Below are 144,179 nucleotides of genomic sequence, written 5' to 3'. Positions count from 1 at the left end.
CCTAGTAAGGACTTTCTACAGATGAGTATCTCAAAACTCTACCATTATCATCCAAAACTCTTTAAAAGGGCCAATGATTCACCCCATCTAATAATTTTTTTTTTTTTTTTTTCACAGTGTAATTCTAAAATATAGAAAACTTAAAATATAATAAGTCTCATTACGAGCTTTTTTACCATGATCATAGGGGAATAATTAAACTGATATTACTAAAACTGCATATCAAAACAGGGTAATAGCCAATGATCTAATCAATCAAAGGACAAGGGGTCTCATCACGAGCCAACTTGTCTAGTTTAGTTACAACTGGTGAATGGCATTGTCATTATTGGGTTACCAAGATTAAATAATGTCTTTTAAGAAATTTCAAAAGAAAATTACATGAAAAGAAAAACAAGGTCAAAGAAAAAAGAAAAAGCAAATGAATATCATTTTGAATTTTGAAAATTTCTTCGGATGGGACAATGGATCATTGTTGGCTAAAAGATAACCCTGTCGAGGCTATGAATGCCTACTGGCAGCAGAGGCTCTATCCGTGATAAATGAGAAAACCAAAAAACTAGTCTGTAGAAGACACCTGCCATATCTCTTTAAAATCTTAGTATTGACTGATGCAAACATTTGTATTTTTATCACTACAAGATTAAAGTTGTTGAATAGATAGATTGAGTGAGTGATTATGATTTCAGAGGAATGTGGCTTAGCTTATAAATCATGTAATTATTATCCCTATAACTTTTCTTATTTTGAAAGTTTTAGAAATTTCAAAAAATCAATCAGAGATAGCTGGTTCTCCCAAGTGAATTTCCAATTGTTGTACTATGTAACAACGCCCCCATTTATACGAGTAATAGTTGATATTTGACATATAAATGGGGACCCTTTTTAAATTCTTAGTCTGAAAAATAAATGCTAATTCTAAGAAATTTCCTTGAAACCCTTAGAGAACAACCCAAGCTTAGGATATTTATCTCAAATCGCATTTCACAGTTTTCCATGTGATAATTATAAACATCTTTAAGAAAATCCCGAAATGTGATATGTGATGAAGCCCCCCTGCTGTGATATTCTGATCAAAATGCCTTGAGAACATGCGATCACACTTCGCAGAGTCACAAATAAATAATGCATGCCATTGTGTCATCCTTTAATGATTTGCGAAATGTGATATTTATTTTTTCGCAATTGCATTTCTCATTATCTCCAGGCAATGCTATATTACAACGTTTAAAAGTTGCGATGCGTGAATAAAGCATGAAGCATGGGAAGTTACTGTGTTTTAATATAATAATGAGTGGTTTGACAGAGTAATTAATGTTTAGTAACTCGAGGAGAGGTAATGATGTTTCAAGTTATGGCTAGTTAACACTGAATATCTCGTTAAAATCTTCCCACGATTTAAAGTCATTTCAGAAAGCTTTCAGCCTTAATCGCGCTATATTGTCTGCGCTGATATATCTCTTCCATTTCAGGAAAGCTTCAAAAGACATGTCATTACGAAAGGTGATGCAAAAACAGAAGGAGCAGAGCATTACAGAATCTGAGCTATCAGAAATGTCACCTATATTCACTGATACAGTTTGCAATGCCGATGGAGGAGCGACAACATGGGAAGTCATATACAACGAGCTTGAAGATGAACATCCTAAAATTACTGTCATAAATGCGATGACTGACTCAATAAAACCTTCGAGAGTCCAATTCAAAGATGCTTTCTGTTCCTTACTTCACAAAATAGGAGCGAGAGTGAAAATACTCCCATATACTGATATGATTAGGTGGGTGGCGGAAAATCTTAGTATTGAAGACAAGCAATTCAGGAACTCGAGGATGGAGCTCATGGGTTCATTCAAAGCTGAAGACCTGAAGAAAATGTATCATATACCTGATCCTCAGGACATATATGACAAGTCATACCTGGCCAACTTCGCAAAGAAGAATGAAGAACCTTTCAAGATGATCCAGGGCTGGAGGGTACTGGAGAACAATTTCAAATATGATAAAATGGGTATGTACCCTGTAGCTTCTTTGGAAAACCCCTAAAACTATGCAGCTTCTATGTTATGTAGGCTATATGGATTACCTAATAATACCAAGTTTTTTATAGAATGAATTCCTTTAATTGATGCCTGTGTCAATTCCCACATAATGAATTGGGCCACTACCCGATCTGATAACCTAGCCATTGCCATCTCCGAGTATCGTCAGAAGAGGTCTTCCTCCATAGAGAACCTTCCGCCATTATTTCAGTACATATATCATGGCTGCCATCTGTTTCTGCACTAAATTTCCAATCATGGGTTGGAAATGGACTTTGCAAGACCCCTACCCTATCCATCTCATGTTAGAAAATTATATATTACAGAGCAACAGAACACATAAAATATATTGCAGAAATACAAACACAGAAAACACATAAAACAAGAGAGACACAGATATACGTGGTTCACCCAATTTGGGCTATGTCCACGAAGAAACAACAAATCCTTCCTTTTATATATCCAGCAAACTCAAGAGATACAACCTACAACAGATCTGTTGTAATTCCCTCTCCTCTCTCACACAATCTCATCTCTATTTCTCATTCAGAATACAAATTTACATAGATGCAATACAGTTCCCTCATATATAGCGAGGGGTTTCCTTCTAAGGCAAAAAACCCTAAATTAAACATAACTTCTACCGTCAGATCTCTGCCTAATGAATGGCTCAGACTGACTACGAAATTACAACATTTTACAAGGCAATTTTACATCTATTTTTAGCTTCGGGGGCACTACCCCTGATCCCCTGCCAGGGGGGGGTCCCAAAGGTCGCAGCCGCCCCCCTGGAACCTCCTTCAGTGTAAATATTACGGATACCTCTGAATAAAGAAGATAATTAGGCTCCACACCCAACATCTCAGCCATAAACAAATTTTGGAATCCCATTATATACCTCACTTTTATAAAGTATGTCATGCTGTCATTTTACCATTGCATCATTGGATTTTTAATAAGAAAGCCCCAAGGCTTTCCAAAGAAGCTGCTACAGACCTTCTCATGGTAGGCAAGTATTTTTTTGAAGAATGGTTTACATACATCAGGGTTTTTGGCAGTACAACAGACCTGCATGTCCTCCCTTTGTATGTCTCTGATAAACTATTAGCAAGAGAAATAGCCCACCAGACTGTGGGAAAAGGCTTGACCAAGACCCTAAAAGATAACAAAAAGTCATTGTGGCCATCTTTTCCCATTCGGTGTGGTTCCTTTTCATTAGCAAATTTCAACCATGCAACCAAGGAATCACTAAGCCTAGAGAGCCTCAGGATCCATACTCTGCCAAAGAGGCAATTCGACCCTGACAAGATAACACATAATATTACTACTGCAGTGAAGATTAAGCCCTTTAACCATGAGGCTAATACTTTTGAAGACATTTCACAGTTAGTTGAATCATTTGAACAAGCGTTCGAGTGGGCAAGGGCCAATATGAGTCCTAAAGATTTTGTAAGCTTTCAGGAATTCAGAAACAAAAGGCTCGAAATAATTCCATTGCATTTGTTAAAAGCCGAGGACAAACCTACACCCAATGTAACTGTAAAAAATGAGGAACCAGATTCTTGCACAGAGTCTCAAGGGGACATAGGGAAAGCACTAGATACAGGGAAATACCAAGACGCCGAGAATACAATGGAATCCAACAGGAGGTCAACCGAAAAGCAGGTCATAAGTGACCTGACTAAAGATACCAGTTCTGAGATCAAAAGCTGTAGTTTGGAGCAGGAGTGGGACCAATTCAATTAAAAATACAAGACATTCCTAAGACAATAGATGCCCAGGAAACCACGAAATATCACACTCCTCTGCATACCCAGAAAATTACAGAGTCTGAGCCGATGGATGAGCAAGGGACAAGTTCGCAGTAGATAGAAATCATTCCTGCTTTGCCCACATTGGAAATTGTCCTAAAGGTGACTGAAATTCCTCCTTTAGATGTGTTCTACAACCCACTTCACAAGGATTAAGTAAGGAGACAGAGGAAAAGAAGGAGGGTAGAGACACCCAAGATCCCACCTAGGAATGAACCAATGGACATAGTATGGAAGGATATTCCTTCCAATCTAGTTGAAAACTTGACCAGACTGTCGTAGTTTATAGGAGCATATGAAATTGGCACCATGGATAAAGCTACAAAGATATCTATTTTGTTAAGGGAGAGGGAAGAGAAGATAGCGCAGCTCAAGCAATAGCTGCAAATTGAAAAAGAAAATGTGAACCAACACACTGCTGAACAAATCGCTCAATTATAGCAGAATATGGAAGTGTTAAAGATAAGCCATGAAGCATACATTTATGCAAAGAACATGAAAAATTCAAGAATTGTAAGAAGGCATGGAAAATATGAAGATGTCCCTACTAGCTCATAAGATTATATATAATATTTATAGACAGAAAGGGATTTGCTAGTTGATTCAAAACTAGCAATTTCCCTATTCTCATTTGTGAAATAACCTTGGTGGTGTCTTTGTTGATATTACATCAATGATATGATGTCTACATTTTTTGCACTTTATTGCACTTCCTTGATGATTACACCCTTTCTACAACAAACATGTTTATTGGTATGGAGGAGAGATTGGATGTAGAGAGGGATCTTGATAATCCTATCACTTCTTTCCTAGAGATAGATGTTCCAATATTTATTCTCTTGAATTTTCGAAGAATGTTACTAATTGTTGGGCTTCTATACTCCTTATTCCATTTGGTTGGTAGTGAGATCGGTTTAAATGTAGAGATTATGGGATGAAAATTCTCTTTTCATGCCACCATAGTTTCATTTATGCGTTGCAAAATAAATATAATCAAAGGGGACATTGTCGTGGTGACAAACCTGAGGTAGACAAATGTCTAGAGTTGGGAGACATGGGACTAATTAGACATGTTGAAACCATTTAACTAGATATTGTCTTGTATGCAAGAGTTAATATGTGAGTAGCCAAGTTGAGACAAAATTTGGGAAAACTTGATGTCCATATCAGACCATTATGTAGAGGGGCCTCAAATCCAACTACAAATGCAACGTTAAAGCTTAAATGTATTGAATCAAAGATACAAAAAAGATTACAAATATTTAGGCCAAGTCTAACAAACAAGTTTATTCCAAATGCTTGGTCTTGTATTCACTAGATACGTCAAGGAATCAATCAATTGTATGTAGCAAGTAGGATTCACTGAACTAGATTCTAAATAGTTCAAATTCTTTAAGTTTGTAATCATAGGAGTCATCACAGGCTTGATGTCCATCATGCCAAACTTCTGAAGAATATTGATAACATATTTGCCTTGACCAACATATATCTAACCTGGCTTCTACACGTAATCCCAAGATCCTTCATATAAAACTCGGATGCTAATTGTTTCTTGTATTCCCGAGTTTGATGCTCTACTCATGTAACTAGTAGATCATTCACATACAAGAGTATGATAACTAGTTCACCTTAGACCACCCTAATGTATAGGTTAGGATCTGCAAAACTCTTGGTAAAACCAACTCTCAATAGGTATGCATCCATTCTTGCATACCGAGATCTAAGTGCTTGCTTCAAGCCTTATAGAGATTTCTTCAACCTGTAAACATGAGTCTCCCTCTGATTTATTTCAAATCCTTAAGGTTTCTCGATGTAAACTTCCTCTTCAATAGTCCCATTCAGAAATGTTGTCTTAACTTCCATTTGAAAAATGTTCCATCCCATAGAAACAACCAAAGAAATAAGCGATATTATTGTTGTATATCAAGTTGTAGGAGAAAAAATTTCTTTGTAATCAATCCCTTCTTTCAGTGAGAAACCTCTTGCTAGAAACCTTGCTTTGTATTTTTCAATGCTCCCATATGTAATGTGATTTATCTTATAAATCGATTTTGAAGTGACTATAAATTTGTCACTTATCCTTGGGACAATTTACCAAATATCGTTCTTCATGATTGACTGGTATTCTTCCCACATTGTATTCCTACACTCTTGATGTCTAACAAAATCTTTATAGGAGGAAGGTTCCACTTCAATGAGCTTTGTCATGTATGCATCATACCCTGAATACCTTTTTAGACTTTTACTTTCTCCGGAGGTCCCTGATGTTGCATGTCCTTATGCTTCTTGAAGAGTAATCTTCAGCCAAGTAGGCTTCTTCCGATTTTTTGGAATCACTACTTGTCGTATAGGCTCACAAGGACCGTCAACATTTTCTTTAGTAGATGTCTTATCTTGACCATCATTTTCCCTAGAGATATCCTCAAATCTTCTTCATCAGAGTCAACTGAAACATCCTTTGATTTCTTGTAAGCTATACTTTGATCAAAGATGACATCCCTACTTACTTCAATTCAAAAATATTCCTAATATAGATTCTATACAAATTTGATGAAACCCAAAAAAAATGCCATTTAGATTGGTAGGATCCAACTTCTTTCTCTTTTCCTTGGCTATATGAATATACATAGGACACCAAAATATTCAAAGATGATCCACACTTGGATTCTTTCTTGTAAATGCTTCTTCTGGAGTCATGTTGTTGAGAATCCTATGAGGAATTTGGTTCTTCAAGTAAACAACTGCCATACATGCCTATTCCCCATAGAATTTGAGGGAGATACTGATCATGCAACATGTCCCTCACACATTCTTCAATTATTCTATTCTTCCTTTCAACCACACCATTATTTTCAGGGTTATAAGGAACAATAAGCTCCCTCTTAATCCCTTGTTCATTGCAGAAAGATATTAGTTCTTTGGAGGTGTATTCTCCACTATTATCTGATCTCATAGTTTTTATCTTTCTCTTGGTTATATTCTCCACTTCATTCTTGAACTCCTAAAGCTTTTTGAATATCTCATCCTTATTCTTGAGGAGGTATAACAAAGTTTTTTTTTGAGAAGTTATCAATGAAGATTACATAATATTGATTCCCACCAAGAAACTTAACTGCCATAGGTCCAAATACATCTGAATGTATGAGATACAAAAAAAATTCTACCCTAAAGACTTTGTTTAATACAAAAATTTCTTAGATCTGGTATCACTTCTTGCAATGGATTCTTTGCATTCTTGCTTAGAGCACATCCCTTACAGGTTCCTTCGAGTGATTCCTTCAATTCGGTGATGCAATTAACCATTTGACATAGAGATGGAAAATCTTATAATGAAGGTGTCCATAGCTTTTATGCCATAGTTCATAATGCCTCACATCCAAGTGGACTGGGGGAGATAGAGGTGTAAAGAATATATATAATGTCCCCCCTTTGAAAATTTCAAGTCTATTGCAGCGACTGTAAATTATTCTTCTAACTGATTAATTTATTAAGTACTTTATTTGCTACAACAAACAACAAATAAAATCATAAATGTAATTTTCAACATAAAAACATTGCGAAAAATAAAATGATGGAAACTGAGAAATATAGAGCACACACAAAAAGATATAGCACAATTATTTTTAAACAAATGTCCCCGAAAAATACCAATGCGATCTAGGTGGATATTGGTGGACACCCATCTATTCCACTTGGAACCCCACCATTATTTCTTTAAGTTTCCTTAATTGTAGCACAAGTTACTACTTTTGATAGTTTTTCAGTCCATGAACGTCTAAAGCGATTTTTAGGCTTTAAACGACGTTTTTTTTGTTTGGAAAATAGGAAAACACATAACAAATACCAAAGGTTTGTAGTAGAAAGTTGTAGTCTTCAGATATATATTCTTAACAAGGTATTGTATGCGTCAAACATATATCGTATGCCAAAGTTACAACCTCGGGAAGTTGATGTATCAATTTACCCCAACGGGGCCCACAAATGTTTGGTGCTTCATCTTCTAGGGTTATTTTTTGGATGTTTAGGGTTTTCCAATGTTTCTCAATAATAAGTAGGCATTCGATCCTCATTGTAACACAATTAAAAAGGCATGTAGCTGCCACATCTCTTCTAAGAGATAAGTTACCATCGCTTGAGCTAGTTTATTTCCATTCTGCACGTAAACAATTTTCAGTACTTTGTTATTAATTAATTGAAGTTCTGTTTTTGTTGTATCTCTGTGTCTCAGTTTATATCTATATTTTGTTTTGTTCCTTCATAAATCTAGATCATTGGTATCAGAGCAATTTGCTTTTTTGCTATTTTTCTATGCATGTCCCCAATGAGGTCGGGGTATAAGGAGTTAGGGCTTGAATTTCTTAGAGCTATCTGTAGGTGGGATTTCCAGAAATAATTTCTGGGTTTTAGAGATCTCATGTGTTTTAGTCTCTCCACAAGTTTTTGATACTAAAACACCATCAGATGCTACAAAAAATAAAACCCTCATGGATCCAAATCATCGTAGCTTCATTAATACTAGAGACCTTACCCCAAACCAAAACCTAGCCATCAACAAAAGCAATTCTATCACCATTATCCTCTAGACAATAAATAGAAAGTAAGTTTTTCTTCAAACCTAGAATTTATAGAATATTGTTGAGGTGAATGCTTCCACCAGACTCGAGCTCCAACGAAGTAGATCCAATACCTTTCACTGGATATATTTTGTTGTCTCCAATTTCAATTGAGTGAGTGGAGTTTCCCTTAGATAGGGTTTGGAGTTGACTGCATTCTCATGTCGTGTGTCTAAAGGAATCAATATCAATAACCCATACATTCTTGTCCTTGAAAGTGCCGAATAAAGCAAAGAACAAACTTCCATCTATTACTTCCTTCACAATCTTAGAGATGATCTTCAACATATAATCCTTGATAGACGTAGTGAGATTTCTAAGAAACTTGAAACCCTTCTTCAAGACCCTCTTCATAGTGCCAACTATATTATGATCTTAAGTCTCCTTCTTGAACCTTAGCTATGAGCCTATGTTGGAAAATCTAGAGAGTTGTATATTATAAATTATTTTCCATATCTTGATAATAAATTAATTGAGATGTTAGTTGGTATTTAATTAATTCTTTAGTTCTGTTCATCAAGAAATTACCAAAAACAATGAACATCACAAAGAGACAAAGTACACGGGATATAGGCTTCAAGCTAGGGAAAAGAACCTCCAAGGGGAAAACCCATACAAATGCTTATCTTCTTCTATAGAATATGCTTACAAAGAGACTTCCAAGGCCTAAAGACCAAGTTCAAGAAACCCTCCAAGCCCCAAGTCACCCCCCAACAAGATCCCCTTTAAGGCAGCTTCCAAAACTTCAAGACTGCAACTTCGCTACTGCAACTTCGACCCCTGCAACTACTTCACATAAATTTGGCCCTAAAACTGGAAACTTCACTTGAAAACTTCATTAACCCTAGAAGCAAGACAAAGAAATAGTATCTTCAAAATTTGACTTTTTCTCCTCTTCTTCGTTCTCCCAGCTACTCTCTTCACCTTCTCTATCGCAAATCGAACTTGTGCTTGATGAGTGTCCAAACGGGTCGAGCTTCTCTTCTTTATATAAACTTTCTTGAGGGTCAAATTCCCCTCCTTTAGGCTGACTTGATATGCTCCTTGGGTTGACTTGGTCTTAGGATTATAAGTGGATTTTTCTTGATAGAATAAATATTTTCCTTTATTACAATGAATCCAAATGGTACTATGGCACATGAAAAAAATTATTATTTATCATAGAAATATCTAGAAAACCTAAAAGCATGAAGAACATGCTATTGACTCAAACTTGAGTATGAAATCCATACTCCAATAGTGAAATATAATTTCTTTTTCTTTCTTTATAAATAATATACAATTCCCTGATTACAATTAGGTCATTATAAAGATTGAAGTTACAATTTCAACACTCCCTCTTAACTAGGGAGGCATTCATAATCTATTACATGGTAAAAGGAATCTAAATCTTGAAGCATTCTCATAAGAAGAGTCATATTGATAAGCCATATTTTTCAAGCATATATATCATAACCAACATTGTCCTTGAAGGCCTTAACTAGACAAGCTCATCCTTATTCGAGAGTATTATGTTGGGAGGATTTACGTGAGATGCCACAATACCTCTAAGGTACTTACCCCATCCAAATGTCCACAAGGTATGTCCCTTTTAATAATATTCTTATCTTGGATTCCTAATCCCGGATCCTCAAGGAATATCAATCCTCTTTAATTACTCTTATCTTGGATTCCCTACCTCATCCTCAAAGAGTATCAGTCAACAAATTATTTTCCTAGATTCTACAATCCATAATAAGCTCCAATCTAAGATGCTTATCCAATCCTCCAGACTCCATTCTTTCTTTATCGTCTTCACTAAGACTTACGACTATTAGTCCTTTTCTAGTGCCTGACCCATAAAGACAAGAACTATCCAACATTACTCCCTCTCAATTGGGGAAGATATGTCTATCAAACCAAGATTGTTTCTCAGATACTCTAGCTTCTTGTTTGGTAATTATTTAGTCAGTATATAGACTACATATTCATTAGTAGGTATATAATGCAGCTTCATGAACCTAACTCGTACTAGGATTTTGATGTAGTGGTACTTGTTGTTTATATGATTCATCCTAAAATGAAACACCGAGTATTCTATCAATCTGATACAAATTTCATTATCACGGTGTATATATGTAGGGGTAATTGGTCCTTCAAACAAATATGATAATAACTTCCTGAGCCAAACAACTTCCTGACAAACTTCACTTGCAACAACATACTCGACTTCAACACTACTTAAAGAAACTATGTCCTAATTTCTACTCATCTACGAGACCATGGAGGATCCAAGGCTGAAGCATCCACCTATTGTGCTTCTTCCATCTATCTCACTGCCACCCTAATCCAAATATGTATATCCCACAAGTTAGATTTCATTCCCTGTATACTAGAGGTAGCGATGTATAGTTCCACACAAATATTGTAGGACTTGGCTTCTATCCCATGATTGTGTTTTGTATCCTATTGTAGTGGCTACAACCACCCTCCAAAATTTTTCCTTAGCCTGTTTTGGAGCCTCCCCTACCAACCTTACACAACACTTTGTCTTGCTTCATCAAGTACTCAAGCTTCAATGTTTTCCTCGCACAAAGGAAGCCTGTCGATCACAGTCAATCCATTCCCCTCATAGGATGCTTACCAGAATTGGTCCAGCTGCAGGTTGAGCAACTTCCCAGTGAAATTTGCACATTTCTAGAGAGAAACCATCCTTCCCTCCAGGAATTGCGCAATTCCCTCTTACATCCTGTTGGGCTCCAGGATTGCGTAATCCTGCCAGCCAACCCTCCCAACAAGATTTGCACAATTTTTCCCATCAATAGGCTATTTAGCCCAAGATTTGCGTAAAGCTAGGCATCAGTCAGCTACTCAGCCCAAAAATTGTGCAAACTCCCTAGGAAGCCAGCCCAGCTCCCAGCCAGAAATGCACATTTTCTCTAGTAGTCGAGTAGTCTCTTGCATGTGCAACTAAGTTGACCGTTCCCTACGGGACTGAGAAAAATAGAATTTCATGAATAGGCTACTTCTCCCAAGGCAGCATGCAAAGGCATCCCTTGTCTTAGGGATCTATGTTTAGCAGTTTGAGGTTACATGCAAGGAGCAATTCAGAAACCTCCCACCAAGTGTCACTTCCCCTAGATTTGTGGCATGTGCATCACAACCTTGATGTTATCAAAACTCATCAACCAAACGCTGCAGAGCTCATTCCTCATATCAAAATTGTAGCTCTGACATCCCACATCACATCTAGGAGAAGTCAGAACATTAAGCTCAACTATCATGGGGTAAGCTCGCTTCCCATGCCTTGTGCTTCACTTCTGTTTCTCTTTGTGTTTTCGCTTGTATGAGTACTATTTGCTTGATTTTTTTGAGCGCTTGCTGTCGTTTACATGTATACTAGCTTGTCCTAGCTCTGTTTCAGTTTTCGTTGCTATCTCACTGCTGTCACATGCATGAAACTGTTTTGCACAGACGTTCACCCAATCGATGAATTGCCTCACCCACATGCATCTTAATCTTCTCGCTGAATATTTCATTCATGTTTTGCATGCACTGTTAATCAATTCTACTATCACTTTGTGTCACCATACATTCATTGACTTACTTGCTTTTAGTTGCCCATTGGCGAGTCGGACCAACCTTGGCCCGGGCTCTGCCTTCACCAAGGCTGTGTTGCGCAATCTGGGAAAGGAAGGCTCACTTTCCTTTCTATATTTGTGCATTCCTGCCCAACACTGGCCTCTGAGACTATTTTTCACATTTCTGGAGGACAGTGGCTGCTTGGCCCAAGAAATTGCGCAAATTTGTCCCTGGGCCAGTAGTCCTTCCTAGCTGGAATTGCGCAATGCGCAATCTTAGTAGTCAACAACCATAATGGATTGTGCATTGCGCAGTTCCAGTAGTCAGTCAGTCTCTCAGCAGCCCGGACTATGCCTTGTGCAGTCTTGGAAGTCGATCTCCCGACCTCTCGGCCGAAATTATGCAACCTTCATGATCATTCACCCAGGTATGTTGCAAGTCAATTCTCATGTTCATTTTGGTTTTCACCTTACAGATTGCTTGCTATGAGTGTTTCCATGTCTCTAGGTATCACACGCATTCATCTACCTCCCAGCAGTAAAAGTACAATGGTTTCCAAGAGAGCAAAGATGAAGACACTGTTCAGAGCATGCTTGGGGATGTAGTCGACCAAGTGTCCATGGGCTTACCTACTCACGAAGACATCAAGTTGTTCGTGGAGAAGGACATCAAGCAGCAACAACATAGTGATCAACATCATGAACAATAGCTGAAGGCAGCATACCAAATGCAGTGAATGCAACGAATGTAATGAATACAGTGAACACAACGAATGCAAGAGGAAGGTTGTTTCCAACATAGAGGCGGAGAAAAGTTGCAAGATCAAGTAGATCCACTGATAATGAAAGCAACTTTGGAGACTCAGACTATGAAGTGACGGTGTGACATGAAGATCGCGTGAAGGCAGAAGATGGAACGAAGAAGGAGTTGCATGTGCTGAAGCAGCAACTCAAGAAGAACATGAAGCTGCACAGACAACCCAATGAGTTGTAGCAGGAACCAGAACAATAGTGGGTGCAACATACACTCATGGATGAAACTGCACCATTATGAGTTAAGGATCCATCCCAGCAGCTGACAAAGATTAGACATGGTGAGCATTGTTTTTGATCGCATTCAAGGGATTCAACAACATGCATGTCATTGAGCACACACATGCAATCCAACCCATTCAACACACTCACCAAGGTGAGGACAAGAAGGAAGTCCAACTGGGGCTGAACATGTACTTAGGCAAGTTTATGCACATGAACACTAGCACACACTTGAAGATCAGCATGGACACTATGTATCAGTGTGTTGCTGGTTCAACCATACCCAAGAATAGCATGTGCATGTTAGAAGATGAGTTGGATGAAGGGGCCGAACCAATGCACCAGTTGCAACGGAGGCAAGAGTTAAATTCAACAAGATGTCACCATGAGGTACATGCACACCATCACGAAGGACCAAGCTTGGCATAAAATCACCATCACAAGCATTTCATAGAGTTGGTCTCACCACAACGGACCGAGTGTTAGTGATGTCTTGATTGGCTTTCTCAAGCCATGTTGTCTCACATGAGTACATGTGCATTGTAACGTTGATTCATGTCAAGTGTAAGTCAAGTGTCCATAGTTGGACGTGACAATCATAGAGTAGGTGAAGAGTCATGAGGGTAGTTGAACTGTCACAAAGGGAAATGTCAAGGGTCACCCCACCCTTTGCTATAAATAGTCCCTCATAACTCGTTGTAAGGGATTTTGGTAAGCCAATTTTCTACTAAGACTATCTTGAAGAAGGCTTGGATAGTATTGTAACACACCTTGGCTTCTCCACTGCACGAAGCTAGTACATCTCTTTGGAGGAGCAGGCAAATGTGGCTATAATGTTCCACTAATGGGGCTAGCAGGTTTACATGGTGTATTGTATGAATGTGACTTACACTTCTTTATATAATAAAAGCCAACACATTTTCATGCATATGTTGTTATTGCAGTTGGAATGCTCCGGTTGCCTTAATGATATATGTTATTTAACTTACGTACTTTTATATGAAATGATTTGTATGCAGTTATGTGAATCTTGTTGTTAATGTGTTGCATGTGTTGTTGATGCTGTCATCGTTCGTGTCGACTGTTCTGCCGGAAATCAGACATACCTTTCTCTAAGCCTTGTTATATCAACTGTCACATGTGTCTCGGAGTGATACATGAGTGTTGTTCATGTTATCTTACCTTGTATGTTGTGACTGCCGCATCCGTGTCGACTGCTCTGCTGGAAGCTGTGCATGTCCTTTGTGTTGTGTGTTCCTAGCCGAGTTGGGACTGATCCCTTTCAACCTGGAACTCACCTTCACCTTCCTCTCCCTTTGAAGTGTTGGAACCTCTCATACTCATTCCTTGACTCACTGCATCAGTCACACCCTTGCTACTAACAAAGTTATCTTACTTGCCTTTGTGCGACATCGCGGTCAAGGCATTACCTTACGACCCACTATTGGGACTCCTACACCAAACGGTCTGAGGTCTAATTGGGACTTCTTACCAAGGAGATCCCCTTGACATGTTGGCAAGTCGAATACCGTCAACATTTCTGGCACTAGAAGGAGGACTTGATGACAAGTAGTGTCCTCTCTTCCAGTTTTGAACCTTTGCATAACATTCATGGAATCTTGCATTCTTCTTCCCCTGAGGTTTTTTCGAATCATGAAGATGTCTCCATCTTGGGGAAGCTTTTTAATCTCTTTTCCACTCACACATATGATGGTGTAGGCGAAGTGGCATGGCCTGAGCACTTACATAACATTCTTTCCATGATTTATGAGGAAGATGAGTTTATTGATGAATAGGTTGGTCTACTACTTGCATTCACACTTCGTAAATCTCCATTTCGTGAACTTCTGTGATCTTATTGAAGACACATTCTATCATTTTGATCCATACAATATTGACCAAAAACTGTTACAACAACGGAGAGCTCTACATGAATCTATTATTGATTTTTGGCAGCGCCTCCGTGACTTACAGTTTCAAGCTCCGAGGAGCTAGATGAAGTTCACTTATCTCTGGGACCGGTTTGAGTATTGTCTTAAGAAATCTTCCCATCCCAAGAGGAAGCTTGATGTCAAACCTCACTCAACCTTCTTCGTTGATGGAACTGCGCAATCCCATGTGGGAGCAGGCACTGTCTCAATGGATTGTCCACCTCCCTCTCATTCAACAATTCCACCATCGCCCAATGATGTTGAGGATCATGTTCGCACATCTGTTCATCCTTCACACCCTCCCAACATCACTTCACTCAATTTTCACGCAGAGTTGGTTGTGAGTCCTTCGAGTTCCCATATGCATTCTTTTCTTTGACCTTCATCTTCGCACTTAGGTGTTCCTCCGGATGATGTTGTCTTGTGTTCGTCCATTCCAGACTCTTCACTTGTTGTGAACGAGGAACAACCCACTGACGGAGTTGGTGTTACACAACCAACATGTGTTGTCATTCATGAAGAGTATGAGTGGGAGCTTGAACATCAACACTTAGTGAAGGATGATTCCCTTCCGTTTGAGCCCCCTTCGTTCTTTCCTAGCTTCTTTGGTGAACTTGCCATCCATGATTTTGCATGTGTGTCTTCATCCATGGATGGACCCATTGTTGATCGCTCACAGGACTCACTAGATGCTAGTCCATCATTCGACAACAGAGAGGATAAGATATTCATTAAAGATCCACTTGATCCTTCAACTGTTTTTTCCGGAAATACAAAGGATGAGTTCGTTCGTTTTTCATCTACCCCTCCTTTTGATTCATCTAATGATGAGGATGCTGAAGAATTCATTGATTTTTCTGATCGTGGCAGTCATGATTCATTTTATTCCATTTTTTTATCACGATCATGAATCTATTGTAGTTGATCTTTCGAAGCCATTGGTTTATGATGATCTACCTGATGATGAATTTGAGACACCCAAGATTGTCGAGGCACTTTAGTCCGAGCTGATGGTCATGTCAGGCCCTCACTCTCTTGGGGTTAGTCTCACTTCCGATCATGAAACTGTTCAATCACCCAAGGCTCCTCATCACTCATCTGTATGCATTGAAGATCCACCTCACACATAGATCACACTTACTTCACTCAAACTACACGATCCCATTGCTCATGCATTGGAGGAGTCTTACATTGCAAGCACTCGTTCGCAACACAAGTTACCTTTGTTTCTTTCGTTTGGTTGCATGTCTCAGTCAAGAGTGTGATTTTGCTTCAAATTTGCACGTAGTGTCACACAACACCATGATAAGTCCACAGACTGTCCGTCATGCACATGCACTCACTTATGTCCCGCGGGAACTTTGAAACACGAAGTGTGGTTGTCTTCACTGTTATATATTTCTTGTATTCTGGTCCGCACAACTGGGTTACTCATGGACCAAACCTTCACCCACATGGGTCTACCAATGCACTGATGGCTGCATTTGAAGTATCACTTCACGTGATCAGGCCCATGCACCGTTAGTGTAGGAGTAGGAGTAGTGTTTGATTTCAGTTGTTTGCTTTCATGTTTTGATTTCTTGTTTGTCTAATTGCTTGTTTGTTTACTTGCTTCGATTTCATTTTTTCTTCTGCTCTTTCCTTTCTTTGTTGATTGTTAGTTCGTTCGCTTTTTTTGTTCATAGGTTATTTTTGCATGAAACCATGTGTGACTCATGAAACAAGCTGGGTAAAATACAAGAGGGTTTGTAAAACTATCACTACTTGGTTATCTATCATCTTTCCTTTGTATGAAGAACTTGTTACTCTTAGTCCATGATACATTGAAGGAAAATATGTACACTTCGAAGTGAAGCCTGGTGTAAGCACAACTCTTGCGCGCTAACTAGTGTCACCTTCTCTAGTCGATTGTTTTTTGGGTTAACCCTTGTCAGCTCAGTCAAGTAGAGTAAGGTGAGGGGGAAACTTTAACAAGCACGTTAGAGATATAATAAACTACTTATCTGCTGGAACAACCTCATCTTCTCTCAATAAGTCAGAATCCCTCTTCTGCCTTTAAAATGAATAAGTGTTATGCACAGTGAAAATGAAAAATGAAAAAAATGAAAAGTAAAAAAAATTCAAAATGAAAAATGAATAAGGTGAAAGAAGATAAAGCCTTCCTGCATAGGGAGGTGATGCAAGTAACTCCACTGTGGTACTGACCAGGCTTGTTGGTAGCGGAGCCATGCTTGTGTTCCTATGTGACTCCACCAGGGTACTATCCAGGCCTGCTGGTAGTGGAGCAACACCAATGATGAAACTAAGACTCTGACGACTATACTGCTTGTGCACCTATATATCCATCAACCCAAATTGAAACAATTGTGTTGCCTTGGCTTGGAATGTGTGTCAATCGACCAAGATTATGGCAGATTCTACATCTTACATCAAGCTAGTGTGAAGCCAAGATGAGCTAAGAATTGAACAATACTTCCAGATGTGTTAGACTCGTTTTCACGAATAAGGTCCATTCAAAGAGATGGATTTCTACCAGTGTGTCACCAAGTGTTGTAGCAGCTACAACCACCCTCCAAATTTTTTCCTTAGCCTGTTTTGGAGCCTCCCCTACCAACCTTACATAGCACTTTGTCTTGCTTCGTCAAGTACTCAAGCTTTAGTGTTTTCCTCGCACAAAGTTAGCTCGTCGATCCATTCCTCTCACAGGCTACTTACCCAGACTTGGTCCAACTGCAGGCTGAGAAGCTTCCCAGTGAAATTTGTGCATTTCTAGAGGGCAACCAGCCTTCCCTCCAAGAATTGTGTAATTCCCTCTGACAGCCTGCTGGGCTCCAGGATTACGCAATATTGCCAGCCAACCCTCCCAGCAAGATTTGCGCAATTTTTCCCATCAACAGGTTGTTCAGCTCAAGATTTGCGCAAATTTCGGCAGTAGTCAGCTGCTCAGCCCAAAAATTGTGCAAACCCCCTAGGCATCCAGCCCAACTCCCAGCCAGAAATGCACATTTTTCTCCAGCAGTCGAGCAGTCTCTTGCATGTGCAGATGAGTTGGCCGGTTCCATTTGGGACCGAGAAAAACAGACTTGCATGCATAGGCTGCTTCTCCCAAAGTAGCATGCAAAGGCATCCCTTATCTCAGGGATCTATGTTTAGCAGTTGGAGGTTACATGCAAGAAGAAATTCAAAAACCTCCCATCAATTGTCACTTCCCCTAGATTTGTGGCATGCGTGTCACAACCTCGATGTTATCGAAACTCATCAACTAGACACTGCAGAGATCATTCCTCACGTCAACCTTGTAGCTTTGATATCCCACATCACATCTAAGAGAAGTTGATACATTCATCTCAACTATCTTGGGGTAAGCCCGCTTCCCATGCCTTGTGCTGCATTTCTGTCGCTTTTTGTGTTTTCGCTTGTATGGGTACTTTTACTTGATTTCTTTAAGCATTTACTATTGTTTACATGTATACTAGCTTGTCTTAGCTCTGTTTCAGTTTTCGTTGCTATATCACTGTTGTCGCATGCATGAAATTGTTTTGCATGGATGTTCGCCCAACCAGTGAACTGCCTCACCCACATGCATGTTGATCTTCTCGTTGAATATTTTATTCATGTTTTGCATGCAATGTTAATCACTTCTACTATCACTTCGTGTCACCATACATTCATTGACTTACTTTATTTCAATTGCCCGTCGGTGAGTTGGGACAACCTTGGCCCGGGCTCTGCCTTCACCAAGGCTACATTGCGCAATCTGGGAAAGGAAGGCTCACCTTCCTCTCCAAATTTGCACATTCCTCCCCAACACTAGCCTCCAAGACTGTTTTGTGATTTTCTAGAGGACAATGGCTGTTTGGCCCAAGAAATTGTGCAAATCTATCCCTGGGCCAACAATCCTTCCCAGTTGGAATTGCACAATGTGCAATCCCAACAGTCAACAACCAGACTGGACTGTGCATTATGTAGTTATAGCAGTCAGTCAGTCTCTTAGCAACTAGACTGTGCCTTGTGTAGTCTTGGCAGTCGGTCTCCCAACCTTCTGACAGAAATTGCGCAACCTTCATGATCATTCACCTAGGTATGTTGCAAGTTAGTTCTCATGTTCATTTTGGTTTTCGACTGAAATATTGCTTGCTATGAGTGTTTCCATGTCTCCAGGTATCACAGGTGTTCATCTGCCTCCTAACATTACAGGTACAATGGTTTCCGAGAGAGTAGAGATGAAGAAATCGTTCGGAGCACACTTGGGGATGCAGTCGACCAAGTGTCCATGGGCTTACCTACTCACGAAGACATCAAGTTGTTTGTGGACAAGGACATCAAGCAGCAGCATAACAACGAGCAACATCATGAATAGAAACTGAAGGCAGCATACCGAATGCAACGAACGTAGTGAATGCAAGAGGAAGGTTATCGACTACATAGAGGTGGATCAAAGTTGCAAGATCAAGCAGATCCACTGATAATGAAAGAAAATTTGGAGACTCGGGCTATGAAGTGACGGCGCGACATGAAGATCACGTGAAGGTAAAAGATGGAACAAAGAAGGAGTTGCATGTGCTGAAGCAACAACTCAGGAAGAACATGAAGTTGCACAGACAATCCAATGAGTTGCAGCAGGAATCGGAACAACAGTAGGTGCAACATGCACTCGCGGATGAAATTGTGCCAGTACAAGGTAAGGATCCATCCCAGCAGCTCACATAGATCAAACGCGATGATCATTGTTGTTGATCTCATACAAGGGATTCAACAACATGCATGTCTTTGAGCACACACATGTATTCCAACCCATTTAACACAATCACCAAGGCGAAGACAAGAAGCAATTCCAACTGGGGCTAAACATGTAGTTTAGAAAGTTGATGCGCATGACCACTAACACGCACTTGAAGATCAGCACGGACACTATGCATCAGTGTGTTTTCGGTTCAACCATACCTAAGAAGACCATGCACATGTGAGCAAATGAGTTGGATGAAGGGGCCGAACCAATGCATGGTTTCAACGGAGGTAAGAGGTTCACTTCAGCAAGATGTCACCATGAGGTGCATGCACACCATCACGAATGATCAAGCTTGGCATAAACTTACCACCTTCACTATCACAAGCATGTCATACAGTTGGTCTCACCACAGCGGACCGAGTGTCACTGATGTCTTGATTGGTTTTCTCAAGCCATGTTGTCTCACATGATTACATGTGCATTGTAACATTGATTCATGTCAAGTGTAAGTCAAGTGTCCATAGTTGGATGTAACAATCATAGAGTAGGTGAAGAGTCATGAGGGTAGTTGAAATGCCACAAAGCGGAATGTCAAGGGTCACCCCACCCTTTGCTATAAATAGTCCCTCATAACTCATTGTAAGGGCTTTTGGTCAGCCAAGATTCTACTAAGACTATCTGGAAGAAGGCTTGGATAGTATTGTAACGCGCCTTGGATTCTCCACTGCACAGATCTAGTACATATCTTTGGAGGAGTAGGCGGATGTAGCTATAACATTCCACTGATGGGGCTAGCAGGTTTACATGGTGTATTGTATGATTGTGACTTACACTTCTTTATATAATAAAAGCCAACACATTTTCATGCATATGTTGTTAATTTAGTTGGACTGCTCCGGTTTCCTTAATGATATATGTTGTTTAACTTATGTACTTGTATATGAATTGATTTGTTTGCAATTATATGAATCTTGTTGTTAATTTGTTGCATATGTTGTTAATGTTGTCGCTGTCCGTGTCAACTCTTCTGCCAGACATCAGACGAACCTTTCTTTGAACCTTGTTATATCAACTGTCACACTCCTTTTGGACTGATCTGTGAGTGTTGTTCATGCTATCTTACCTTGTATGTTGTGACTGCCACATCCATGTCGATTGTTCTGCTGGAAGCTATGGATGTCCTTTATGTTGTGTGTTCCTAGCCAAGTTGGGATTGATCCCTTTCAGCTTGGAACTCACCTTCACCTTCCTCTCCCTTTGAAGTGTTGGAACCTCTCATACTCATTCCTTGACTCACTACATCAGTCACACCCTTGCTATTGACAGAGTTATCTTACTTTCCTCTGTGCAACATCGCGTCAAGGCATTACCTTACGACCCACTACTGGGACTCCTACACCAAACTGTCTGAGGTCTAATTGGGACTTCTTACAGGGGAGATCACATTGACATGTTGGCAGGTCCAACACCATCAACAAATCCATTTGAAAATAACTGAGGAAATTTATTGCAAAATAAATGTCTGGTCTTGTATTCACCAGATACATCAAGGGCCCAATCAATTTTCTATATCAAGTGGAATCCATAGGACTAGATTCTAAACTCCTCAACTTATTTAAGTTTGTAATCATAAGAGTCATCATAGGCTTGTTTTCCATCATGCCAAACTTCGAAATAATATTGATCACATATTTTCCTTGACCAAGATATATCTCACTTGGCTTCTACCAAAATTCTAGTCCTAATTAATAATGCATAATCCAAAGATCCTTAATATCAAACTTGGTTGCTAACTATTTCTTGTATTCCTAAATTCGATTCTCTACTCCTGTAACTAGTAGATTATCCACATACAAGAGTATGATAATTGATTCACCTTGGACCATCCTGATGTATAGGTTAGGATTTGTAGAACTTTTGGTAAAACGAACTCTGAATAGGTATGCATCCATTCTTTCATGCCAAGCTCTAATTGTTTGGTTTAAGACATATAGAGCTTTCTTCAACCTACAAACATGAGTCTCCCTATGATTTATTTCAAATACTTGAGGTTGCTTGATGTAAACCTCCTCATCAATAGTCCCAGTCATAAATTCTTTCTTAACATCCATTTGATGAATGTTCCATCCCATAGTAGTAGCCAAAGAAACAAGCGATATTATTGTTGTATATCTAGTTGTAGGAGGAAAGGTTTCTTCATAATCAATCCCTTCTTTCAGTGAGAAGCCTCTTGCTACAAACCTTGCTTTATATTTATCAATGCTCCCATCCACAGTGTGCTTTATCATGTAATTCCATTTTGAAATGACTATAGATTTTTCACTTGGCCTAGTGACAATTTCCCAGACATCGTTCTTCTTGATTGACTTGTATTCTTCCTGCATTGCATTCTTCCACTCTTAATGTTTAGAAAAATATTCATATGAGGAAGGTTTCGCTTCAATAAGATGTGTCATGTATGCAACATATCTTGAATACCTTTTCTGTCTTTTACTTTCTCTAGAGGTCCCTAATGTTGTATGTCCTTATACTTCTTGAAGAGTAGTCTTCAACCAAGTAGGCCTCTTTCGATTTTCTAGAATAATTACTTGTTGTGTAGGCTCACAAATACCTTCAACATTTTCTTGAGTAGATGTATGATCTTAACCCTCATTTTCCCTAGAGATATCCTCAAACATAGTTATCTCTTCTTCATCAGAGTCAACTGAAACATCCTTTGATTTCTTGTAAGCTATACTCTCATCAAAGATGACATCCCTACTTACTTCAATTTGATGATCTTCCTTATTATAGATTTTGTACACCTTTTATGAAGCACTATACCCAAAAAAGATGCCCTTTAGACTGGTAGGATTGAATTTCTCTCTCGTACTTGGGTATATGAATATACACAGGACACCCAAATATTCGAAGATGATCAACACTTGGGTTCTTTCCTGTAAATTCTTCTTCTAGACTCATGTTGTTGAGAATCCTGTGAGGACTTCGGTTCTGCAAGTAAACAACTATCATACATGCCTCTTCACCATTGAAATTGAGGGAGATCTTGACCATGCAACATGACCCCCTTACATTCTTAAATTGTTCTATTCTTCCTTTAGCCACATCATTGTTCAAGATTATAAGGAATAATAAGCTCCCTCTTAATCCCTGCTTCCTTGCTGAAAGCTATTAGTTCTTGGAGGTATATTCTCCACCATTATATGATCTCAGAGTTTTGATCTTTCTCTCGGTTAGATTTTCCACTTCATTCTTGAACTCCTAAAACTTTTCGAATCCCTCATTCTTATTATTGAGGAGGTATAACCAAGTTTTCCTTGAGAAGTTATCAATGAAGGTTATATAATACATATGCCCACCAAGAGACTTAACTACCATAAATAGACATACATCTGAATGTATGAGATCTTAAACTACCTTAGATATGGTATCACTTCTTGCAAATGGCTTCTTTACATTCTTTCCTAAAGCACATCCCTTACAAGTTCCTTCATATTCTTCTTGTGAAAATTTCACCACTGTAATTTTTATTGCAGCAATTGGAATTAATTCTTCTAATTGTTAATTAATTTAGAAATTTATTGCTATGACAACAACGAATTAATCACATTGAAATCTCCACAAATAAAAACATTGTGGAAGATAAACTGGAAACTGAGAAAATACTGGCATACACACACACAAAAATATAACATCGTTATTTTTGGACAAAAGTCCCTGGAAAAACCCAACTTGGGAAAACTGGTGCAACAACAAAGGGTTTTTATTATTAAGCAATAGTGAGAGATTTTGAGAACAAGCTATGGATGCTCAATTGGCAATCCAATCAACAAAATAGACTGGGAAAAATATCTGAGAGGAAAATACCTCAACACCATGTCTGATCCAACTGTGACAACTGGAAAAACTAGCTATTCATACACCCTCTGCACAGTAATTGTGCAGGAACTAACTCGCTAAGCCTCGAAATTGTTGGAAAAATGATGTCTTGGATGACTCTACCTTAGGAAGGAATCCGCTTGGCCTCCTGGAGAATTTCTGGATGAACTACAACTGAATAACCATTCCCTTCAACCAAATCGATCTCCCTCTAAAGCTATCTGTGTTGGATTTGCACATATTCTTTGGGAAATACGACCCTTCCGTTTCCAACTCTTAAGAAATAGAAGACTTAATCCAGACTCACTGTCTCTGCCTCTCTTTGTATCAGCTTCCCTTCTCTGGCTCAAAATCTTCTAGTAGAATGTTGCTGCTCTCTACAAAAATCAAACTGACCAAGGAAATCGACCTGAAGCGTGTTCCTCCATCTGCCCATTGACTTCTTCTAATATCATTATGAGATTCCAATGGCCAAGATTAAATCTTAATAAATGGCTGATATTATTTCCTAGTCGATCCATGTGAGTTTCTAGAGAAATCTCACCTTCCTCAATTAATTATTGTTAATTAATTATTTTCCCTAAATTAGAATTAGGAAAAATTTAACTACTAATTAATTAACTTAATTAAAGAACTTCTAGGTGGATTTTCCTAAAATATTTTCTAGGTTATGGAGTCCTAGTGTTTCTTATCCTCTCTGATAACTGTTAAGACTAGAACACCATCCGATGCTACAAAAACTAGCACTCCCTCTTAGCGAGGAATGTGTTCGAGTGTTGAACTAGTCCAACACCATGTCTCTGCATCATCCTCCCATACACACTGATGATATATAGCCATTGTGATTGCCTGCCATTGCCTACCAACCACTACACAAATTTGATGTTGCATCTGTTGTTTTTGACACTAATATACTGCTAGCAACTATGCATCTGCACTGCAACTCCCTCTCAACTGTTGTTGTTACTACTACAATTGAGAAGCACATGAAATTCTAAATCAACTGTGTCTCTATGTTGCATATGTCTCCTGATCATCTAAATGCTACTAGCCTTTGTACTATACACTAAAGAATTCACATTGTTGTTGGATTTTCTATTGAGACTCCTACTCTGCTGTTAACGCTACTCTTCGCTTCTCAACACCTAATTGCAACTAGTCTGCAACTGTTTCCCCATAATTTGACTGCATCAACTGACACTAATCCATCCTACTACTAAATATTGTGGGACCCTGTAGCAAGGTAAATATCCATGAGGAGATCACCTCAATGGAACTTTCCCACACTTCTATGCAATTTTGGGACTATAGCTCCATATCACCCCACCTCACTCCTGGAGGTATAGTTGCAAACACGGTGAAGTCTTCCTCCAACTTGGACGACAATTTTTCTATCTCTGTGGATTCTGCTACTTGGTCCATCTTCTCCTGCTTGTACTTCTTCCTTTGAGGACATTGAGTACTGTGGTGTCCAAACTCGCCACACCTTGAGCACTTGACCTCAGATTGGTCCTTCTTTTTCTTCTTCTTCCCCTGTCCTTAACTGGGACCTTTTGATGCAAGGGCCACATTCTCTTCCTCCTCACCTTTGCAACCCCTTAACACTGTTTCCGTTGATGGAGGTCTTCACAAGTGCTGCCTCATCTCCTCCTATTATAGGTCTGACCACATACTATCCCACCGAGGGAAAGTATCTTGTCCTAAAATTCCTTGGACAAAGATCTCTCATTCCTTTGAGACATTGTCGAAGACCAAGCACACAAACTTTGTAGCTTGAGGTGCCTCCGCAATTGCTGAAACTTAATCCCATATTTCCAAAATTATGGTGAGAAAGGCATCAATGCCTTCACCCTTATGCATCCTAAGGTTTCTTAGCTTCTCCCTTAGGAACATCTTCAGCTGCTCGAAAGGATTATGATATAGCTGAGTGATAACATCCCAAATTTCCTTGGTAGTGTTCTTTCCAAATATATGTGAAACTATATGGTCCCAGACTCCATCTAGGGTCATCCGCCTCACCTTGGCCATATCTTTCCTGTACTCTTTCACCTGATCTGCATCGGCCAGTACTGCCACCACACTCTTTGCAAAGGTCTTCAGGCCATGTTCATCTAACATGAAGGCCATTCTAGCCTTCCAGAGGACATAATTGGAGGCTCCCTCCAACCTATCCAAATCTCTAAGCCCAGTTGTTGCCATCTCTGAAACTAGAATGAAAAACCCCTCTTTCACCTGCTCGACTACTGAATCTACTATTCAAACTCCCTTATGGAATGGGAAAATCTACTTGTAGCTACTGACGTTTACAACTAGAAATATGGAATTCTGAACTAGAAACCATCTGAGAGAAATTCCCTCTATGTGCGCTTCCTTTTCTGCCCAACGTTGTTTTCTCTATTACCAGCTGTTGCAAAACCCTCCTACACCCAAACAAGGAATCTACTCAGCAATAGCTACAGATGGTCCTTCTTCCTATTGGAATCACTCAATCTAGTAAGTCAACTTTTTTCTGCAACCCTAGACTAAAAAACCAAATTACCTAGTAATTCACACTACATGACTAGGCACTATGCAAACCTTAGAAAATTCATCATGTTTCTCCCTCTGAACAACGCATTTTATTCTTCCTCTTCTAAGCTTCCTCATCTGATCAAAATCGCTTTGATACCATATGAAAATTTCACCACTGTAATTTTTATTACAACAACTCAAATTAATTCTTCTAGTTGTTAATTAATTTACTAGTTTATTGCTACGAAAACATTGAATTAATCACATTGCAATTTTCACAAATAAAAATATTGTGGAAGATAAAATAAAAAATGAGAAAATACTAGTGCACACACACAAAAATATAACACTGTTATTTTTGGAAAAAGTCCCTGAAAAAACCCAACTTGGGAAAACTGGTGCAACAACAGAGGGTTTTTATTACTAAGCAACAATGAGAAATTATGAGTACAATCTATGGATGCCCAATTGGAAATCCAATCAGAAAAATAAACTCGCAAAAATATATGTGAGAAAATACCTCAACACCACATCTTATCCATCTCCGACAACTAGAAAAACTAGTTATTTATACAACTTCTACGTGAGCCTCTATGCAGTGCTTGTGCACACTCCTAAGCCCCAGAACTGCTCGAAAAATGATGCCCTGGATGACTTTTCCTCTGGAAGGAATTTACTTGGCCTCCTAGATAATTTTCAGACCAATTTCAACTGAATCAACCTTCTCTTCTGTAAAATCAACCGCCTTCTTAAGCTATCTACACTGGCTCTGCACAACTTCTCTAGGAAATACGACCCTTCTACTGATGACTCTCCAAAATTGGAATACTTCCTTTGGACTCATTGTATTTGCTCCTGTCTATTTCTGTTCCCTTCTCCACCTCAAACACTTCTGAAAAAATGTTGCTGCTCTCTAGAAAAATTGAACTGCCCAAGGAAATTGATCTAAAGTGTGTTCCTCCATATACCCATTGGCTTCTTCTTATAATCTCACTGTGGAACTCCAACAACTATGATTAAATCTTAATCAATGGATGAGATTATTTCCTAGTATATCTATCTGAGTTTCTAGAGGAATCTCACCTTCCTCAATTAATTACTATTAATTAATAATTTTCCTTAAGTTAGACCTAGGAAAAATTTAAGCTCTGATTAATTAACTTAATTAAGGAACTTCTAGGTGGGTTTCCTGAAACCTTTTCTAGTTTATGGAGTATTATTGTTTCTTAGCCTCTCTAACAACTATTGAGACTAGAACACCATCCAATACTACAAAAAATAACAGTTTCTTCAATTCGGGGATGTCATTAACCATTTGACTTAGAGATGGCAAAAACTTATGATGAAGGTGACCATACATTCTATGCCATAGTTCGGAAGGACTCACATCCAAGTGGACTAGGATTTGATATGGAAGTGTAAATATTCTATATAATGTCCCCTCACGGATCCCAATCACCCTAGTTTCATTAATACTAGAGCCCTTGTTGGCTTGTTGGGGCCTGATCCAAGTTCAGAGATGATTTAGCCAAACAAATCCCAGTACTACTGGCCCTTTCGGCAATAGTCCGCGGAGCGCGGACTGAGGTCTCACCCGAAGTAGTATGGGAGGGTGTTAGAACCAGGTTTCCGCACCCTTGGGATGTCTGATGGGTTCCAAGTGGTCTGCGGTTGGACCCTGCACGTTTGTCACTACGCGCACTTATCAATACCTTGCAGCTTGTGATGCTGTCTTCGCGCAACCCTACTTAGGGGCCAAACAGTATTATTACCCAATGCCTTATTAGTAACTCAATATTAGTTGATTAACTTAACTTATTTGTATGCTTTCAGTTAAACTTAAGAATATTCACCATTCATACAAAGGCGTGCAGTAAATAAACAATATAATTGCAATTGATATCACACATATAATAACATAAGAACAGATACACATAATTCAGATAAAACTTCTCTTTATTATTCTTCCTCCTCAGTTACAGACTCAACTCTGCCCTGCGCACTCAACTGCAGACTCTACTAGGCCTCTGCGCACTCAGCTGCATAGCCTCTTCTTACTACTACAACCTAAGATACTTAGACTCTTGCTCTATGCTCGCTATCTTATTCTATATATCAGATTCCATCCCTCCATTCGTTACTGTACAACTTAGAGCCTCGCTCTATTTATACAATCCCATGGCTCGCGGACCATGGGTAGGCCGACACTACATTCAAAAGGGCAAACAACCCTATGACTCTAACATACACTTTGCACTACGCGCCTGCAATTCGCAGAGTCTTTACAACAATATTACTCAAAACTTGGGCTTTGAGCCACAAAACATGTTGTGGGGGGATTCCATGGCCAACAAGCCCCCAACACAAACATCATGACTCGCCCTTGAGTCACTTTGTCGGTGCGGCGATCTTGGCGTGGAGTCCCTCTAGTTGGTCCCAAACGGTCTTGACGTTTACAACGCACTGGGCTACTGCTTGTTGAACCTGCTGCATTCATTCCTCCATGTCTGAATTGTGTCCTTACATCTGTATCGACATCCTCTGTGTATGTTTATAGTCCCATGCCCTTGTCTGGCTCCTCGGGTCGTGAAGACTGTGCTTCAGCTGGTTAGTTAGATAACTGGTCCACCCATGTAGGGCTTCAAGCGGCTACCATTTACTTTGCTTGGGAAGGGTTCTCCATTTAGTTTGACTAGCTAGACCGTGCCTCCATCTGTGACCTCCTTAACCACGTATGGTCCCAACAAGTGCATTCTGAATTTTCCCAGCATTTTTTCAAACTTACTGTCATACAGCAGCACGAAGTCATTTACCTTGAAGGTGCGCAACTTGATATGGCGGTCGTGCCATGATTTTTCACGCTTCTTTTGTACATGCTGATGAAATCCAACCAAAAACTATTCTTCCTCGAATTCCTCTAATTGCGCGAGCCTTTTCTCCAGAGCTTCATGGTCTGTCATCCCTGTGAGCACTGCTATTCGCAAACTAGGTACGATATATTCCATTGGCATGACAACTTCCATGCCATAAACTAATTGGAAAGGTGTCTGTCCCATCAGTTTCTTGCACGTTGTCCTGTAAGCCCATATCACTACAGGTACGCACAGGTCCCAATTGTTTCGCTACGCATTGCACACTTTCGTCAGCGCAGTCTCCAATATTTTGTTGAATGCCTCTATTGTCCCATTAGCTTGTGGGTGGTACGGTGTACTTTTCTGATGATACACTTGGAACTCTTCTGTGAGCGCGTTGATGGTTTCATTCAGGAAATGTGTTCTGCAATCACTCATTAAGATTTTTGGATAGCCAAATCAGGTCAACACGTTTTCGAACAAAAACTTTGCAGTCGTAGCGGCCGTGCAGTCTTTGACCGGCTGCGCTTCCACCCATCATGTCAGGTACTCTGTTGCGGTGATGATGTAGCATGTGCTCGTCTTTCCCTAAGGTTTGATCGGTCCCACAAAGTCGATTGCCCATTTTTCAAACGACTACAGTGTCATTTGTGGATTTAATGGCATATCGTCCCTTCGTGATGGTTTTCCAGTCCTTTGACATATATCGCAGGCCTTACATTGCGCTTTCGAATCTTGGTGCAGGTTTGGCCACCATAACCCTACGTGTGCGGTCGCGCGTCCTTCATAGTGTCCTCCTGCAGCACCCCCATGTGCTTCCACGAGGATCTGACTTCATTTGAATTCAGGTATGTATCTTCGCAATATCTCATCATTTCCCATTTTGTATAGGTTCCCCGCGATGACAAAAAAAATCCGCCATGCACACCACTAATTCCTTCTTTTGTTGGATGGAGTATTCCTTTGGTGTAGTCCATGTTGTCAGAAAATGGATTATATCTTCGAAGTGCTCGTCCACGATGCGCACTGTAAAGATCTGTGCGTCAGGTAGTCCCTCCTCCAAATTAGTGGGTTCCTCACCCGTTTCAATTCATGACAAGTGATCTGGTCCTGTGTTCAGGCGTCCCGGATTTACTATGACCTCAAAATCATATTCCTGGAACAATAAGAGCCACCTGCATATGTGCCCCCCCAACACAGGCTTATTGACCAGGTATTTCAGCACGGAATGGTTGGTATACATCTTGAAATGTCCTCCGAGTAAATAGTGTCAGTATTTTTGGAGCGTGTACACCATCGCCAACCCCTCATGGTCGGCGGTGGAATAGTTCTTCTCTGCTTTAGAGAACTTCCGACTTGCAAACACGATAGGGTGATCCAAGCCTTCCCCACCCTCCTGTGTGAGCACTTCTCCCAGAGCGATACACGACACATCAACATGGACATGAAACTCCACATCTCATTTTGGGAAGACTAGTATTGGAGCGGAGGCCAATTTCCCCTTCAGGACATCCAAACTTTTCATACAATCGTCATTCTAGCAAAATGTAACATCCTTTTTCAATAATTTTTCCATCGGTGCGGTGATTTGGGCATAGACTTTGATAAAATTTATGTAGTATCTAGTGTGTCCAAAGGTAGTGCATAGTTGTTTAACACTTCATGGTGCTTCCAAATTTAGAATAACTGCAATATTCCCAGGGTCCACCATCAGTCCTTATTTGCAGACCACATATCCTAGCGAGTTTCCAAAGGGAACAAGGAAGGTTCAACTAATCCAAAGACAATCCAATCATCCAGATAGACATCCAAGAACTTGTGGATGTATTCTTTGAACGCAACAACAATGATGCATGAAAAGATGTTTGGCGCGTTCTTAAATCCAAACGGCATAACGATGTATTGAAAGCAGCCCCATTCTGTTGCGAAGGTCATTTTGCTCTTGTCTTCTGGCGTGATCTTGATCTTATGGTACCTTGAGAACCCATCTGTGAACGAGTATGCTTCTTGGCCGCCAACATTTTCCATTACTTCATCTATGAACGGTGTCGGGAATGGATCGCATACATAGGCGTCGTTCAGCTTCCTGAGGTCCATGCATATTCTTATTTCGCCCTTCTGATTCTTCTTCTGCACTACCATAGGACTCACCTAGTCGGATTCTTCCACTTGCTCAATAATTCTGGCTGCGAACATTTTGTTTAATTCTTCGCGGACCTTTTCCTTATATTTTGGATTCAAGCGGTAAGGTCGCTGCTTAACCGACTTCGCGTCGGGTTTCAGGGTGATCTTGATCATCCCTAAGTTGCCAATAATCCCTTTTAAGTTTGTAATTTTGGTCGGGAACAAGCCTTGGTATTCGTGGAGTAACTCAACGACCTTATCCACAGTGGCATCATCCCAATAGTCCCCAAGCGTTGCATACTTTGGCTCCGTCTCCATTCCAATGTTTACCTGCTTTGTTTTTATCGGCACGGTGATGTTGGGATCCTCAATCGATGATCCTCAAACCTCACCACAACCTTCCGTTTTTGGAATGTTAATATTTCGTGGGTCCTCATCATCCTCCTCAACATTTACATTGTAACACTCCAGTGTGCAGCTTAGCTGTGTCGCCCATTCTGGATGAAGTACTTCCATTGGGTCCTGGGGTATTTTGAAGATCGCTGCTTTTACTGCCTGTAGCGCATCGTCAATAGTATCCCACCAACGATCTTCAAATGTGAAAGTTAACAGAAATCCCTCACGCAAGATATCCCATTTTCTCGTACCATGGCGGAGCTCCGTCTCAGTATACCAATTCATGGGTATGACATCCAGGGTATGATAGAAAAAATGTACTCATTCAGGCTGTGGCTCTTCCTCGTAGACCTTGGTCCATTTCGCAAGGTGTGTACATGGATCATCCCATTTGTCATACTTGTCTGCTAGCCACATCTGCGGTTTCCCAAATCGTAGGCGCATCATCCTTCTACATACATGCCGGTCCTCAAAGCTTCTCTGATGCATACATCACCACCTTGCGGGCATCGCGCGCAGTGCCCATTTCAAAACATCGAACCACTACTGTTCTGGCACTGCGCTTTCAAATTTGTTTAGGAATTCATCCACCGCTGTCAACCTGTCATACATAGGAAGATCCCTTACCTCTGTTGTCACGCAGCGCAGTGATCTTACCATCATGTTGCAATTGAGCGTGGTTACCTCGTGTAATCATTTCTACCATCATTCTGTTTCCTCATCTGAATTTGATGTGTAGGAGCTTTTGCGCTCCCACGAAATCTGGCCATCTACTTTAGGATTCACCCAATCCTGTTCCCGAGCGGTTATCTTGTAGATACAGTCTATCTCGTCGTCGCGCACTAGCTTTGTGTAGCATGCTCCTTCCGCAGGGTCTAAAGGCACCACTACACGTAGTGAATTTTTCTCAAAAACCATTTTGTGCTTCTTTAGATTTATTACTCCACTCATATCAGTGGCCCAGTCTATTCCTAGTAGCGCAGGATAGGGATTGATGTCATTGAAAATCTCTCTCACCTCGAAATCTACAAGCACGCTCACACCTTCAATGTCTACTGTTATCCCCTGCAATCTTCCCATTGGTAGGATCTTCTGCTGGTTTACCATACGCAATTGAATGGGAGACCATTGCAACGTGGGCCTACCCATGCACTCCCATGTTTGTTTTGGTAACACATTCGCGTCTGATCCTAGATCCAAAATTACTTGATCCATTTCATACTCCCCGATTTGCGCAATCAATCTCATTTCCCTTCCTGTTTACGATGTGTGCTTTCTGAGCTTCTGAACTATGTGCGATTCTCCTGACCCAGCACACCTAGTGATAAGTTCCTGTAGTCCTTTCACAGCCTTGCTGTCGTGCAATAGCTTCATACATGTCTCCATAAAGGTAGTGATCATTGAAGGATCCATCTCCGGCTCTAGTTGATCCTTACTACCTGAAGTGGAGGCCTCCGTGAAGCTCTTCTTAGCTTCCATGAATGTCTCCTTCGCGCACTCCAAATCAAATTTAGGTTCCTTTGTAGGAGCCTTGCGAACCCACGCACTTTCTTCAAGCTGCTTACCTTTGTCATCTCCTGTCATGATACCGCTTCTGAGCACTATGTTTACATTCGGGTCCTCTTCGCACGGCTCAGACCTCATCATTTGCAAATTCTAAGTCGAGGGAGGCTGGAGTATCCCTTTATCACGCAACCTCACTATCAGTGTAGGGTAGTCCTCTGTCTCATGATCAAACTGAGTACAGTATAAACATGATGCTCTCATCAGATTCGTACAATCGTGGGCATAGTGCCCTGGCCCTCCGCAATTGTAACAAATTAGTTGTCTGCGACCCCTTCCTGGTCCCATTCCACCTCGACCTCGTCCGTGCCCCTGAAATCCAGTGCGCACCATTCCCACATTTGGGTCGAGGGCTCATGTTTTAGCCTACACCCTGTAGGTAGGAGTTTGATCCATCATTAGTTCATAACTTCTGCAGGTGCACTCATCATGGCCTACCGACCTGCAGAAATTATAGAAAAATTACTGGGATGTCTACGTATACTTCTGTAATAGATGACAATTATCCGTAGCGTGTTTTCCTCCTATATGAAAAATCATGCACCATAATGTAGGCACCACTCTTAGTCCTACTTGTGCCTCTGGTCTTAATGGCATCGACCCTCGTCTCGCCAAGTAATTTGCCAAGACTGGACAATGGCCCTTGTCATGCCCCTGGCCTTTCCATTTTATGCACCATACCTCCTCGTGCGCCTCTGGCCGAGTTGTCCTGTCCTGTTTCAAACTCTGCATTTCCAAACACAAATTTTGCAGTTACGCTTCAATTTTTTGGACTCCCAAGCCAGGATCTTGCATTGGGGTCTCGTGCAGTCTCATTGAAATCTCCAAAGCTTCGACCTGGGTGGATAACTTCTGCTGTGACATCGCCATCCTTAGATGCAGTGTTATTGACGCTACAAACCATGTGCGGTGCTGCCCATCTGTCAAGGTCATGTTGGTTTAGTGAATCATACTCTTTAGTCTCTGATCCAGATCCCATGGGGTCTTGCCTGGAAGAATCGCGATCTCCTTAAACCCGATAATCGATTGTGTCTCCAACTTTGGCATGCTAAATTCCCTGTTCAGCACAGCCTGGATATCTGCGATCCCAACGTTTGGATGGTCATTAGAATGCTTAATGTACTATGTTAGTGCGTGATCCTGCAACACGCTTACCAGCGTTGCCTTCTTTATATTGCCATCCACGACTTCTTGTGCTTCCCATACGACCCTTACCATGAACCAAAATTGGTCCAGATCTTCGTTCCCTACTCCTTTGAATACTGGAAATTTTATCGCGCTCGCCATATTGAACTGTGGTGGTGGCGGAGGTGGTGTGGGCAGAGATGGAGATGAAGAAGGTGAGACTGGTGGTGGTGTAGGTGGGGGTGGTAGGCGCGGAATTTGTTGCCTTATCAGACTGACCGCGCTCCTTGGAGAAACTTTTGCGAGCTCTTCCTCACTTTCCCATTGAGGTGAAATCAAGGGGCTATTTTCTGTCTCAGTGCTACCTTCGTTTCTAAAGATCCTTCCACTTTGTGTAGCCCCAAACATCAATTTATTCACATAACTCGCTTTTCACACAATAGCATCTTAATCCAAGTGTTCAAAGATTTAATGTACTTACCTCGCGGTCCTTTGAGGAAGCGTCGTTCCGCCTCGCTGTCGCTGACTGTCGTGTCTGTTATCACTCGGGTTGTCCCTTGGCTCCTTAAGGGATACGGCCGAGGTAACCACAAACCAATCTTTGGGCTGCAGGTCCTAGCCTACCTGCAGTCAGAGAGGGCTCTCTCTTTATGATTTAACTTTGTTTTGGGTTGGTTTTAGGCTAGTTATGGTGTGCATGGGTTTTGTTTTGATTTTGGTGGGAAGGATGATGTTTTCAAGTAGAGTTGGGATGCATAGTGTGAGAATTTCAAACCATTGGGCATGGAGTCATGGATTAGGGCTTGCTGTTGCGTTTTCTTGGTCAGAAGAGGAATATAGAGCAGGATAGCTACACATAGAACAATATCAGGCTGGAATAAAGATGGAATGAAGGTCAGAGATGAAAGGCAATTAAGAATCTTTCATTAGCTAACAGAGAGGGAAGGTGGATGAAAGTTTGTCTAGGAGCAGCCAAGAATTCCTAAAAAATATTCATATGTGAAAGAAACAGGGTAAACATGATCATTTAAGTATGCATATTCATAACCATTTTTGAAGAAAACATATAGAAATAACAAGAACTGAGCATAGGGTGTAGTCAAGCAAAACCTAAGCTATTCTTCTTTCTTTCTATTTAGATGGTAACACAATGGTGCATAAACATATGTAAATTGTAAACAGAGGTAGGAAAACACTTATTGAGCCATGTAGTAGCACAGGAATTCCACTGTCACTCTTTGGCCATTAAATAACACAACAGTCAGTTCTTCATCCAAAGCATTCCAACAGTCTTTGATTACAGAGCTTCTAAAAAATACAGCGCAAGTCCAGGCTGAGGATTATCAACCAACCAACCCTTTAAACAATGAATTAGGGTGGTTTATATAGAGAAAATATCCAAAAATATCTATTACAGCAGACCTTAAATAGGTCTGAGGGAAATGAGTTCTTTAACCTAATCTCATCTTGAAATTAATGCAAGAAGATATTTGTTTGAGCTACGCTGGAGGTAGCTGCATCAAAATGAGTTAATATGGTGTCCTTATGGCTCTGTGCTGTTCATTTAGTCATAACTGTGCTTTGGGTTTTGATCCCCTACTCTTGAGTCGCTTTTATGTGCAATAATTGTGATCTGAGAGCCTTAAATGGCTTCACCACTTTCTTTGACTTTGCTTGGGGGCCTTTAATGTTCACCTGCTTTGATATTTCCGATATGATACTCTTTGCCGCTTCACTGATACTCTTTAATTTAATCTGGGCTTTATCTTTCCTCTCATACTCTTTTACAGTTGAATTGGGCCGCTTTCTCTCCCTTGATGTGCTTGAAACTGTCAAATCACCCCTTTTCTGCCCTTTCAAGGCAAAAATAGCTGCTGCAAATGTTTTTCGTGGCCTCTAGAATGCTATCGGCGCTGGCAGATTGAATATGAACATGTATAAAGAAATCCTGTCAAATTGCGAATTTTTGGGTTTTGCAGGTAGCCGAGCAATAGGCAACCTTCCATATTGATCATTTTTTCTTAGCGATGCGCGATTAGCGCTAAGCGCTAATCGCGCATCGAAAACTGCCTCAGTTTTTCATTCCAGGCATCCTTTGCTACGATTTTTGCCCTTTGTGCCTTTTTCGGTGATGACGTCAGCATGTCGTCAGCGGTGGGTCCCGATACGGCAGGGTGACGTGGCAGTATGGCAGGGTGATGCGTTGGCAGTGACACGTAGCAGTGGGGGGTCGACGCAGAGGTGATGTGGCGCTGACGTGGCACTGATGTCAGGGGCGGAGAGACAGAAGGCGGTTTGTGGTTTTATCGGACCGCCTTTTGTACGAGGGCGGTATTTGTTAGAGGGGTTCCGATACAATAAAGGGCGGACACGCGTCCTTCTGTACGACGGCAAAACCGCCGTGCTATCGGACGCTAAATGTCAAGTGACGGGGCGACTCTGAAATTGCTGAGAGCCGTTGGATCTGGGAGGGCGAATCGGAGGGCTGACGGAGCGCGGAGCTGCCGACAGGTTTATGCGTGGGGCCCGCTGAATATTTTATCATTTATTTATGTGTAGGGGTTAAAAAATTTGGGTAATATGGGTTTTTGAGGCCTCGGAAGGGGTCCGATAACCTAAAAAAGGAATTTCACGCTTTGGAGGAGTTCAAAGGCGCTTGAGAGGGGTTTTATGTGCTTTGAGAAGGGTTTATGGCAAAAAAAAAGGGGTTTATGCCTTGGGAAAGGTAAAACATGGCCAAAGATGGATTTTATACATTTGGAGGGGAATTTTATGCATAGGAATGAGTCCTAATGCATTTAGAAGATGGTTTGGGAGGCAACCGAGGGTTCTGGCTAAGTTTCAAGCAAACTTAGCAATTCCCAAGCATAGTCAAGGTTATCTTTCAAACAGAGGGAGGGGATATGTACATAGGGGAGCTATTTAATGCTTTTTAGTAAGGGGAAGGGGAAATAGATAGGGATTTACATAATAATATTATAAGTTAATATGAAAATGACAAGAAAGCGCTAAGTTTAGAGATCTTAGGTTACTTAAAAGGGAAAAATGACTTACAGAGTGAATAAGAGTATTCCTAAGCAAAGCAAACCTTTACTTATGCCAATGATATGACAAATGGTGAAACTTTAAGAGATATCAAGCAGATCTTGACCTCTTTGGGGAGGTTAGTGAATGATTTGGGGAATAAGAAGAAGGGGGAGTTAGACATGCCTCACTTGAGCTCCTCCAAATGAAAAACTGCCTCATAATTGTGATCTGAATAGATATAACACTTGAAAACATGAAATGGATCACATAGCTTGATTCTGCAACCACAAAACTACTTACCCAGCCTACTTACCTAGCATTTTTTTCTTCTTTTTGCATGGGTGCACTTGGACTTGCAGACCCTGATTATCTTCTTTTCTTTTGACTGCCCTCCTATCTAAGTGTACCCTTATTTCTTCCAAGGGCCCAGATTAAGCAGTTGGGCTCCTTCATTTCTCTACCTAGCTACTGATCTGCCAAGCTTAAGCTGTTTGGACAGATATTCATTCTCTATCTTCTAAAACAAGCAATTTAAACCTAGGGAAGCCAAGATTAAGCTGTTTGGCTTTCCCTTAACTGTAGAACTCTTCAAAAATGGTACGATTCTTCAAAGTGGAACTTCTTGGAAATATGGAACCTTGCAACATGACAAGATGACATATTTGGCATGTAAAACAGTCAATCATGAAATATGAAACCTATTGCAATAGGAGTCTAACAGTGGCTCCACTTGGGGATGGATTTTCAAGATGAAAAGCAAAGAACAACAGGTCAGAATTCCTTGATCTTCAATTGTTGCTGTAAACTGAAATTCTCCTTTTTGTCAGTGTTTTTGACTGAATTCTTATAAGCTGATATGCAGTATCCTTTTGAGCCGAATTGCAGAAAAATTACAGCTCTGCTTCTTGCCTTTTGGGTGCTTGTAATCATGTTGAAATCTGCTTGAGCAGTTCTTTGTAATTATTTCAAAAACAGGGATCTGAAATAGAACTTTCTTTGATCTTTCCTTCAAAATTTGCTGCGTTGTTCCCTCTTATTGGCCTGCTATAAGAAAAAGTACTGAAAATACAAATATTAATGTAGAGATAGTATACAGAGCTATGTTGTGTTCAACAAAAGGGATCATGATAGTGCTTTAGCATTCGGCCATTGACTGGGCCTTCTTCAGCTGTGCTGCCATCCGAACTCTTCAGAAAATATGTGTTGTTGCCTTGAACAACATAAATAATAAAGGGGCCTTTCCACAAGAAATAAAACTTGCCATGCTTTCCTTTGTCCTCTCTTCTTGAATCCCATCTTAAGACTTTGTTGCCTAAGTAGAAATCTTCAGCCTTGGTCGTTTTGTCAAACATTTTCTTGAGCTTCTCTTGTAAAATCTGAGCTCTGTCGTACACTTTCTCTCTTGTTTGCTGCAAATGGATGGTTTGGTTTATTCTTCTTTGGATATCTTTTGGCTCTGCCTGGATCTCTTGCAGCAATTTGATAACAGGGATTCCCAAAGAAGAGGGGAACTTGGCATTCATGCCATAGACTAACTCATATGGGCTCATCCCAATGGATCTCTTGGTTGATAATCTGTTTTCCCATAGGGCATTTACAAGCTTTTTGTGCTTGTTCTTCTTGTTCTCCTCCAATACTTTCTTAATGATGTTAATCAGACTCTTGTTGGATGATTCAGCCAAGCCATTACCTTGAGGGTAATAGGCTATGGAGTGACCTAAGGTAATGTGGAATTTGTGGCAAAAACTGATCATTTTATTGGATTTGAAGGCATCAACGTTATCTGTAATGATCTTCTCAGGACAGCCAAATCTGGACAAAATGTTGGTTTCAAGGAATTGGATGATGGTGGAGTCATTGGCTTGCCTACATGGGATGGCTTCAATCCACTTGGTAAAGTAATATGTGGCTGTTAGAATCCACTTATGTTGGCCAGAAGAGGATGGATGGATTTCTCCAATGAAGTCGAGACCCCATTGTTGAAAAGGCTTCTCGGTTGAAATGGGTTTAAGGGGCAAGGGCAGAAGCTTCCTTTTGCCTTCAAAGATTTGGCATTTGTGGCATGAAACAACAAACTTTCTCACATCAGCAAACAAAGAGGGCCAATAAAAACCAGCCCTTATTATCTTATCAACAATGGACTTCCAATATAAGTGCCCTCCATAGTCCCCTGCATGGAATTCTTTCATGACACTGTCAGTTTCATTCATAGTTAGACAATTCAGCAATATTCCTTCATGATTTTTCCAAAATAGGGCACTATCTAAGACACAAAATTTTGATGCTTTCATCTTTAAAAATCTCTTTCTGGTTCTGGACAACCTTGGAGGAGCACACAGGTTTAACAATATAAAACATATATCAGCATACCATGGGGATTGCAAAAAAGCTTCACTGATCTGTGGAGTCGCCAGCTCCTGTTCATTGTCCAGTTGATTAATGTCTAAGGCTTGAAAATTGGTTTCGGACATCAATTTGGCTAAACCTTGTCCCTTTATCTGCTTGGTGGGTTTTATCTCAATGTCATATTCAAGGATATTGGCAATCCATTTGCCTCTTTTGACTTCTATGCCCTCTTGAGTTAATATGTCTTTTACAACAACATTTGGTACATAAGCAATCACATGTGAATATAAAATGTAAATTCTGAAATCTTTGATTGCTTTAACAAGGGCATATGCTTGCTTCTCCATGATTTGGTACTTCAAAGGTGCACCTCTAAGGGCTCGGCTGAAAAATGCAATTAGCTTTTCATTTCCCTGATCATCTTTCTGCAAAAGGACAACAACAATGGTGTGTTCAGATGCAAATGAAAAAATGATGAAATCTTTATCAAATTGAGGACTTGTGAGGACTGGGGCTTGGGTTAAGGCAGATTTTATGCCCTCAAAGGCTTGCCTAGCTTCCAAAGTGCATTTTACCTTGGAATCCTTCTTTAACATTTTATTTAGCATTCTTATCAGCTCGGACAAGTTTGGGATAAATCTCCTTAGGAAATTGATCTTTCCTAGGAATGCTTGCAACTCTTTGATGTTTCTCGGATAAGGGATTTGCAAAATGGCTTGGATTCTTTCCGGATCTATTATGATTCCATCTTTTGAAATGATATGGCCTAGAAATTTGCCTTCTTCTAGGCCGAAGAGAGATTTCTTAGGATTTAAGGAAATGCCATATTTCCTACAGGTTAGGAACACTTGCCTCAAATGTTTTAGGTGCTCTTGATCAGATTTTGAGAAAGGAGTAAGGTCATCAAGGTAAACCACTGGGAAATCATGGATTTCTTTGGCAAATGCAATGTCCATGGCCCTTTGAAAGGTAGCACCTGCATTCTTTAGTCTGAAAGGCATCTTCACATACTTAAATGTTCCCCACGGTGTTGTAAAGGCTGTCTTGTCTTGGTCATCTGGGTGAACAAGTATTTGATTAAAACATGAAAAGCCATCTAGCAAAGAAATTCTTGAAGACCCCACTACTCTTTGTAGAATGTGGTCCATTTTTGGCAGTGCGTAGTGATCTTTAAGGGAGACTTGGTTCAGATTTCTTAAGTCCACACATAGTCTGATCTCCCCTGTTTTCTTCCTTGTGGGAACAAGATTGGATACCCATTCTGAGAATCTAATGGGTGCTATGATACCAGCTTCAAACATTCTTTTCACTTCTTTCTCAATCAAAGGTAGAAGCACAATATTTATTCTCCTTAGTTTCTGTTTGAAGGGATTTTGATTTGGCTTTAAGGGAATAGTATGTTGAATAACAGAGGTGTCATAGGACTTAAGGTCCTCATAACTCTAGGCAAATACATCTTGAAACTATTTAAATAAATCAACATATTTTGGTTTTTGATCGGGAGGCAAAGACTTGGACAGTTTAATCATTTTGGGCTTCTCTGTTGTCCCAATATTACAGTCTTCCACAGCAGCGTTTAAGGGCTGCATCTTTGGATTTTTGGGGACATCGTTTGAATCAAATATGTCTTCTAATGGAGTGAGGCCAGCAGGTAAAAAGTTGTCCTTTAAATCAATGACTTCAGCCTCTGCTTCAACTATTTCATCTAAATGCATTTTCTTAAGTTCTTGCATGTTTTTCTCATAAAAAATGGTTGAGTGCAGCATTTGATTTGCTGCTTCAGCTGTTATAGTTTGCTCATTCTGGCTCATTTACTGTTGTGGGTCATTCATGGCATCTTCATCAATGTTTAAGCTTGAGAATTATTGCTGTAAGTTAAGAAATTTTTTGATTTGAGCATCATCCTCAAACACTTGCCAATCTTTGATATTGTTAGGGACAGCAGGCCTGTGCTTTATCTCAACAGTAAAGTGGTAATTGGGCTCAAAGGGCAGCTTGCAAGTGCTAGCAAAAGTAGCTAGACTATGAGCATGCATGTTATGGTATTTAGAAATCTTAGCAAGCTTGGATTCGATGAAGGAATTGAGTATTTCTGTGGCAGCAGACCTATAAGCTCTCAGCCTATTGTCATTAGTAACAAAGTTACCTTTCATCTATTGAATGATCAAATCAGAGTCACCTAGAATGGACACTCTTGCAACTCCTAGAGCTTTGAGCAGTTTAAGGCCTAAAAAGAGAGCCTCATACTCTGCCATGTTGTTGGTGCACTTGAAGTTTGATCTGTAAGCATGACCCTCTGCATAGCTGTTATGTGTATTGTCAATCCATATTCCTACCCCTGCTCCTAACTTATTAATAGAACCATCAAACTCTAAATACCATGTGATTTCTTGCTTGTGGTTAGTATTAAGAGTTTCAGTCATTTTAGGATTGGGTGGACCTAGGTTTTGTGCTTCATGTGGTTCTTCTTGTATGCTGGTTGCACTAATTGTTTTAACAGTTTCACAGGTATGGGCAACCGACTCTTGATTGATGCATGTTTCTTGTTCTAAAGGCAAAGGCTTCTCATCAGTGGGAGGGCAGCTATCATCATTGAACAATATAAAGGAATCCATACCTGAATGGATTGAGTAAATGGGAAAGTTTTGGGGTTTTTCCTCACTACTTACCACATACTTCATTAGTGTTTCTCTATACAGTCTCTTTGGTTGCCCAAAGACTGAAATAGTGGCATAGGAGAGGTCTAGCTGGAGAGATCCTTGTAGTTTTTCTCCCCAAGATCTTGATAAGAGCATGCCATATTTGGGTGGAATATCAGCCACCACCACATCCATCAAATTTTTTTGGTTGGGTATTGGACCAAGGAAACGCACATATCTTTAATTAGGCATAAACACCTGACTTGGCTTGAATAAAATGAGAACAAGTCTTTGTATGGTCTTGTGACATCTAGGTCTAGTTTTTCCATCACAGATTTGGGCATTAGGTTGTGTGAAGCTCCTGAATCAAACATTGCATTGTGTAACACCTTGTCATGAATATTTAAACTGACATAGAAAGGTGGAACTCCTCCATTTGCTGTCTTTCCGTTAACCTCACGACCAAACAGTAATTTAGGTTGATCATCTAGAACATTCATAGCATCCCTATTGTCTGATATTTGGAGTGACCTATTGATTTGCTATCTATACACTTCATGTTTGGCCAATTCAGAAAGAGGAACAACTATCTTCAGCTTACTTATTTCTGTTTCCAAGTTGAAGGGTTTCTCTATCTGAGTCTTTGTATTATGGGCAGCAAATTTTTCCTTTTCCGCTGAATTTTCCGTGACTTTTTCTTCATCACGGGTATGATTTTGAGTTGAGTCTGTTTTGAATTTATTTTCAGGAATGCTGTTTGAACTTGCTTTCGAGGGGAGGGATGAGGATGGCTGATTTTTAGAGAGCTGTACATCTAATATATCCTCCACAGTGACTTATGTTGGGTGTAGGCCTGTTTTATCAGAGGATTTTGGGAGAACAACTTTATCTTTTACTTTCTTCGGCTGTTTAGCATCCTTTGGTCTGCTAGTTTCAGGCACATCTATGGTTCTGCTCCACAATTTGTACTATTTATGTACCTCATAAACAGCTGCATCATAACCTTCCCTAAAGTGAAATGACTCTCCTGATTTGGTTTGAAATTGATTGCAATTATGGGCCTCTTGTTCCTCTTGTGTTAAAAATACTTGGTGTTCAGTATCCAAACCCATCAAGTTGATGTGAGGGTCCTCGATTGGTTCACTAGATGTTGAGGCCTCGGCATAATTTTCTTGAAAAGGAGGTCTGATGTTCTGATCAGGACCAGCCCTTCCAACATTTGGCTTTTGATTCTTTCTAAAGTTTGGGTTTCTAGCAGCACTTGGTTGACCTTCCCATGATGATTTTCTCTCAATGGTTTTGACCCTATCCCCAAGTCTGTCCATACCTTTGATGATTGCATCCTATTTTTGTTCAAATGCTGAAGGTTCTTCTTTAAAAGTAGTTCTTCTCTCAGCTCTTGCCTGATTTCTTTTAGCAATAAGGTTTGCCTCTACACTAACAGCTATGTTTTGCATGTCTGCTAAGGTTGGCAGGGCTCTTTCCCTCAGTTGATATGCCATATCAGAATCAAATCCATCAGGGAATTTGATTAAGGCTAAGTCAGGTGAAGGTCTAAGGTTTTGAGGGATGGCATTGTAAACATTGTTGAATCTTGCATAGTAATCTAGGACAGTTTCTTGTGGGCCTCTTTTTATTGCGTCATACTCAGATAGAATGTGTAGTGGATCTTTCTTCTTTTCCCATATGTTGAGAAATGTTTGGTAAAGGGCCTCTGAGTCAGCTATGGAATTTGCAGCAAGTGCTCTAAACCAGGGCCTTACATCTCCTGTTAAACTTTGGACAAAAATCTTCATTCTTACACTATCATCATCTATTTCATAACTCTCAAAATAGTCCTGCATTTTCTTGGTATGTTGCAAGGCTGTGCCAGAACTAGTAGCATCAAAGTATGTGATTTTAGTTTGATAATCCTGAGGCATAGCCCCTGGATTTGCAGGTAACTGTAAAGGTGCATATCTATTAGCCATATTTACAGGGATAAGTGGAAGGGCTGGAACAGCTGGGACAGCTGTAATAACAGTGGTGGTAGTGGTAGTATGCACACTGAATGGAGGTGTGGAAAAGGTGCTCGGAGGGGTGGATGACGAACAAGGGGAAGTAGGGTTTGAACGAAACAAAACTTTAGCAGGGGTTGGAAAACAACGTGGCTGAACTATTTCAGGACTAGAATTAGAAAAATCTTCTTGTTTTTGTTTGCTAAGGTTTCCAGAGATTAAATTGGGATTTTCAAAAACAGCTGGTGGATTTGGGTCTGGATTTGACCCAGTATTATGTGTTTTCTTCTTGGGAGCCAGCTTCTAACTTTTTTTTTTGGAATTTTCTGAATAAGGTCCCCAGTGGAGTCGCCAATGATGTTATCACTCAGGTTGTCCCTTGGCTTTTTAAGGGATATGGCCGAGGTAACCACAAACCAATCTTTGGGCTGCAGGTCCTAGCCTACCTGCAGTTAGAGAGGGCTCTCTCTTTAGGATTTAACTTTGTTTTGGGTTGGTTTTAGGCTAGTTATGGTGTGCATGGTTTTTTTTTTATTTTGGTGGGAAGGATGATGTTTTCAAGTAGAGTTGGGATGCACAGTGTGAGAATTTCAAACCATTGGGCATGAAGTCATGGATTAGGGCTTGCTGTTGCGTTTTCTTGGTCAGAAGAGGAATATAGAGCAGGATAGCTACACATAGAACAATATCAGGCTGGAATAAAGATGGAATTAAGGTCAGAGATGAAAGGCAACTAAGAATCTTTCATTAGCTAACAAAGAGGGAAGGTGGATGAAAGTTTGTCTAGGAGCAGTCAAGAATTCCTAAAAAATAGTCATATGTGAAAGAAACAGGGTAAACATGATCCTTTAAGTATGCATATTCATAACCATTTCTGAAGAAAACATATAGAAATAACAAGAACTGAGCATAGGGTGCAGTCAAGAAAAACCTAAGCTATTCTTCTTTCTTGCCATTTAGATGGTAACACAATGGTTCATAAACATATGTAAACTGTAAATAGAGGCAGGAAAACACTTATTGAGCCATGTAGTAGCACAGGAATTCCACAGTCACTCTTTGGCCATTAAATAACACAACAGTCAGTTCTTCATCCAACGCATTCCAACAGTCTTTGATTACAGAGCTTCTCAAAAATACAGCGCAAGTCCAGACTGAGGATTATCAACCAATCAACCCTTTAAACAATGAATTAGGGTGGTTTATATAGAGAAAATATCCAAAAATATCTATTACAACAGACCTTAAACAGGTCTGAGGGAAATGAGTTCTTTAACCTAATCTCGTCCTGAAATTAATGAAAGAAGATATTTGTTTGAGCTGCGCTGGAGGCAACTGCATCAAAATGAGTTAAGATGGTGTCCTTATGGCTCTGTGTTGTTCACTGTGCTTTGGGTTTTGATCCCCTACTCTTGAGTGGCTTTGATGTGCAATAACTGTGATTTGAGAGCCTTAAATGGCTTCACCGCTTTCTTTGACTTTTCTTGGGGGCCTTTAATGTTCACCTGCTTTGATATTACCGATCTGATACTCTTTGCCGCTTCACTGATACTCTTTAATTTAATCTGGGCTTTATCTTTCCTCTGATACTCTTTTACAGTTGAATCAGGCCGCTTTCTCTCCCTCGATGTGCTTGAAACTATCAAATCGCCCCTTTTGTACCCTTTCAAGGCAAAAATAGTTGCTGAAAATGTTTTTCGTGGCCTCTAGAATGCTATCGGCGCTGGCAGATTGAATATGAACATGTATAAAGAAATCCTGTCAAATTGCGAATTTTTGGGTTTTGCAGGTAGCCGAGCAATAGGCAGCCTTCCATTTTGATCATTTTTTCTTAGCGATGCGCGATTAGCGCTAATCGCGCATCGAAAACTGCCTCAGTTTTTCATTCCGGGCATCCTTTGCTGCGATTTTCGCCCTTCGCGCCTTTTTCGGTGATGACGTCAGCATTTCGTCAGCATGAAGTCAGCGGTGGGTCCTGGTACGATAGGGTGATGTGGTGGCAGTGACACGTAGCAGTGGGGAGTCGACGCAGAGGTGACGTGGCACTGACGTCAGGGGCGGAGAGACAGAAGGCGGTTTGTGGTTTTATCGGACCGCCTTTTGTACGGGGGCGGTATTTTTCAGAGGGTCTCCGATACAATAAAGGGCGAACACGCGTCCTTCTGTACGACGGCAAAATCACCGTGCTATCAGACGCTAACTGTCGAGTGACGAGGCGGCTCCGAAATTGCCGAGAGTCATCGGATCTGGGAGGGCGGATCGGAGGGCTGACGGAGCGCGAAGATGACGGCAGGTTTGTGCATGGGGCCCGCTGAATATTTTATCATTTATTTATGTTCGGGGGTTAAAAAATTTGGGTAATATGGGTTTTTGAGGCCTCGGAAGGGGTCTGATAACCTAAAAAAGGAATTTCACGCTTTGGAGGAGTTCAAAGGCACTTGAGAGGGGTTTTATGTGCTTTGAGAAGGGTTTATGGCAAAAAAAAAAGGGTTTATGCCTTGGGAAAGGTAACACACGGCCAAAGATGGATTTTATACATTTGGAGGGGAATTTTATTCATAGGAATGAGTCCTAATGCATTTAGAAGATGGTTTGGGAGGCAACCAAGGGTTTTGGCTAAGTTTCAGGCAAACTTAGCAATTCCCAAGCATAGTCAAGGTTATCTTTCAACTAGAGGGAGGGGATATGTACATAGGGGATCTATTTAGTGATTTTTAGTCAGGGGAAGGGGAAATAGATAGGGATTTACATAATAATTTTAGAAGTTAATATGAAAATGACAAGAAAGTGCTAAGTTTAGAGATCTTAGGCTACTTAAAAGGGAAAAATGACTTACAGAGTGAATAAGAGTATTCCTAAGCAAAGAAAACCTTTACTTAGGCCAATGATATGACAAATGATGAAACTTTAAGAGATATCAAACAGATCTTGACCTCTTTGCGGAGGTTAGTGAATGATTTGGGGAATAAGAAGAAGGGGGAGTTAGACGTGCCTCACTTGAGCTCCTCCAAATGAAAAAATACCTCATAATTGTGATTTGAATAGATATAACACTTGAAAACATGAAATGGATCACATAGCTTGATTCTGAAACCACAAAACTACTTATCCAGCCTTCTTACCTAGCATTTTTTCTTCTTTTTGCATGGGTGCACTTGGGCTTGCAGACCCTGATTATCTTCTTTTCTTTTGACTGCCCTCCTATCTAAGTGTACCCTTATTTCTTCCAAGGGCCCAGATTAAGCAGTTGGGCTCCTTCATTTCTCTACCTAGCTATTGATCTGCCAAGCTTAAGTTGTTTGGACATATATTCATTCTCTATCTTCTAAAACAAGCAATTTAAACCTAGGGAAGCCAAGATTAAGTTGTTTGGCTTTCCCTTAACTGTAGAACTCTTCAAAAATGGTATGATTCTTCAAAGTGGAACTTCTTGGAAATATGGAACCTTGCAGCATGACAAGATGACATATTTGGCATGTAAAAAAATCAATCATGAAATATGAAACCTATTGCAATAGGAGGCTAACAGTGTCTACCATGAACTCAGTGATAAACCCCCCTATAATTCGATGGAGCCAATGGTCCACAACGCGCGTGATCTTATCTTCTGATGCTTCTAGTCTGCACACTAATTCCAGAGTCCACACAATTGGTTTGTCAAGCCTACACCTTCCCTAACTGTCTGCTAGCTTCGTGATCCACTCATACAACTCAGAGGGAAAGGATGCAAAGAAAATTTCGTGGATTTCCGTATATAAGTAGCGCTCCAACCACTATTCCTTTTATACTCGCAAGTTCTTGTTTTCCTACACCGCGAACTCATGAATCTTTCTATATAACCACCCTTCAATTTATTTCTTCGTTGGATTCTAGTGACACAACATCAAACATCCCTTATGTAGATCCCAGTCCTGACAATAGAACCATTTGTTGGCTTGTTGGGGCCTGACCCAGGTTCGAAGATGATTTAGCCAAAAAAATCCTAGTACTACTAGCCCTTTTGGCAACAGTCTGCGGAGCGCGGACTGAGGTCTCATCCGAAGTAGTATGGGAGGGTGCTAGAACCAGGTTTCCGCACCTTGGGGATGTATGAAGGGTTCCAAGTGGTTCGCAGTTTGACCCTGTGTGTCTGTCGCTATGTGCACTTATCAGTACCTCGCAGCCTGTGATGCTGTCTTCGTGTAGCCCTACTCAGGGGCCGAACAGTGTTATTACCCAAGGCCTTATTAGTAACCCGATATTAGTTGATTAACTTAGCTTATCTGTATGCTTTCAGTTAAACTTAACAATATTCACCATTCACACAAAGGCACACAACAAATAAACAGTATAATTGCAATTGATATCACACATGTAATATCATAAGAACAAATACACGAAATTCAGATAAAACTTCTCTTTATTATTCTTCCTCCTCGGTTACAAACTTGACACCACCCTGTGCACTTAACTGCAGGGGTCCGTGCACTCAGCTGCGGATTCTACTAGGCCTCTATGCACTCAGCTGCGGAGCCTCCTCCTACTACTACGACCTAAGATACTTAGACTCTTGCTCTATTCTCGCTATCTTATTCTATCTATCAGATTCCATCCCTCCATTCGTTACTTTACAACTTAGAGCCTCACTCTATTTATACAATCCCATGGCCTGTGGACCATGGGTAGGTCGACACTACATTCAAAACTTAGGGTGGGCAACCCTATGACTCTAACATACACTTCGTGCTCTTCGCCCGCAATTCGCGGAGTCTTTACAACAATATTACTCAAAACTTGGGTTTTGAGCCCCAAAACATGCTGTGGGGGGATTCCATTCCCAACAACCCTTACCCCAAACCAAAACCTTGCCATCAACAAAAGAAATTTTATCACCCTTATCCTCTAGACAAGAAATAGAAAGTAAGTTTTCCTTCAAACTTAGAACGTATAGAATATTGTTGAGGTGAATTCTTCCACCATATTCGAGCTCCAATGAAGTAGATCCAATGCCTTTCACCAGATAGATTTTGTTTTCTCCAAGTTTGATTTAGTGAGAGGATTTTCCCTTAGATAGTGTTTGGAGTTGACTGCATTCTCCCATCATGGGTCTAGAGGCACCACTCTCAATAACCCATACATTCTCATCCTTGAACGTTCCAGATAAATCAAAGAACAAACTTCCATCTATTACTTCCTGCAAAATACTGGAGATGATATTCAACATATAATCCTTGATAGATGTAGCGAGATTTCTAAGAAACTTGAAACCCTTCTTCAAGAGTCTTGTCATAGTGCCAACTATACCATGATCTTCAATATACTTGAACCTTAGCTTTGATCCCATGTTGGAAAATCTTGAGAATTGTATATTATGATTTATTTTCCTTATCTTGATAATTACTTGTGATGTTAGTTGGTATTTAATTACTTTTTTAGTTATGTTCATCAAGTAATTACCAAAAACAATGAATATCACAAAGAGACGAAGTACACAATATATAGGCTCCAAGCCAGGGAAAAACCCCTCGAAGGGGAAAACCCAAAATAATGTTTCTCTTCTTTTATAGAATTTTCTTACAAAAAGACTTCCAAGACCCAAATATCAAATCCAACAAAACTTTGAAGCCCCAAGTTAGCCCCCAACAAGATCTCCTTTAAGGCAGCTTCTAGAACTTCAAGACTGCAACTTCTCTATTGCAACTTCGAGCTCCTGCAACTGGAAACTTCACTTGACAACTTCACAAACCCTAGAAGCAAGACAAATAAATATTGTCATCAAACTTCAAAATTTTCGCCTTTTCTTCATCATCCCAACTACTCTTCTTCACCTTCTCTATGACAGATTGAACTTGTGCTTGATGAGTGTCCAAATGGGTTGAGTTTCTCTCCTTTATATAACATTTCTTGAGGGTCGAAATCCCCTCCTTCAGGCCAACTTGATCTGCTCCTTGGGATGACTTGGTCTTGGGCTTATAAGTGGATTTTTCTTGATAGAATAAATATTTTCCTTTATTACAGTGAGTCCAAATAAGACTATGAAACATGACATAACTTATTCTTTATCATATAAAGACCTAGAAAAGATAAAACCATGAAGAACATGTCTTTTAATCAAAATTGATCATGAAGCCCATAATCCAATAATAAAATATAATTTATTTTTCTTTCTTTATAAAGAATATACAATGTCATGATTACAATTAGGTCATTATGAAGATCGAACCTAGTTTCAACTTTCAACACTATGGAGTCCCCAACAAATGCGCCACTCATCTTTGAACTTGAAACTTCTTGTCTCCGTGCCTTGGTTGTAATATCGTTTATTAGGAAGCAAGATAAAATAATCTCAATAATACATACTCAATTAAAAAAGGTAACATATTCATAGTAGAAGGCCATCACGCCAAATAATATAGAATAGAGACAAGAGAATGATCTCTCAAGACTTGGATCTTTCTATTAAAGAAAATATAAGATACACGAAGAAGATTTTATATATAATATATACGAACAAAATATAGCAAAAAACATAATTAAAGTATTATATATATATATATATATATATATATATATATATATATATATATATATATATATATATATATATATATATATATCGATGCTAGGCCACATGTTAAATGTAAAAATGAATTTTCCAACAACGAGATGTTGTCACTAGGATTATTCAAGACTCAGTGGAGTTTGTATGTCCCTTGGGGTAATGTAAACCCCATAGTTGGATACCACCCTTAACCCCTTCCCATTAAATTTGAACTCAAAACCTAAACCCCTACACATAAACCAATTGGTCTACATCTCATGGATATATATAAATATGAAATATATTATATAAATAACTTGTAAGTAATGAATGTATCATATATTATATTCTTTAACAATAAAAATAACTAACTTATATAATTAAGAAATATATTATTTATAACAACAAATATAATATAATAATCAATATTACAATATAATCATGAATCTACCAATACAATGGTGGCACAAAAAATTCTGGGAGTTAAAGGTCCCAATGAAAAGTGTTCTATTTTTTTTGGCTCATTCTAAAGATCAGGTATTCACTTGGGATATGCTCCAAAGGAGAGGCTTTGAGGGTCCCAATTTTTTGTTTTTTTATGTCATAATGTAGCTAAAACTATCCCCATTTTTGTATTTTTCTCGCTCCTTCACAACATAGGTATTGGATCTCATTGAGATGCAATTAAATACGCAACACCTATGGGGCAAACAAAACATAGAGGACTGCTTCAAATCTTACTTTGATATGCACAACCTTGAGAAGTATAAATCCCTACTTATTGTTGTTGTATGGGGCATGGTTAGCATGAAACAAAAGTTATTCGAGGACAAAATTACCCCTCTACTGAACGTCACACTACAAGTAATTTCACTCCTTAAATGCATACAAATCATTGTGGGTACAATGCAAATTAATAGGGATATCATGCGGGCCTTTCGAAAGTGCTAGATTGGAGAATGCACTTCTTTGAGGTGTGTTTTCATTCTCCACTTCCGAACAAATCACTTCATTATAGGAATAACAAATTTCGGTAGCAACTCAAATAATATCAATGAATTTAGTGCACATTTTGCAATGTTTAAATGTGTTGTTGAAAGGAACATAAAATAACTTTCGATCTTTGAGAATTCAAAATTGGTTATTCATTAGATGCAGGACAAAATTTAGAGTAGCAATATGGGTCTTCAAATTTCAAGTCAACTAAAATTTATTGTGATGCAGCTCCTGAAGATCACATTTTGACATATTTTCATAGAGTTGAATATGCAAGCAAGTGTTATTTCTGAGGTACTATTTCCATAGAACTCATACATTCGTGAAGAAAACAAGGATGATCAAATAATTTCTCATGATGAGAGAAACTTCATAGACTCGTGATTTCTTTTTCTAGTGTTTATCTCTTTAAAGACATATCTATGAGTTTGTATGTCGTATCATGTAGTTTCTTAATTTGGGATAATGTGACTTAAAATTTCTAGTTGAGTAATGTATGAATATTTTGTTCCTCTTAGGATCCATTTTGATGCTACTAAGAGATATTTTATAATCTAAACCTATGCTCATTGCATATAACACCTATGGAATGTACGTAGTGGGTCATGCAATATGATTTATGGCATATGTTTCTACCATTTTGACATTTTCCTTAGGAGACCCATTTTAGAACCCAAATTTACTTTAATGCTAATGTAGATCTATGTTAACTCCGGATATATCAATCACCAGTAGGAATAAAATCCATCATGGTGCAAATTTTACTCTAAAAAAGGTTTACATATAACAATATTTGATCTTTCTCAACACTTGATAGATCCAATGTTCAACTGGAACTAGTCTAGTGGATACACACAAACTTGATAGATCCAAAGTTAAGATGGTTCTAGTATGGATGTGCATGTTTAAATGTATTGAAGGTGATATTTTATTTTTTTAGTGGATATATGTATGTGTGTGTGTGTAATGCATCTAACATGTAATTTCTTTGTGTGTGTTTCAAGTGTAATGGAACTAACATGTGATTTCTTTTAGTTATTATTACTATTGCTACTATTATTATTATTGTCACATATGTTACACAAGAGCATATTCCCCATATTAGGATGTAGAGTGACTCTTGGAGAAACTACCTATCTAGCCATTTTATGATGTAGAGTGCCTCTTAGCACAACTAACTATCTAGCCATTCTATGATGTAGAGTGTCTCCTAGAAAAACTACCTATTTAGCCATTTCATGCATGCTGGTTACTTTTAATTTTGATTGAGTCAATGAAATTCAAAGTTCAAACATAACTCCATGTATATCAAGTAACAAGGTTCTCACCATGGCTTGAGACGTTGAAAACAAAATCAAGTTCACCTCAAGCATGAACCTTTTTATGATTTTGTATAATTAGTTTAATGGCAAACAACTGCACTATGAAAGGTCAAATTGTTGGATATATACACACACCAACACAACACATCCATTTGCTTTTTCCAACTGCAATGCAAATGGCATGTGTTATATTTTAGTTATTATTATTTCATTTTTTTGGTTGTCACACACACACACATGTATATTATGTGACAACATCTTCCCCATAGTGGGTTATAGAGCGTCTCTCAGCACAACTACCTATCTAGCCATTTAATGCATGTCCTTTGATTTTAATTTCAATTGAGTCAATGAAACTCAAAGCTCAAACATAAGTCATGGTATATCAAGGAACTAGGTTCTCACCTAGCCAGGGAAGTTTGCAACAAAATCAAGTTCACCTTAGGTAGGCACCCTTTTCTGATTTTGTCTAATTAATTTAATGGTAAACAATACATTGTGCAAGTTCTTATGGCATTTTTTTCCCAATATATTTTGTTCTTTTGATGGTATATTTTAGTGTAATTTTCTATTTTGAAAATTAATATTGAGTTTATGACCTCATGCCTCAAACATAACTACATTCTTATTAGAAACCTACACTTTTTCCATGACTTGGGAGGTCAACCTTCAAAATTTTAATCATTAATATATCCTTAAACCATAAACCCATCAATCTAAAACATAGTTTGCAACAACATGTTAATTTCCTCATGGTATATTTCATTTGTCATATCCATTAATAATTTCAATATCTCATTCATTTTTTCTTTTGAACTATTGAAGGAGAGTGTAGTTGCCATCATAATGAACTATTTCCCTACTTTAATTTATGTGGAATATTTAGTATGTTAAAAAATAAATTGATACAAAATATCCAATCCTTTTAAATGCTTCAAGAATCAAATTCAACAAGATTGAAGTAACAAATAAGCCCATTCTACAACCATATGTTCTTGTTCTACATTGTCAGGCCAGGAGGTAACTCCTCAAATGTAATTGTGTTATTCATTCAAGTTGTTTATTATTATATACAAAAGGAAGTGACTGTTCAGTTCATCTCCCGACGACTCTTCGTTTCCTCTATTATTTATTTACACTTAATTACAATTGTGCACCCAATCCCTATGATTAGGTGTCAACATTCCCCCCCTTAATCTGAAGGGATGTTGGTGAGTCCAAGAATCTGTTATGAAACCAGCTCAAGAAAAGATAGAAAATATAGATCAACGCCTTAGAATTTAGCCTCTTCGAGGGGGCAACCTCCTTTACATTACATAAATGAACAATTCTTGGATGATTCAAATGACAAAACCTCCTTTCTATATATAGGAGTCTAAGGAGTTAAAATATAACCCAGCCGACCTAACAATAATAATATAAAGCCACAAAAATAACAATAGAGGGATTCTATGGGGCACAATAATAAAAATATGGCGATAATAGAGGCACAACAATATTAATAAGGGATGAAACTACAATAGTAATGGGGTAATTACTAGTATTAGAGGGACCCAACATGCCCCTCTCCTTCAAAAAAAGTGTTGTCCTCAACACTTGAGTAGTTCTGGATGCTTCTGTATAAAATTCTCACCCTCCCATGTGGAATATTCAGTGGATAAGTTCTTCCACTTGATAAGATACTCTGAAATTGATTGATTTTGTAGCTTTCGAGTTCTTGTTTCTATGACTGCTTCCAGTTCCAATATAATTTTTCCTTCCTCGTCAAGTTCTGGAAATATTGTTTGAACTGGGAGCTTGTCGCCTATAACCTTCTTTAAACATGAAACATGGAAAACTAGGTGCAATCGAGAAGCTGCAGGAAGCTCCAATTTGTATGCATAGTACCAATCTTTTGCAACACCTTATACGAACCATAATACTTTGGTGATAATTTATTATCCTTCTTAGCTTGCTTGAGGGACATTTGCTTATATGGTTGTAGCCGTAGGAATACCCAATCACCTACATCAAAACTTCTTTCGCTGCGATGTTGATTTGCCTGTTGTTTCATTCTATTCTGTGCCAAAACGAGGTTATCCTTTAAGAGTTGGAGGACTTGTTGTTGATGTTCGATGTGATGTTCCACTGCTTGAACCTTAGAATTTTCTCTTAAATATGATGTGATGGATGGTGGCTGATATCCATAAAGTGCCATAAATGGGGTCATTTTTGTTGCTGAATGGAAGGAAGTGTTATACCACCATTCAGCCAGAGGCAACCATTTGACCCATTGTGTCTGTTTATCGGATACAAAGCAACGAAGATATCCTTCCAAACATTTTTTTACTATCTCAGTTTGCCCATCAGATTGAGGATGATAAGATGAGCTATGAGCTAATTGAGTACCGAGACAAGAAAATAATTCTGTCCAAAAATTTCCAGTGAAAATGGGATCTTTGTCACTTACAATAATCTTTGGGTTTCCATGTAGCTTTTGAATTGTTTCCATAAATGCAGTAGAAACTGTACTGGTTTTAAATGGATGTGATAATGCACAAAAGTGTGCATACTTGGTAAGTATGTCAACTACCACCATGATGACACTCTTTCCCTCAGACTTGGGTAAACCTGTGATAAAAATCCATATGAAACCTCCTTCCAACGTTGGCTTGGAATGGATAAAGGTTGTAATAGACCCGGTGTCTTAATTGTTTCAACTTTATTTTGTTGGCAAACCAAACATTCCGCCACAAATTTTTGAATATCCAATTTAAGGCCATCCCAAAAAAATTCCTTCTTAACCCTGTGGTAAGTTTTTAAAAATCCTGAGTGCCCTCCTAAGGGAGAAGTGTGCAATTCCATAAGAATATTTTGTTTTAGTTGGGAATTCTTACAGAGGTATAAGCAATCTTTGTACCATAAAGAATCATTTTTCCAGCTAAATGTATCAGACATACTGGAATCTTGTTGTAACTTTCGAATAAGTGCCCATACTTCTTCATCATTCTTCCATTCCTCCCTTGCTTCGTTTATCCAATCTGGTTGGATAATAGAAATGGCGCACAACAATGCTTCCACATCCTCATCCTTTCTTGAGAGTGCATCTGCCACCACATTTTGCTTCCCTTTTTTGTAGATGATTTCAAAGTCATAACCCAACATCTTTGTGACCCACTTTTGTTGCTCTTCAGAGGATAATCTTTGTTCTAAAAAGTATTTAAGGCTATCATGATCCGTTTTTACCTTGAAGTGTCTTCCCATTAGGTAGGGTCACCATTTCTTAAGTGCATGGAGTATTGCCAACATTTCCTTCTCATAAATAGCTTTGTGTAAAAACTTTCCCTTGATTGGACGAATTTCAAAAGCAATGGGTCTTTCATCTTGCATTAAAAAAACACCAATTCCATTTCCTGAAGCATCGCATTCCACAATAAAGGTTTTGTGAAGTCCGGTGTAGCTAAGACCGGTGCTTGGCACATTGCCTCTTTAAGATGTTCGAAGGCCTTTGTTGCTTCTGGAGTCCATGAAAATGCATCTTTCTTCAATAATGTTGTTAGAGGTGCTGCTATTCTCCCATAATTCTTAACAAACTTGCGATAATACCTTGTCAACCCGAGAAATCCTCGCAAATGCTTTATGGATGTGGGGATTTTCCATTCCTTAATGGATTTAATTTTGCTAGGGTCTACCTTAACTCCTTCATGAGATACAATATGTCCCAGATATTCCACATCTTGTACTCCAAAGAAACATTTGGATCTTTTTACATATAATTGTTTCTCCTCCAATAGTTGTAGCACCCTGTCAACATGTTCAACATGATCCTTCCAAGACTTGCTGTAGATTAGTATATCATCAAAAAATACTAACAAATTTTTTCTAAGGAATGGTTTGAAAATGGAATTCATCAAACCTTGAAATGTTGAAGGTGCATTGGTAAGGCCAAAAGGCATGACCAAAAATTCATAATGACCCTCATGAGTTCTAAATGCTGTTTTCAGAATGTCTTCAGTCTTCATTCTGATTTGATGATATCCTGAACGAAGATCCAACTTGGTGAAGTAAATTGATCCATGCAATTCATCCAGTAATTCATCAATGATGGGAATGGGAAACTTATATTTAATAGTGAGCTTGTTGAGCTCCTTATAATCCGGACACATGCGCCAGGATCCATCCTTGTGCACTAATACTACTGGAGTAGAGAAAGAACTTTGACTCGGTTGAATTATACCAGCCTCTAGCATTTCTGCAACCATATGTTCAATTTCACTCTTTTGGGCATAGGGATATCTGTACGGCCTGATGTTTGGAGGAACACTTCTTGGAATCAAATGAATAGCATGATCATGATCACGAATAGGTGGGAGACCTTTGGGAGTCTCAAATACCTTAGAATGATTGTCCAAGACTTTTTGGAGATCTGGAGAAATAGATGATTGCAATGTGGAAACATCTAGCGAGCATAATTGTGCAATTACACCCCTTTGTTCCTTTTTTAGAAGCTTTGTCATACCATTAGAGCTAATTATCTTTCCCCCTGCAATACCCATTAATTCAACTTCCTTTCCTTCCACAGAAAATTTCATGAAAAGTTCTTGAAAATTGAAAGCTATTGTACCCAAGGATTGTAGCCATTTTACTCCTAGTACAACATCAACACCTCCCATTGGAATGGAAAGCATTGGGCTAGTCAATACATATTCTCCCATCGATAGCTTGATATTATGGCACTTTCCAGAGAAATTTATTGTTCCTCCATTTGCAACCATCACTTGACACTCTGGTGCTAGGTATAAGAAGAAATTCAATTCTTTTGCTACCTTACAATGAATAAAATTGTGGATACTTCCTGAATCAATCAACACTAGTACCTTTTTCTTCTTGATTTGTCCTTCTATCTTGATGGTTTGAGGAGTGGTAATTCCCACCAATGCATTACAAGATATGGTCGGATTCATTTATTCTTTATCTAGGCTTTGTTCCTGGAGTATATCTTCTTCTTTTGACCTTTCTTTCTCCTTTTCTTCTTCCTCTTCACAGTCTATGTAGAATAATTTCTTCTCAGCACACTTATGACCTTTAGTGTATTTGCTATCACAACTGTAACAAAGCCCTTTTGCTCTTTTTTCTTCCAATTGTTGTGGTGTCAACCTTATAGGTTGTGGAAGAATAGGAGCAACCACACTTCCATCTTTATAGTTGTGAGTGGTATGCTTCCTGGTTTCCATAATTTTGCTTTCCATTTTTCTTGCTAACCTGAATGCCTTCTCTAATGAATCAGGTTCCCAAAGGTGAAAATCATGTTGGATATTATCCTTTAAAGTCCCTATGAACACATCAATCCTATTCTCCTCTAGAATATCTTTTTCCCTTATGTTCAATTTTTGGAACTCCTCAATGTGCTCCATTATTGAACCCTTTTGTTTGAGACTTATCAATTGGCTAAAAAAGGTGTTGCTTTTTGTATCCTCATAATGTGCTATCAATTCTTCCGTAAAAATTTCCCAAGTGATAATGTTTTTACGAGAGCAAAGCCATTGATACCATACAAACTGATTTGGTTCCAAATATAAAGTTGCAATACGTACCTTTTGTGTGTTTTTCACATTATTGAGATCGAAAAATTGCTCCATTTGTAATATCCATGTTGCGGGATCCTTGCCATCAAACTTCCTCATATCGATTTTTGAAATATGGTGGGTTTTTGATCCCACATTAGAGTCTAAGAAATCATGATTACCATTTCTTTTGTTCGCATCATGAGTTTCCTTTACTACCTTTTCACCATTGGTAAGTATTTCTTGTAGAAAATTTGTCAAATCTGTATTCAAATCTGCCATGCCTGTCTTCAAATTTGTGTTCAAATATATCTTCAAGTTGTCCATATTAGCTTCCATTCCATTCATCTTAGCTTCCACACCATTTATCTTAGCTTCTGTTAGCTTTTGTGACAGTGACATTTGTTGCACTTGTTCTTGTAATTTTGATATATCATGTAGCATTTCTTCCTCTTCTTCATGAGTCATGCTAGAGCTTTCAGGTTGCTTACTAGGTGTTTGCATTTTCTTTCCTCGGGTCATCAGTTACCGATAATAATGCTCTACTATGCCCTTTTAATTCCTTCAAAATAAATTTTCAAACCAAGCTTAAGCAAAAATTTAAGAAAATCTACACACCTTTTTTCACTTTGTAGGAGCTCGATATTGCCTCTGATGTATCTCTGTACTTTCCAATCATCTAGTTCTGAATTTTTGACCTAAAGTAGCCCTCTATGTCCTCTTTCCAATGCCACAAGTATGACCTAAATCGGATTCTCCAAGGAAGAGTTATACGAAATCTCCCACAGTGACTTGATTATAGACTAGTTTAGTAAAGCGAACTTGTACGACGTGCCACGAGTCACTGTTTCGACCTTTGTATTTGAAAAATGTATACAAGAAACTAAAGTCCGTCCTCTTTCTATACCTTCTTACAAAATTTCAATCTGATCCCCAGATAGAAAGTTATAACAATTTTTCCCCAGGTCACTTGTTTGGAATGTAATTCAGGAGTCTGCAAAAAGACCAACTTCCTCAGATCATATCTCCACAAATATAGCGCAAAAAGCTCTGAAATTCAGACCCGAGGTTCAGCGCGATTTCTTCTCAAATGGTTTTTTTTTTGCAACTTCTGAAAGTCGTAAAAAAAAATTTATAGCAAAAATTCCACGATGACTTGTTTGGAGCAGCGAAACCCTAGAATCCAAAGCTTTGATACCAAATGTTATGAAACCAGCTCAAGAAAAGATAGAAAATATAGATCAACGCCTTAGAATTTAGCCTCTTCGAGGGGAAAACCTCCTTTATATTACATAAATGAACAATTCTTGGATGATTCAAATAACAAAACCTCCTTTCTATATATAGGAGTCTAAGGAGTCACAATATAACCTAGCCGACGTAACACTAATAATATAAAGCCACAAAAATAACAATAGAGGGATTCTATGGGGCACAGTAATAACAATATGGGGATAATAGGGGCACAACAATATTAATAAGGGATGCAACTACAATAGTAATGGGGTAACTACTAGTATTATAGGGACCCAACAACATCATTCTGAATCTTTCAAGCTTTTCTCTTCCGAGTGCTTTGGTGAAGATGTCTGCAATCTGCTCATTAGTGGAACAATGACGAAGATGGATTGTTTTGGCCTCAACGTGATGTTGAATCAGATGATATTTTGTATTGATGTGCTTCGTTCGATCATGGAAATTTGGGTTCTTGGCCAACTTTATTGCTGAGGTATTGTCAATCATGAGTGGAGTCGATTGTACTTGTTTTACTTGCAAATATTCAAGAATTTTCCTGAGCCACACACTTTCTTTTGTTGCCTCAACTACTGCCACATATTCTGCCTCCGTTGTGGAATCTGCTGGCACTGATTATTTGCATGATCTCCAGGAGACAGCTCCAGATCCAAGACTCATAACATAACCTGAAGTAGATAACCTAGTTTCTTTGTCTCCATTGAAGTTTGAATTAGAGTATCCAATCAAGCTGAAGTCGCCCACATGTGTATACTTGATTCCAAAGTCTTAAGTTCCCTTCAAGTACTTTAGAACTCTTTTTGTAGCAGACCAATGACCCTCACAAGGATTTTGCATAAACCTGGAGAGTATTCCAACAACAAATGAAATGTCTATTCTGGTAGAAGTTAGGTAGTTGAGACTTCCTACAAGCTGTCTATACTTTGTTGCATCCTCAAATTCTTTTCCTTCAATGGATGTGGGCTTTAAGTTTTGTTCCATTGGAGTAGTCAGAGGATTGCATTTGTTCATGCCAAATCTATTCAAAAGATCTCCAATGTACTTATTTTGAGAAAGGAATATGGACTTTGGATGTTGAGTTACTTCAATACCAAGATAGTGATGAACATAGCCCAAATCAGTCATTTCAAAACCTTTCCTTAATTCCTTCTTTACGGATGCAATGTAGCTCTCATTGTTCCCTATCATCAAAATATCATCTACATATACCACAAGGTATACAACTATTTTTGCAACCTTCTTGACAAACAAAGTTGCATCATCAAGATAATAATGTTTGAAATTGAGTTTTAGAAGATGCTCAGTTAGTTTTTCATACCAGGCTCGCGGCGCTTGTTTGAGGCCATACAAGGATTTCACAAGTTTGCATACTTTATGTTCATGTCCTTTTATAGCAAATCCTTCAGGTTGGGACATAAAAACATTCTCTTTTAGATTTCCATTCAAGAAAGCAGTTTTTACATCCATTTGATGGACTTTCCAATTGTTCTGAGCTATTAAGGCAAAGAGTGTCCGGATGGTAGCCCATTTTGCTGTGGGGGAAAGATTCTCCTCATAATCGACCCCTTCCATTTATGAAAAACCTTTTGCCACAAGCCTGGCTTTGTGCTTGTCAAGCAAGCCATCAACTTTATACTTGTTCTTGTAGACCCACTTGCAGCCAATTGGTTTGGTTCCCAATGGAGGATCAACTAGCTTCCAAGTGCCATTCTTTATCAAGGAATCATACTCCTTTTGCATTGCTTCTTTCCATTCATCATGAGAAGCAACTTCTTTGAAGGAAGTTGGTTCAAAATATGTAGACAAATTCAATTCACAATCATAAGAAACATCCATATCAATAGGTGAATCAGAGTCATCTACATCACCTCCATTTTTCCGGTTTGAATTTATAGTTCCTGTCTTTCCAACCTCATCAGGATGAACACTTTCAAGTGTCTTTGTCAGCCACTTTGGGGGACCTTTCTCAGATGGTCTAGGCTGCTCTGTTGATTGAGTTGGGACTGAATCAAGATTGAGTCTCCCAATTCTGTCAATCACATCACTCAAAGTATCATCCATTGTTGGAGTTTCATGCGGGGGAGAGAGTGCTTCAGAAGAATATTCCACAGGTTGATCTAGTATAGGAATCCCCCCTTCAATATGTGGAATCTGATTATCAAATTCTTGAAATGATTTTGCATTTGCGAATCTATCCAAGCGATCAAGTTGCCACTCAACAACATTGTTAGTTTTGGATGATTCAAGAAAGATTACATCTCTAGATACAACAAACTTTTTATTGACTTCATCATAGAGACGGTATGCTTTGGAGGTGTCTGAATACCCCAAGAAGATACACTTACGAATTCTTGCACCAAGTTTGTTTCTATGTACCTTTGGTATCAAGGCATAACATGTGGAACCAAAGACCCTGAGATGCTTTACCAAAGGAATGTGCCCATACCACATTTCATAAGGAGTATTGTTTCTAATAGCATTAGATGGACATCTATTCTTTACATATAAAACACATAGAACTGCATTATCCCAAAACATTAATTTTACATTTTTGAAAAACGTCATGGAGCGCACCATATTTAAGATTGTCCTATTCATTCTTTCATCTACTCCATTCTGTTAGAGATTATAAGGCACAATTGTTTGATGTTTGATCCCATGTTGGTGAAGATAGTTTTCAAATTCATTGGAAGTGTATTCTTTTCCATTATTAGTGCGAATAGAGCCAACATGATATTGTGCATCATTTTCAATCCATGTATGAAAGTTCTTGAATGTTTGAAAAACATCAAATTTGTTCTTCAATAAATAAACCCACCACATTCTGGTGTAGTCGTCAATAAATGTCATCATATATTTATTTCCATTTGTAGAAGGAATAGGCATTGGACCACATAAATATGAATGGATGAGTTCAAGTTTTCTATGTGCTCTGGAATGTGAATCATGAAAATATTGTTTGCTATGCTTTCCTAGAATGCAAGCATCACATTGCTTAAGTTTCCTAGGAATTATAGGCAAATCAGTAACACCATTTTTCTTCAACAAGTGGAGGCTATCATAGTTCAAGTGTCCAAATCTAGCATGCCATAATAAATTTGATGGAAATGTGACTTCTTCATAATGATAATTGTATGAGAAATTTTGTGCACGAGTAGAGGTACCCTGCAAATTAAGAAGCCTTTCTTCTTTTATGCCCGTCATGACAAGTGAGTGGTTTGATGTTTTTCTCACCTCAAGTTTTCCATCAAACATATGAATGGAGTGTCCTTGCTGGCAGATGTGGACCAAGGACAATAAGTTTCTCCTCAGTTGTGGGAGATATAAAACATGATGCAGAAGAAAGTCTAGAAGACCAGGCAATTTAAGCCTGATTTTACCAAGCCTTGATGGCTTGAGTTTTGATTTGTCTGCAAAGTATACTGCTACATCAACATTGTCAGTAAATTCTTCAAAAAAATCTCTTCTAAAAGTCATGTGGCAAGTTACTCCTGAATCAAGCAACCAATCATTTTTCGAAGAAGCAAGTGAAGCATTAAATAAGTCTTCATTTACTCCAATATTACAGTGTGCCACAACATAGTGAGTGGATTTAGGTGCTTTACCTTTCTCTCTGTCATTAGTTTTACCTTTGGGTTGGTTTCATTCCTGCTCAATTTTGTCCCAAGGCAACTTGCATGTTGATGCATCATGTGATCCATCTCTTTTGCAGCGTATACAGTGCAAATCTGACTTTTCCCATTGAGAGTGTCTGGCCCCCCGCCTCTAAAATTTCTTCCTCTTCCTCTTCGACCACCTCTTCCTCTGGAAGAATATTGAGCGATATTCTTCTCTCTATGTGCAAGACAAACAGCCTCTTCAGAAGACTGAGGAGCTGTCTTCTTTCTGAAATCTTTCTCTCTTTCAACAAATTTTTTCACAAGGGAGTCAAAGGTAATATCTTTGAGGTTTCCATTTGCTTGCAATGACTCAAGATAATTTGAGTAAGTGGGATAAAGTGCCTTGATAAAAGCTATCAGAGGAATGTCCAGTTCAACATTAGTGACTTTGATATCATGCATAATAGATTTTACTTATGATGCAAGAGCAAGAGGATCATCATTTTGTAATTCAAGGGTGAACAATTTAATCATGGGTTGAACAACTTCAAGTGTAGAGTGTGAGTCATAGAGTTCCTTCAGTTTTTGTAAGGCTTTGAAAGCATTTTAAAATGGAAAAATATGGTGACTCACCTCTTCATTTACTGATGCTGCAATCAATGCATAAGCATTGCTGTTCTTATTTTCCCAAATGGCGAATTCATTGTTTGAGGTAGGTTGTTCTGGCTCTTTGTCTCCGTTTCCAACACACACTCCTTTCCATAGCTCATTAAAAATGAGAGTGTGTTTTATCTTTTGCGACCATTCAGGATAGTTCTCTTTTCTAGAGAGGACTATTCCCACAATGGAGATGAGTGAATGCATTATAAAATTTAAACTAGGCCCAAAATACTTGCAATAAAATTGATGTGTCTCTGCAACTAATTAATTTTCATACAATTATATCCTTAAAAATTGCAAGCTCTCAAATATATCTTCAAATATATACTATCATATAGTACCATAGCTCTCACACCTTTAAAAAATACACCACTCATTCCTTAAAAAATACAACATTCACACTCGTACACTTTATGGTCTTAAAAAGGGATATAAAACGTTATAAAACATCACTCACGAGTCATTAATTATCCACCATTTTTAATGACCATATGTCCCTTTAAATTCACCTTTGAATAACTTTAATGGAACACGACTTCATGACTTATATAATACTGGCCTTCAAAAATGATTAATGGATAGACATCGAAAAATACTTTCATATTGCCTCATTTCATCCTGCGTGGAGGCACCATTCCAGCCATTGAAAATGGGTTAACGCACAGGACGGTTCTGCTCACTGCACCATTCTATCCTTTGAACACAACACTACTCCAAGGTTGCACCATGCACCACGGATATGCAGCGCAGGATTTAACACAGTTAGCTACTGCTCTTCGAGCTCAAGAGGTAATAACACATTTTCATGGATACACAGAAATGGAGGTGATACACTGGTGAGGGGATACACAATGATAGAGGTGGATGGGGAATACAACATCCAAAAGCAGTATAGTGCGTCCACATGGTTACAAATTTTTATTATTTGTGCTATTAGAAGCAGGGAGAATGCAACTGGGAGAACAGAAGGCAGAGAATGAAGGGTTTAGAAGGATAAAGAGTTGGTATCGATCCCAACTTCTATAGAAAGAGGTAAAAAAAAATTTGTTGAAAGAGTCAAAGCACACGGAGGCGAAGGCGAAGAATAATGGCAGAGATTTTCCAGACTAATGGGTTATGCGTATGACAATATATAATGGGCAATGTTTAATGGGTAGCAACTGTGGAGGGGGAAGTGGATAGACTGCAAAAAAATGGCAGAAGGGAGTTACAAGAGTAGAAAGGGATGCCAAAAATGGAGCTGGCTCTAATACCATGTCAGGTCAGGATGTAACTCCTCAAATGTAATTGTGTTATTCATTCAGGTTGTTTATTATTATATACAAGAGGGAGTGACTATTCAGTTCATCTCCCAATGACCATCCTTTTCCTCTATTATTTACTTACACTTAATTACAGTTGTTCACCCAATCCCTATGATTAGGTGTCAACATACATTTATTGTGAAATAATCTTTGGCATGGCTAATGAATTGCGTGTTCTTTCTCCCGAAAATAAACATTTTCTCTTTGGAATTCATTAAAGGAAAAAAAAACTTCTCAACATGACTAGTTGAATTCTTACAACCATGACAAACACCACATATATACTATAATTTCAATATTCTTCACCTCCCATACAAAATGCTCCTCGAAACAAGATAGTAGTTTTAGCTCCAACCTTCATCTCGTAAAACATAACTGATTATCAAATCATAGCATGATTTTAAATTAAAAATAGATAGACACATTGTCATGAAGTTTTGCATTCAAATGAATTGAAATTGAGGCTGCAACTTCATCATTTCTTGTTTTAGAGCAGACAATTCTGGTTTATCATAGTTGTAAAATGTTTTAGTGGTCACATGAAACAAGCATACGTTGGAGCTCATCTATTAGGAAAACCTAAAAATTGTTGATTGATTCAACGTCTGCCATAGGAATTGATAGTGGATAAGGGAAGAGTGACCCTAGATCCATGTGCAGTATAATTTCTTCTAGAGTTTCAGGGCGAGCGCAAAAAAATAACTTTCTCTCTGCAAGTGCTTCAGCTAATTCACTTTTATGATCATCCATCAATGCTTCATTCACAACAAGTGGCTGAGTTTCAAAAATATTGCCTGAACCTGCACAATTTTAAAAAGTATTTTACAACAATTATTGCAATGTCAAAAACTAATGAATTTATACAATAGAACTGAGATATGGTTGTAGTCACTTTTTAGAGCTTCTAAAATATAAATTTACCTGCTTGACCAATCTCCAAGCCCGCAGATCTCAAAGACCCAACAATATGTGGTGAAAAAGTGAAGTAATCAACTTTCAGGCCTCCATCTTACCCTTGACATTGCACATATAGATTAAGTCCAAAAAATATCAACAAGATACACCATCAACACTAGAATACTGCTTCCAACTAAATAAATTCAAAAGAACAGGCACCCCAGATCTAAAGGAAAAACAACTGGCAAGACCAATCAACATAGAATACTACTTCCAACTAAATAAATTCAAAAGAACAGGCACCCCAAGTCTAAAGGCATAAAAACTAGCAAGACCAATAAATTAGAAGGCAATTTTACAAGTAAAAAATCTCACATTATCCATTGAATTGGACTAAAGGAGATGATATGATGGTGCTGTCAGGTCAATTTACTAAGTAAACTAATGTAGGTGTTTTTCTTGTCAATCCAGGTTTGTAGACTTGGAAGCATGTCCAAAATATATGTATTTCAGGTAAAATCAATTTCAGAAGGCAATACTCAAAGGTTAAAGGAAGTTCATATTACACATAAGTTCTAAATGTAAAGAAACTAAAAAGTCTCTGATTCAAGATGCAATAAGCAAAGGAAGAAGCTCCTAACTTAGGAGGTCCTGGTTGTCCTTCCTCACAGTACTGTCTCGAAGAAGAGAAACTAAAGAGCATCAATTTGTGATGTGTAGATAGCAAGAGAAGGGGCTCCTAACTTAGGAGGTTCTGGTTGTACTTCCTCATAGTTCTACTCCATCAACATTACCATTGCATCAAATTATAAACTGGGATTCAAGAAATGCAAAAGGATGATTTTTAGTTGTGATTCATAATTTAATAGAAAGAGAATTTAACTTAAACCCTTGGTTGTCCATTCATATGTAAATTAGATCTTAAACCAAAATAATCTAGAAATCATACAAAAATCATAACACATTTAAGTAACTGAATCATAAAACTGAAACAAGAAATACTGAATCAAAACTATGCTGATTTATATAAAATTTAACCAAAGTGTACTTAGGTTGGTATGGGGGGCTTCCAACCTTGCCTTGTACACCTGAAGAAATCTTCAGCTACAACTAACTTGATAAAACACTCACAACATGAACAACAATAGAACAATAGAACTGATTCTTCAAATTATCTCAAAAGTTTCCAACAGTCTCACTACAAAATTACACACACTTTGAATGGTTCATAAACTGTGTTTAAATAGGAAAATCATAAACAAAATTTGCTATAATGGCTCTAACAGCCTTATCTATCCTAATCCATCCATACAAGTCGAAATCATCAAGTCTGGTTCACAAAATTAGGAAAATCCCACAAAATAAGAAATCTGCCCCTTTTTACTAGGGATTTCTGAATGACAGGTCAAGTTTGACCAGCGTTGATTGGGCCTGTGTTTGCTCAGTTTGACCAAACCAATAGGTGTTCCTTCATCCGTGGTTCCCAATATTTCCAAATATACGCTCAAATATCGCCCAAGTGTCCTGCACATATGACTTTAATGGAGCTATTACGAGAATTTTTAATGCAGTCCAAATTTACTCTTAAAACCCAATTTTTACAAAAAATTCTAAAAATTGAAAAACTTAATTTAGTTACCTGAATATGAGAAATAGGACTAAAATGAAGCATATGTAAGTGAAATAATATGGAATATGGTGGTAAATGGATGGATTTAGGATAGTCAAAAATGACCAAAATTGAGGGCCAACATCTCTCCCTTGCTGATGTTTAAGCATGTCCTCATGCTTGCTTTCTCCGTTTGGATCTCCTAAGTGATGATGTCCCTGCTGTTCCTGAACATGTAGCTTCTTCCTATGCAACTCGAAGGATAATATCAATACCCTCATGTTCCTTTGCTTTGTAGAGGGCAATTTTTACTTTTTGTTTCTCATATTTGTACTACCATAGCTTTTTCTCCTTTAGTCATTTGTAGGCTTGTTTGGAGATGACCATATTTTGAGTCTCAAGCTTTTTAATCTGCTTGCTCAGTTTCTTTTTCTCCTTGGCTATGTTGTTGTTGTTTTCTTTGTACATTTTGTTTTCAAGTGTCTTTCCATGATCTTGTTGTCTTCCAACTCACTTGTCAACTCTGCTATTTTCGTAAGATATTCTTCATTGTGCAATTCTTTAGATTCTTCCCTTGCCTCTTTGGCATATTAATGAGAATAAGTGGCTCCTACCCAAGCATCCTCAAAATGGGAGTCTTTCTCTATGGGCTCTTCTTGAGCTTCCTCCTCTAATATCTGTATAATCTCATCAATTTGCTTTGATGTTTGTGGAGGTTTAGTTTCAATAATTTCAATTTTTGGATATTTTCCTTCATTCCTTGGTTCTTCTTGTGATTTTCTTCTACACCTCCTAGGAATGGACAAAAGGATTTTTCTTTCTCTATCATAGTATCATCTTGCTTTTTCTTCAATCTCGTCCTAGGATACAAAGGAGAATTCATAATACTTCTTGTGACATGTAATTGTTCAAACTTCTCCTCATTTCCTGTTGTTTGTTCTTCAAAATGATGTGCAACCAAAAACTCCTTCCAAAGTATCCCTTTGTTCCTTGCCTAATACTCAACAAGTATCTTGATTAACCCACAATGATAGATATTGGCTTCTTTAGCTTCTGTTTTGTTTTTTACATTCTCTATCATTTTAGTTAAGCTCTTTGAAAAGAAGTAAGGTAAATTGATTTTACAATCTCCTTTTATATGTTGAAGCAATTTAATATGATAGAGATATACCACACTGTACCGATTATCACAAGTGAAATACTTTTGGATAATCAAAACTAATTTTGATCAAGGTTCTCTAAGCCAATCTCTTTGAATCCCTTTTGTTCTGTCAAAGGATCCCTTCCTTGGTTTTACCAGGAAAAAGGCCCATCCCTTCTCCTTAAAATGCAAACCCTTTTGATACTCTTCTCCTATCAAAGGAAGGTAGAATGCCTGAGAAAGAAAGTTTGGATTTAATGGTATAGAGAGTTCACCAACCCTAGTTTGTCCATGTTCAGAATGCTATATGAACTCCTGTGTGATTTTATCATTGTGACCATTGAACTTCTCAAGAAACTCCATTAGCCCTGCTTGGTATAATTTCTACACTGTATCCTTACTCCAATTTTCTATTTTGAAGTCTTTAGGCTCAATTTTGGTTGCCATTTGCATTGCTCTCTATACTAATTAATATAGCCTTGTCTAGTAAATAACCTCATCACAAATATAGCAAGAAAAATATATAAATTTAACCTTCTTATTCATGCAATCCTTGGATAAAAATCATGGTAAATGTACTTACCATATCTTTGTAGCTTTGAAAAAAATGAGATTACTTCCTTTGCTTATAAGTCTTCAATTTCCTTGTCTTCTACTTCAAATGGTATCCAAACAAAATCCTCTATTTGTAAACTGAATAAAAACTCTTACTATGTAAAAGACCCAAAACAAAAATCTCCACTGTAAGAAAAGTATCTCACTGTTTTGAAAATCGTATTTAAATCTCTCTTCTTTTGCAAAATATTCTCATAAAAATTAATGAAAAGCTCACTCATTTTCAAAAATTGCGTACCATGTATTTGAATAAATGTTCATTGCATTTTTATGTGCAATGTTTTTGACAAAAATTTCAAGAGGAAATCGTTGTTTTGATACTTGAACTGCAAGTGACATGTAGAAAACTTGTAGAAATTTCTTGTTAATGGTTTTGTCCTTCCTGTGTAAACATACAGTTTTAATTAAACTCTCCTCCATCATCTCGAAAAATCATGGTTTCTATAGGTGGCAGAGTATATTTAAGGTGACAGAGCATTGAAAATGCATATCTGGAGTCTTGTTTCTCTCACATTATGACACGTCTGAACAAAATCTTAAGTTTAACCCTTTTTTTGAAATCTTATAACTGTTGAGGAGACCCCAGAATTGACTCTTACCTAATCAATATGTGATTTTTAGAATTTGTTGGGGAGAAATGTTAGCTCAGCGTAGAGGAAATATCGTTTGCTCTCTCCTTATTCTCCACGGAGTTCCTCCAATACCTCCTTGAAATTCCATGCATTTTTTCACACAATTCCTCCACTGCGTAGGGTTCTTCTTGTTGAGAAATTAAGGGCAAACTGAATTATTCAATTTCTCTTAGTTATGATAACTACTTGAGATATTACTTCATTAGATTTTTCTTCTTTCTATTATTATCTTCAAATAGTTACCAAAACAAGAATATCAAAATATACAAGTACACAAGTTATTGACACCAAGCTAGGGCAAAAACCTCTCCAAAATATGAGAGGAAAAACCCTTGAACTCTTTCTTATAGAATCTGTATTGACGAATTCCAAGACCTTTACAAAAGACAATAGAAAGCCTTCAACATCAAGATGACAAACCTTCCGAAATGTACCCAAGCATATAATCTCTTTTTGAAACTTTGCACTGTATGGTATGGTTGCACAAACGTGAAGACCATCACCAAATGGTGTCTAGATCAGCTTCATTTAGACTCCTTCCACCTTCGCTTTTTATGCCAACTAAACAAGCATGAAATAACTCCTTGAATTGAGTTTGATTCACTTCAATATATGCCAAAATGTATATTGTACAAGAGTAACAAAAATATTACAGTCACCTTCAGATCACAGAGGCATGTGCGAGGGGAAGAGAGGCCCTTCTATCCCTTCCTATACTTCGATCTTCAAGAGACTAGATCTGCCTTATAGATTAAGGCTAGATCTATCATGAAACCCAACCAATACACCTTCGCAATGATGCCCTAGCTCAGAAACCAGACCTCCACATGTGAGAAGACAATCTCGGGTGAGGGAACATAATTCCTCTTACTGCGGCTCTCCTCCTTTGTCGTGGCTTCCCTTGATCTAGATACGAGAATGAGAGATTGCGTTGTGCTTCAAGGTGAGATCATAGTGCCCTATTTATAGGATTTTCTCTCCTTCTCCAAGCGTACGTGATCCATTCTCCTAGGACGACATTCCAAGTGGATACCATTTCTTTTGATTTCAGTGGGCATGAATTCGGTGGGTACATTTTGATGGTTTTCATTTGATGATCTGGAAGGACTTTTTGACAATTATTGAATTTACATGTGTAACAACTCATGGTTATATTTTAAACTTCAAAATAAACATTTGAGCATGAAACACATGCTCAAATAATAATAATAAAAATACAAAAATTACATTGTTACATCATTTGACATAATGAAGACCGAACCTAGTTACACTATTTTCAACACTCCCTCTTAACTAGGGAGGTATTCATACATACACGGTACATGGACATTCTCAATACAAGAGTTCTCATAAGCAAAGATTCAGATTAGTTATTCATTTGTTCTAGATTCATTTTAACCAACATTGTTTCCATATAGCAAGGACTTGACTAATCACTCTATCTCTTAAATAGATCAGAGCACAATGTTGACGAGACCAATGAATTATAGACACACTTGTCATTGTCTCTCTTAAGGTCATACCCACTCAGGTGTTTTCTGAGTATGCCCTACTAGGACTATTCTCATCTTGGGTTCCTAGCCCTAAAGAATATTGGTCCTCTTGCCCACTATTGTCTTGGATGCCCTACCACATCCTCAAAGAGTGTCGGATGCTAGATGATAATTCAATCCTCCATTTCTTCTTCATTCTCGGAAGACATAAATGCACTGTCTATCATTCCCACTCAAATAGGGACGACATATCAATCAGACCAATCTTGTCTCGAAAGTACACAAGCTTCTTGTTCGGAAGAGATTTCGTTAATAAGTTGCCAGTCTGCTCATTTGTGGGAACATACTCCAGCTTCAACACTCCATCCTGCACCAACATCCCAATATAATGATACTTATTATTTATGTGCTTTGTCTTCCCATGAAACACTGGGTCCTCAGACAATATTATACAAATGGTATTATCACAATGAATAATTATAGGGGCCAACAATCCTACAAATAAGTCGGATAACAATTTCCTTAACCAAATTGCTTCCCGGCTGAATTCACATGCTGCTACATACTCAGATTGAGCACTGCTTAAGGAAACTGTCTCTTGCTTTCTGCTAATCCAAGAGACCATCGAGGATCCTAAGCTGAAGCATCCTCTGGTTGTGCTTCTTCCATCCTTCTCGCTGCCTCCCTAATCGGAATCAGTACATCCTATCAAAAGTACATCTTTCCCTTTCTCATATTTTAGGCAGTAATGTAAGGTTCACTGCAAGTACCTCAATATATGCTTGGATACCACCCAATGGTCATGACAAGGCTCCATCTGGAAATGACTGAGAACATTCACTGCAAAACATATATCTGGTCGAGTATTTACCGTGTACATCGGGGATCCAATTAATTTCCTATACCTTGTGGGATCCACTAGACTGGATTCAGAGTTTCTCAACAGTCTCAGGTTTGTGTTCATCAGAGTCATCATAGGCTTGCATTTCATCATATCAAACCTTTTGATAATTTCAATCACATATTTCCCTTGACCCAAATAAATCTCATTGGGTTCTTGCCATACTTCTAGTCCCAGATAATAGTGCATGTATCCTAGATCCTTCATATCAAATTTTGTAGTCAGTTGTTTCTTACATTCCTGAATACGTTCTTCTACACCAGTTAGTAGAAGATCATCTACATATAGTAATATGATAACAGGTTCATCTCTTACCACTTTGATGTAGAGGTTAGGATCAATCGAAATTTGGTAAAGTCCAGTCTTTTCAAATAAGCATCCATCCTGGTGTACCATGCTCTAGGTGCTTGCTTGAAGCCATATAGAGCCTTTTTCAACCTATAAACATAGACTTCTTTACCTTTGACTTCGAATCCCAAAGTTCTCTCAATGTAGACTTCTTCATCTATGGTGTCATTCAGGAATGCGGTATTTACGTCCATCTGATGAACTTTCCATTTCATGGATGCAACCAGAGAGATCAATGAACGAATGGTTGCATATCTTCTTGTAGGAGAAAATGTTTATTCATAGTAAATTCCTTGTTCTTGTGAGAAACCCCTAGCCACAAATCTGGCTTTGTATTTGTCTATGCTCCCATCCACAACATGCTTAATCTTGTAAATCCATTTTGAAGTTACCACAGATTTGTTTTCCGGTCTAGGAACAACTTCCTAAACCCCATTCTTCATTTTCGATTGGTATTCCTCATTCATGGCAAACTTCCACTCAGGATGCTTGGAAGCTTCTTCAAATGTGGATGGCTCATCTTCTATCAATTTTGACATGTACATCGCATATCTAGAGTACCTATTGGATTTCTTGCTTTCTCTAGATTTTTCACTTGCCTGATGTCCTTCAGCTTCTTGAAGTGTGGAGGTCAACCAATTAGGTCTATTCCTCTTTTCAGGGATAGTGACACTTTCACTCAGACCTTCATCTTCTTGATGAGTATTGTCTTCTTCTTTTTTGACTTCTTCCTCGAATATAGGAATATCTTCTTCATCATAATCGGATGAAATGTCTTTTGACCTTTTGAATGCAATATTTTCATCAAATATTACATCTCGACTTACCTCTATATGATGTCCTTCTTTGATGTAGATTTTGTAAGCCTTGGATGAATTATTATATCCCACAAATATTCCCTTCTTTCTTGTTGGATCTAGCTTCTTCCTTTTATCCTTTGGAATGTGGATATATACTAGACACCCAAATATTTGGAGATGATCCACGGTAGGCTTCTTCCCAGTGAAGACTTCCTTAGGTGTTCGATTATTTAGAGACCTATGGGGACTTCTATTTTGTATATAGACAACAGTCTTTGTTGCTTCCCCCCATAGGAATTTTGGTAGATCTTGGTCATGAATCATTGCTTTGACACCTTCTTCTATGGCCCTGTTCTTTCATTCAGCTACTCCATTCTGCTCAGGATTATATGAAACTATAAGTTTCCTCTTAATCCCGACCTCCTTGCAAAAGGCTATAATTTCCTTTGAAGTGTATTCTCCACCGTTGTCAGATCTCAAAATCTTAACCTTCCTTTCTATGAGATTTTCTACTTCAGCTTTGAACTCTTGAAATTTTGAAAAGACTTCATCTTTAGATTTAAGAAGGTAAACCCAAGTTTTCCTAGAGTGGTCACCTATAAAAGTGACATAGTATAGATGTCCTCCAAGAGATTTGGTCATAGGACCACAAACATCAGAGTGTATAAGATCAAGTATTTCTTGAGCACAAGATGTGCTATGTCCAAATGGCTTCTTTGCAATCTTGCCCAATGCACAACCCTTGCATATACCTTCATGTTCTTCCTTAATATTTGGGATTCCATTCACTATGGAGTTCAGGGTTGGAAGAATTTTGAAGTGTAAGTGACCCAACCTTCTATGCCATAATTCACATGGGCTGATTTCAGTATGTACGAGTGCTTGATTTGAAGGAGAGGCTAATCTGTATAATCTGCCTTCTTGGACACCAATGGTTCTAGCTTTTTCAAGACTTGAATCTTTAGCCCAAACAACTACCTTTCCATTTATAAAAGCTACTCTATCACCCTTTTCTTCTAAAGATGAAATAGAAATAATATTTTTGCACAGACCTGGAAGATAGAGGATGTTGTTGTTGAAAATAGCAACAAGAAATGCTAAAAATAGCACTGCTATAAATAGCAATTCAACTAGTGTTGAACATAGCAACAAGGAATGAAAATGGAAGTGCTAAAAATAACATTCTATAAATAGCATTTCAAGATACCTTCCTATTTTAGTTAGTCCTTGAACTAAAATAGTGAAGTAAAATTCGAATTTGATCTTAGCAGCTGTTTGTAAAATAGTTAATTAACTCATCTTGAGTTAATTAGTTAAGGAAAATCAAACATGAAATCTATGTGGGGACATGCAACAGTTTCTCCATTAATTGAGGAATTTATCCATCAGTTAAAGAGATAAGGATGAGTTGTAATTAGTTGGCTCAGTTAACTGAGTCAAGTCCATTTAGATTAATTCAAACAGTTTGTTGAATTAATGTGAGTTCAGTTAGTTAATGCATGCATGCATGTAACTACTACACTTCAGATAACTGAATATTCTTTCATAAATAACTCATGCATGTCAGTTCAGACAGAGACCCAGTTGAGATCAGATGGAGGGACAGTGTATTATCAGTCGCTAGAATATTCCATTGTGAGTATTCCTTGCATGCAAAAGGAATTCTTTCCTTGAGGATTTCGCAGTTACTTCTTCAGGTTTTGTGAGTGTGATGAGGCCAATTCACACATGTGGCTTCACTGGACCCCAAGAAAAAATTCGCAAGGAAATAGGAGGCTTGGAGGGCTTGCGGAGGAAATATACTATGTCTATTTAGTCCGTGACCTGTATTGTTTGATTGCAGAGAGAGCAGGATAGCTTGAGAGCTGATTCTTTTTGTAACTTGAACAAGATTTCCACTTGTATGATAATACAAAAATTGGGGTTTTATGCTGAGGCTTTCCCTGGGTTATTTCTTCTGTGTTATGTGTGATTGATTTCTCATTCTTAGTTATATGTGTTCCCATTGATCTTGATCATATTTGATTAAGCTTCCGCAAAGTGTTGTAGAAGTAGATCTTGTATTGTGTTTTAGTATATTGCATAATCTATTGATCTACAACGGGAATTTCTACAGTCGTTGAGATGAATGCTACTTCCGTCATCAAGCTTGATGGAGGTAGATCTGATGCCTTTCACTGGATAGTTTTTTTTGTCACCAAGCTCCATAGAATAGGAGTACTTTCCCTTGGAGAGAGTCTTGAGTTGATGATGGTGACCTGTCATATGCCTTGTAGCTCCACTATATATTACCCAAATGTTTTCATCTTGGAATGTGCCCGAGAGTGCAGAGAATAAACCATCAACTTTTGTAGATCTGTCAGATTTGGAGATTAGATAAACCCATGCTTGCTTGATCTTTTGATTGATGAGGTTTGTCAACAATAGACCAATACTTTCCAAATGATGCATGAGGGAGTTGATCTTATTTTTTCCCTTTGATGAACCACCCTCTGATACCATGTTGAGAAATTAAGGGCAAACTAAATTATTCAATTTATCTTAATTATGATAGTTGCTTGAGATATTACTTCTTTATATCTTTCTTCTTTCTATTATTATCTTCAAACAGTTACCAAAACAAGAAGAGCAAAATATACAAGTACATAAGTTATTGGCACCAAGCCAGACAAAAACCTCTCCAAAATCTAAGAGGAAAAAACATTGAACTCTTTCTTATAGAATCTGTATTGACAAATTCCAAAACCTTTACAAAAGACACTAGAAAGCCTTCAACATGAAGATGACAAACCTTCTGAAATGTACCCAAGCATAGAATCTCTTTCTACAACTTTGCACTGTATGGTATGGCTGCACCAACGTGAAGATAGTCACCAAATGATGTCTATATCAACTTCATTTAGACTCCTTCCACCTTCACTTTTTATGCCAACTAAACGAGCACGAAACAACTCCTTGAATTGAGCTTGATTCACTTCAATATATTGCCGAAATGTATACTATCAAGGAGCAGCAAAAATATTATAGTCACCTTTGGATTGTGGAGGCATGTGCAAGGGGAAGAGAGGCTCTTCTAGCCCTTCCTATACTTCGATCTTCAAGGGACTAGATCTTCCTTATAGATTAAGGCTAGATCTATCATGAAACCCAACCAATACACCTTCGCATTGATACCCTAGTTCATAAACTAGACCTCTGCACATGAGAAGACAATCTCGGGTGAGGGAACATACTTCCTCTTGCTGCAGCTCTCCTCCTTTGTCTCGACTTCCCTTGATCTAGATACGAGAATCAGAGATTGCGTTTTACTTCAAGGTGAGATCATAGTGGCATATTTATAGGCTTGTATCCCCTTCTCCAAGCCGACGTGATCCCTTCTCTCAGGTCGACATTCCAAGCGGATACCATTTCTTTTGACTTCGGTGGGCATGAATTCGGTGGTTACATTTCGGTGGTTTTCATTTGATGATCTGGAAGGACTCTTTGACAATTATTGACTTTATAAGTGTAAAAACTCATGGTTGTATTTTAAACTTCAAAATAAACATTTAAGCATGAAAACCATGCTCAAATCATAATAATAAAAATACAGAAATTACATTGTTACATCATTTGACATAATGAAGACCAAACCTTGTTACACTATTTTCAACACTTCTCTTCCACACAATTTCCTTCACTTTTTGTGTATTTCTCTTTGCGTATTTCTCTTTCAATCAGGGTTCTTTTCATTTTCTTGAGCTATGGATGAATACACAATATTTTCCTCAATTCTGAGCTGGGTTTAGTTATGATGATGAAGGAAAGCATACGCAGACAATGTTCAATCCTTTGAAAACGTTTTTGACCATTTTCTTGCTGCTTGATTTGACTAGCTGACCTTTCATTTTTCGATTTTGGCTGCCACTTGTGTTACTTAATGCATCATGGTTCATTTACTTATGACCGTGCTATCCTTTGTACACTCCTTTAACACTTGTTTTATGTTGCATCATAGTTTGTAGATTAGAATTTTTAATACTCATTACCATTAAGACTTTAGCTTATGATTTTTCCATTGCATGCACTATGTTTTCTTATATCCACCATACTTGCTTGCATGTTGCATATTCATTCCTTATTGCATATTTTTCCCTTTTCACCATATACTTATGTATTGATATTTGTTTTGAAATGACCATAATCTTGGGTCATTTCAAATCAATTCTTTTTGAAAGATTAAGTATATATATAATGACGCTAAACCTCTCTATTCTTGTTTCGTAGGTACATAAACTAATCCTTCTTTGTTGTGTAGACAATTTTTCCATGAGCAATTTTTTTTTTTCTCAAAAAGGAGATGTGGCCAAAAAGTTTGGTTCAAAATTGCAAGTGATGTGATTGATGATGAGATGAATGAATGTATACAATGTAGGGTAATGTAGGATAATGTAAGATGATATATACATGGCTAGGAGTATTTCATATTCAAGTTTAAACTAGGTTATCAATCTTAGAAAAAATTTCAAAATCGAAGGCATTAAGAATATTTTAAACTTACAATACTTTCCTTTTACTTGATAGCTCATTGTCAATGCTTTTCTTCTGTTGATGATGACCTTTGCTCTTTTGTCAATACTTGACCTTGTGCTAATGATGACAATACTTTGAATTCAAAATGAATTTTGCTGAATGATTTTTGTTGGATTGTAGATGCTTGTAGCTGCTTCTCAGGTCCCTCTGATGTTGATTTAAGATGAATAATCAGGTCCCTTTTGCAATAATATATGACATTGATCTTGTTCAGGTCCCTTACTGATGAATATTGATTATGATGTCTCAGGTCCCTTCTGCAAACCAGTTGCATAGTTTGTTGGTTTATTATGAATCTTTCCCCTTGCTGATATTTAGACTTGTCCTCAAGTCTTTGAATTTTTGAAGTTGATTCTACAAAATGAAATTTGAAAAACATAAAAGAGAATTCATATTAGCCAAACAAGTTGGTTTTCCAATATGAATTCGAGTTTGTATTGTGCTAGTATCCTGGATTTTCACAACCAAACTCCTTTATTATTATTATTATTTTTTATTCTCGAAGTAGGGAAGGCATGCCACTATGATGTTCCAACACTTCCATATTGTTTTCTGCTGAGACTCTGTTCAGAAAATCTTCTTTATTGATACGTTTATTATAAACTTTGAGTCTATGACCATTAACTAGAAATGAAATAGTTGCTTCGTTAGTTGTCTTAATATTGACCGCTCCATTGTCAAAGATTTCTTCTTATTCATATGGCCCAAGCCAATGAGTAGTGAACTTAGCTTTGAAATCTTTGTACTTGGAGTTGAAAAGAAGTGCCCAGTCTCCCTTATGAAAAAAATATTTTTGGTAAATCTGTCATGCCATTTGATTCTTTGTTGCTGTACTAGTGTTGTATGCTCAAATTCTTGTTGTCTGATCTCGTCTAATTCACTCAGTTGCATTAGTCTATGCTGTTGAGCTTTTGACATGTCTAATCCCAATTTGTTGCAAGTTTGAATGTATGCATTTGAAATTCGATTGGTAACATAACTTCTTTGCCATATACTAGTTGATATGGATGGAATCCAGTAGTATTTTTCCATGTAATTATGTATGCCCATAATGCATCTTTTACTTTGTCTGACAAATCTTTTTTGTTCATTTGCACTGTCTTTGTCATGATGTTTTCTAGAACCTTATTAGTAGATTCCACTTTTCCGTTTGCTTATGGATGATACAGAGTAGACTTTCTATGCTTGATTTTGTATTTTTCTGTAAGATCTTAGACAAGTTTAGAAGTGAACTGTGATCCCTGGTCTATAACAATTTGTCTTGGAACTCCAAATCTTACAAAGATTTCTTCAAAGAGGAATGAAACCACTGTTTCTTCTATTGCTCGTGCCACTGCTTTTGCTTCTACCCATTTTGTAACATAGTTTGTACATACTAAGATGTACTTCTTTCCATTTGAAGGCGAGTTAATAGGTCCCACAAAGTCAAGAGCCCATTGTTCAAATGGTTCTATAAGTACTTGTGGTTTTAATGGCATCTCATTTGATACTACAGGTCTTCCAGTTCTTTGACAACTATCACATCTTTTGACATAGTTCTTTGAGTCCTTGAAGATTGCTGGCCAGTAGTAGCCAAGCTTGAGCACCTTGTATGTTGTTTGTTTATTCGCAAAAATGACCACCACATGGTTCATCATGACATGCTTTTAGAATATCAAGAATTTCATCTTATCTTACACATTTTCTTATTAAAATATTAGGACTAGTATAAAATAGGTCACCATTGACCCAAGTATATCTAGCACTTTCTCTGATTATTTTTCTTTTCTGCTTGCCAGTGAAATGGGATGGTAATATTCTAGATGATAAATAATTTGCTACGTTTGCAAACCATGGGGTTTTAGTTGTTATAGAAAATAGATGCTCATTAGGAAATTTGTCTGAAACAGGGATAAGATCATCAAGAGAATTAAGTCTTGACAGAAAATCTGCCACTTGATTATCTTTTCCTAGTTGATCTAGAACAGTAATATTGAATTCTTGCATTAGTAACAACCATCTAGTAATTCTTCCATTGGTAATTGTTTTGTTCATTAAATATTTAATGGCTGAATGATTTGTATGAATAAATACTTGATAGCCTGTTATATAATGCCTAAATTTATTGACTGCATGCACAACAACTAGCATTTCTTTTTCAGTTACTGTATAGTTTAATTTTGTCAGAGTTAAATTTTTGCTTATGAAATAAATGGCATAGTTAAACTAATTTTCTTTTTGTCCTAGAGATGCTCCTATAGCTGTGTCTGATGCATCAGTGGATATGTGGAATGGCAATGACCAATTTGGTCCTCTGAGAATGGGTGCTATAGACAATTTTTCTTTCAGTTTTTCAAATGCATTTTGACAATTTGTAGTCCATTGAAACTCAATGTCTTTTGCAAGTAATTTGAACAAGGGTAAAGCTATTTTACTGAAGTTTTCAATGAATCTTCTGTAATAGTTTGCATATCCCAAGAAACTTCTTACTTCTTTTTTTGTGTTTTTGATGGCATTAAGTTTACAGTGACTTGTATCTTTGTAGATCTACCTTAATTCCAGAAGAGGAAATGTGGTGTTCCAACACTATCCCATCAGTTAACGTCATAAAAAATATCTCATTTCTGATGGATAATTTTGTTTCTATGCATCTCTTTATAACTTTTTCAAGGTTGTTTAAACAATCATCAAATGTACTTCCATAAACAGTAAAATAATCCATGTAGACTTCAACGCATTCATGTATAAGATATGCAAAGATAGCTAGGACTTCTCTTTGAAATGTAGTAGGTGCATTACATAATCTAAAAGGTAAAACATTGTAAGCATATGTACCCCATGGACAAGTAAATGTATTTTTATCCTCATCCTCCAACGCTCTCTTGATCTGGTTATATCCACTCAATCCATCAAGAAAGGAAAATAACTTTTTCCCTACTAATGAGTCTAGTACTTGATCAATGAATGGTAGTGGGAAATGATCTTTCAATGTTGCTTTGTCCAGTTCCCTATAGTCTACACATATTCTCTATTTTCCATTTTTCTTTGGTACCACAACTAAGGGAGAAACCCATTGACTATCAGAGAGAAGGTAGATAAATCCTATCTGTAGTAGTTTATGCAATTCCTCTTTTACTATCTCTTTCATCATTGGATTCATTCTTCTTTGTGGTTGTCTTACTGGTTTGATTGTTTCATCTGTGTAAATGTGATGTATACATGTTTTTGGATGGATTCCTTGCATATATGTATAGTCCCAAGTAAAAGATTTTGAATATTTGTATAACAATGCAATTACCTGTTGTTTTTGTGATTATTGTAGATTATTACCAATTTTTAAATTCTTTCCAGGATTGATTTCAATGATTTTGCTTTGAGAATTGATAATTGAGTTGATAGGAAAAATGCTTTCAAATGAATTCTGCAATGATTGAATAGTATGATTTTCCTAAAAACATTGATTTAGAAGATGATTTGCAGCTTCATATTGTTGTATTCGTAGCTGCTCAAAATACCAGGTTTTGAGATAAAAAGGTCTATTAAATCCTCATTTTCTTCTTCTTCTCTAAAATTGAAGGCTTGATTTATGCTTAAAACAGGTAGAGTTCTTCCTATTGGTCATTAGGCCATGATAGTAAAGGAGATTGAGCAGGAGGATATAGTGTGACATGTTTCCTTTCATCTCCATTTGCTACGATCATGCTTCCTGATCTACATTCAATGAAGGCATCTTCTGTGGCTAACCATGGTTTGCCAAGAATTAAAGGATGCCGTCCTAAATTTGTTTTTGGTTGCAAGATTAAAAAGTCTACATGGTACTCCCATGAATCCAAAGAAACAATGATGTCCTTAAGTATTCCTTCCGGTACAACTTTAGATCTATCTTCTAGTTCTAAAATTATAGTAGTAGATCAGATATTTGGTGGTTTTAAATGCTTCATAGTTTCTATTGTCATGACATTTATAGCATCTCCTAGACCAATTAAAGTTTTAGGAACTGAAAAAATATTGATTGAAATGGTAACCATAGGTATTCTAGATCAATATACTTTTCAATTGTTGCTTTTGCAGACGTGAGACTAGCTAATTTACAAATGACTTGGATTGTGGGTGGATATCTTTTCTTGCTGCCATTTTTCTTAATACATAATTCCTTTACTGTTTTTATATAGATTGGAATAGCTTTGATAACTTGCAACAAAGGAATTTTGACATAAGAATTCTTTAATTCATCCATGATATCAAATTCAGGAAGAGAAATTGAATTTTTCTGATCCACTAAACTTTCTAGGAAATGTGGTGTTTGAGTCATAATAATTTTACTTTTCTGAATTTGATTCCTTGGATTAGATTTTTCAGATTGTTCTCCTTCTTAAATTTGTTTTTCTACGATTGGTGGAGAATCTTCTTGTATAATTTTTCCAGACCTCAAGTGGATGACTTGAATAGGAAGAATAGAATATGTAGGAAATAATGTTGGTTATTCCACACTATATGCTAGCCTTTCCACTCTATTACTCAGATTTGCTACTGGTTGAGCTGATAATTGAGTTGCTCTAGGTGGTGGTTGGTTAGAAGGCAACTGAATCTGCTGAGGTTGAGTTAGTGCATACATTGATTATTGTGCGAATGGATTTGATTGAGGGGATTGTTGGAATTGGTGATATGGAAATGATTGTTGAGGATATGGCTATTGATATGATTGTTGAGGATAAGATTGATATTGTTGTTAAGGGTAAAATTGTTGGGGAGGTCGGGCTCCATAAGCATATCCTCGCCAACTTTGTGAAGGTTGGTTTTGGTTTTGCTGAGGAGGCTAAACCTACCATGGCATAGGGGTATTCCATGAATTTTGATACTGAAAATTTTGTTGAGGAAACTATTGAGATGTACCTACAAAATGTGTTTTTCAAGCTCTTCATGGTGCCATATAATAAAATACTTGAGTTTCTTCTAATTGGTCTGCTTGCAACTCTTTTAATGTTGGACAATCGTCTGTAACATGATTTTCTATACAAAGTCCACAAACATGTATATTATCCAAAGGACATTCTCGTAAAGGATGCTTCTTCCTACACTTAGGAAAAAAGATTGATAATATTTGTTCTTCTTCTTCTTGTTTCTTATTTGCTTTCAATACATCAACTTGTGTTCCTAAGGTGCTCAAAAGATTTGTTTTAAATTTTTCTAACAAACTCCCTATTTCTTCTCTTGTTACTCCTCCTGTTGCTGATTTAGAAGCTCTTGAAGTTATATCTCTTTTTCCTGTTTTGGCTCTACCTCTAGAGTACTTCTAACATAATTCAACAATTTCATCGAATGGTAAGTATGAAATATCTCCTTTACCCATCACATTGAGAATATCAAGATACTCATCTCGTATTCCTTTGAGAAAATTTGTTCTAATGGTATTAGGATTTAGAGAATGTTGTTTGGATTTTTGCAAGTAGTAAAGAAATCGTTCTAAGTATCCTTCCAAACTCTCATCTTCTTGTTGAGACATCCTAAACATATCTTCTTTTGAATCTCTAGGCCTACAATAGGCTTGATATTTCTTAAGAAAAAATTTCTTCATTTATTCCCAAGAAGTAATAGAGTGTTCTCGTAATCCCATAAACCATTTTAATGCAGTTGCTTTAAGAGTAGCAGGAAAAAGACGAAGCTTATGTGTATCATCAGTATAACCATAAGTTCGACATATGATATCAAATTCAAACATGAATGCATCAGGATCTTTAGAAGATATTCCTTAGAAATTTGGTAAAACCGAAGGTGGAATATTCTTCATTTTTACCTCTTCTCCTAGAATTGCCCTATTATCTACAATTGGAAATCCAAAAATAGCTTCTTCATCATTTTCTATTTCCAAATCTTTTCTTCTCTTATGATCATATTCTCTTTTGACATATTCCTCTCTTTTCCTTTCTGCTTATCTTCTTTCCTCTTTGCCATTCTTTTTGTTGTTTTTCATATTGTAACCTTTATTTTGGATTGAGGATGTTAGATCCTTGCCCTTCTTCGGCCATATATTTTTCAGCAGTTTCAAATGTTTCAGTAACAAATTGAGATTCAACTTGTTTTTTTTGTTCAAAAATAGTTTCAAAGATACGCTGATCTATTTGTACAAGAATAGGTTGATCAATTGGTTTTCTTGTCTCTCTTTGTTTTCCTATGGAAGATGTTCCTATGTGTTTTTGTTTTCTCTTCACTTCATAAGCTAACAAAGTTTGTCTTTCAACAAGAGTTAACTTTTGTCTTGATTGTTGTTGAATTGAGGCTTTTGTGATCCATATCAAGTTTATGAGAAAAAGTTTTTCGACGTAAATCACATGATAATACATTTGTCGACGCGTTTCGAACCAACGAGTGTGGTTCATCGTCAGGACAAGTTGAAGAATCAGATCATGGCTACAAATTAAATAGGGAGAGCAGATCGTCCAACGGCTAGGTTTGACTGAAAAATGGCTATATTAGGTTAGACTGGACAAACGGCTATAATTGACCAAGAAATGGCTAGATTTGACTATTTAAATTGTTTAACTATAATAATATTATTATGTTAAAACGAATATTATTTTAATATTTATCAAGTGTTATTTTAAGTAAAAAGTTAAACGGATTTTGGGTTAACAATATTACATTTAGGGAATATTTACCATAATTTTGATTGAAATGTTAACATATAATAACTATTAGTAATTGAAAGGATTTAATTTTAACTAAACTAATAATAATTAATGATATATTATTATTATAATAACGTTATAGTATTAATCTTCTTATTAATGGCTTGTGTAACTAATTAATATAAATTTAACAGTAAAGCCTATCTAATGGGAATAAGTGTTAATAGATCCAGGGATATTAGTGAGGAATTTAATAATAATTAAAATAATAATAATTGTTGTTATATTATTTAAATAGATTCAAACAATTTCCAAGGTAATAACAATTCAAGGTGGTTTGTACAAAAATAAAACAATTTCCAAAGTTAATAACGATTCAAGGTGGTTTGTACAAAATCCCAAAATAGGGTACTTTTATTGAGTTGATGCTATTGCTATTGTACCAATACGAACTCATACTTGCAATATGCAAGAATTGATCCATATTCACTCAGTCTATCACCACGGAAATTCACTAATATAAATTCTAATTTAACTTATATTATTTTCTTTATGTCTATAAATCAACTACGTCGTTAACATGGAATTTGCACTTAAACAAAATAATCAATGGAAAGAAATTCGCAATCTTACATACATAGGAACAAAAAGATTTACCTTGGTGAAACCTAAAGAAGGAAAACTCCAACTACAAATAGCTTTTCTAGCTCTTTATTCTCAAGGAGGAATTTAAAAAATTACATAGTCTACAATGAGTTTCTATTCCTCTATCGGATACTTCAACAATCATAAAGTGAGTCGTCTTTTTTTTTTTCTATTTCAACGATCATAGAATGAGTCTTCCTTTGCTTTGGTTCAATCATATCATTAATAATGCTTTGAAAACAATCAATCAAGATGAATTTCTCCTCTTCTTGCGTGATCTCAAGGAATGATGGATGTTCTAGTAGTTTCAATGTGTACTTCTCCTTCCTGCTACAAAGTTGTCAAATGATCTGCTGCTCTTCCTTTCAACTAAATTTCCCTCCTAAGAAACTCTTAATCAAGAATCTATGAACCTAGATCCTGTTGATTTTTCTAGTGCAATTAGTGTTAGCACAATATTTATGAAATTCAAATAATTACTTTTGATGTAGATATTGTTTTATCTTATTTCAATATATCATTTGGTGATTATACTTCAGAAATTCAACAGTAGAAAAATAGAGATCACAATGCACAAAAAAAGAGACATGATTTACCTTGGGAAAACCCATTACGGGGAAAAAGCTAGCAACCTTTTCAATAGAGAATTTCTTTCTGTTCAATAAGAGACACACCTAGACCTATGGTTAAACCTAGTCTTCTCCTCCAAGCCAAGTCAACCAAAATGATGTTGCACTTTGTTCTTCTTGCCTGATCTAGAAATTTTGGTCTGCCAACAATTGTCTAGTATCATAGAATTTCGGCCCCCAGAAACTGGCCAGTAACGCATAAATTTTGGCCCCCCTACAACAGAATGCCCAAAAACAACGTGAATCATAGAGAGAGACTTCTACCCACACGGGTGAATTGATGAGAGAGGAGAGAGAGAAACTCAACCTTCTTCCTTTGTCCTTCATCCTTCTTGACCTCCTTCTCTTGCCCAAAAGCTATCTTGAGTGAGGAATGTGAATCTGCTAGATGAGGATCTCAAGCTACCTCGCCTTCACCACCTCCATCTTGGACTTCCTCACTTTCTCTTATGAATCCCAAATTCTGTCCTAAATTTTTTGTTCACGATATCATTTTCCTAGACCATTGAGAGCATCTCTCCTAGTGAAAAACATACCTTCAAAAGTCTCTAAGCTTTGCTAAGGGCTTTGGCGACCCTTCACTCATTTACCTTGACCTCCACACACTTTTCTATACCCTAAACCCATCATTTACACCTCCTAAACCTTCTTAGAAGCCTTCCTATAGCATGATAGGCCTTCCTGTAGCAATACATGGCACCTATAGTAGCCTCCTGTAACAACCTATTTCTCCACCAGTTTTGATCTTTATTGCAATTTGGACTTAGTTTAGAAGGATGTTGACCCCCAGTTATGGTTCCATGATCAAGGGAAATTCCTAGGTGTTAGGTCCCTATACTACTAGTGTAACCCCTTATTGTTATTGGTACAACCCCCTTATTATATTGTTGTGCCCATATAATTCCCATATGTTATTATTGTGCCTCATAGAAGCCCACTATTGTTATTATTGTGCCCTTATACTATTATTACTATGTCGGCTCTGATTATATTATGACCCCTTAGACTCCTATATATAGAAAGGAGGTCTCGTCATTTGTATCATCCAAGAATTGTTCATTTGTGTAATGTAAAGGAGGTTGATCCCTCAAAGAGGCTGAATTAGAAGGTGTTGATCTATCTTTTTGTGAGCTGGTTTCATAACATTTGGTATCAGAGATTTGGATTCTAGGGTTTCACTGCTCCAAATAGGTCATCGTGGAATTTTCATTATAAATTTTTTTTTGCGGCGTTTCATAAGCAAAAAAAAAACCCATTTGAGACGAAATCGCGCTGAACCTCGGATCGGAATTTCAGAACTTTTCATGCTATATTTACAGAGATATGGTCTGAGGAATTTGGTCTTTTTGCAGACTCCTGAATTACATTCCAAACAGGTGACCTTGGGAAAATAGTCGTAACTTTTGTTTTGAGCATTAGATTGAAATTTCGTAAGAAGTTACAGAAAAATGACGGACTTTAGTTTTCTGTGTATCAGTTTCAGGTACTAAGATCGAAATAGTGACATGTGGCATGTCGTACAAGTTCGCTCTACTGAACTAATCTATAATCAGGTCACCATGGGAGATTTGGCATAACTCTTCCTTGGAGAATCCAATTTTGATTAGACTGGTGGAATTGGAAAGAGGATGCAGAGGGCTATTGTAAAACACTATTTCAGAACTAGAAGATCCGAAATTACAAAGTTACAGTCATTTCAAGATCGAGCTCCTAAAATTAAGAAAAAGCGAGATGAGGAAGTTTGATGGCAAGGATCCGATAAAGTGGATACTACAGATGGAGAAGTATTTTGATCTACATGGTGTACCATTGGTACAAAAGGTATGTATTGAATCTAATTATTTAGAACCGAATCAATTTTTATGGTATAAAGGGCTTTGTTCTCGTAAACCACTTGTCACGTTGTCAATTTTCACGGAGGAAATGATAGCACATTATGAGGATACAAAGAGAAACACCTTCTTTAGCCAATTGATAATTCTCAAACAAAAGGGTTCAATGGAAGAGCACATTGAGGACTTTCAAAAATTGAATATAAGGGTAAATGATATTCTAGAGAAGCAAATAATTGATGTCTTCATAGGTACTTTAAAGGATAACATTCAACATGAGATTCGTCTTTGGGAACCTGATTCATTGGAGAAGGCATTCAAGTGGGCAAGAAAAATTGAAAGCGAAATTATGGAAATAAGGAATCCCACCACTCATGACTATAATTATGGAAGTGTTTCTTCTCCTAGCCTTTCACAACCTACAAGGGTGACACCACAACAATTGGAAGAAAAAAGAGAAAAAGGTCTTTGTTACAATTGTGATAGCAAATGCACTAAAGGTCATAAGTGTGCTGAGAAGAAATTATTTTACATAGATTATGAAGAGGAGAAAGAAAAAAATCAAGAAACATCAAAAGAAGAGGATATACACCAGGAAACAATCCCAGAGAAAGAGGAAATGAATCCGATCATATCTTGTAAAACATTGGCAAGAATTACCACTCCTCAAAATCTCAAGATAGAAGGACATATCAAGAAGAAAAAGGTTCAAGAAGTGAAAGATCACATCGAGAAAGAAGAAATGAATCCAACCATATCTTGTAATGCATTGGCCGAAATTACCATTCCTCAAACTATCAAGATAGAAGGACATATCAAGAAGAAAAATTTTCAAGAAGTGAAAGATCACATCGAGCATCAAGAAATGAATCTGACCATATCTTGCAAAGCATTGGAAGAAATTACCACTCCTCAAACTCTAAATATAGAAGGACATATCAAGAAGAAAAAGGTTCAAGCAGTGAAATATCACATCGAGCATCAACAACAAGTTCTCCAACTTGTAAAGGATAACACCACTTTGGTGCAGAATGGAATGAAACAACAGGTAGATCAACATCATAGTGAAAAATGTTTTGATGTAGGTGATTGGGTATTTTTACGGCTACATCTCAAGAAAGCTATTTATGAGAAAGAAATGTTGGCAGTACTACATGCACTTAAAAAACGACAACCTTACCCAATGGGAAGACACTTCAAGGTAAAAATGGATCATGATAGTCTTAAATACTTTTTAGAACAAATATTATCTTTAGAAGAATAGAAAAAATGGGTCACAAATATGTTGGGTTATGACTTTGACATGATCTATAGAAAAGGGAAGCAAAATTTTGTTGCAGATGCACTCTCAAGAAAGGATGAGGATGTGGAAGCATTGTTTTGCTATTTCTATTATCCAACTAGATTGGATAAATGAAGCAAGGGATGAATGAAAGAAGGACAAAGAAGTGTGGCCACTCATTCAAAAGTTGTAAAAGATCCCAATTCAAATAATATTGCCAGGAAGAGGAAGGAAAAATCATATTGGAACCTGGAGCAGTTACAGAAACAAGAACCCGACAGCTGCGAAATCGATCAATTTCAGAGTATCTCATCAAGTGGAAGAACTTACCCATTGAAGATTCCACATGGGAGGACAAGAATTTTATACAGAAGCATGAAGAACTACTCAAGTGTTGAGGACAACACTTTTTGAAGGAGAGGGGCATGTTAGGTCCCTATACTACTAGTGTAACCCCTTATTGTTATTAGTACAACCCCCTTATTATATTTTTGTTCCCATATGGTTCCCATATTGTTATTATTGTGCCCCATAGAAGCCCACTATTGTTATTATTGTGTCCTTATACTATTATTGTTATGTCGGCTCTGATTATATTATGCCTCCTTAGACTCCTATATATAGAAAGGAGGTCTTGTCATTTGTATCATCCAAGAATTGTTCATTTGTGTAATGTAAAGGAGGTTGCCCCCTCGAATAGGCTGAATTATAAGGTGTTGATCTATCTTTTCTATCTTTTTGTGAGTTGGTTTCATAACACTAGGCCACTCCAAACCCTCATTTTCTTTTACTGCAAAATAGAATAGCGTTAGTTTCCTTATTATAGATTTAGCACAAATAGAACATTGATTTATATGCAAGTATGAGTTAGTTAGATGATACATAGAATCTTGAGTTATCATTTGGTAGGTTAGCTTCTTGTCTACAAGTAGATTTGATAACTGGATGGTTGATTGCAAGATAATGTAGTTTCCTTCCTACATGTATTGTGGCTCTTGTCTTTTCATGAACTGATTCAATAAAATTTGCAAGTTGAATTTAGTAGCATTTCCCTTTTCATAGTTAGAGGTAGCTTATAAATTGCACCTTCATTAGCTAGTTTTCATTATAATTCAGTAGGAGGAATGGTCTTGGAGCACTATTGATCAAATTTCATAGTCGAGGGTGGCATGAGTAGAATCCCATCTACTGTGAATATAGCACTATCACCTCAAAGTTTGTACGAAACCTGAGTTGATAAATAGAGTTGAGGATCCCTTGGGAGTTGCAACACTCTTTGTGTAATACCAGATCTCACCAGGTTGAAAGGTATATTGTCTTTTCATTTTGTTTCTAGTTATTCTTTTTCACCTCCTAACTCTGAAAGAAAGAGAAATGAGTTTTTCCACATAAAGGTTGCAACTAAACTCATACAATTAAATACCTTGTTTGATAGTAGTTCCCAAGTCAAGCTAATATCTGAATCAGTTGTCAAGAAGCTAAAATTAGAAACACCAAATCATAAACCCTATCCACTTGTATGGGTATATGACAATGCTAAGCTACAAATAACTAAACAATGTAGGCTTATGTTTGTTATCACATCCAAATTTGTTGATGAGGTTGAACTCGATGTGGTCCTTCTGGATATTTGTGGAATTATATTAGGAGGCCCTTGTCTGATAGGAAACATATTTTCTTTATAAAGGATAATAAGTATCCCCTTTTCAAATATGGAATTGAGTACATCATTAGAGCTCATCACATGAAAGATGATCTCTCTTTAGTAACCACAGGATAATTGAAGAGGCTTGTGAATGTGAGAAAAACCTTTTCACTCATGTCTGCAAAGGTGGATAAAGCATGTGATTTGAAGCATGGGAATGAAATAGTTGCATGTGAACCTAACTATGATGTGTTTAGGAAATATCGATGTTGCAACATGAGAATTTGTTGTGTGAACCTATTAAGAGGATAAAAAATGTTGTTAGTTAATTTTCATTAGCATCTTTGTATTTGTTATTGCTTCTAATCTGTTGTGCATGGATAGAGTAATGAATGTAGACGGTTGTGGTAAAATGGAAATGATTGACAATATTGTTTCAACGGTCATTATAGTTACACATTTTACTAGGATGATCTAGGTGTGTAGAACAAGGTGGACGAATACCAGACAAGTGGGGGGTAGTACCCTCACTTGTGGTTTAAGTAAAAAGCTTTTGGTGTTCCAAAAGCTTATAGCCCAGAGGATTGATCCAAGAGGATGAAAAAATGCCTCAACATCAAAGGTCTTAAAACTTTATGGAAATGGTGCCACAATGTAGAGCTCAACGAGACTTTTTCAACACGTGTTGAACGGACTCAAACTGACTCCATATGTGAAAGTTACCACGTTTTAAATTTTTTCATGAAAAAGAAAAAATATGGAGAGGGGTGACATGTGGTAGGCCTCACAATATACATAGTAGGGATATGTGGCAAGAGAAGAATTTGACATGTGACAGTTCATACAACTGATGTGGTATCTTGTATAGCTAATGTGGCAGGGAAATGTGGCGAGATCCAAAGTGGACATGTGGCAAAGGCAGATGATGTGGAAAATAGTTAATAGGTGATGTGGCATCCAATAAATAGGTGACATGGCAACCAATTAGCAGATGATGTCACATCCAGTGAGAATTAACATGTCCAAGTGGTGAGGTGGACCAATTAAAGGTTTCCATGCGACAACCTCTAAAATGCCAATTTGAAGGCTCATTGAGAAAATTGGGGTCCGATGGGATTGTACTCGTAACCTCTAGGTTCCAAGTGTACGGTGCTAACCAACCTGGGTAACCCCTCATTGTTGGGTAAAAAAAAACCAAAATATTTAAAGTTTTAAGTACGCTATTTTAGAGCCAACAAGGCTTGACTCCAAGACCCATGGGACCATGCACTATCGCTCCACCAATAGGCCATGCCTAGATGGTTGTAAAAGTGGTGACAAATATATTTTATAACATCTTATTGTTATACATTGGTTAAAAAAGGAAAGTCCATGGTTTTAACTGTGGGACCTGACCCATACTATAGCAACAACTTAACCAACCATGCGACCATGTCTATGTTGAATGGGCCACATATGGAAATCACTTTGATATGATATGTTCTATAAAGGTCAAGACTGTAATCCCCGTGGGTTCGACCTTGGGTCTGCGAGTTATGAAGTTTTTAAATAACATAATTTTACCAATGAGCCACAAAATTTAGAGGTTGATAATTTTTCAAATTTGAGGCGTTTTGTCATGCACTTCTACCTATATATTTTGTAAATAAGGTTTTTGGAGCTTAGAGCAACCAAAATAAGATTTTTGGTTAGTATTTTGAAACCACACTTGTTGTAGCAGACAAGGGACTTAGCTGAAGCAGAACGAGGATTACTAATTGTAATTTTAGGCATTTAGCATTGAATAAAGAAGGCCACTTCCACTAGAAGCAGACCCAGAGATGTAGCCCATAATTTTGGTGAACTTCGTTAACAATTCTATTTACATATTTCTTACTCTCTTTTTTTGCTACTTTCTTGTCCTCTTTATTATGCTTTTGGTTAAGCTAATTTTATACTCGTGTTTAAGAACACATGTTATTTTAAGATCTTGGATCAATCTGTCACTGAGTCTTCACCCTTCTTCCTAATTAGGTTATACAATATAGTAACAATTTGTTAACCCAAAACTTAGACTGATACAAAGTCTTTAACTTGTTACATAATGCCTTGATTGTAGCTTCTTCTGAAACATTTAGTAATAATGAATTTGAAAGACAATCATATTTTTCTCTTTTCCTTTTGATCCAACTTTCTCTAGTATCTATCAACATCCTTGGTATTTCAACATTTGAAACCACAATGATCCACTTATCATTGTCCACCAAAATGTCTTCCATTTTTATATTCCACAACGCAAAACTTTACCCATTAAATTTATCAATCTCTATCTTTGAACTACTTGGCATTTGTTTTTACCGTAGGAATTGATTTCACAAATCTCCCACTCTAACAGGGTCTACCACAAAATTGAGCAAAATCCCTTAGCCACAAAAGCATCCTGTGAAGCCGAAATTGTTCATAGATATTGTTGTTCCTTAAGAAACCAATTTCCTAGTTGTAGGGAAATTGTGCTTAAGACATTAATAAATATCACTTACTGTCACTTATTATTTGTTGTTTTCTCAAATGAAGGACCTGGAAAACTTGGTCTTTAAATCTTAATACATGTATGACCAGAACATCTCAAAATGCCATTTGTTGCTAGATATAAATGATGAATTAAAAAAGTTTGAAGGGGAAGTTAAAGATAATATGCTGATCTTTCACAGAAACTATTATCTATAACTTAGAGTAATTATGATAATGAGAACTGAATCATAGACAATATTGTTATAGACATTTTTGTGCCTTACATCTTTGAGCATGAAATGTCCATAATCCAAGGGATCCAAAGTCCCTAAAGATGTTGTTACAGCTCCTAAAGGAACAAGGTCAACCAATGACAACTCCTCCCAGAAGTTCTCCACCAAAAACCACTCAGAACTAGTCAAATCAGGATCAATTCAGAAGCTCCACTAGCTGCCTGCGTTGCAAAGCACCCAAATACACTGGCTAGGTGCGTTGAAACGCACTTGAATGCACTACCCAGGTGCGTTGAGCGGGAAATGACAAGTGGCAGAGTCATTCAACGAGGTGGAAAGACCATGGAAGCTTCCAGAATCTTCTCCAATGACACTTGCCTCACTGAATTCGACCAAGTGATGAGTAAGAGGCTCTCAGTCTCCAAGTGGAAGCAAGAACTGACAGAGAGAAGCCACAAGTCAAAACATAAGCTGACTCATCCTCTCTGCTTACATCTATATATGGATCCCTCATCCTAGAGATCCAGAGGCTGGAATTTTGTACTTTGCAGAGAATTGCTGTTGGTTTGAGATTGAGATTAGTACATTGGGTGATTTATGTTTTGTTGGAGGAGAGGAAGGGATTCCTTTGTTGGGAGGTAGATGCTGGATCGAGACTCACTTGGTTGTATCTCCTCTTGGAATTTCTTATCATATCAATAAAATTATTTGAGTTTCTCCTACATGCTGTGTATCAATGATGTTTTGTTATATTTGCATGTTTAGCTTAATCTGATCCTGAGCTTTTTATGAATGTATATCTATATCTTCGTGTAGTTTCTCTCTCTTGTGATCTTGCAGGAATTCGGTGAAGCTGGGCCGGTAAGGGAGCAAGGAGCTGGGAGCCATTGAAGAGAGGAGCGATTGGATCAACAAACTAGCGAAAGACACAGGTTAGTTACATCCTTTCTCCTCATTTACATTTCATAAAGAAGAATACTCAAGTAGTTTTCCTTGTTTGTTGCTAAGGCACTATCACACCTTAGAGTGGGATAGGGGCGTTCTGAATAGATACTTTTCCCAATAACAAATATGCTGATCTTTCACAGAAACTATTATCTATAATTTAGAAAGGAAGTGAGGACTTCAAGTATAGGAGCGCTCTTTTAAGGAATTTTAACCTTATCTACATAAGTAAATAAAGACCCACTGCTTCATTACTATACTTGAAAGAAAGAAAACATAGCATGACACATGACAGAGAACATTACAAAATGATATGCAACAACTCATGGAAACTTCTGATTCTTTCATTAATCAATGATGATATCAGGAATACAGTGACCTAGTCTCCGGGTTCTCCCAAGTTCCAACCACCAACCCTTTCTTTGTAAATTTTCCTCCTTTTATACATTTGTGAAACAATTGTGAAACTATCAAACTACTAAATTGTTTCCCTAATTATCTGAATTAAAAATTATTACAGAATTTTACAGAGGTTTAAAGAAATCTCAAAGAACATAAAATAACATAAAACAACTGAATTTGGAAGAGGATGATAACTGCTGGCTTGCTCTGTTAATCGGCTCTTGAGTTTCTTCTGTAGATGCTTTAATAATGCTTAATCCACTTAAACCATAATTAAATGCATTAAACTTTGACTTGTGCAAAGACTGGGGCTTGCATATATATCGGGTGCGCTTATATTGGCCAAAACATAAAGAAAACATGCCCATCTGCCTTGTCTTTGGACTCGGCTTTAACATTGATTTTTCCCCTTTACCAAGAGAAATTAACGCAAAGCAGAACTGAAAGAGTATTAACTCTACTTCATAAATCCATCGGATCCGCCTTTTCAACGCTCCTTTGACTTCCCATCGCAAACTGCATAATTCCTTCATATCTGTGTTTTTCTATTAATAATGAAAATATATTATAAAGCATGGTTTTCCGCTTTTAACGCGGGATTTGCACAATTTTCTAGGTATACCTTTACGCCGATACATCCCATCGTAGATCTGCACTTTTCAGATCAGACGATCTACAAAGTGTTTCGGGTGGGACATAAGTCTGGAGAATACTCGCCCGAAATGGCGGTTTCCTCTCTCCACCTGACTGCTACATGTTGAATGCTGAGTGGGATCGGGTGAGCTCCAATAAAACCATTTACTGTTTTGTTCCGCCCGAAAACCTGCTTTATAACTTGAAATCTGCCTTTTAATACGCTTTGCAGACCCGCCAGGGCTTTTAATTATAATATATATATGCTTTAAGTCTGACCTTTCTATTATAATGTTTATAATAGAAATACACATAAAACTGCATGGCTTTTGATATATTAATAAAACCTTTACAACCTGCGATAAGACGGATGCGCTGAGTTATATAAAATATAGCATATAAACTATCGGGTTCGGAACCCAATCGCTCATCACAATCGACGATTTCCATATATACATATATATATATATATATATATATATATATATATATATATATATAATGTTGTGCGATCACGGACCCGCCGCAATTATAAAACACAATATATATTATATCGGGTCTGGCCATCGCAATCGCAATCGACATAAGTCATAAATGTTATGTTGTAATCGCGGACCCAACGGAACTATAAATCATGGCGTAATCAATATCGGGTTTGGCCCATTGTTATTACAGACCTGCTAGTATTAAAAACATAATATATATCCTTTCCCCTTCGTCATTTGCAAATCACGATTGGTGGAACCCGTATGCATGTGTATAAAGAGCCTTTCGATACAACGGACCCGACGAACTTTTAAACAGAATGTATATATTTCAGGTCCGGCTATATATGTTTTAACACCTGTTTTCTTTGTAAATCTGCTACATTTCTTTATTTCTTTCACGTTTCGATATGCACATATATATCCAGTTATGGCTCCATTTATGTTGCGGTTTAACTTTATCACATGGGCCAATTCCTTTATACTTGTTCCTTTTGCGATTTTGATATATTATAATGAATAAATACCTCATTACTTTTAGACTTTGCGAAGTAGAAAATATAAAGGGATTCATTGAGGTTGAACCCCCTTAATGATTTTAGGCCACACATTGTGATAAAATTAATAAATAAGGCTTAAATCACAATATAAGCTACAACATTTGGCTCCACTTGGGGATAGTGCTTTTGTCTCGGAAGCACTAGGAACTGCAGATCAATGCCTTATCCATTGGGCATGGAGTCATATATTGCTTCGCCAAGTCTTAACTGTGTGAAAATCTGTACAGTGAACCCACACCAATATCTGCAGTGGTTAGATGCTTGCACTCTGATAACAAAATATTAAGAATCATAGATCAATAGCCTTGGTTGGGCATGGAGTCCAAAACTATGAAAACCCTGAAATCTGACAACTGAAACCTGACAATCTTGAGGTCTGACACCTCTGCAAACTAGTTTCCAACTGGGAAAGTTACCCTTATTCATCAACTAATCATTAAACTGAGGAACTGCAACTAGAAACCAAATGCTCAACACTTGAGCTTATTCATGTAAAAGTCCCTACATATGTACATGAATGACCTCAATCAGGTGAAATCAATCTTCCAATGGTACCAGGTTAGCATTTGGGTGCTTAATCTAGAACCATTCTACCAGTGAATCTTGCAATTGCAACTCATCTTGAATAAAAAATAAATTATGCATTAAGGCAGCTCACAACAAAGATTAGGAGTATATCCATAAAATAATATGTGTAGACTGCTGATAAATCCTTCCATGTAATCTGCCACAGGATCTTCAAAAGTATAAGAGAAAATTTGTTCTTGATCAACTCAAAAAAAGAAATTCTCTATGTATGAAGGTTCCTGCTCAATTGAACCTTCTGTTGGGATAATATGTTCAGCAGAATAATTAGCAACATCTTAAAGAAAATGATCTATGTCACTTTCAAGTCTCCACTTTCCATTTCTAAGCTTTCATTGAACATAATTTGTAATTATATCCTTAGGAAGAAAAAGAAATTTTTTCACATTAATATATGGCATACGATCAACTTCAAATAGATTGTTTACCTCTGATCCATGGGCATCATTGTGTTCTTCAATGCAATGGTTTACAACCTCTTTATCAGCTTCCTTTTTACATGAAATAGCCTCTTCTGCTATGATAGATGGCTCAATATATTGTTGTCCAACATATCCCACTTGCTGGTTTCTTCCTATAACAATGTAAACTTTGAAACGAGAACTGATACTGTTATCCATTTCGTAGAGATAGCAAAAAAGTGACCTGATTTTGAAAAGGGGTGATGCAGAAACACATGTTTTTTTTAGAGCATAGTTTTTGGCACTTCATTTTTTTTTTTATGTACATTATGTTTTAGAATGGTAGTGATTTTCATGCTGATTTTAAAAAGTGGGTATTCTGCATCAGACCCTTTTTTTAAAAGACATATTTTTTGACTTTAAATTTTATAATGTATGAAATGTAAATAATTATTATGTAAATTTGATAATTTTTGAAGTGGTCAGTTTCTTCATATTTTCTTGTTTTTTATTTTAATTTTTTTGTAGTAATGTTTTTATTGTTTTGCATTTTTAAATTAGAGAGTCGATATTTTGAATTTTCGATATTCTACATATTTATACATCCTTAATTAATTTTTCAATCCACATGAAATAATTGTTTCTAAAAAACAATATTTTTTAACAATGGACATAAAAATAACCATTTTTAACATAAATATAATTAAAAAACTACACGTTTTGATAATTTTTTGCTAGAATTGACATGTCAAAATCACAATTTTTATACGAAAATTTTAACTAAAAATGGTTAAATAATAGTTTTTTTTTTAATGAATTTCATGTCAAAAAAATAATAATAATCATTTTTTTTTCAAAAAATAATGATTAACTTAAAAATCAATGCGAAAATCACATATTACAAATATTGAATGCATAACAACCTTAATTGTGTGTTTATTCTTCTCATAAAATGTCAAAGTCAAAACATTGCAAAGCTTGATTTCTAAGCATAACTTAAATTTAATCAACAATGTCACGTAATCCAAACTCTCCTTCCTCTAGAGTTTCATCATTGTCTTCTTCCACAATATTTTCTGTTTCTTTTTGCTCAATTTCCTCTTCTAATGGATCTTTAATGTCTGCGAATATCCCAATGTATGTCTTTCCAAACATTCCATGTAATGGTGGTTGGGGTTCCTTTGCCTTTTTTGCCACACATGATTCACTAAAGTCCCCTTTCTTCAACCCAATTTCTTGCATTGCATCTGGAAGAAATTGAAGAGCATTAATTCTTTTCTGAATGAAATTGCACTATACTAGATCTTTTTCAATTGCAATGCAATTTCTTCCTTTTTGAAGTCAACATGCTAGTGTTGTACCTAATTATCAAGCACAAAAGAAATAATGAACTAAATTAGTACAATGATATATTAATTAAAAAATAACATATTGAAATTCAATTCCATATAATAAAACTTACCTGAACATATGTCTATAAGATAAATTGAAATTCAATTCCATATAATAAAACTTACCTGCACATATGTCTATAAGATAGTTAATCAATAATTGTGGTTTTTGATAAATGTTAACTATCTCTCCTTTTGCTTCTTTGTCTTCATATGCTAGTTTTCTCACCACAACATCATAAGTCAGTATTTGACTATGACTCTTTCCATCTACCTGATTAAAAATCATAGACATATGGCTATCATCTTTTGCCCAACTATCAATATGAATGAACTCACAATCATTTATAAATTGTTGATCTTCATTGTTAAGAAGATTTGACTTTTGCTTGTAACATGAAATAGTAAAAGTTCAATTAACTTGTACATAAATGATTTTTTCAACATTAATCAAATATACATTTTAAACATCTTACCATGTAAGCTGCATTCTTGAATTTGTTTTTCCCTTGAAGCTTGACAATATCATTGCCAATTGTGTGTCTGAATGAAATGTCACAAATCTCCATAATGGTGATGACATGACTTCTACAAATCTCGCAACCACTTTACTAAGAGCTTGATAAGTCTAAGGGTCACTATCATAGCCAATGTTTGGAATATTGAAACCATGGGGAATGTCTGGAATAACTAGGGCATAATCCCTTTCAGGTATAAGTTTAGCAATGTCTTCACAGTCGCCTTGTATTACTTGATATTGAATAGTGTCTAGCCCATTCCAAATGAAATGATTAAGAGTTGGATCAAGTTCAACATTCTTAATACGTTGCTTCCTCAGTCTTTCGATCTTTATTTTTTCAATAAAGGTTTTGAAACTATCTGGTGCTCCATTATCATCCTTCCTCATATTTTATAAAATAAACAAATATATGTGTAAGTTATAAATTAAAAATAGTACACAGATGAATAAAAATGAATATATAAATCAAGATATCTTTTTAAATGCAAGATAAAAAGATTTCAATGTTGATGTAGAACTTGAATCTAGATAGTCACGTACAACATCATCCCAACTATCTTCATTCAACAATCTAACCATTTGTTCTTGAATTTTCATGTAAACTTCGCGACTGCATAGATAAAGTAACAAAAAGTTAATATAATGATATGTATAACAAATACTACCAAGAACAACATGTTTTATTTAAAAGTAATTATAATCTAGAAATAAATAAAAATAATTCAACAAACTTACTTTTAAAATTCTTCAGACATTTCCTCCAATGATAATTCCCCTGACCTCACACGAGATAATATTGTTTTGACAATTTTTTCATCTTTCACTCCTTGCATCACCCTCCAAGGTGTGATAGTCATATCGTCTAAAAGCTGCTTCATTTCAGGAGTTGATTTACTATTGCTACATATCAATGGCTTAGACTTTTTGACCCTCTGGTTTTTAATGCCAATGTCTTCCCACATGCTAAAAATCTCATCAATCAACTTCCAAACATCTCCAGTTCTAAATGCCAATTGGAAAATGTTATCAACACCTCTGAACAAATCACTATTTTTGTTGCCTTTTCCACCTTTTGAATTGGTTTTCTCTTCAATTTGATAGCTTATTTCCATACAACATTCCTTTCAGAAATCTGCAGTAACATTTATCCTATCCCCACCCCCACCACATTTTTCTTGAAATTCACTATGAATAAATCTAACCCTTTGGATGAAAGTCATAAACATCCTCTATTCATTATCTGAATTATCCCATGCCACTAAATTTGCATCTGTATCTGATAAACCAGCATAAATGATACATTTCATTGTTTCAAAACGTGGGTTATTAGGATATTCCTCCATCAATTGTCTTTGAGCTTCTACAGAATGGTTCCCCCTAAGCCCATAATAATTGTATTCAAAACATTTTGACTTATCAAATGCTTCTTTGTTGGGAACTTGAAGTGGATCAACATGAAGCACATAACTAACCACATGAGCATATGGATTGTACCTCATTAATGTCTTCAAGTTGTGAACATGCAGATGATGTGGCTTTCTGACTTGATATTGACGTTGTCCTTCACTTGCATTATAGGTTTGTCTGACATTAAGCTGAAATGTACGACCATCATCAATCAAGTTTCTCTTTGTCAAACTCTGTCAAATGGCATTTTGTTTTGTTTTGATAATGCCATCCTCTAAATCAGTTCCTGGTGTAATAATTTCTCTGCTTTCTTTTGAAGTTTCACTAGATTCTTGACTGCTGGTAATGACTACTTCAAAATCTTCAACTTTACTTTTCTTTGTCATAGCATTCTCAACAAATTTATTCTTGGGCATTGTTACTTTTGGTCTTTTACGACTCTTCTCAGTTCCAATGTCCTCTTTAGTGATGGCAACGTATGCTTCACTGTCAGTTTCAACTTCATCATCCTCAAAAGTAACTTGTTTAACCTTGCTAGATTTATCCATTAGAGGCCTTTTTTTTCCGATTCTTTGGATGTAGTTTTGTAGCATCATCAATTACTATATTTTGCTTGTTTTCCATATCTTCTTCTGAAACTATGTAGTTTTGTAGCATCATCAATTACTATATTTTGCTTGTTTTCCATATCTTCTTCTGAAACTGAGTAAAAACTGCTGACAACTTTCATGATATCATGCTCTATGAAATGAATGCCTCCCAACCCAATTGAACAACTTTCAACAAAATTCTGCCAAACAAAATATCATATGCCAACAAAAACAAAGTTAAAAAATATAGCGAGACACTTTCAAGAATGAAAAATACAAATATAAATAACAATACTTACGATGTTAAGTGTCATCTCATTTACGATTTGTTTACACAACTTTGTAGATACCTCTCTCGTGTCATACAATGAATATGATAGTTAGTATTTAATCATTTCATGTGACTTGGGAGCTTTTGTAAGTATGTAAACAACTTCAGTCTCCGGTACCGAATACATATCTATGACTCTTCCCATCACCTCAAAAATTCCATTATCATTTGGTATATCAATATATAGATATATATTCACATTTTTGCTTTCTCTTTCTTTCACATACCAGATTCATGATGGAAATTTCACCTCTTTTGAATTCTTCCAGTCTGAAATCATCTTCTTATCACTTGAGGTACTTGAAATATTTGTAGCCATGAGCTCAGGTGGAGCTCGTTCACCAATATTTCTTGAATATGTACCTTTAAGAGTCTTTGGTCCAGAAAGATTCACAAAAATCTTCTTTGATGCCATTTTCCTGAAAAATAGAAACACATAAATCAGTAAATAACAAAAACATATTAACTTAAATTAATAACGAAAATATATCATAAATTTTTTATTTGTATAATTAGAATCACCCAGCCACCCCTGACGGGTGGGCGGGCGGGAGGTCGGGTGAGGGACAGCGGGCGGGTGAGGGCGGGTGGGGTCAGCGGGGGTGGGCGGGCGGGCCGAGGTGGGCAACCGGGCGGGGTCGGTGGGGGTGGGCGGGCGGGCCGGGTGAGTGAGGGCGGGTCAGGGTGAGAGGGAGGGCTAGGTGGGTGTGGGTGGTCGAGGTGGGCGAGTGTGGGTGGGCGGGGGCACGGGGCGGGTGGTGGGTGGGGGCGGGTGGGAGCGAGCGTGCGGGGGGGGGGGGGGTGTGGATGCGCAGGCGGGGTGGTCAGGTGAGGGCGGGCGGGGCGGGCCAAGCGAGGGTGGGCGAGGGCGGTCCGGGTGAGGATGGGCAGGCGGGGCTGGCGCGGGTGGGTGGGCAAGGGTGGGTGGGTGGGCGGGGTGTGCCGGGTGAGGGCGGGCGGGTGTGGGCGGGTGGGTGGGCGAGGCGGGCCAGGTGAGGGCAGGCGGGTGGGCGTGGGTGGGTGGGTGGGTGAGGGCGGATCGGGTTGGGGTGGTTGAGGGTGGGCGAGGCGGGCCGACGTGGGCGGGGGGCGTGGGCCGGGGGGGCATGGGAGGGTAGGCGGGTGAAGGCGAGGCGGGTCGGGCGAGGGTGGAGGGTGGGGCAGGCGAGGGCGGGCCGGGTGAGGATGGGTGGGCGGGGCGGGTCGGGTGGGTGCAGGTGGTCGGGCGGGCGAGGGTGGGCACGGGTGGTCGAGAGGGTGAGGGCGGGCGGGCGCGTTGGGCAGGCGAGGGCGGGTGGGTAGGCGGGATGGACCGTGTGAGGGCGGGTGGGTGGACGGGGCGGGTGGGTGGGCGGGACGGGGCGGGTGGGTGGGCGGGGCGGGTCAGGTGAGGGCGGGCGGGTGTGGGCGAGGGCGGGTGGGCAGGCGGGTGTGGGCGAGTGGGCGAGGGCGAGGTGGGTCGAGCGGACGAGGGTGAGTGGGTAGGCAAGCGAGGGCAGGTGAGTGGGTTGGCGGGCGAGGGCAAGCGGGTGTGGGCGGGCGGGTGTAGGCGGGGGAGCGGGGGTGGGCGTGGGAGGGTGGGCGGAGCGGGCCAGGTGAGGATGGGCGGGCGGGGCGGGCCGGGTGGGCGAGGGAGAGGGCAAGTGGGTGGGCGGGGTGGGCCTGGTGAGGGGGGGTGGGTGGGAGGGGTGGGCCGGGTGAGGGCAGGCGGGTGCCGGGCAGGTTAGCCGGGCGAGGGTGGTTGGGCGGGGGGGGGCGAGTGGGCTGGCGGGCTGCGCCGGGTGAGGGTGTGTAGGCGAGGCGAACTGCGCAGGCATGGGCGGGCGGGCAGGTGAGGGCGGGTGGGCGGAGCGGGGGTGAGTGGGCGTGGACGGGTGGGGAGGGGGAGGTCGGGCTGGCGGGGTGGGGAGGCCAGACGGGCGGGGTGGGTAGGCGGGCAGGGAGGGTGGGGAGGGGGAGGCCGAGTGGGGAAGGCGGAGTGGGTGGGCGGGCGAGGAGGGGGAGGCAGAGCGGGGTGGGTGGGTGGGCGGGCGGGTCACTGGGGTGGCGCGGCCCAGGAATCGCTCAACCACCAGCCGAGTGGGCGGGCGGGCCACCGGGGTGGTGCGGCCCAGGCCGGCGCCACCCCAGCGGCTTGCCCGCCTGCTTGGCTGGTGGTTGGGTGATTCCAGGAATCGCCTAGCGACCAGCCAGGCGGGCGAGCGAGCTACCGGGGTGGCGCGGCCCAGGCGTGGGCGTGGGTGGGGAGGGCGAGTGAGGGGGCGGGGCAGGCGTGGGCGAGGGCGGGTGGGGAGGGCGGGGCATGGGGTGGGTGGGGCGGGTGGGATGGGTGGGGAGGGAGGTGCGTGTAGGGGGGGCTAGGTGGGGCGCGTGGGGTGTGAGGGGGCGGGTGGGTGAGGGGGTGGGCATGGGCAAGGAGGGCAGGTGAGGGCTGGTGAGGGTGCGAGCGTGGGCGGGGAGGGCGAATGAGGGGGTGGGGAGGGTGTGTGGGTGAGGGGGCAGGTGTGGGCAGGGAGGGCGGGTGAGGGGTTAGGCGTGGGCGGAGAGGGCATGCGGGTGAGGGGGCGGGCGTGGGTGGGGAGGGCAGGGGAGGGGGTGGGCGTGGGCAGGGAGGGCGGGTGAGGGGGCGGGCATGGGCGGGAGAGGGTGGGGGAGGGGGAGGAGGAGGGGGAGGGCGACGGAGGGGGAGGCCGTGGGCGGGGAGGGGGAGGGCATGGGCGACGGGTGTGGGGATGGTGGGTGCAAGGGTGGATGGCGGTAGGGTGGAGGTGGGTGGGGGTAGGGTGGGGGAGGGCGGGTGGAAGGGTGGAGGTGGGCGGGGGTAGGGTGGGGGAAGGCGGGTGGGCGGCGGTGTGAGGGCAGTGTGTGAGGGGGCAGGAGTGGTGGGGGGGGGGGTGTGAGGGGGCGAGAGGGGTGGACAAGTGGGAGGGGTGAGGAAGGCGGGGGGGTCAGGTGGGTGTGGGGGGGGGGGGGGGGGGCGCGAGTGGGTGTGGGTGAGGGCGGAGAGGCAGGTGGGTGTGAGGGGGGAGGGGCGACGTGGGCGCGTGGGGGTGGAAGGGGGGCGGGTCGGGATGGGGGGGTTGGGGGGTCGTGTGGGGATTAGGGGGTGAGGGTGGTGTTGAGGGGGCGAGATGTGGGGTGAGGGGGTAGGGGATGGGGTGTGGGTGGAGGGGGTGAGGTTTTGGGGGGGGGGGGGTGGGTGTGGGGACAGGTGGGGCTGTGACGCCCACCCCGGCGGCCCGCCCAACCCCCGCGACGGGCGGGCGGGCCGTCGGGGTGGGCGTCACAGCCCCACCTGTCCCCACACCCCCCCCCCCCCCCCCCCCCACACCCCTTACCGCCCCACCCGCGCCCTCACACCCGCCCGCTCGCCCTCCCTCCCCGCCCACCCCGCGACACCACGGTGGCCTGCCCATGGCTGTTGGGTGATTGAGTTTGGTCGGGCCCACCATGCTCATGACGGACGTAATTGTTATTTTGGCTCAAAAAAATTATTAATTTAAAAGAAATTCTTCTTCATTAAACTAATTTAATATGAAAATTTTCAAGGAAAAAAATTTAACTTACCTTTGAATTGCGAGAATTCTTCATTGAATATGTTGTTGATAGCAATGTAGCTACTCCACAAATTCACAAGTCTTTCAACGAACTTCAGAAAACCTGGATGTGATGTGAGTAATAGTGATAATGGAATTTAGTATATAAGTGAAATTACGGAGATGTTTTACCGTATGGTTAATGTGGGATAATTTGTTTTAAAATATTATAAAGCGAATATTGTAGAATTGTTTTACAACGGGTTGAATGTGGGATTAATTTGTTTTAGAATATATTATAAAAATTAAAAAAAATATTCAATTGTTTAGTAAATATTATATACTTTAACTATTAAAATAATTAATGTAGAAGTTGTAGTTTACAATTTTAATTTTAATGATTTATTTCATAAAAAAAATTAGTTTACATTTTTCAATAAGTTCTAGAATAAAATAATGAAGGTAAATAAATCTAACAAACTTTTTGGAGGGAAATGTTTTCGCGAAACGTTTTGGAGGGAAAAATTTTGGATGGAAAATTTCATTCTCTAAGCTATATAATATCTTTAGGAGACTCTCCATTTGTATCATTCAACATCTTCTATTTTAAAGGGATGGATTGTTCTGATAGTGAAGTTTCGATTTATACACCATCAACATCTTCATCGTGTAACAACTCTATTCATATTGATGAATATAGGGGGAAGTCTTCCACTATGAATAGAAAGTCAATTCTTCCACTTAGTCCTGATTCTAAGGACTATGAGAGCAGCACTGATGAAAGAGGGGATGGAGAATTTCAAATAAATAAAGAGTCACAGATTCCACTTAGTCCTAATTCTAAGGACTATCGAAGCAACAGTGATGATGAGCTTGATGACAAATTTCAAAAGAATGGATTGTCATGGTGTCCACTTAGTCCTAATTCTAAGAACTACGAGAGCAATAATGATGAAGAGCATGATGGCGAAGTTAAAAAGAATGGAGTGCCACGGTGTCCACTTAGTTCTAATTCTGAGGACTATGAGAGCAGCAGTTTTGAAGAGCATGATGGCGAATTTCAAAAGAATGGAGTGTCAAAGTGTCCACTTAGTCCTAATTCTAAGGACTATGAGAGTAGTAGTGATGAATAGCATGATGATGAATTTCAAAAGTATGGAGTGTCACAATGTCCAGTTAGTCCTAATTCTAAGGACTATGAGAACAGCAGTGATGAAGAGAGGGATGATGAATTTCAAAAGATTGGAGTGTCATGGTGTCCACTTAGTCCTAATTCAAAGGACTATGAGAGCAACAATCATGAAGAGCGTGATGATGAATTTCAAAAGAATGGAGTGTCACAATGTCCTCTTAGTCCTAATTCTAAGGACTATGAGAGCAATAGTGATGAAGGACAGGATGATGCACTTAGTCCTAATTCTAATGAGTATAAAGGTAGTGGTGAAAAAAGATAGGATGTAGCATCTTCAATAAGTAAACAGTCACATTTTGACATAGTCCTAATTCTATGGACTATGAGAGTAGCACTGACAATGCACATGAGGAAGAATATCCATTAAACATCAAGTCGAATTTTCCATTCAGTCCGAATTCTAAGGACTACGACAGTAGCACTGAAGAAGGGGAAGATGAAGAATATCCTCTAAGTCAATATTTGGAAAGTAGATCTGATCATAGTGTGGATAACATTCCTCTTAATGATGATGAAAATCCTTATACAAATGATGATCCAATGATGGAGATGTTGCCAAGAAATATTGTATCGAGGAGTAGGAGCAGACCTTTTCTTATCAATGCAAGTTGTTCTAGTTATATAAGGGGTAGAGTAGAATATCTGACGAGAAGAAGTTCTATTAGCGCTCTCATTTCAAGTGAATGTTGCCAAAAAGATTGCTTGAAACATATGGATTTCAAATTTGCATTAGAAAGCAGGAAGAGATATTTGTCAATGAATAAAAGCAAGCAAAATTCATATTTAGTTGGGTGCATGCAATCTACATTGTCAGGTTATGATTATCATATTAGGACTTTATTTATATGTAGAAAAGCTTTCAAAATGGTTCATTCGATTGAGAATTTTTGTCTCTTGAGAATTCAAGAAAATTTGGAAAAGGATCCCACATTTTATTCAAAAGTACGTCATAAAAGACAGTTTGGGCCATTATCAAATACTGCAATGTCATGGATGAAAGATTTCTTTTCAAAGCATGGAGAGTGTATGCCAAATAGAGAGACAATACATATTCCAGATAATTTTTCAAGACGAGAAATCTACAACTTATACAAAGAATATGCATAAGGTGTTGAGGGACATGGCCAGTTTATTACATATCAATGTTTTGTGAAGGTATGGAAGAAAGAATTCAACAATGTCCGTATTCCTAAGAAGATAAGGATGGGGATTTGCAGTACATGTGCTTCTCTTAAATAAAAAAGGGACAAATGTGAAGGGTCGGAAAGAGGTAAGGATTCATAACTTTAACTTTTAAAATTGTATAGTCATCAACTATGAAAACATATTTCTTAATGAATTTCTTTTATGTTGTGTAGATTTAATTGTCAAAGAACTTTAGGAGCATCATGAACAACAAACGAACGAAAGGAAGAAGTTGTACAAGCATTGAAATAAGTGTTATGATAATCCGAATAAATATTTGGGTTTGATAATTGATGGTATGGACCAGAAGAAAACACTTTTAACACATTTTGTTCGCACACCCAAAAATTTACAGGAGGAAATTTTTATTCAGTTTCACTTGGTCGGTTGTATGGTCTTCAATGGGAAAATTTTGCCAAAGGTGTACTTCACAACTCCAAATATTCATAATGATGCAAATCTGACCATAACCATAATTCATGATGTGATTTCTCATTGGTATGGTAATCTTCCTGAAGTTTTGTATCTACAATTGGACAACACTTGTCGTGAAAACAAAAATCAGGTTGTTTTTGGATATCTAAACATGCTTGTTGAATTGAGAATTTTTCAAAAGGTAAATATTGGTTTCCTTCTTGTTGGGCACACTCATCACCATATTGATCAGGTGTTTAGTCGTTTTTCAGTCACATTGAGGAGGAAGGAAGTTGGGAGCTTGCCATCACTAATTGAATGTATTAAGAAATCATACATGCCAGAGCGTACTTTTGATGTGTTGGAAGAAACTGTTGACATGCGAAGGTTTATTCTGGGATCATATGGTGAGGGGAAATTCATTGAAAAACTTAATGACATTAGCTTCCAACATCAATTTCGTATCAAAAAAATTGATGGGAAAACACTAATATGGGGCAAGAACTATTCAACTACTGCAGAATGGGCACCATCATCAGGTTTGCAATTTTTGAAGTTCATTCTAGATCATCCAATATTTGCATCAAAAATATTGTTATTACAATCAGTTGGTGAAGTTCAGAATGCACGCAGACAAAATAGAGATATAAATTATTCTGATTGCCTAGAAGAAATTAAAAAATGTATTAGATATACATATGAGTACTTTGACATTGCTGATTCAGTTTGGTGGGAGTCATTTTTCAATAATGAAAGTGATATCATTTCAACAACAACAAATGAAGATATACCTTTGAAAAATCCATTTATTTGGCCACAAAATGTGTAGAATGAACATGAGGAAATAAACATTGTTGAACAACAACAATCTTAAGGTATTATTAATTCTTCACAGGCAGAGGAAAGAGAGATGTATATTGGTTCTAGAAGATCTCACGCACAACATGAAGCCATGGAATACCTTTACAGGGGTTCAGTACAGGATATTAAGGAGGGTTGCATGATTGCAGTGCTAGCAGATGGAGATCCCAATGGCTATCCATTCTGGTTTGCTAAAGTTATAAAGGTATTTACAGAAAATGAGGATGTTACAAGTGTTGAAGTACATTGGTATGCCACAAATACACACCCATTCAATGGTGTGTATAAGCCAGAGATGGTAGTTGACAAAAGAAATGGCGGAAAGAGAAAAAAAAAAGGGTACAAATATAAATTGCCACCGCACAGACATATTAAAATTGGAGGATGTTGACATACTTGTTTATGACTTCAATTTAACAAAGAGAGGAAATCTTCGCTTCAAGACGATAGAGATTCTAAAAAGGTTGTTACCCAAAGGAACAATGTTGAGATGGGAGTCTGCTGAAACCAGTTGTGGATCTAGAAGAATTTTGAAACCTAAAATGTTGGGCATGCATGTGGACTCAGATGGGGCACTAGTTGATGAAAGAGAAGAATATGGAACATCTTCATCAGCATCCAGTCACTCATCTGAAGATGTGAATTCTGATGATGTGCAAGAAAATATGAGTGATTTTGAATAATTGTTTATGACAGTTTATATAACTGATGTATGCATCGTATCTTGAAATAAAATTAATGATTTCCATATGGTGTTAAATGAGAAGTTATGAGGCATTTTTATGTTGTTGGATTATATGTCTTAATTATGATAATTTTATTGTTTAAAATATCTACAATGCAATATTAAATTAGAGATATAATATATGTTTTATTCAATATACAAATAATGACTTTTGAATTCATTTAGTGATGTAATTTGTTCATAATTTCATGGTTTGTTAATTTTATAGTTGAAAAAAATTCAATTTCTTTTGTATCTAGCATGTTATGGTTGAAAACATGTTGAATTTATACTTAGGAAAGAAAAATGATATTCTACCAAAAACATTAATGTGTCTTTTTCCTCATAAAAAACTTTGTTTGGCACATAAAAATTTGGTTTTACTAGCATTTTTTAAAAAGTTTGAAAATTGACCCCAAAAAAAAATCGTTGTTCCAGTATCATCACTTTCATTTTGAAGCTATATTTTGCACGAAAATTTCGTAGTCACTGCCATTTTTAAAACATGTTCAAAATTGACCCCTAAAAAATAAAATCATCGTACCAGTATACACACTTTTCGTTTTTAGCACTGTTTTTGATGTTTTTTCGGGGTTTTTTGGCCAGAGTTCCCATTTTGAGTTTATAGTTCCCGTTTCAAAGTTTACATTGTTCTATAAGTTCAACACTCAACTGATGCACTTGAAGAGCTTCGTCCTGTTCCCCATTTAAACCATTTTCATTATAGATAGGAGGATCATCAAATTTAACAAAATGAGAACTCTGGGGATTTACTTGCAACTCAATCATTTCTTCCTCTTCTCGACTGCTGAGCAGAGACTCTTGATGCATGCTTGAACTTTCCTCCATTTGAATACTCTCTTGATTTGCTTGGAACAGGGTCATCCAATTCTCTGCTTGGGATATCATTGGAGAGAAGTGTTTTATAAACTTCTCCATATCATTTTGAGAAAATGATGCTCGATTTTCTTGGAACATAGTTAACCAATTCTTTGCTTGGGGGATTATTGAAGAAGAATGCTTTATAAACTTCTCTGCATCATTTTGAGAAAATGATAGTTCCTCTCTTTCAGAGACTTGCTCATAGTTAATTTGGCTATAATCTATTTGAATGCTTGATATATTATCAATAAGATCATCAGTTTCTTCAACAATATTATCTTGAGCTTATAAAGTTTCTTTAAAATCATAATATTCACAACAATTTTCAAAAAGAAACTTGTGTGGATAATAAACTCTACAAGAATAATTGAATGCTAAATGGAAATCTTTCTAAGACGAAATGCTTAAACAAGGCAAAGACCTGAACCAATCCATAACTTCTAGGTCCAAAGAAAACATAAACAACTTCATCTTAACATCTTCATGAATGATGCCCTACTACTCCACGCATTCATGAAACTCTTGGAGATACTGAGCTGGATCTTCATATTCCTTTCTACTAAATTTTGGAAGATACTGATCCCAGACATAATATGCAGGCATATCATGAGGATAACCAGTGATCCCAATAAAATCAAAAGGATCAAATTTGTGGAGTAGGAATTTAGGGAGAGCCATTAAAAACCAGAAAAGAAAACTTCAAAGTACAGTGGAGTCGCCAATCAATGTGGTAAGTGAAAATCACATGTGTGAATGTACAACCAACTGCTGAAACTTGTCACTTTCAAGAATCAGCTTCAAACTTAATGAATTAAAGAAAAAGTGTTCTTATTCTATTACTTTGCAATCTGTGGTATTTGTTACAATGGAGTCGCCTTTTATTGCTTTTATTCAAAACAACCAAGTATTTCCTCCTCACTGAACAACCAGAGGAAAATCTTAAAAACCCAGGGAAAAATCTTCTTACCTTCTCTCCCCGCAATGGCACCAATTAATGTTGTTCCTTAAGAAACCAATTTCCTGGCTGTAGGGAAATTGTTCTTAAGACATTAATAAATATCCCTTACTGTCACTTATTGTTTGTTGTGTTCTCAAATGAAGGACCTGGAAAACTTGGTATTTAAATCTTAATACATGTATGACCAAAACATCTCAAAATGCCATTTGTTGCTAGATATAAATGATGAATGAAGAAAGTTTGAAGGGGAAGTTAAAGATAATATGTTGATCTTTCACAGAAACTACTATCTGTAACTTAGAGGAATTATGATAATGAGAACTGAATCATAGACAATATGTTGATCTTTCACAGAAACTATTATCTATAATTTAGAAGGGAAGTGAGGACTTCAAGTATAGGAGCACTCTTTTAAGGAATTTTAACCTTATCTACATAAGTAAATAAAGGCCCGCCACTTCATTACTATACTTGAAAAGAAGAAAACATAGCATGATACATGACAAAGAACGTTACAAAATTATATGCAACAACTCATGGAAACTTCTGATTCTTTCATTAACCAACGATGATATCAGGAATACAGTGACCTAGTCTCCAGGTTCTCCCAAGTTCCAACCACCAACCCTTTCTTTGTGAATTTTCCTCCTTTTATACATTTGTGAAACAGTTGTGAAACTGTCAAACTACTAAATTGTTTCCTTAATTATCTGAATTAAAAATTATTATAGAATTTTACAGAGGTTTAAAGACACCTCAAAGAACATAAAATAACATAAAACAACTGAATTTGGAAGAGGATGATAGCTGCTGGCTTGCTCTGTTAATCGGCTCTTGAGTTTCTTCTGTAGATGCTTTAATAATGCTTAATCCACTTAAACCATAATTAACTGCATTAAGCTTTGACTTGTGCGAAGACTGGGGCTTGCATATATATCGGGTGCACTTATATTGGCCAAAACATAAAGAAAACATGCCCATCTGCCTTGTCTTCGGACTCGGCTTTAACATTGATTTTTCCCCTTTACCAAGCAAAATTAACGCAAAGCGGAATTGAAAGAGTATTAGCTGTACTTCATAAATCCATCGGATCTGCCTTTTCAACGCTCCGTTGACTTCCCATCGCAAAGTGCATAATTCCTTCATATCTGCATTTTTCTATTAATAATGAAAATATATTATAAAGCATGCTTTTTCCGCTTCTAACGCGGGATTTGCACAATTTTATAGGTAAACCTTTCCACCGATACATCCCACCGTAGATCTGTGCTTTTCAGATCAGGCGGTCTACAAAGTGTTTCGGGTGGGACATAAGTTCGGAGAATACCCGCCCTAAATGGGCGGTTTCCTCTCTCCACCTGACTTCTACGTGTTGAATGTTGAGTGGGATCGGGTGAGCTCCAATAAAGCCATTTACCGTTTTGTTCTGCCCGAAAACTTGCTTTATAACTTGAAATCTGCCTTTTATATGCTTTGCGGACCCGCCGGGACTTTTAATTATAATATATGTATGATTTAAGTCTGGCCTTTCTATTATAATGTTTATAATAGAAATACACATAAAACTGCGTGGCTTTTGATATATTAATAAAACCGTTGCAACCCATGATAAGATGGATGCACTGAGTTATATAAAATATAGCGTATAAACTATCGGGTCTGGCACCCAATTTCTCATCGCAATCGTCGCTTTTCAAATATATATATATATATATATAGCGACGAAATGAGCCAAGTGAAAAACACTTGGTAATATAGAGAATGGTAATATAGATCTTAATATCTAGGGCTTACCCTAGCTGCTAACTCTACTCTCGGAGTCGAGGGGGTCATAGCAGAACGAGGGCACGTATAGGACCCAGGGTTACCATTTGGATCTGATAAGGCCGAGGAGGTCAGGGTAGTTGTTCAAACACTGGATGCTTTATATAGATAGAAGATCGATGGAGCTACTCTGGAGCCAACCGAAGTAAGTGCTAGTGAGGGGGTAACACAATATATATATATATATATATATATATATATATATATATATTATATATATATATATATATATATATATATATATATATATATATATATATATATATATATATATATATATAAAATATGTTGTGCGATCACGGACCTGCCGCAATTATAAAACACAATATATATTATATCGGGTCCGGCCATCGCAATTGCAATCGGCATAAGTCATAAACGTTATGTTGTAATTGCAGACCCGATGGAACTATAAATCATGGCGTAAAAAATATCGGGTTCGGCCCATCGTTCCTGCGGACCCGTGGGTATTAAAAACATAATTTATATCCTTTTGGGTCCGTCATGGAAAATCGCGATCGCTGGAACCCGTATGCATGTGTATAAAGAGCCTTTCGATACAACAGACCCAATGAAATTTTAAACAGAATGTATATATTTCAAGTCTGGCTATATATGTTTTAACACCTGTTTTCTTTGTAAATCTTCTACATTTCTTTATTTCTTTCACGTTTCGATATGCACATATATATCCGGTTATGGCTCCATTTATGTTGCGGTTTAACTTTATCACATGGGCCAATTCCTTTATATTTGTTCCTTTTGCGATTTTGATATATTATAACGAATAAATACCTCATTACTTTTAGACTTTGTGAAGTAGAAGATATAAAGGGCTTCATTGAGGTTGAACCCCCTTAATGATTTTAGGCCACCCATTGTGATAAAATTAATAAATAAGGCTTAAATCACAATATAAGCTACAACAGATACCAAATATAGGTTTTAACCCTATATAATTAATTACTACAAACAAATTCTTCATAAAATAGAAAAGATGTGATGAAAAAAACACATACATTAACATAAATATTTATTATGGAAACCAAAATAGGAAATACCAACAATATTCTTTTCAGTATATATTTATTTACAGTAGTACAATACAATATATAATCCTACAACATCCATAAAATGCCAGTTCATTATATTAGAATATAATCATAGTTTCTTACACTATGAAACCCTAGGAAACACCACCATGCACCACAAAATCAAAGGGAAAAAATGTGTGTTTGTGTCCACCAATGTGCTAAGTAACCTATGAATTCCCAAGATAGTAATTCATTAAAGAATAATTTTTTATTGGATAGGGTTCTTTGGGTTGTTATCCATCCTTCCCATGTGTACAATGCCTTCATGATTTCTATAGGGGATTTACATTTGAAGTCATAGATAGGGCCTAAGTCACTAAGAATTTAAATGGTGGGATTTTCTATAGTATGAGCATACTCTCTAGGTGGCCTTTTTCTTTTATTAGAGGCTAACCGAGTGAAAGGATCAATGAAATTGTTGTAGGAATTTACAGGGTAAGTTCCTCAGAAAGAATACCAAAAGGACACCGCTCACAACCAGATCACAGATCAATACACCAGTATTTTTGACGTGGTTAAAACCCTCAAAGAGGGAAACAGTCCACGGCCTGTCCCAACGTGGGTACTACAGGCAATTTATTAATCAAAGAATGAAAATTTACATAAGCTTCTCTCATGCACGGATTACCCGAACAATGACCCTCCATGCGCTTTAAATAGAACTCATGGACCAATCGGGTGTCAAGCCACGGATCAAGTGTCGGTAATACCGAGGAGAGAATGAACCGTCGGATCACTACATATCATGACCGTCGGATTGTAAGTTACAAAATGTACAACGGTAAAGAAACACACTTTACCTAACTCTATACCTAACTCTACACTAGACCAAGTTGAACTTAACTATATCCTATGTGTCGGAATATCCTAACATCCCCCCTTAAGAACAACTTGGGATAGGATTGAAAGATTTACAAATATGACACAATAGGAGAAGGAAGGAGGCACTAGAGCCTATCCCCCCTTAGTGACAACTTCCTGAACTCCAAGCATATATCGAAGTTTAGTGAACTTCGCCTCTGTGAGAGCCTTTGTGAAGATGTCTGCAACCTGATCATCTGTTGAACAATATTGCACTTCAAGAACATGGTCATGAATGAGCTTTCTGATGAAGTGCATGTGTAGTTCAATGTGTTTGCTGCGCTGATGCTGGACTGGATCTTTGCATAGCTGAATGGAACTTTGATTATCACACCAAAGTGTGGTTGGATGCTGCTGCTCAAAGCCAAACTCTGATAGGATCTGACGAAGCCACAAGGCTTCCTTACTAGCTTCCATGGCACCACGATACTCTGCTTCTGCTGACGAAAGAGAAATGGCAGCCTGTTTCTTACAAGCCCATGTAATAGGTCTTGAACCAAGAGTGAAGACATAACCGGCAGTAGACTTCCGATCATCAGGGTCACCAGCCCAATCAGAATCAGTGAAACCAACTAACAGAGGAGCTGCTTTGGCACTGTAATGAATCCCAAACTGTATTGTACCTCAAACATAACGAAGTATTCTTTTAGCTGCTTTCCAATGACTTTCACAGGGGTTTTGCATAAAACGAGCAACAAGGCCAACAGCAAAGGAAAGATCAAGACGAGTATGGGTTAAATACAAGAGTTTTCCTACAAGTTGACGGTATAAGGTAGCATCAACTTCAGGAGAAGTACAAGAGACTGAAAGTTTGACTCCAGACTGAAAGGGAGAAGGGGCTGGCTTATAGTCTTCCATGTGAAAATGATGAAGAATATCACAAGCATACTTGGACTGGGAAAGGAAAATACCCTCCTTGGATTGCAAGACTTGAAGACCGAGAAAATAGTGTAAGTGTCCTAAGTCTGTCATTTCAAATTTCTTTTTAAGGCTGGACTTCACATGGTTTATAAGGTTGGGATCACTACCAGTAAGAATAAGATCATCAACATAAAGAACAAGGATGATAAGAGAGTTTCCCACTTTCTTGGTGTAGACAGTATTGTCAGAATGACACCTAGAAAAGCCAGATTCTAAAAGAAAGCTATCCATTTTGGCATACCAAGCCCGAGGAGCTTGCTTGAGGCCATAAAGGGATTTCTTAAGTCGACAAACAAGGCTGGAGTCTGTTTGTATGAAGCCAATGGGTTGTTCCATATAGATTTCTTCCTGCAAGTCCCCATGCAAGAAGGTAGATTTAACATCCATCTGATGGACTTCCCATTTTAAAGAGGCAACAAGGGAAAGAACAACGCAGATAGAGTTCATTTTGGCAACAGGGGAGAAGGTTTCAGTGTAGTCAATGCCTTCAACCTGTGAAAAGCCCTTAGCAACGAGACGAGCTTTATGTTTATCAACTTTCCCATCTGGTCCATACTTGGTTCTGTAAACCCATTTACATCTAACAAGTTTGCGTCCCTTTGGTAGAGGAACAAGATCCCATGTATCATTTGTCATCAATGAATGATATTCTTCATTCATAGCTGCTTCCCAATGTGGATGGCCTGAAGCTTCTGCAATAGTGTCAGGATCATGATTTACTGGAGCTTGAGCCAGTAAAGAAGAGGCTCTTTCAAACTGAGAACGTGTACGTCGCTGATCTGTAGGATCACCGGCAAGATCACCTGCTGCATCCCGAGTAGCACAGACCCATATTGGAAGTTGAGGATCCTGAGAAGGTGGGGGAGGATTATCATCCTCGCTTTCATCATCTGAAGAAGAAATGTTTTCAAAAGTAGAAGAGATAGGAAGAGGTGGCACATCCGCCGGACTAGGCTCGCAGGCCGATTTATTTTCATCAAATTTTACATCTCTTCTAATGATAACATTTTTGGACTTAAATGGAATAAGTCTATAACCTTTTACATCTTCAGAATATCCAACAAAAGTACATTTCTCACTCTTAGGTTCTAAAGCTTTATGCTTTTCATCTGGAATATGGGCCCATGCTTCACTTCCAAACACACGAAAGTGACTTACATCTGGTTTAATGGAACTCCAAGCTTCTTCTGGAGTGATATTCTCTAGAACCTTAGTAGGAGTGCGATTGATTATATAATTTGCACAATTGATTGCTTCGACCCAAAAACTAAGACTGAGTCCTTTAGATTGCAGCATACAATTAGCCATTTCCTTTAAGGTGCGATTTTTCCTTTCAGCTACACCATTTTGTTGTGGAGTGTATGGAACAGTATGTTGCATTTGAATTCCATTTTCGGTGCAAAAGTTGATGAATGTGTTTTTAACATATTCTCCACCATTATCAGTTCTTAGCTTAAGAATTTGATGTCCAGATTGTTTTTCAACAAAGGCTTTGAAGGCCAAAAATGTGTTAAATACTTCTCACAACCAGATCACAGATCAATACACCAGTATTTTTGACATGGTTAAAACCATCAAAGATCACATTGATCATAATGTTCTATTCATTTTTTAAGACCCTGATACATGCAATTTGTTCTTTTATTTCCATCCACTTATGTTGTAATGTAGAGACACCTTTGGTGCTTTGGCTACTTGAGCTTGTTTGTTTATGAATTAAAAGTAGTCCACTTCATTTTCTATACCTTCTTTAATATTTACAACCTTAAGGACTAAGTCAGTAGAATATTATTTTTTGTCCAAATTTTTCTAGGGTCGTGCTCATCATCTCTATACAAAACGAGAGGAGGAGGTATCACATGATATTTTATCTCATCAATAACTACTTCTATTTGGATAATGTGAAAAAGATAGGTAGTGGACATGATATCAATTTCATCTTCACTAGATGACCCTAATTTACTTTTTTGCATTCCTTCATGAATAATAGAGATATGTTCTTTCATTTTTAATATATCTTGTTGGCTTTAGGGGGTCCTGACCCAGGTTCAGAGTTAGTTGCTCAAACAAATCCCTACAATACTGGCCCTTTCGGCATCAATCCACGGTGTGTTGACTAAAGTCTCACCTGAAGCAGTATGGGGTGATGCTGGAACCAAGTTTTCACACCCAGATATTAGTGTGATGTCCTTTTGGTGACCTAGATCTTCCTTCGCACAGACCTCTATGCTGTAGCAACCTAGTTCTATAACTTCCCTTAATCAGCCTCTAGACCTCCGCGAAGGTCTATAACTGACTTTTGCAGACCTTGAATAGGCCAATTAGCTACTTACGCACACCTTAGATTACCCTTAGATTAGTAATTACTCGTAATTACCTAAGTGTTCGATAACTTTAACAGAAAGCGTTATGATCTTCGCGTAATCACTTAACATTAATTGTGTTCAGATAAAAATACAGATCAAGTAAAGTCGCGCATCAATACATCATTATTTTATAAAACCATCATTCATCACAACATATAATGCATTCATACGTAACAAAAGTAAAGAGACTAAAGACAAAAATTTCTAGAACAATCTTCTTTATTGATATTTAGCAAAGTTTTATAGACTCAAAACTTCCCTGCGCACTCAGCTGTAGGGGTCCGCGCACTCAGCTGCGGACACTACTCTAGGCTTTTGCGCACTCAGCTGCACAACCTTTCCCCTCTAAGACTTCCTTCTCTGTGCTAGACTTCTTCCTTTGTACCCATTGACAAAAGAATATCTATATCTTAGACTCTCTAAGACAGACCTATTTATACAATCCCATGGTCCACGTACCATGGGTAGATCTCAAAAGTCAACTCAACTTTACATAAAGGAGGGATTTTTGACTCTCAACTAGCTACACATTCCGTGACCACAATTTGCAGATAATTTTCATCTTTTTACATCAAAACTTAGGATTTTTCCCCAAAACTGACCCTAAGGGACCCATCCCAATAGCCCCCAACACAAAGGCCATGACTCACCCTCGAGTCACTCGGCTGGCGCGGTGATCTTTCTACGAAGATCCCCTAGCTCTACCTACACAACTGTGACTTCAACTGCACTCTGCGTGGCTACCTGCTTCACTTTCTCTACCAGCTACTCTGTAGCTAGTCCTTCACCGGCTCGCTTGATCCTCTGCTGTGTAGTCTTCAAGTTCACCAATTTTTCCTATATGTTGGCCAAAACTAGGTAGGCTTCATCCAACCAAGGCCCCAACCTGGCCTTAAGGACTGCTTCCTTTTTCTACGCTGCTTCCACCTGTGTAAGGAGCTGCTTAGCCTCCTGCAGCTTGGCGAGGCGCCATGCTGTAGCAATGGAGCATGTCGTCGCCCTTACTTCGTCATATCGCTGCTGTAGCTCACAGATCTCTATACTTAAGATTTGCAGGGTGGGATCTTACTGCATGGTCTTCACCACTTCCATGGCTTGTTTAAACAGAAGATCTCTACCTTAACCTCCTGCAACGAATCATCAATTCTTTTGAACCCATATTCAAATATGAATGTCCTCAAGAACCCTTCTCTTAAGATATCATACTCCGTAGTGCCGTGGTGGAGCTCTGTTTCCAAATACCAATTCATAGGGATTATATCCAGACAGAATAAATGCACCCAGTGTGGCTGCTACTTTGTTCCATACACTTTAGTCCATTTTTCCAGGTGATCACGCGAATCATTCCTCCCATCATATTTCTCGGTTAACTGTACTTTAGGGTAACCAAATTGCATCCTCATCATCCTTTTGTAATCACGGCACTCATCAAAGCTGTCTTTGTGCGTACCCACCACTGAGCGGGCATAGCATGCAGTGCCAAATCCAGCAACTAAAAGCAGTGATCCTCTGGAACTTCTATTTCAAAAGCATCCAAAAATTTATCTACGTTATTTAAACCATCGTAATAAGGTAAATTTCTTACCTCCGATGACACACAATGCAACGATTTAGTCATCATATTGTAGCGCAGTGTGGATACTTCGTGCCACCTATTTTTCCAACGTTCCAACTCTTCGTCTGAATCTGAGGTAGAGGAAATTTCGCGGTCCTTTGCAATTCATCCATCAGCTATCAGATTAACCCAGTCTTGGTCTCACACTATTATTTTATAGATTTGATCCAAATCATCACCACTTTCCTCATAGTCGCGGACTGGTTCAGTATAATGTGGTCCTTTTGTAGGGTCCAATGGTACTACAACGCGAAGCAATTTCCTTTCATACGACATTGTCCGCTTCTTCAAATTGTTGACCCCATTCATGTCGATAGCCCAATCGATTCCCAGGAGCGCGGGGTATGGATTTCTATCATCAACAATCTCTATCACTTCAAAATCATCCAGCGCACTGACACCTTTATATCTACGGTAACTCCCTGCAATCATCCCATATGGATAATCTTCTAGTGGTTTTCCATCCTCAGTTGAATCCGAGACCACTACAGCGCAGGTATCCCCATTCTCTCCCAAGTCTATTTAGGCAATACGTTCGCGTCAGACCCCAAATCCAAAATAACTTTTTCCATCTCATAGTCTCCTATTTGTGCAGTAAGCCTCATCTCGTGCCCTATTATTTCCTTATGCTTACCGATCTTTCTGACTATGTGGGGTCCATCAAGAACATTATCCTTACCGACACATTTGTTTATCAACTCCTGTAGTCCTTTCACAGACTTGTTATCGTGCAGTAGTTTCATACAAGTCTCCAGGAAGGTGGTAAGCACAAATAGGTCAACCTCTGCAGGCAATTTGCCTTGACTTCCTAAGGTACAAGCCTCAGTGAAGCTTTTCTTCACTTCCATGAATGTTTCCTTCGCATGCTCCAAATCAAACCCAACCTCCTTTTCTAGATCCTTGTGGACCCATCCACCTTCTCCAGGCTATTTTCCCTTAACGTCACTAGCCACGATCCTGCTTTGTAGCACGATATTCACATTCGGGTCCTCTTCACGGGGCTCGACCCTCATCATCTGTAAGTTTTGGGTAGGATGCTAAGGCTACGCCTTCTCTTCCTGCACCTTGGCCATCAACATAGGACATTCTTCGATTGTGTGGTCAAACTAAGTGCAGTATTAACATGACGGGCGTGTTTGATTCATACACTCCCACACGTAGTGTCCTGGCGTTCTGCAATTGTAACAAATGACCTGTCCACAACCCCTACTAGGTCCTCCTCCTCCTTGGCCTCGTCCGCGCCCCTGGTATCCTCCGCGCGTTCCCCCAGTGCCTTGATCCGAAGGCCAAGTTTTTGCTTACATTCGATACATAGGCGTCCTCTACATCATTAATTCATAGCTTCGAAAATGAGCTCATTGTGGCCCATTGATTTGTAGAAAATTACAGAACAATTGTTGTGATGTCTGCACAAACTTTTGCAGTAAGTGACAATTATCTGTTACATGTTTTCCCGCCACCTGGAAGATAGTGCACCATAGCACGGGCCCTGCACTTGAACCTACTGGAGATTCCTGCCTTAGGGGCATTGGCCCCCTCCTGTGATGTAATTCGCGAAGACAGGGCAGTGATCTTTATCATGCCCCTGGTTTTTACACTTAAGACACCAAACTTCTTTGCGCACCTCTAGCCAAGCTACTTTTTAATTTTTCAAGCTCTACAACTCCAAGCAGAGGTTCTGCAACTCTGCATGAATCTATTGAACTCCCAAAGAAGCATCCTGGATAGGTGTCTCATACAATCTCATCGTGATTTCCAAGGCTTCCGTCTGAGTTCCTATCTTTTGCTGCGATAAGGAAATCCTTAGGTGGGGCAGAAGCGCGACTATAAACCAATCGCGGTACTGATTATTTGTGAGATTCATATTAGCTTCGTAGATCCCGCACTTCAGTCTTTGATCTAGCTCCCCAACGTTTCACCGGGCCTCATCATGATTTCCTTAAATCCAATTACTGATTGCGAGGCAGATTTAGGCTTACCAAATTCCTTGTTCAAAGCAGTCTGAGTATCTTCCAATGACGCCAACGGATTATCAGTGTAGTACTTAATATACCATGTCAGCACGCGGTCCTGCAGAGCAGTGAATAACTGCACCTTCTTTATATTATCATCTATAATTTGTTGTGCTATCCACACAGCCTTCGCAACAAACCAAAATGGATCCGGATCCTGACTTCTTAAGCCCTTGAGAACTGGAAAATTCATCGTATTCGACATGTTGACTGGCGGTGGTGTTGGTGGTGGTGTAGGTGAAGGTGTATGTTATGGAGGTGAAAGTGGAGGTGGTGTGGACGGATGAGGTATCCGCAGAAAACCCTGCCTTATCAACTGGACAACACTCTATGGTGAAGCCTATGCTGCTCCCTCGTTGTCACTTGAAGGAGGTCCAATCAATGGACTATATTCAGGACCTACTTTTCCTTTATTTCTAAAGCTTCGTCTACTTCACGTAGATCCAAACATCAGGGTAATTTCATAACCCGATTTTCACACAATAGCATCTTAATCCAAGTATTCAAAGACCTCAAATACTTACCTCGTGGTCCCTTGAAGAAGTGTCGCTCTGCTTCGTTGTAATTGACTAAGGTATCAACCGCGAACACTGTAACAAATCTTCTGATGATTCGATCAAGCCAGTGATCAACTGCGCGCGCAATCTTATCTTCAGAAGCTTCCAACCTCCGCACAAGATTTGGGGTCCACATTATCGGACCGTCAAGCCTCCACCTTCCTTGGTCGTCTTCCAATTTAGCAATCCACTCATATAGTTCGATCAGGAAGGTGCAAAAGAAGATTTCGTGTATTTTTGTGTATAAATACTTGTCCAACCACTGTTTTTTTTGTCAAGTGTGGATTTCTATTTTCTTGCACCGCGAATTCATGGATTTTTCTGTCCAAACACTTCTCAATTTCCTTCTTGGTCGGATTCCAATGATGCGACATCACACATCTCTTTATGCAGATCCCAGTGCCAGCAACGTAACCATTTGTTGGCTTAGGGGGTCCTAACCCAAGTTTAGAGTTATTTGCGCCAAACAAATCCCTACACTACTAGCCCTTTCGGCATCAATCTGTGGTGTGTGGATTGAAGTCTCACTCGAAGTAGTATGGGGGGATGCCGGAACCAAGTTTCCACACCCAAAGATCAGCGTGATGTCCTTTTGGCGACCTAGATCTACCTTCGCGCAGACATCTATGCTCTTGCGGCCTAGTGCTGTAACTTCCCTTAATCAGCCTCTAGACCTCTGCGAAGATCTACGACTGACTTTTTTCAGACCTTGAACATGCCAATTAGCTACTTACGCACACCTTAGATTACCCTTAGATCAGTAATTACTTGAAATTACCTAAGTGTTTAGTAACTTTAACATAAAGCGTTATGATCTTCGCATAATCACTTAACATTAATTATGTTCAGATAAAAATATAGATCAAGTAAATTCACACATCAATACATCATTATTTTATAAAACCATCATTCATCACAACATATAGCGCATTCATACATAATAGAAGTAAAGGGACTAAACACAGGAATTTCTGGAACAATATTCTTTATTGATATTCAACAAAGGTTTACAGACTCAAAACTTCCCTACACACTCAGCTGCAGGGGTCCGGCACTCAGTTGCGGACACTACTTTAGGCCTCTGTGCACTTAGCTGCAAAGCCTTTCCCCTCTAAGACTTCCTTCTCTGCACTAGACTTCTTCCTTCTTACTCATCGACAAAAGCATATCTATATCTTAGACTCTCTAAGACACACCTATTTATACAATCCCATGGTCCGTGGACCATGGGTAGATCTCAAAATCCAACTCAACTTTACATAAACGAGGGTAAAAACCCTTTTTGACTCTTAACTAGCTACGCGCTCCGCGACCACAATTTGCGGAGACTTTTCATCTTTTTACATCAAAACTTGGGCTTTTGCCCCAAAACTTGGGATTTTTCCCCAAAACGGACCCCAAGGGACCCCATCCCAACATATCTCCAGTATAATCAACAACATTTTTGTGTAGACAAGATAGTTGGAAATTGCAGTAAATGAATTGTTTTTGCTCCATTGAGACATCGTCCTCCTGTTTCTTTTATAGGAAAGGAATTTCATTTTAGCTATCATGTTCACGTCAAACATAGCGATTTGATAATTATTAAGAGGTATCCCCCTTTATAAAAGCTTCTTAGGACTAATATTGGACTCCTTTCCCTCGAGATTCATGGAAAAATAAGTTTGATTACTGGATCATAAGATTATATACAATATTTACAGACAGAAAGGGATTTTCTAGTTGATTCAAAACTAGCAATTTTCCTTTTCTTATTTGTGAAATAAACTTGGTAGTGTCTTTGTTGATATTACATCAAGGATATGATGTCTACATTTTTTGTAGTTTATTGCACTTCCTTGATGATTACACCCTTTCTACAACAAACATGTTTATTGGTCTGGAGGAGAGATTAGATGTAGAGAGAGATCTTGATAATCCTATAACTTCTTGCCTAGAGATAGATGTTCCAATATTTATTCTCTTGGATTTTTCAAGAATGTTACTACTTGTTGGGCTTATATACTCCTTATTCCATTTGGTTGGTAGTGATATCAGTGTAAATGTAGGGATTATGGGATGCACATTCTCTTTTCATGCCACCATAGTTTCATCTATGCGTTGCAAAATAAATCTAATCAAAGGGGACATTGTGGTGGTGACAAACCTGAGGTAGACAGATTCTAGAGTTGGGAGACATGGGACTAATTAGTCATGTTGAAACCCTTTAACTAGATATAGTCTTGTATGCAAGATTTAATATGTGAGTAGCCAAGTTGAGACAAAATTTGGGAAAAATTGATGTCCATATCAAACCATTATGCAGAGGGGCCTAAAATCTAGCTATAAGTGCAACATTAAATCTTAAATGTATCGAATCAATGATACAACAAAGATTATAAATATTTAGGCTTCGATACAACAAAGATTAGAAATATTTAGGCCAAGTCTAACAAACATGTTTATTCCAAATGTCTGGTCTTGTATTCACCGGATACATCAAGGACTAAATCAATTGTCTGTAGCAAGTAGGATCCACAAGACTAGATTCTAAACACTTCAACTTCTTTAAGTTTGTAATCATAGGAGTCATCATAGACTTGAGGTCCATCATGAAAAACTTCTGAAGAATATTGATAACATATTTTCCTTGACCAACATATATCTAACATGGCTTCTGCAAAACTTCTAGTCCCAAGTCATAATGCATAATCCCAAGATCCTTCATATCAAACTCAGATGCTAATTGTTTCTTTCATTCCTGAATTCAATGCTCTACTCATGTAATTAGTAGATCATCCACATAAAAGAGTATGATAACTATTTCACCTTAGACCACCCCGATGTACAGGTTAGGATCTGCAAAAATCTTGGTAAAACCAACTCTCAATAGGTATGCATCCATTATTGCATAACAAGATCTAAATGCTTGCTTTAAGCCTTATAGAGCTTTCTTCAACCTCTAAACATGAGTCTCCCTCTAATTTATTTCAAATCCTTGAGGTTTCTCGTTGTAAACCTCCTCATCAATAGTCCCATTCGGAAATTTTGTCTTAACATCCATTTGATGAATGTTCCATCCCATAGAAGCAAATAAAGAAATAAGCGATATTATTGTTGTATATCTAGTTGTAGGAGAAAATGTTTCTTTGTAATCAATCCCTTCTTTCGGTGAGAAACCTCTTGCTACAAACCTTGCTTTGTATTTATCAATGCTCCCATCTGTAATGTGCTTTATCTTGTAAATCCATTTTGAAGTGACTGTAAATTTGTCACTTGGCCTTGGGACAATTTACCAAATATCGTTCTTCATGGTTGACTAATATTCTTCCCGCATTGCATTCCTACACTCTTGATGTTTAACAACATCATCATAGGAGGGAGGTTCCACTTCAATAAGCTTTGTCATGTATGCATCATACCATGAATACCTTTTTGGTCTTTTACTTTCTCTAGAGGTACCTAATGTTGCATGTCCTTATGCTTCTTGAAGATTAGTCTTCAACCAAGTAGGCCTCTTTCGATTTTCTGGAATAATTACTTGTCATATAGATTCACAAGGACCTTCAACATTTTCTTGAGTAGATGTCTTATCTTGACCATCATTTTCCCTAGAGATATCCTCAAAGATTCTTCATCAGAGTCAACCAAAACATCCTTTGATTTATTTTAAGCTATACTCTCATCAAAGATGACATCCTTACTTACTTCAATTCAAAAATATTCCTAATATAGATTCTATACACCTTCGATGAAACCCAAAAAAAGTGCCATTTAGACTGGTATGATCCAAATTCTTTCTCTTTTCCTTGGTATATGAATAAACATAGGACACCAAAATATTCGAATATGATCCACACTTGGATTCTTTCCTGTAAATGCTTCTTCTGGAGTCATGTTGTTGAGAATCCTATGAGGAATTTGGTTCTGCAAGTAAACAACTTCCATACATGTCTATTCCCCATAGAAATTGAGGGAGATCTCGATCATGCAACATGGCCCTTACTCATTCTTCAATTTCTCTCTTCTTCCTCTCAGCCACACCATTCTTTTTAGAGTTATAAGGAACAATAATCTCCCTCTTAATCCCTTGTTCATTGCAGAAAGCTATTAGTTCTTCGAAGGTGTATTCTCCACTATTATCTGATCTCATAGTTTTGATCTTTCTCTTGGTTATATTATCCACTTCATTCTTGAACTCTTGAATCTTTTCAAATACCTCATCCTTACTCTTGAGGAGGTATAACCAAGTTTTCCTTGAGCAATCATCAATTAAGGTTACATAGTACTGATGCCCACCAAGAGACTTAACTGCCATAGGTCCAAATACATCTAGATGTATGAGATACAAAACTTTCTTAGATCTAGTATCACTTCTTGCAAATGGATTCTTTGCATTCTTGCCTAGAGCACATCCCTTACAGGTTCCTTCATGTTATTCCTTCATTTCAGTGATTCCATTAACCATTTGACTTAGAGATCGAAATCTTATAATGAAGGTGTCCTTACCTTTTATGCCATAGTTCATAATGCCTCACATCCGAATGGACTAGGGGAGATAGAGGTGTAAGGACTCTATATAATGTCCCCCTTGTGAAAATTTCAAGTCTATTGCAGCGACTGGAAATTATTCTTCTAACTGATTAATTTATTAAGTAGTTTATTTCCTACAACAAACAATAGATAAAATCACAATTGTAATTTTCACTGTAAAAACACTGCGGAAAATAAAATGATAGAAACCGAGAAATATAGAGCAAATATATATATATATATATATATATATATATATATATATATATATATATATATATATATATATATATATATATATATATAACACAGTTGTTTTTTGACAAATGTCCCCGAAAAAACCCAATGAGATCTAGGTGGATATTGGTGGCCACCCACCTATTCTACTTGGAATCCCACCATTATTTCTTTCAGTTTCCTTAATTGTAGCACAATTTACTACTTTTGGTAGTTTTTCAGGTCATGAACTTCCGAAGCCATAAATGACGTTTTTTTTTTTTGGAAAATAGGAAAACACATAGTATATGCCAAAGGTTTGTAGTAGAAAGTTGTATTCCTCAGATGTATATTTCTAATGAGGTATCATATGCATCCAACGGAGATCGTATGCCAAAATTACGACCTCGAGAACTTGATGTACATATTTACTCCAACGGGGCCCACAAACATTTGGTGCTTCTTCTAGGGTTAGGTTTTTGGATGTTTAGGGTTTTCCATTATTTCTCAATAATAATTAGGCCTTCAATACTCATTGCAACACAACTCATCTCAGAGATAAGCTACCATCGCCTGAGGTAGTTTACTTCCATTCTGCACATAAACAATTTTTAGTACTTTCTTATTAATTAATTGAAGTTCTGTTTTCATTGTATCTCTGTGTCTCAGTTTATATCTTTTTTTTTTTCCTTCATAAATCACGATCATTTGTATCATAGCATTATGTTGTTTCTCTATTTTTCTGTGCATGTCCCCAATGAGGTCAGGGTATAAGGAGTTAGGGCTTGAACTGGTTGAGCCTTTGCAAGATCGGCCTCATCGACCCTGACGGTCTACGATGGCGGAAGAAAAGAAAGATGAGAGATGAGGAGATCATTTCCAAATTTTGCTCGAAGAATCCCTTCAGTGAAAAAGGTACACGATGATGGACAACTTTGCCCAGATTCTTCACATCTTCATCCAGCAGCCACCTTGGAGGTGCCACTCTCTTTTAGGTACAAGTCAAATTTGACATTCCCATATTTGAAGGCTAGATAGATGAAAATGTCGTAGATAGATGGTTAAATTTGTTGGAATGATATTTTTGGTTCATGATTTTTCCAATAGGGAAAAGATTACTTTTTCACTCCTCAAAGTCTCCCCCCATGTGAAGGATTGGTGGGAAACCTACTCTGAGTAGAGGGACAAGAGGGAACCCTCGTTATTGTCAACTGCACCCACTTGGAATTATTTCCGAGACACCATCAAGGAACATTATTACTTTGTTGGGAGTTATGAAGATAAATACATGAAGTGGACCACATTGCGGCAGGGAAGGGACCAAGACGTGCCGAAGTTCACAAATATTTTTCATGCCCTTCGCACGAAGTTGGGTATTAAATATTTTGAGCCGAATCTAGTACCCAAGTACTGTGACTATCTACACAAATTCATCCAGGACAAGATGGAGTTCCCGAACATCTTCTTGCTTGGCACTGCCTATCAATACGCTATCAAGATCGAGCATAAATTTAAATAAAAGAAAGGAGACTTTGGATCTGCGAATCTGAAGCAAGGAAAAGGTGCCCCAAAATTGAAAAACAAAGGAAAAATCCAAGGATAGGTGACCTAGGACAACCCGTTGTAGCCACAAACAAAGAACAACGCCACGAAGACAAAGAAGAACACAAGAAAGCGAAGTTAGTTCCATAAGAGCCCCATTCACAATACAAGTGACTATTGAGCCAAGTAGTCACTAGTGGCCGAGTTGAAGGCTTCACATTCAGATCAATGTTCTGACTCTAAGCCAGAACCTGACAAGGGGAATGACATTGGGAAGTAGATTATTGTTGCAGAGCCTAGTGCCACCATTGCATGGAAAATTTTAGGGGCTAATATTCGCAGGTGGGATAATTTTACATGATTTTTTGAAAAAAGAAGATTTGCTAATTTCCATTTTTTGTAAAAATGATTCTCCCAAATTTTACAATATAAAATTATTTCACCTTAAAAATTACCAATAATATATAGAGAGTATATATAAAGTCATTACAAATTTGAATAATTTTAAAAATACATCTAAAGGGCATATCCGACCAAGTTCCTCACCCTTTGGGAGCTTGATTGTACTTGTACAGAAGAATGATGGGACTTGGAGGCTCTGCATTGATTATCAGGCACTAAAACAAATAATTGTGAGGAACGGGTATCCAATCCCACAGATTGATGACCTTCTGGACCAACTCAAGGGGGCCAAGTATTTTAGAAAGATCGGTTTGAAGTCTAGCTATCACCAGGTTCTACTAGAGCCCATATATGTATGGAAGATCGCCTTTAAATCTAAGGAAGACATTTTTGAATGGTTGGTCATGTCCTTCGGGTTGAAAAATTCCCCTTATACTTTTATGAGGTTGATGGATGACATGTCACGACCCTTCAACAACTCGTTTATGGTTGTTTATCTGGACAACATCCTCATCTTCAACAAGATTTGGGAAGAGCACTTGCAACACATTCGACTAGTCCTTCAAACCCTGTGATAACACAAATTGTGTGCCAACTTGGAGAGATTCACCTTTGGCATGAGCCAGGTCCAATATATAGGTTACATCATATATGAGAAAGGCATGCATGTGGATCTGGCTAAGATCCATGTCATTCAGGATTGGCCAGTCTCGACCACTCTAATAAAGCTTCACAACTTTTTGAACCTTGAAAATTTTTATCAGAGGTTCCTGTTCAGATTCTCCCATATCACTTGGCCTTTGAGTTAGATTACCAAGGGTGGAGTGAAATAAAAGTTTTCTTGGTCTGATTCCCAACAAAATGTGTTCGATGAGCTGAAGAACTGCCTCTTCTCTACACCTATACTCACATTTCCAGACCTGCAATAGCCATTTGAAATTGAGACAGACGCCTCCGAATATGCTATTGGTGCAATCCTAACCCAACACAGGCATCTAGTGGCCTATCATAGTGAGACGCTTTCCAATACAATTTGGAAGCACCCAACCTACGATAAAGATATGTATTTTATCATGTAGGCTTGCTGTCAATGGAAACATTACATTCTTTGGAAGGGAACAATTATCCACATCGATCACCGACCTCTTCAGTTTATACAAACACAAGGGAAGTTGCAGAAAAATTTCCACCAGAAATGGTCTACATATCTGCAACAATTCCACTTGAAAATTAAGTACAAAGAGGGAGACACCAATCATGTTGTAGATTGCCTCAGTCGGCCCCCAATTGCCGCACTGAATACTATTCTCAACTCTTGTGGCCACAAGACCTATGGATGGTCGCAATTGTACACAAGTGATCCAGAGTTCGCCCCCACATACTAGATGCTAGTGGATGGCAAGCAAGTTCATGATTTCCACCTCTAGGATGCATTATTATGCTACATGGTCCACCTTTTTGTTCCTTCAAGCAAGTGTGCCAGGTTGATTTTGGAGGTGCGCTATAGTTGGTTCATAGGACACTTTGGTGTGGAGAAAACTATGGTCGTACTAAAAAAAGTACTTTTATTGGCCAAAACTCCGATAGGATGTTGGAAAATATATCAGATTATGCACTGCCTGTGCCATCACCAAGCCAACCATCAAGAAGCAAGGATTATACACTCCTCTTCCTACTCCCAGTCAGCTCTAGGAATCCATCTCTATGGACCATCTGTATGACCTCCCTTCTAACAAACATGGTAATGACTGTGTATTTGTGGTCGTGGACATATTTTATAAAATGGCTATATTGGCGGCTTATAAGAAGAGTATCATAGCAGAGGACACTGCCAAGTGCTTATTTGAAAGAGCGTGGGTACATTTTGGTATCTCATGGACCATTATATTAAATCAAGATAGCAGGTTCCTGAGCACATTTTGGTCAAGCCTCTGTACACTATTGGACACCAAGCTCAACAAGTCGACTGCATTCCATCCCCAGGATGATGGCTAGATAGAGGTTATCAACAAGATGATAATGCACATACTCCGCATGTACAACTCCAAGCATCCACAAACCTAGGATGAGAGTCTTCCCTATGTGTAAAAAACCTATAATAGAGCTCTCTATAGCTTGACTGGTCGCAGTCCATTTCAAGTGGGTCTAGTATTTTAACCATTGTTTTTTATTGATGTCATCATGCTTCATAAGAATACATAGACATAATCCACACATGTACAGTCCAAGGTTGATAAAGCAACTAGGTTATTGAACACATCCAACACTTCCGCCAACAGGTTCATGACATCTTGGAGAATTCCAATTCCAAGTACAAGAAGCAACATGATCAACATTGGGTGCCATAAAAGTTTCAGGTGGGCAACAAAGTTTGGTTGCATTTACCGAAAGAGTGCCGTATTGGAGCCCATCAGAAGCTCAAACCACTCTGATATGGGCCTTAAACCATCACCAAGGTTGTGGGAGACAATGATTTTAAGCTCAATATTCCTCCATTCCTTGGCATGCACCCAATGTTCAATGTGGATTACCTTCGGCCATACTTTCCACCATTATTGGACACATTAGACATTGCTAAACATCTATCACTAACATAGCTAAACCCAAAATGCATGGAATAGGCCATAACTAATCGAATAAAAAAACATGCAGATTAAGAACACTCGTCAGTAGAAGATCCAATTGTATCGAGTTGTCAAAGTTGGCAAACTCCTGAACCACGACAAGTGGCTCACTAGGGACCAAGTGCAACAAAATTTTCCCCATCTCATGGAGGCACTCAACGCAATGGGGACCATTTCTTCCTGAGGGAGGAGGATTGATCCAAGTGGATATTGGTGGCCACCCACCTATTCCACTTGGACCCCCACCATTATTTCTTTCAGTTTCCTTAATCGTAGCATAGTTTACTATCTTTGGAAGTTTTTTGGGTGCTGAACTTCTGGAGCTGTTTTGACGCCCTAAACAATGTTTTTTTTGGAAAATGGGAAAACTCATAACCTGTGACAAGGGTTTGTAGATGAAAGTTTTATTCCTTGGATAGATCATTATAATGATGTATGGTATGCATCAAACAAACATTGTATACCAAATTTATGACCCCGGGATGTTGATGTACCAATTTACCCCAACGGGGCCCACAAATGTTTGGCGGTTCATCTCCTAGGGTTAGGTTTTTGGATGTTTAGGGTTTTCCATTGTTTCTCAATAATACATAGGCCTTTGAGCCTCATTTTAACAAGTTCATAAGGTATGTAGACACCACATCTCTTCTTAGAGATAAGCTACCATCGCCTAAGCTAGTTTATTTTCATTCTGCATGTAAACAATTTTCATTCTTTGTTATTAATGAATTGAAGCTATGTTTTCGTTATACCTCTGTGTCTTAGTTTATATATGTATTTCATTTCGTTCCTTCATAAATATTGTTGACACCTAATCCGAAACGGATGAGGTGAAGCTGGACAGTCATCTAGAAGATGAACTGATCCGTTGTGTATATGTATAAATAATAATTGTCTAATGAATAAAATCACAAGTTCTGTCTTGCGCTCAATAACCTCTGGAGTTAACCTGGCCTGACATGGTATCAGAGCACAGGTCCCAGAAATAACTCCTGCCTCTGCCAGGTTTCTGCTGCCTCATGAAACCTCTGTCCTGGAGACTGCGAATTTTTTATAAACGTTTGCCTGAATTCGCTGCCCCTCTCTGCGCTGCCTCTGGCCTGACAGTCCATATGCCAATGCATGTGCCTGAATTGTCCTCTGTCTCTCTGCGCATTCATTTATGCCAACGCATCTGCCTGAAACGTTCTTCTCCTTCTCCTGCCCGTCATGACTAGCCTGGGGTTGCTGTTTCTGTTGCTTCACTGAAGGGTTCCTATCTTGGCGTGGCCTTCGGAACAGCATGACCTGAAGTTTGGTGTTCGGATGGTTTCGAGCAATATGTTCAGGAAGAATAACGTGCCTGTATTCGTATGTATCATCGTAATATTTTGGTGAATATTGAATGTATCTATCTTCTTTGGGGATATGCAGCCATAAATCCGCTTCGGAACTCCATTTTTTTTCCCTTCGATCCATTCCTGGGGAACCTTATGCGGTGTCATCAACTGGCTTGATCATAACCAGTTGGCCGAGGTTGATCAAGTGCGAAATCCATACCTGGTAACTGTTTCAAATGGGGGTACTCTTTCCCAAGTGCCTTCATTCTCTTACGACCTTCCCATCACCATCGAAGTCCAATGTATGCCATCCGATAATTGTATGAGGCCCATCACCATCGAAGTCCAGTATATGCAATCCGATAATTGTACGAGGCCCAAACCAGATGCTCCATAACCCGTCTCCATTGAAGATTATTCGAAGGCTTTAAAAGCCTCAACTGGCACATGGTGATAGGTCCATGCGACCATTTGAGTCGAGGCCTCTAAGACCGCCAAAGGAATCTGCCGTCTGCCAGGGAAATTGTGTTGTGCATCTTTTTAAACTGCTACATGTGTTTGAACTGTATGTGACTTCATGACACTGGTATTCGCTGCGTTTTTTTTGTAAAGACTGTAGTATTGCAAGACTGTGGTATTCGCTGCGTTTTTTGTAAAGACTGTGGTATTGCAAGACACTGGTATTCGCTGCGTTTTTTTTGTAAAGACTGTGGTAAGAACTGCTCCTATTGTTGCTGTGGTAACCGCTGCGCCTCTATCCGGTGTAGTAATAAGGAGCCTCAAATTATGGTTTTCGATTATGGTTTGAGTTTTTTGTAAGTGAAAGTGATATTATTGCAACAGCAAATGGAATGAAGTTCCAGATTTTTATTATTTGGAATGTTTGAAGTCAAAGTGATGTTATTGCAGCAGTAAATGAAGTTCTATTTTTTCATAAGTCAGCATTATGATATTTAGGGACAAGAAAGAGGATTGCTTGAGATTTTATAAGGCAGAATGATGATATTTCTGGTTTGTGATTCATATCACGATATCATTTCACCAACAAACAACAACTGTACATTTTGGTTTTACCTCCACTAACCTAGAAGTCTTTTATCAACAGAAGTATTTTTAGCAGAGATTTTTTTTGACAGAATGCATTCAATCATTTCTATGGTAGGAATAGTTCTCACTGGCAAGGAGAACTATTCAGAATGGTCTCGGATGGTAAAACACACCCTCATCTACAATGAGCTGTGGAAAGGAGTGTGTGTCGGAGAAGAAGACAAAGACCCTGTGCAGCCTACATCAGATAAAGAACTTGTTATTTGGGAAAACAAGAACAACAAAGCCTATGCATTGATCGCAGCATCTGTAAATGAGGAAGTAAGTCGTCATATTTCATCCTATTCCACTGCCTTTGAAGCTTTACAAAAGCTGAAAGAACTCTATGATACACATTTTGCACTTGAAGTTGTTCAGCTCATGATTAAACTCTTCACTCTTGAACTAAAAAATAATGATCCTCTTGCTCTTGCATCTGAAATAAAGTCTATAATGCATGATATTAAATCCACTAAGGTTGAGCTGGATATCTCTCTTATTGCCTTTCTCAAAGCACTCTATCCTACCTACTCTAATTATCTTGAGTCTTTACAAGCAAATGGAAATCTTAAAGATATAACCTTTGACACTCTTGTGAAAAAGTTTGCTGAAAGAGAGAAAGCCTTTGGAAAGAAAACAGTCCCTGAATCTTCTGAAGAGACTGTTTGCCTTGCTCATAAAGAAAAGCATCCTGCTCAAGATTCTACAAGAGGAAGAGGTGGACGAAGAGGAAGAGGAAGATACTTCAGAGGCAGGGGGGGCAGACATCCTCAAGCAGAAAAGGCAAATCTGCATTGCATTCACTGCAAACGAAATGGATCACATGATGCTTCTACATGCAAGCTACCATGGGACAAAGTTGAGCAGAGAAGAAATCAGCAGAAAGGTAAAACTGATGACACAGACAAAGGTAAAGCACCTGAATCCGCTCACTATATTGAGGCACAATGTAACATTGGAGTAAATGAAGATCTGTTTAATGCTTCACTTACTTCTTCGAAAAATGACTGGTTGCTTGATTCAGGAGCAACCTGCCATATGACTCATAGGAAAGATTTTTTTGAATATTTCACTAATAATGTTGATGGAGCAGTATACTTTGCAGATCAGTCAAAAATCAAGCCATCAGGGCTTGGCACAGTCAGGCTTAAACTGCCTGGTCTTCCAGACTTTCTTCTAGATCATGTTCTATATCTCCCACAACTCAAGAGAAACTTGCTGTCCCTGGTCCACATCCGCCAGCAAGGTCACTCCATTCATATGTTTGATGGAAAGCTTGAGGTAAGAAAGGCATATGACCATTCACTTGTCATGAGGGGTATAGAAGAAGAAAGACTTCTTAAACTGCAAGGAACCTCTGCTCATGCACAACATTTCTCATATATTTCTCATCATGAAGAAGGTGCACTTCCATCAAGTTTATTATGGCATGCTAGATTTGGACATTTAAACTATGATAGTCTCCGCTTGTTGAAGAAAAATGGTGTTGCTGGTTTGCCTACAATTCCTAGAAAACATAAACAATGTGATGCTTGCATTCTAGGAAAGCACAGCAAACAGTCTTTTCATGATTCACATTCAAGAGCACATAGGAAGCTTGAACTTATTCATTCAGATTTATGTGGTCCAATGCCTGTTTCTTCTGCAAATGGAAATAAATATATCATGACATTTATTGATGATTACACCAGAATGTGTTGGGTTTATTTTTTGAAGAACAAATCTGATGCTTTTCAAACATTCAAGAATTTTCATAAATGGATTGAAAATGATGCACAATCTCATATTGGGTCTATTCGCACTGATAATGGAAAAGAATATACATCAAATGAATTTGAACACTATCTTCGCCAACATGGGATTAAACATCAAACAACTGTGCCTTATAATCCTCAACAGAATGGTGTAGCTGAAAGAATGAACAGAACAATTTTGAATATGGTACGATCCATGCTTTTCTTCAAAAATGTAAAGACAATGTTTTGGGCTGATGCTGTTCTATGTGCTGCATATATAAAGAATAGATGTCCATCTAGTGCTATAAGAAACAAGACTCCTTATGAATTGTGGTATGGACATGTTCCTTCGGTAAAACATCTCAGGATATTTGGTTCCACCTGTTATGCTTTAATACCAAAGGTACATAGAAACAAACTTGGTGCTAGAAGTCGTAAGTGTATCTTCCTGGGGTATTCAAACACATCTAAAGCATACCGCCTTTATGATGAAGTAAATAAAAAGTTTGTTTTATCTAGAGATGTCATTTTTATTGAATCATCCAAATCTGACAGTGTTGTTGAGCGGCAACTTGATCGCTTGGATAGATTCACAAAACCGAAATCATTCTAAGAGTTTGATAATCATATTCCACATCTTGAAGGGGGGATTCCTATACTAGATCAACATGTGGAATCTCCTTCTGAAGAACAATCTCCCCTGCATGACACTCCAACAACGGATGATGCTTTAAGTGATGTAATTGATAGAATTGGGAGACTTAATCTTGATTCAGTCCCAACTCAATCAACAGAACAGCCTGGACCATCTCAGAAAGGTCCCCCAAAGTGGCTGAAAAAGACACTTGAAAGTGTTCATCCTGATGAAATTGGAAAAACAGGAACCAGAAATACAAACCGACAAGATGGAGGTGATGTAGATAACTCTAATTCACCTGTTGATATGGATGTTACTTATGATTGTGAATTGAACTTGTCTACAGATTTTGAACCAACTTCCTTCAAAGAAGATGCTTCTCATGATGAATGGAAAGAAGCGATGCAGAAGGAGTACGATGCCCTCATAAAGAATGGCACTTGGAAGCTGGTTGATCCTCCATTTGGAACCAAACCAATTGGCTGCAAGTGGGTCTACAAGAACAAGTACAAAGCTGATGGCTCACTTGACAAGCACAAAGCCAGGCTTGTGGCAAAAGGTTTTGCACAGAAGGAAGGGGTCGATTATGAGGAAACTTTTGCTCCCACAGCAAAATGGGCCACCATCCGGACACTCTTTGCACTAGCTGCTCAGAACGGTTGGAAAGTCCATCAAATGGATGTAAAAACTGCATTCTTGAATGGAGATCTAAAGGAGAATGTTTTTATGTCCCAGCCTGAAGGATTTGCTGTGAAAGGACATGAACACAAAGTATGCAAACTTGTGAAGTCCTTGTATGGCCTCAAACAAGCACCACGAGCCTGGTATGAAAAACTAACTGAGCATCTTCTGAAACTCAACTTCAATCATTTTGATCTTGATGATGCAACTTTATTTGTCAAGAAAGTTGGCAAAACAGTTGTATATCTTGTGGTATATGTAGATGATCTTTTAATGACAGGGAACAATGAAAGCTATATTGCATCCATAAAGAAAGAATTAGGAAATTTTTTTGAAATGACTGATTTGGGCTATGTTCATTACTATCTTGGCATTGAAGTAACCCAACATCCAAAGTCCATATTTCTTTCTCAAAAGAAATACATTGGAGATTTGTTATACAGATTTGGCATGACAGAGTGCAATCCCCTTTCTACTCCAATGGAACAAAACTTGAAGCTCACATCTACTGAAGGAAAGGAATTTGAGGATGCAACAAAGTATAGACAGCTTGTAGGAAGTCTCATCTACCTCACTACTACCAGACCAGACATTTCATTTGCTGTTGGAATCCTCTCCAGGTTTATGCAAAGGCCTTGTGAGGGACATTGGTCTGCTGCAAAAAGAGTTCTAAGGTACTTGAAGGGAACTCAAGACCTTGGAATCAAGTATACACAGGTGGACGACTTCAACTTGATTGGATACTCTGATTCAGACTTCGATGGAGACAAAGAAACTGGGGTATCTACTTCAGGATATGCTATGAGTCTTGGATCGGGAGCTGTCTCCTGGAGATCACGCAAACAATCAGTACCAGCAGATTCCACAACAGAAGCAGAATATGTGGCAGCAGCTGAAGCAACGAAAGAAATTGTGTGGCTCAGGAAAATTCTTGAAGATTTGCAGGTAAAACAAATACAATCAACTCCACTCATGATTGATAACACCTCTGCAATAAAATTGGCCAAGAACCCAAAGTTCCATGATCGTACTAAGCACATCAATACTAAATATCATCTGATCCGACATCATGTTGAGGCCAAAAAAATCCATCTCCGTCATTGTTCCACAAACGAGCAAATTGCAGACATCTTCACCAAAGCGCTTGGAAGAGAAAAGCTTGAAAGATTCAGAACTATGCTTGGACTCACCAACATCCCTTCAGATTAAGGGGGGGAATGTTGACACCTAATCCGAAACGGATGAGGTGAAGCTGGACAGTCATCTAGAAGATGAACTGATCCGTTGTGTATATGTATAAATAATAATTGTCTAATGAATAAAATCACAAGTTCTGTCTTGCGCTCAATAACCTCTGGAGTTAACCTGGCCTGACAAATATGGATCACAATGTGGGAAAATCAGTGTAGCAATTGAGGGTTCTTATTAGTATGCAACATTGAACTTTTAAATACAACTGGATGCCCAAAGCTGGCAATCCTCTATAAGAGAAATTGACCACAAAAAAATAGTGAGATAAATTTTACCTCACCCATTGCTGATCCAACTCCAAATTTGGCACCAAATGCGCTGCATGAAACCCCTCTGTCAACATCTGCGCCAATGTTGTGCAGTCCCTCACACGCTCTGCCTAGAAGTTTCTCTGATCAAGCCGTCCAGCCCAACTCAACCTCTAATAATCGCTCGCTAGCCTCTCTGGAAAATAACCTGGTCTCTAACAATTGAATCGACCCTCACTCTAGCCAAATCAACCTCTGCCTTTGAAGCTTCCTACACAGTCCCTGCACAACGTCACTAAGGAAACTCATCCCTCTTGTAGTTAACTCTTTGGAACTAGAGAAATTCCTTTGGATTCATCGTCTCTGCCCCTCACTGTCTCTACATCCCTTCTCTGGCTCGAACTTATCTATGCTGAATCATTGCAGCTAGGAAATTCGATCTTTGCCAAGGAACTCAACCTCCAAGTGTATTCTCCATCAACCCCATCGATTTCCTCTTATAATCTCTAGTTAGAGCACCAATGACCACGATTAATTTCTCATCGATCATTGAGATCATTTTTGAGTTGATCCATGTGAGTTTCTAGAGAATTCTCACATTTCTCGATTAGTTCCCACTAATTAATCATTTTTCCTAAGTTAGACTTAAGCATTTTGTAATTATGGATCAATTAATTTAATTGAGCTATCTGTAGGTGGAATTTCCATAAACAATTTCTGGGTTTTGGAGATCTCATTTGTTTTAGCCTTTCCACAAGGTTTGAGACTAGAACACCATCAGATGCTACAAAAACTAACACCCTCATGGATCCCAATCACTGTAGCTTCATTAATACTAGATCCCTTACCCCAAACCAAAACCTAGCCATCAACAAAGCAATTCTATCACCCCTATCCTCTAGACAAGAAATAGAAAGTAAGTTTTTCTTCAAACTTGGAATGTATAGAAGATTGTTGAGGTGAATGCTTCCACCAGAATCAAGCTCAAATGAAGTAGATCCAATACCTTTCATTGGATAGATTTTTTTGTCTCCAATTTTGATTGAGTGAGTGGAGTTTGCCTTAGATAGGGTTTGGAGTTGACTGCATTCTCATGTCGTGTGTCTAAAGGTGCCACTGTCAATAACCCATACATTCTTGTCCTTGAAAGTGCCAGATAAAGCAAAGAACAAAATTCCATCTATTACTTCCTTCACAATATTGGATATGATATTCAACATATAATCCTTGATAGATGTAGTGAGATTTGTAAGAAACTTGAAACCCTTCTTCAAGACCCTCATCATAGTGCCAACTATACTATGATCTTAAGTCTCCTTATTGAACCTTAGCTCTGATCTTATGTTGGAAAATCTGGAGAGTTGTATATTACAAAATATTTTCCTTATCTTGATAATTAATTGGGATGTTAGTTAGTAATTAATTCTTTAGTTCTATTCATCAAGCAATTACCAAAAAAAATGAAGATCACAAAGAGATAAAGTACACGGGATATAGGCTCCAAGTCAGGGAAAAACCCCTCCAAGGGGAAAACCCATAAAAATGTTTATATTCTTCTATAGAATATGCTTACAAAGAGACTTCCAAGGCCCAAAGACCAAATCCAAAAACCCTCCAAGCCCCAAGTCAACCCCCAACAATATCTCCTTTAAGGCAACTTCCAGAACTTCAAGACTGCAACTCGACCCCTGCAACTACTTCATAGAAATTTTGCCTTACGACTGACAAGTTCACTTGACAACTACACAAACCATAGAAGAAAGACAAAGAAATATTATCTTCAAACTTTGATTTTTTCTCCTCTTCTTCGTCCTCCCAGCTACTCTTCTTCACCTTCTCTATTGCAGATCGAGCTTGTGCTTGATGAGTGTCCAAATGGGTCGAGCTTCTCTTCTCTATATAGCCTTTCTTAAGGGTCAAATTTCCCTCCTTTACGCTGACTTGATATACCCCTTGGGTTGACTTGGTATTAAGAATATAAGTGGATTTTTCTTTATAGAATACATATTTTCTTCTATTACAATGAGTCCAAATGGGACTATGACACATGAGAAAACTTATTATCTGTCCTAGAAATACCTAGAAAACCTAAAAGCACGAAGAACATGCTATTGACTCAAACTTGAGTATGAAATCCATACTCCAATAATAAAATATAAGTTCTTTTTCTTTCTTTATAAAGAATATACAATGCCATGATTACAATTAGGTCATTATAAAGTTCGAACCTAGTTAAAATTTTCAGCACTCCCTCTTAACTAGGGAGGTATTCATAATCTATTACATGGTAGAAGGAATCTAAATCTTGAAGAATTCTCATAAGAAGATTCATATTGATAAGCCATATTTTTCAAGCACATATATCATAACCAACATTATCCTTGAAGGCATTAACTGGACAAGCTCATCCTTATTTGAGAGTATTATGTTGGGAGGATTTACGCGAGCTACCACACTACCTCTAAGGTACATACCCCATCTAGATGTCCACAAGGTATGTCCCTTTTAAGAATATTCTTATCTTGGATTCCCAATCCCGGATCCTCAAAGAATATCGGTCCTCTTTAATTACTCTTATCTTGGATTCCTTACCTCATCCTCAAAGAGTATCAATCAAAAAATTATTTTCCTGAATTCTACAATCCATGAGAAGCTCCAATCTAGGATGCTTATCCAATCCTCCAGATTCCATTCTTTCTTTATGGCCTTCACTAAGACTTATGACTATTAGCCCTTTTCTAGTTCCTGACCCATAAAGACAAAAACTATCCAACATCACTCCCTTTCAATTTGGGGAAGAGATGTCTACCAAACCAATCTTGTTTCTTAGATACTCCAACTTCTTGTTTGGTAATGCTTTAGTCAGTTTATCAACTACCTATTCATCAGTAGGTATATAGTGTAGCTCCATGAACTTGTCTCGTACTAGGCTTTTGATGTAGTGGTACTTGTTCTTTATATGATTTGTCCTAAAATGGAACATTGGGTCTTCTGTCAATATGATACAATTTCATTGTCACGATGTATATGTGTAGGGGTAATTGGTCCTTTAAAAAAATATGATAATAACTTCCTGAGCCAAACAACTTCCTGACAGACTTCACTTGTAGCAACATACTCGACTTCAACACTACTTAAAGCAACTATGTCCTTCTTTCTACTCATCCACGAGACCATGGAGGATCGAAAGCTGAAGCATCCACCTATTATGCTTCTTTAATCTATCTCACTGCCACCCTAATCCAAATATGTATATCCCACAAGTTAGATTTCATTCCCTATATACTAGAGGTAGCGATGTATAGTTCCACGCAAATATTGTAGGACTTGGCTGCTATCCCATGATCATGTTTTGGATCCATTTGAAACTGACTGAGGAAATTTATTGCAAAACAAATGTTTGGTCTTGTATTCACCAAATACATCAAGGGCCCAATCAATTTTTTGTAGCAAGTGGAATCCACCAGACTAGATTCTAAACTCCTTAACTTATTTAAGTTTGTAATAATAAGTCATCATAGGCTTGTTTTCCATCATGCGAAACTTTTAAATAATCTTGATCACATATTTTCCTTGACCAAGATATATCTCACTTGGCTTCTACCAAACTTCTAGTCCTAAGTAATAACGCATAATCCCAAGATCCTTCATATCAAACTTGGTTTCTAACTATTACTTTCATTCCTAAATTCGATGCTCTACTCCTGTAACTAGTATATTATTCACATACAAGAGTCTAATAATTGATTCACCTTGGACCATCCTGATGTATAGGTTAGGATCTGTAGAACTCTTGGTAAAACCAACTCTCAATAGGTATGCATCCATTCTTGCATACCAAGCTCTCGCTATTTGCTTTAAGCCATATAGAGCTTTGTTCAACCTGTAAACATGAGTCTCCCTCTGATTTATTTCAAATCCTTGAGGTTGCTCGATGTAAACCTCCTCATCAATAGTCCCATTTAGAAATTATTTCTTAACATCAATTTGATGAATGTTCCATCCCATAGTGGTAGCCAAAGAAACAAACGATCTTATTGTTGTATATCTACTTGTAGGAGGAAAGGTTTCTTCGTAATCAATCCCTTCTTTCTGTGAGAAGCCTCTTGCTACAAACCTTGCTTTATTTTTATCAATGCTCCCATCCACAATCTGCTTTATCATGTAAATCCATTTTGAAATGACTATAGATTTGTCACTTGGCCTAGGGACAATTTCCCAGACATCGTTCTTCCTTATTGACTGGTATTATTCTTGCATTGCATTCTTCCACTCTTGATGTTTAGAAACATCTTCATAGGAGGAAGGTTTCACTTCAATAAGATTTGTCATGTATGCAACATACCCTAAATACCTTTTCGGTATTTTACTTTCTCTAGAGGTCCCTAATGTTGTATGTCCTTATACTTCTTCAAGAGTAGTCTTCAACCAAGTAGGTTTCTTTTGATTTTTTAGAATAATTACTTGTTGTATAGGCTCACAAAGACCTTCAACATTTTCTTGAGTATATGTATGATTTTAACCATCATTTTCCCTAGAGATATCCTCAAACATAGGTACCTCTTCTTCATCATAGTCAACCGAAACATTCTTTGATTTCTTGTAAGCTATACTCTCATCAAAGATGACATCCCTACTTACTTCAATTCGATGATCTTCTTTAATATAGATTTTGTATGCCTTTGATGAAGGACTATACCCAACAAAGATGCCCTTTAGACTGGTAGGATTTAACTTCTCTCTCTTGTCCTTGGGTATATGAATATACATAGGACACCCAAGTATTCGAAGATGATCCACACTTGGCTTCTTTCCTGTAAATTCTTCTTCAAGGCTCATGTTGTTGATAATCCTATGAGGAATTTGGTTCTGCAAGTAAACAACTATCGTACATGCCTCTTCCCCATTGAAATTGAGGGAGATTTTGAT

General features: G+C 38.3%; 1 protein-coding gene across 1 annotated transcript; it reads right to left on the bottom strand.

The window, feature by feature from the left end:
- Positions 1-65,954: 65,954 nt before the first annotated feature.
- LOC149159241 (uncharacterized) lies at positions 65,955-122,644 on the bottom strand. Its single transcript, XM_089434239.1, has 3 exons — positions 122,347-122,644; positions 66,297-66,383; positions 65,955-66,175 (listed from the first exon to the last, which is right to left on the bottom strand). Exons 1-3 carry the CDS (start codon positions 122,642-122,644, stop codon positions 65,955-65,957), a joined length of 606 nt encoding a protein of 201 aa, XP_089290365.1.
- Positions 122,645-144,179: the final 21,535 nt, after the last annotated feature.

This window comes from Pinus tabuliformis, chromosome 5_2 (assembly GCF_031772625.1).
Source record: "Pinus tabuliformis cultivar Carrire ecotype Pingquan chromosome 5_2, CPIR1, whole genome shotgun sequence".
NCBI classification, from domain to species: domain Eukaryota; kingdom Viridiplantae; phylum Streptophyta; class Pinopsida; order Pinales; family Pinaceae; genus Pinus; species Pinus tabuliformis.
This window is presented reverse-complemented; position numbering and strand designations above follow the sequence as displayed.

Excerpts from the sequence above, each read along its gene's own strand:
- LOC149159241 (XM_089434239.1), bottom strand. The coding sequence starts at position 122,644 with ATGTCGAATACGATGAATTTTCCAGTTCTCAAGGGCTTAAGAAGTCAG. Across the intron at positions 66,384-122,346 it reads GGAAATCATGATGAGGCCCG|ATGGAGGCCTGAAAGTTGAT; the intron begins GTGAAACGTTGG and ends GTCAAGGGTAAG. Across the intron at positions 66,176-66,296 it reads CTTGGAGATTGGTCAAGCAG|GTTCAGGCAATATTTTTGAA; the intron begins GTAAATTTATAT and ends AAAATTGTGCAG.